The 125,318-nt window shown below is 33.8% G+C and overlaps 12 protein-coding genes, 5 long non-coding RNA genes, 5 other non-coding genes and 3 pseudogenes across 25 annotated transcripts; 11 read left to right on the forward strand and 14 right to left on the reverse strand.

Moving 5' to 3' along the window:
- LOC103869863 overlaps window positions 1-3,195 on the forward strand; it is a 5,373-nt pseudogene extending 2,178 nt beyond the window's left edge.
- Window positions 3,196-8,042: 4,847 nt separating this feature from the next.
- On the forward strand, window positions 8,043-13,632 carry LOC108869914. Of its 2 annotated transcripts, XM_033281370.1 has the most exons (3): window positions 8,043-8,571; window positions 8,651-8,705; window positions 9,985-13,632. In XM_033281370.1, exons 1-3 carry the CDS (start codon window positions 8,102-8,104, stop codon window positions 9,994-9,996), a joined length of 537 nt encoding a protein of 178 aa, XP_033137261.1. In that variant the 5' UTR covers window positions 8,043-8,101; the 3' UTR covers window positions 9,997-13,632. The 2 variants fall into 2 exon arrangements, with proteins under 2 accessions (XP_033137261.1, XP_033137256.1); XM_033281365.1 differs by having other exon boundaries at window positions 8,651-13,632.
- LOC108871225 (putative nuclease HARBI1) lies at window positions 10,169-13,632 on the forward strand. Its single transcript, XM_033281359.1, has 2 exons — window positions 10,169-10,271; window positions 10,614-13,632. Exon 2 carries the CDS (start codon window positions 10,625-10,627, stop codon window positions 11,891-11,893), a length of 1,269 nt encoding a protein of 422 aa, XP_033137250.1. The 5' UTR covers window positions 10,169-10,271; window positions 10,614-10,624; the 3' UTR covers window positions 11,894-13,632.
- On the forward strand, window positions 12,888-13,669 carry LOC103869472 (cysteine proteinase inhibitor 4). Of its 2 annotated transcripts, none has more exons than XM_009147564.3 (2): window positions 12,888-13,191; window positions 13,229-13,669. In XM_009147564.3, exons 1-2 carry the CDS (start codon window positions 13,131-13,133, stop codon window positions 13,516-13,518), a joined length of 351 nt encoding a protein of 116 aa, XP_009145812.1. In that variant the 5' UTR covers window positions 12,888-13,130; the 3' UTR covers window positions 13,519-13,669. The 2 variants fall into 2 exon arrangements, with proteins under 2 accessions (XP_009145812.1, XP_033137266.1); XM_033281375.1 differs by having other exon boundaries at window positions 13,247-13,669.
- Window positions 13,670-20,831: 7,162 nt separating this feature from the next.
- Window positions 20,832-20,934, reverse strand: LOC117129042. Its single transcript, XR_004452617.1, has one exon. It is a non-coding gene; the product is annotated as a U6 spliceosomal RNA (small nuclear RNA).
- A 1,537-nt stretch (window positions 20,935-22,471) lies between these two features.
- LOC103851597 lies at window positions 22,472-26,148 on the reverse strand. Its single transcript, XR_629800.3, has 5 exons — window positions 25,677-26,148; window positions 25,362-25,467; window positions 24,921-25,272; window positions 24,793-24,835; window positions 22,472-24,697 (listed from the first exon to the last, which is right to left on the reverse strand). It is a non-coding gene; the product is annotated as an uncharacterized LOC103851597 (long non-coding RNA).
- A 6,302-nt stretch (window positions 26,149-32,450) lies between these two features.
- LOC103869500 (U-box domain-containing protein 4) lies at window positions 32,451-34,469 on the forward strand. The gene is made up of 2 exons (XM_009147589.3): window positions 32,451-33,889; window positions 34,048-34,469. The coding sequence occupies exons 1-2, from the start codon at window positions 32,549-32,551 to the stop codon at window positions 34,111-34,113; spliced, it is 1,407 nt and encodes a 468-aa protein (XP_009145837.1). The 5' UTR covers window positions 32,451-32,548; the 3' UTR covers window positions 34,114-34,469.
- Window positions 34,470-34,750: 281 nt separating this feature from the next.
- On the reverse strand, window positions 34,751-39,489 carry LOC103869512 (inositol transporter 4). 2 transcript variants are annotated; one of them, XM_009147606.3, is made up of 3 exons: window positions 36,973-37,824; window positions 36,173-36,758; window positions 34,751-36,105 (listed from the first exon to the last, which is right to left on the reverse strand). In XM_009147606.3, the coding sequence occupies exons 2-3, from the start codon at window positions 36,713-36,715 to the stop codon at window positions 34,903-34,905; spliced, it is 1,746 nt and encodes a 581-aa protein (XP_009145854.1). In that variant the 5' UTR covers window positions 36,716-36,758; window positions 36,973-37,824; the 3' UTR covers window positions 34,751-34,902. The 2 variants fall into 2 exon arrangements, with proteins under 2 accessions (XP_009145854.1, XP_033137238.1); XM_033281347.1 differs by lacking the exon at window positions 36,973-37,824 and adding an exon at window positions 39,293-39,489 and having other exon boundaries at window positions 34,786-36,105.
- Window positions 39,490-41,418: 1,929 nt separating this feature from the next.
- Window positions 41,419-44,108, forward strand: LOC103869554 (pentatricopeptide repeat-containing protein At4g16470). Its single transcript, XM_009147638.3, has 3 exons — window positions 41,419-41,551; window positions 41,804-42,342; window positions 42,441-44,108. Exons 2-3 carry the CDS (start codon window positions 42,032-42,034, stop codon window positions 43,738-43,740), a joined length of 1,611 nt encoding a protein of 536 aa, XP_009145886.1. The 5' UTR covers window positions 41,419-41,551; window positions 41,804-42,031; the 3' UTR covers window positions 43,741-44,108.
- On the reverse strand, window positions 41,846-41,926 carry TRNAL-CAG. The gene has a single exon. It is a non-coding gene; the product is annotated as a tRNA-Leu (tRNA).
- Window positions 44,015-47,486, reverse strand: LOC103869542 (annotated as a pseudogene).
- Window positions 46,150-53,979, forward strand: LOC103869535. The gene is made up of 2 exons (XR_633221.2): window positions 46,150-46,384; window positions 47,695-53,979. It is a non-coding gene; the product is annotated as an uncharacterized LOC103869535 (long non-coding RNA).
- Window positions 53,980-54,145: 166 nt separating this feature from the next.
- LOC117129158 lies at window positions 54,146-54,257 on the reverse strand. Its single transcript, XR_004452782.1, has one exon. It is a non-coding gene; the product is annotated as a small nucleolar RNA Z107/R87 (small nucleolar RNA).
- Window positions 54,258-54,397: 140 nt separating this feature from the next.
- LOC117129135 lies at window positions 54,398-54,500 on the reverse strand. Its single transcript, XR_004452738.1, has one exon. It is a non-coding gene; the product is annotated as a small nucleolar RNA Z221/R21b (small nucleolar RNA).
- A 528-nt stretch (window positions 54,501-55,028) lies between these two features.
- Window positions 55,029-55,102, reverse strand: TRNAT-AGU. The gene has a single exon. It is a non-coding gene; the product is annotated as a tRNA-Thr (tRNA).
- Window positions 55,103-60,268: 5,166 nt separating this feature from the next.
- Window positions 60,269-63,572, reverse strand: LOC103869564. Its single transcript, XM_009147647.3, has 4 exons — window positions 63,147-63,572; window positions 62,161-63,024; window positions 61,810-62,082; window positions 60,269-61,735 (listed from the first exon to the last, which is right to left on the reverse strand). Exons 2-4 carry the CDS (start codon window positions 63,019-63,021, stop codon window positions 61,448-61,450), a joined length of 1,422 nt encoding a protein of 473 aa, XP_009145895.1. The 5' UTR covers window positions 63,022-63,024; window positions 63,147-63,572; the 3' UTR covers window positions 60,269-61,447.
- Window positions 63,573-64,849: 1,277 nt separating this feature from the next.
- On the forward strand, window positions 64,850-73,866 carry LOC103869572. Its single transcript, XR_004452003.1, has 2 exons — window positions 64,850-64,953; window positions 65,058-73,866. It is a non-coding gene; the product is annotated as an uncharacterized LOC103869572 (long non-coding RNA).
- A 462-nt stretch (window positions 73,867-74,328) lies between these two features.
- On the reverse strand, window positions 74,329-75,046 carry LOC103869583 (NADH-ubiquinone oxidoreductase 20.9 kDa subunit). Its single transcript, XM_009147664.3, has 2 exons — window positions 74,767-75,046; window positions 74,329-74,700 (listed from the first exon to the last, which is right to left on the reverse strand). Exons 1-2 carry the CDS (start codon window positions 74,918-74,920, stop codon window positions 74,534-74,536), a joined length of 321 nt encoding a protein of 106 aa, XP_009145912.1. The 5' UTR covers window positions 74,921-75,046; the 3' UTR covers window positions 74,329-74,533.
- A 1,661-nt stretch (window positions 75,047-76,707) lies between these two features.
- On the reverse strand, window positions 76,708-77,690 carry LOC103869594. Its single transcript, XM_009147675.3, has one exon. It carries the CDS (start codon window positions 77,264-77,266, stop codon window positions 76,886-76,888), a length of 381 nt encoding a protein of 126 aa, XP_009145923.1. The 5' UTR covers window positions 77,267-77,690; the 3' UTR covers window positions 76,708-76,885.
- A 422-nt stretch (window positions 77,691-78,112) lies between these two features.
- LOC103869603 (zinc finger BED domain-containing protein DAYSLEEPER) lies at window positions 78,113-81,025 on the forward strand. Its single transcript, XM_033281398.1, has 8 exons — window positions 78,113-78,424; window positions 78,491-78,565; window positions 78,666-78,737; window positions 78,818-78,913; window positions 79,035-79,109; window positions 79,495-79,940; window positions 80,086-80,404; window positions 80,738-81,025. Exons 6-8 carry the CDS (start codon window positions 79,551-79,553, stop codon window positions 80,839-80,841), a joined length of 813 nt encoding a protein of 270 aa, XP_033137289.1. The 5' UTR covers window positions 78,113-78,424; window positions 78,491-78,565; window positions 78,666-78,737; window positions 78,818-78,913; window positions 79,035-79,109; window positions 79,495-79,550; the 3' UTR covers window positions 80,842-81,025.
- Window positions 81,026-83,118: 2,093 nt separating this feature from the next.
- Window positions 83,119-89,325, reverse strand: LOC103869620 (annotated as a pseudogene).
- A 118-nt stretch (window positions 89,326-89,443) lies between these two features.
- On the forward strand, window positions 89,444-91,169 carry LOC117125904. The gene is made up of 2 exons (XR_004448375.1): window positions 89,444-90,108; window positions 90,184-91,169. It is a non-coding gene; the product is annotated as an uncharacterized LOC117125904 (long non-coding RNA).
- A 702-nt stretch (window positions 91,170-91,871) lies between these two features.
- On the reverse strand, window positions 91,872-104,754 carry LOC117125905. Its single transcript, XR_004448377.1, has 2 exons — window positions 103,503-104,754; window positions 91,872-103,171 (listed from the first exon to the last, which is right to left on the reverse strand). It is a non-coding gene; the product is annotated as an uncharacterized LOC117125905 (long non-coding RNA).
- A 4,068-nt stretch (window positions 104,755-108,822) lies between these two features.
- Window positions 108,823-115,169, forward strand: LOC103869643. Its single transcript, XM_033272826.1, has 7 exons — window positions 108,823-110,217; window positions 110,285-110,365; window positions 110,478-110,708; window positions 110,784-110,942; window positions 111,034-111,093; window positions 111,172-111,315; window positions 111,399-115,169. Exons 1-7 carry the CDS (start codon window positions 110,053-110,055, stop codon window positions 111,774-111,776), a joined length of 1,218 nt encoding a protein of 405 aa, XP_033128717.1. The 5' UTR covers window positions 108,823-110,052; the 3' UTR covers window positions 111,777-115,169.
- On the reverse strand, window positions 113,938-116,036 carry LOC103869655 (60S ribosomal protein L37-2). The gene is made up of 3 exons (XM_033272829.1): window positions 115,259-116,036; window positions 114,303-115,150; window positions 113,938-114,211 (listed from the first exon to the last, which is right to left on the reverse strand). The coding sequence occupies exon 1, from the start codon at window positions 115,818-115,820 to the stop codon at window positions 115,476-115,478; it is 345 nt and encodes a 114-aa protein (XP_033128720.1). The 5' UTR covers window positions 115,821-116,036; the 3' UTR covers window positions 113,938-114,211; window positions 114,303-115,150; window positions 115,259-115,475.
- Between the last annotated feature and the right edge of the window lie 9,282 nt (window positions 116,037-125,318).

The raw sequence follows: 125,318 nt of genomic DNA on the forward strand, positions 1-125,318 counted from the left end.
CTTTTCCTATTATAGGAAACAAACTGTAAATCTGGTCAACTTAATAAAAAAATTAATCAATCAGCGTCTATTTAAAATACGTCTAAATAAAGTTTCGACGTTGACTTTCCTTAACAAATTTGAATTATATTAATGACTATATATATTACCGAAATATTGATATATTTAGCTTTATACATTCCAATTTTGTAATATTAGGAAGATCGTGGATTATGGCAAGTATCACGTGATTGACAATACCCAGCTCCATCTTTGTAGGGTAAGTGTCGTATTCACGTACTTTTTATATGGAAAGTCGCACGTATTAAGGTTGTATATTCGAAAACGTATGTGCCAATAGCCTGCAATCATGAAATATAATTATGTTTACAATAAAGATCCATAAAATGAAACTTATACTATATGTTTGTGCCAATGACATGACATGTAATTACTCTAAGCTAAAAATGACTATTAAAAAAACGATGTGAGGTGAAATGTGGTGTTGAAACATAAGTAATGGCAAAGTTGTTAATCACACATGAAGCCAATGTTTATTTTAAAAAGTTATCTTCGAATAATAAGAAGGGGATATGTCTTTTACACTTTTCGCTATCGTGTTTGTCTATTTCTATTGGTTATTGTGTTTGGACAAGTCCTATCTTCATCTTCAGTTGCTAAGCAGTGAACTTCCCCTTGTAATACTAAGTCTTTACAGACCTGATGCCCTATGAACAAAACAGTCTTTACAGACACTGAGCTTAATGCCTATTCCCTTTTGTCTCTCTGTCTAGGTGATTATGAACTTATCATATCTTTGCCTATAGTTTTGTAGATAGCATCTGGCTTTAAATGTACACTCGACTAAACAGTTGGTTATCAAGATATTAACATCTGATTAGCTTCATGCTTGTGATTATATATATATATACTAGTGTCACATAACGACAGTAAGACTTACGAACGTGTTTGTTCTTTTTTGAAATGTAGCTTTCGAAAACTATAGCGTACTCACTCCATTAACTTTTTATTCTTACTGCAAATACTCCTTCCCTCTTCTCTTCTCTTACACTTCAGAAACATTTCAAACTATATTCATCTTGCCCTCATCTCTCCACATATAGACACAGTCTAAATAGAAGTATGTTGAGAAATATAGAGGTCATGTCTTGCTAATGTGAGGAGAGGATTTGCGTTAGTGTTCTGTTTCATTCTTCTGCTTTTGTCATCCAATATTGGTTGTTCCAATGCTAGTCGTCTAGGGTTTCACAAGCAACATCACAAGGTTGCTTCTTCAGCACAAGATGTTGTAAATGGTGGAGGAAGGAAGAGGGTATTGGGTGGAGTGGAGACAGAGGGAGAAGTAGTGGTCATGGATTATCAAGCCTCATCATAAGCCTCCCATCCACAACGAGAAGGCTTAAAATTACTCCATCTCTCTATACATCATATGATCACCACACTGTTATATGCATTCACCATGCTGGTGGTTCTAATGACACTTGTGCTATAGTCACTACCAACTTCTTTTGTTCTCTCTTTCTTCGTTCCATAAAACAAACAAGCTGTTGCACCTCTTCCTTAATAGTATACTGTATTTCATGTGGAAATGTTGCTTACTTTTAGAACGAACTCTTCACCATCATTTTAGCTCTAAGTAGCTTCAGAAAAAACTTTACACACTTCTGCATAAGGAAAGGAGGATAACATGATCAATGCACTTGGGTAAGAGCCTAAGATTATATATGCACACTCAACGCCATTTAAGTCTCTCTCTGCCTGACGCTCATTACTAACTCTAGTATTAGCAGTTCAAAGAAGTATCATCAAACGCTTGGCAAGCACATGTGTGTGAAAGGGAAAACTCTCTGTAACTATTTTATGAACACAGAAGACAACACAAAACTGTTTGTCTAGGAGAAGAAAACACAAGTGGGTAGATGTTACTCTTATGCTACTCTCCATGTCTTAATATGTAATTAATTGTGTAGAGACTATAGTAGTAGCAATGAGCAAGCACCAAGAGATGATCACCAGAGCATGGCAAAGTCGGTCACCTTCAGAAATATGTGATTCTACAACGGAAATTGTTAAACTATATAATCTAATCTCTCCTTGATACATTTACATAAGTTAGTTATTTATGTTATTACACAAAGAGTTGTAACTCTTCATGTTGTGTCCTTTAGTATAAAGAGTTGTGTCTCTTATACTTGTATTGATTCGATCTATATATAAAGATCAATCATCTGTTGTAAAAACATTACCGAATCTCAATAATACAAAAGTATTTTCAGAAAAGTTTATAAGCCTGAAACGTCTATCTTATTCTTTCTCTCGAACTCGTGTGTAACACATTGTGATCGTTGTGTAACACAAGCGGTTGGTAAAAGATTAACATGGTATCAGAGCTTTACGTTTGAGAGGACAAAGAAAAAAGCACTAGTAAGAGAAACACTTGGCGTGGAGAAAAGGAGGCTAGAGGATTTTGTCATACGATTTCGGAATCACTCGAAACGATGAAGAATCAAGTAATCCCCATATTTGATGGAGAGAAGTACGACTTCTGGAGCATCAAGATGACAACCATTCTCAAGACCAGGAAGTTATGGTATGTGGTTGAAGAAGGCGCAGCAGCCCCACCAGCACAAGTGGATGAAACCCCTGAAACAGCAAGGGCAAGATCGCTTAGAGAAGAAGCGATGATGAACGATACATTGGCTTTGCAAATCTTGCAAACTGCTGTATCGGATCATATATTCTCACGGATTGCAGCAGCATCAACATCCAAAGAGGCGTGGGATGCATTGAAGGAGGAGTATGAAGGCTCTCCTCAAGTTCGTTTGATTAAACTTCAAACATTGCGAAGGGACTATGAGAATCTGAAGATGTATGAGAATGAAGACATTAAGGTCTTCACATATAAGATAGTTGAATTGGCAAATCAATTAACTTATCATGGTGAACAGAAGTCAGATGTTCAACTCATACAGAAGATACTCATCTCTCTCCCAGCCAAGTTCGATAGCATAGTCAGTGTGTTGGAGCAAACAAGCGATTTGACTTCAACAAAGATGACAGAGTTGATCGGGATCTTGAAGGCTCATGAAGCAAGGCTGGCTGCAAGAGAAGAAAGCACCAGTGAAGGAGCATTCGATGCTCGTGTTAAACACAAAAATTCTGGTGTTACACAAGACAACTCAAAGCGCCAAGGAGGCAAGAAGTGGTGCAGTTTCTGCAAGAGAAACAACCACAATGAGAGCGAGTGTTGGAGGAAACAGAAGAAGGAAGATCCAAAGAAGGATCACAGAAGTAACAAGGAGTGTTACAATTGTGGCAAGTTAGGCCACTTTGCAAATCAGTGCTACTCAAAGAAGAAAGAGAAGGCACATGTGAGTCTCGAAGAAGATTCAAATGAAGATCACATGTTGTTCAGTGCGAGCGAAGTAGCAACAACAGTGATGGAAGATGTCTGGTTAGTAGACAGTGGAGCAACTAATCATATGACAAAGGAGGAGAGTTACTTCTCAAAGCTTGATAGGAGTATCAAGGTTCCAATAAAGATTGGAAATGGAAGCAGAGTCATGACAGCCGGTAAAGGAGACATTACCGTCATGACCAAAGGTGGCAAGAAGACCATCAGAAATGTATTCTTGGTTCCGGGTTTGACAAAAAATTTGTTGAATGTTCCACAAATTGTTTCAAGCGGATACCGGGTGAGTTTCCAAGAGAAGAGATGCATCATAGATGATGCAAAAGGAAGGAGGATAATGGATATCCCAATGACTCACAAAAGCTATCGAATCAGGATGAGTTCGGCTCAGGTAGAAGAAGCCTTGAGCGCTAGTGAGCAAGGAAATATGGAGACATGGTACAAAAACTTGGTCATGTAGGCGACAAAAGGTTGCAACAAATGCAGACAAAACTTGGTAAAGGGATTACCAAAGTTTAAAGTCAAGAAGGAAGCATGTGAGGCGTGTAGACTTGGAAAGCAATCACGCAAAAGCTTCCCAAAGGAATCTCAAACTAAGACAAGAGAGAAGCTTGAGATTGTACATACGGATGTATGTGGGCCGATGCAGCACCAGTCTGTTGATGGAAGCCGATACTTTTTGCTATTCTTGGATGATCATACTCACATGTGTTGGGTATACTTCATGAAGCAAAAGTCAGAGACATTCTCACTGTTCAAGAAGTTCAAAGCAATGGTGGAGAAGCAGTCGGATTGTACCATCAAGACACTGAGATCAGATGGAGGTGGTGAGTTCACTTCACGAGAATTCAACCGGTTCTGTGAAGAAGAAGGAATCAATAAGCAAGTCACCTTGCCTTATTCACCACAACAAAATGGTGCAGCGGAGCGCATGAATAGGACCTTGGTGGAGATGGCTAGATCGATGTTGGCAGAGCAAGACTTACCGCTCAAGTTATGGGCAGAAGCGGTATACACTGCCTCATATCTTCAAAACCGTCTGCCATCAAAGGCAATAGAAGAAGATGTCACTCCTATAGAGAAGTGGTGTGGACACAAGCCAGATGTGTCACACATGAGAATGTTTGGTAGCATATGCTACATACATATCCCAAATCAAAAGAGGAGGAAGCTAGACGTCAAGGCAAAGCGTGGAGTCTTTGTTGGATATAGCAACCAATCCAAAGGCTATAGAGTTCTCATTTTGGAGAATGAGAAGATTGAAGTATCAAGAGATGTCGAGTTTGAAGAAGGAAAGAAGTGGGATTGGAAAAGGCAAGAAGAAGTGAGGAAGACATTGGAGTTGTCTATGGAAGACTCTCACTCGCCTGAGGATCAAACCGAAGGTGCATCCAGTCCTGAGGAACAAACCGAAGGTGCAACCAATCCTGAGGAACAATTTGGAGGTACTTTCAGTCCTATTTCTTTTCAAAATGATGATCATGATACTTGTAGTGGAGATGAAAAAACTTCTGAGGCACCAAGGAAGTTCAAGTCCATGGTTGATATCATGGAAAGGGCACCGAGAGTAGAGCTTGATGAAGCGGCTCAAGCTATAGAAGCTTGTCTTCATGCAAATGAAGAACCATACACTTATGATGAAGCGTGTGGTACCAAAGAATAGAGAGAAGCAATGAATGAGGAGATAGCCATGATTGAGAAGAACAAGACGTGGGAACTAGTGGACAAGCCAAAGAAGAAGAATGTGATAAGTGTGAAGTGGATCTACAAGATCAAGACCGATGCAAACGGCAATCACATCAAGCACAAGGCGCGGCTAGTTGCAAGAGGGTTCTCTCAAGAGTATGGTGTTGACTACCTTGAGACGTTTGCTTCTGTCTCAAGACATGATACAATACGAGCCATACTTGCCTATGCGGCTCAGATGAAGTGGCGATTGTATCAGATGGATGTGAAGTCAGCCTTTCTCAATGGCGACCTCAAGGAAGAAGTGTATGTCACACAACCGCCTGGGTATGTGACACACGGTAAGGAACACAAAGTGGTAAGGCTACACAAAGATTTATATGGTTTAAAGCAAGCCCCAAGGACATGGTATGGAAGGATAGATTCATACTTTCTTCAAAACGGTTTTGAGAGGAGTATGAATGATTCGGCCTTATACATCATGAAGCAAGGAGGAGATGTGTTGATCGTGAGTCTATATGTGGATGATATAATCATCACAGGAAGCAACATTCAGAGCATCAACACATTCAAGGAGAACATGAAGAAAGAATTCGAGATGGTGGATCTTGGATTGTTGAACTATTTTCTTGGAATGGAAGTAATTCAAGACAATGGAGGCATATTTCTTTCACAAGAAAAGTATGCAAACAAACTTGTAGACAAGTTTGGGATGCGAGACAGTGAGAGTGTAAGCAACCCACTTACACCACAAGGAAAAAGAGTTGAAGATGACAAGGAGTATGGAGATCCGACTGAGTATAGAAGCATCATTGGAGGGCTTTTGTACTTGTGTGCATCAAGACCTGATGTGATGTATGCAAGCGCCTATCTCTCAAGATACATGTCATCACCTCGCATGAAGCACTACCAAGAAGCCAAGAGGGTGTTAAGATATGTCAAAGGAACATCAAACTTTGGAGTGTACTTCACAAGCGTGAAAGAACCAAGACTTCTAGGCTACACGGACAGCGATTGGGGTGGTTCTAAGGAAGACAAGAAAAGCACTTCAGGTTATTTGTTTACTCTTGGATCAGCCATGTTTTGTTGGCAGTCAAGCAAGCAACAAACAGTGGCGCAATCAACGGCTGAGGCAGAGTACATAGCCGTGTGTGCAGCAGCAAATCAAGCAGTGTGGTTACAAAGACTATTTGAAGACTTTGGTCAGAAGTTTGAAGGAGGCATTCCGATCTTATGTGACAACAAATCAGCAATAGCAATTGGGAAGAATCCGGTGCAACACAGAAGGACGAAGCACATAGAGATCAAGTACCATTTCGTGAGGGAAGCTGAGCAAAAGGGAATCATTGAACTGAAGTATTGCAAAGGGGATGATCAACTCGCAGACATTCTCACAAAGGCATTGGGTGGTTCAAGATTTGAAGATGTAAGGAAGCAGCTTGGAGTCAAGTCGAGATATGATTAAGGAGGAGTGTTAAACTATATAATCTAATCTCTCCTTGATACATTTACATAAGTTAGTTATTTATGTTATTACACAAAGAGTTGTAACTCTTCATGTTGTGTCCTTTAGTATAAAGAGTTGTGTCTCTTATACTTGTATTGATTCGATCTCTATATAAAGATCAATCATCTGTTGTAAACACATTACCGAATCTCAATAATACAAAAGTATTTTCAGAAAAGTTTATAAGCCTGAAACGTCTATCTTATTCTTTCTCTCGAACTCGTGTGTAACACATTGTGATCGTTGTGTAACACAAGCGGTTGGTAAAAGATTAACAGAAATAACGGTTTGAAAACAAAAACGTACCGGTATGCTTGTCTTAATACACTTATACAAGTAACAGCACTGTGCTTAAACCCAGTCAGTTTTAGTTGACGTTTCCTCAGAAGCAAGTCTCGCTACAACAAAAAGATTAGAGAAAGCCTCAGCAGAGAGAAACAACATTTATAGACTTTCATATGAAGATCATATAAATAAGGAGCACTGACAATTAAATCGTTTCTTTGGGATCTTGCCCTCGTTTAGTGAATAAAGAAAGTTCTTCACAGCGTCGGCAATGAATCTGGCAGAGTACTGCCATAGAAAAAAATATTGTACGTATGGATACAGTAAAAAAGACAATATAAGGCCATCCGCAACGGCGGTCCAAGAGGAGTCCGTAGCCCAAGTCCTTAGCCCAAATGGAATATAATATTGATAATTGGGCTAAGATTTTGACGGATCAATCCGTAAATAAGGGCTAGAAGGACCAAGTCCTTGTGTCACGTGGCGTCTGATGGTTGGCTCGGTGAGCTATTGTGTTCGGGGTTGTGGAAAAAAATTCATTCACGACCGAAGGCGAAAAAAAAAAACAGAGCTCGAGACGAAAAGGCGATTTGTCTCCGTCGTCGACCGTCTTCTTCCGTGATCTTCAAAGGTAAATAGCCTTCTTCTGTGGTAGATTTAAGGATAGGTTAGATTCCTTGTTGTTCGTTTTCCGTTTTTTATCGATTTGGGGATTTCTTCGATTTAGGGTTTCAAACAGTTTTTGGTTTTCAATTCGTTTTCAAATCGTTTTGAATTGGGGATCTTTTGGTTTCAATCGATTTAGTTTGCTCGAAAACTCATTACTCGAAGTTTGTTCTAACGGTTTCAATCGATGTAGTTACGGTTTCAATTTGTTTTCGGATTCAAACGATCTTCTAGTTTGTTCTAACGGTTTCAAAACACGAATTGTTTTCAGCGAAGCTCCGACATCGATTTGTATGTGTTTGCCTTATACAAAACGTATGTGTATGGTATGCTGTTGCTTATCTTGTTTAGCTCAAAAACTCAGTACTCGATCCCTCTGTTAGCTTTATGTGTAGCTAGTAAACTGTTTCGTTTCAGGTTCAATTTACGTTAATGTGTACTTAAACTCAAATGTTTATAGTATGTTTTGTTGCGTTCTGTTCTTAATGTGAAGTGTTCTTCTTCGCTAACAATGTTTCTTTTTTTTTTTTGCAGGCCAACAAACTATGGGACAAGACTATAGCTACACTCAGCCTTCTTCATCTGACGAGTTTGACATGACCTGTTTACTTCAAGCAGAAGCTGATCTCTACGCGGATGAAGGTGAGAGTACCTACACACCGGAACCTGAAGCTGATGAAGGAATCCCGAGGACATGTTATTGCGGTAATGAGCCTGTTGTTGCAACGTCATACACTCCTAAAAATCCAGGAAGGAGGTACTTCTCCTGCGACAACGTTGACGATGGAGACTGCCACATCTGGAAATGGTGGGATGTGGCGATTCAAGAAGAGCTTGGTGAAATGCAGAGACAAGTTAGGATGCTCAAAGATCAATTCTTTGAGAGTGACCAGAAGGTGGCTAAGCTAGAGAACATCGTGGGTGCATTAACGAAGAAGAAATCAATGGTTAAATATGGGTTTGCAAAGAGAGTTTGTCTACTGGTCTTGGTAATCTTGGTCATCGTAATGGGCTGGTAAGTTTCATTTCTTATTTCAATAATATATTTGAGACAAAATAAAATTTTTTAACTGTTTTATCTTATGTCTTTCAAGGAAGAGCTTCGGAGGATTTAAACAACAATGTCTGAACTCGAGATGGGCTTCACAGGTACAATACTTCCACTCTTTTTTGTTTCAGTAATAAAAATTAACTATACTGGTCATGCTTTAATGGTTATTAATGCTAGTATTGCTTCCTAACTTTAGATTTGATAGAATCGTACTTTTTAGCTTTTAGTGTAGCAAGTAGAGAAGTTATTAGTCTGATTTGAGTGGTGGTAAATGCTTGTTTGCTTTCTATCTGCCTAACTACTCCGAACCTAAATGCTAGTTTACTTTCTATCGCTTACTTAAGTGTCTGTGTTGCTAATAGAGTAACACAGACCATCATCTAAACATGAATAACAGAACTGGGTTTGTTAATCTAATGTATAGTCAATCTTCAGTTGACCTTGAGTCACCCGAACCTGCTTGGTTCGGTAGCCAAGGTCCTGATGAGTATGGTTTCCACCCTGTCCAGCCTAGTGTCGAGTCTTCTGTCCACCCTAGTGTCGAGTCTCCTGTCCAGCCTACAGTCGAGTCTGCTGGCAAAGAGCGGAGGCAATGGTCTCTGCTTGAGGATAAAATCCTCATTGGGGCGTGGCTTAACACCAGCAAAGACCCTGTAGTCAGCTGTGACCAGAAAGCGGAACGTTTCTGGAAGAGAATTGTTGACTACTACAACGCAAGCCCTCAACTGGTTGGGACAGTACCTAGAGAGATTCGTCCAGCCAAGCAGAGGTGGGCTAGGATTAACGAGCAAGTCTGTAAGTTCGTAGGATGCTATGATGCGGCGTTGAGGGGGCAGAGAAGTGGTCAGAATGATGATGATGTGATGAAAGCTGCACTAGACTCATTATTCAACATTTACCAGCGCAAGTTCGGCCTCGAACATGCGTGGAGGGTGCTGAGGCATGACCAGAAATGGTGCACGACGTATATGGTTAAAGACGGTGGGAAGGAGAAGCGCAAACAAGTGGTTGACCTTGATACAGAAGATGAAGTACCCGAACATGAAGCAAGACCAGTTGGTGTGAAAGCTGCTAAAGCTGCTGGTAAGAGAAAGAAGAGTGGCAAAGAAGAAGAGATGTCACAGTTAGAGGCCATCATGGAAATGAAAGGAAAACTCTCTAAACAAAAAATTCTTGAACGTTTACTTGCCAAAAAAGATCCACTATCTGAGATGGAAGAATCTCTAAAATTGAAACTGATGTCTGAGATGTTATGAGGCTATTAAGGTATAAATGTTACATGTCGTCTGGTGCATTGTGTAGTTAGTTGTTCGAAGTATTTGTTACATGGCGCATTGATTTTATTCTTTATTAACTCTTGTCTTTGTCTTGTTTCAGGTTCAGCAGTAGGACATGTGACCAGAGTCACGGGTGGTGCTAGAGGACATGTGAACGGAGTCACGGGTGTATTTGGAGTTGCGAAGTTTTTTGTTGTTTTCCTCAAGTGACCAGAGTCACGGGTGGTGCATTGAGGGTGTATAAGTATCAGTCTTTTCTTGCGGAATTAGATATCTGTCTTGCTGTGTTTCCTCTCTATCAAACTTGTCTCCTTTTCTTGTAATCCAAGGCTGTGTTATTTTAGCTACAATCTCGAATTGTAATCGACGAAGTTTGCTTCTCTTTAGGTAACTTCTCCAAAGTTGTAGTATTGTTGCTGCTTTTGATTCTCATAAAAATCCAATTTGCACTTATATATACATTTATGTTTCTCATAAAATTCCTATTTTAACAAAGTTGGTAGTCTTGATGATATAAACATCATATTCGTACATGTCGCTAGGTATAAACATCATAATAAACGTGATGATATATAACTATCATATATACATACCCAATTAAATTAGTTATATTAATAAAAAAAAAGTTAGAGATTTAAAAAAAAAATACATAGTTTTATAGTAATACAAAAAAAGAAGTTATAGATAAAAAGAATTTATAGTAAAAAATATTTAAATTATTGGTTGCAGGATACCTTTAAATGTCGTCATCTTCATCCGACGAAGTTTTCGAAGAAAGATTTGACGAAGTTTTCGAAGAAATCTTCGAAGATACATTCACCAACATAGTCGAGGCTCAAACCAGTCACCAAAGGAGCCGTGCTTATATTGAACGAAACCGTGAAGGAGGACAAGACCGCTTATGGAATGACTACTTCAGCGAAGATGCGACATTCTCGTCACAAATATTTAGACGCCGCTTCCGCATGAATAAGGACTTATTCTTGCGTATTGTCTATGGGCTATCAGAGAACTTTCCATTCTTTCAGCAAAGAAGAGATGCAACCGGGAGGTTAGGTCTTTCTGCACTACAAAAATGTACGGCAGCAATTCGTATGCTTGCTTATGGTTCTGCGGCTGACACGGTTGACGAATATCTCCGACTTGGTGAGACTACTGCACTTTCCTGTTTACATAATTTCACTGACGGAATAATACAGTTATTCGGAGGTGACTATCTACGACGACCCACACCGGAGGATCTTCAACGACTACTCGATATTGGTGAAAAACGAGGGTTTCCTGGGATGGTCGGGAGCATTGATTGTATGCACTGGGAGTGGAAAAATTGTCCGACCGCTTGGAAAGGACAATACGCACGAGGATCAGGAAAACCCACAATTGTCTTAGAGGCTGTTGCTTCCCAAGATCTTTGGATATGGCATGCTTTTTTTGGTCCTCCAGGCACCTTAAATGATATCAATGTCCTCGATCGGTCTCCTGTGTTTGATGACATTTTAGAAGGTCGAGCTCCCAGGGTAAGGTACATGGTCAACGGACACAGGTATAAGTTGGCATACTATCTAACAGACGGTATATATCCAAATTGGTCAACATTTATCCAATCTATCAAACTCCCTCAATCTCCAAAACAAGAGTTATTTGCTAAAGCTCAAGAAGCAGCCCGAAAAGATGTGGAGCGGGCTTTTGGAGTATTGCAAGCTCGATTTGCGATTATCAAAAACCCGGTTCGTACATTGAACAAAGAAAAGATAGGGAATATTATGAGAGCATGTATCATACTACACAATATGATAGTTGAAAATGAACGAGATGGATACATGCGGTACGATATATCTGAATTTGAAGAAGGAGACGTCACCAGAACTTCACAGGTGGAAACCAACAGGCCTACAAATCTGAATAATATGTTTCCCAATCGGAATGATCTTCGGGATGAGCATATTCATGAACGGTTGAAGAATGATTTAATCGAAAATATTTGGAATAAATTTGGTGATGAAGATTAATAATTAGTGTATCTTGATTTCTTATAAATTTGATCATGTTTTTATTTAGAAAATTTTCTATCTTTATGTAAAATTATTGTTTTTTCTTTAATTGTTGTATTTTTATGTTTAATTATTGTTTTTAATGTTTATTTCTTATATTTTATGTTAAGTTATTCTATTTAATCATCCAATATATCAAAATTATATTTCACTACACAAAAAACAAAAAATCATTTTTTTAATTCCTAATGATTCTATTTTAGGGATCACCATTGTACACATATTTTTCACAAGAGTCCTTAACTATTCAAAAAAAAAAAAATATATATATATATATATATATATTAATCTAATCCTAAGGACTCCACAATGGGTCTCACCATTGTGGAAAAAAAAAATATATATATATATATATTAATCTAATCCTAAGGACTCCACAATGGGTCTCACCATTGTGGATGCTCTAAATATGCTAGGAGCCATTAGGAGCACCTGAACCATAACCACATTGTATTTTCAGTTGGTGCGATCACTGCAATCCAAAATATCTGATGAAGCTTGAGTATTTACCTGTGTTGTTAACTTCGTAATTTGGAGTCTCTCCATGCCTCCGCAGCTGCAGTCTCCTCCATGCGGTCGTGTCTACTGTAAATAAGAAAAGGCCAGGGTAATCTGAGCCGTTGATTTGAGTTTTGATTAGGATATTAAATCTAGAACCTTGGATCAGGCTTTGGGTGATACAAATATTTTCAGGAGGCAATAACATACATTTGAGCCTCAGTCAATTCCATTAGTCTTTCTGTGATTGTAGATTTTCTCGAGTAAGTTGGCTGAGCTCAAGACCAACGATCAACGTATACTTCACCTCGGTCTAAGAAATCTTCTGTGACTCTGTGTTTAATTAGAACTAGGATTTTGAACCGTTCATAAGTTTGCTCCCGAGATTATGAAACAAACGACGGCGTAGGATCTCATAGGACTACTCCGATCTGGGCCCATTTAGTGCTGACTCCATTACTTAACAATGACGCTTCTACACTACACGTGTGGGGACAGGCAGCCACAGTTGACTCTATCACGTGTACTTGTCCTACGCCACGTGGATGGATCCATTTGTCTGTGTCAAAGACAATAGACTTGTCACCACGCAAGACCTATTGGGCTCTCCGTAAATTTCTTGACTCATCTATAAAAGGGACGACACCATTAAGACTCGAGAAAGAAAAAAAGACAAGAACAAAAACAAAAACAAAAAATGATGAAGTGTTTGATCTGTCTCTCTCTTATCCTCCTCCCTCTCATCTCCGTCGTGGAAGGTAATCTTTTTTTTTGCTAAGAAAAAGTAAATGGAAGGTAATCTTGGTGGCTTAGGTAATCTCGGTGGCTGGAAGCCGATTGATTTATCTGATCTGAACATCCAATCGCTCGCCAACTATGCGATTATTGAGCATAACATGCAATCTAAGGCGAACCTTGTGTTCGTGAAGATCGTCGAGGGGAAGGAGCAAGTGGTTACCGGAAAGAGGTACGATCTGACCATCGCGGCGAAGGATGGCAGTGGCGCCACAAAGAACTACGAGGCCATCGTGGTGGAAAGACCGTGGGATCATTACAAGAGCCTTGAGTCATTCAAGGCCTTATAGATTAGAATCGATATATTATAATATTTTGAAGGTTTGATAACTTGATAATTTGAGATTTTGATATTATGTTTATTGTTTTTTGGAATAAAATCTAAAGCATAGATATGTCTCTTATTTGATGAGATTCAGTATAAGATCTTTGCGCGTTACTTTGAGCTTCTATCTAATTTAATTATTTTGGGTTGAATCAATCGAGATGACAAGTTGATGAACGGGTGCATTGATTCGTGACTTTTGGCTAGACTGAACCTGAAAATTCGACCAATAAAAATAAATCGGTTATCCGAACCGATTTAAAGATCCACAGATTATGGGTTTTATGACCAACCCAAATGGGCATCGGAAAAACTTTTAAAAAAAATGACAAAAAGGTAATTTATCTGAGCCAAATTCAATATCCGAAAAAAATTAAAAATTTTGAAATGGCAAAAAAATAAATCCAAATGGATATACAAAAAACTTTAAAAAATTAAAATGACAAAAATCTGATTTCATTCTTAATATGTATCTAAAATATACTAAGATATTATTAAATATCTGAAATAATTTATCTATTGCATAAATAATTTAATACATAGTTTTGGTATTTGGTCAATATTGATATTTGTATGTTTTAACAATCGCATCTGAAATTTAAATAAATTTGTTTATAAAGTTTATCCAATATTTTTTAGTTAAATAGTGTTTCTTAGATTTATAAAATCTAACAGTTAATTTTAATTTATTTACATTTATTATGCATGATTTTCATCTTTATACAAGACTTTAGTTATTATGATGTTTGATATTGTCACAGCATAAGAAAGAGTCTCGTAAGATTGATAGTCGAGTCTCCCAATTTCACAATAATATAGTTAAATGAACATTGTAATTAAAAACTATGTAATTACACTATTGTAAATGAACATTGTACACAAATTTATTGAAAATATTAAAAATATATTCAGTTTAAAATTAACAACAAGAAAAGGACGGGCTTTCCAGTTTCCATGCAACTTAGTAATTAGTTTTCATCTTTTGAGCCATTTTTACCACAAAAAAAAAAAAAAACTTTTGAGCCATTAACTTCATATTTTCAACACTGCAATTTGCATATTTTCTCAACAGTAGATTTATTTTCCACACTTTTATAAAGTAAATTTTGGCAAATTGATAATCTCATCATACCTGAAAGTAGGTAACAAGTCTCAAATCTTTCCCCGGCAATCTCCACAGCCTCAGGAGGATTTGAACAGTACGTTTACTTCCAAGTTTATGATCCATGGAAACGATGTCGTATGAGCTCTTCGTCACTGTTTAGTAATCAACAAATTTAAGCCAATAAATAATTACTCCATTAGTCGACAATGAGTCTTCAGCAGCACGTTAAGGGGTCAGCCATCGTTGACTCTATAACATGTACGTTTGTACGCCACGTGAGTGGATGAATCCCGTTGTCAAATCTGACGGTTGAAAATGTAAATATTTGGAAGTATCTGACCAAATCAGTCTATAAAAATCTCCAAAACCAACCGTACGGTGTAAGACTCAAGAAAGAAAAAGAGAAAAGAACCCCAAAAAAAATATGATGAAGTCCTTGATTTGTTTCTCGCTCATCCTCCTCCCTCTCATGTCCGTTGTGGAAGCGTTTCCCGGTGACGGTGAGCTTGTGTCAATCAAAGATGTCTCGGCTCGAAACATTAGAGAGGTCGCCAAGTATGCGATTGATGAGCATAACTCGGAATCGGATGATAATCTTGTGTTCGTTAAGATCATCGAGGGAAAGTGGCAAGTGCGCTCCGCGATATTAATATACGATCTGACCATCGCGGCTAAGAATGAGGGTGGTGCGACCAAGAACTACAAGACTGTCGTGATGGAATCTGGGAGGGACAAGATCCTTTACTCATTCAATGAGGTGTAAGTCGAGATATGAGATATCATAATTTGAGGCTTTGACGACATTGTATGTTTCTTTGTTGTTTTTGTTGTTTTGGAATAAAAACTGAATTGGAGATATGTTTTTTTTTTCCTGAAAGATTCCATAAAAAGTTCTGTTGTTTTCTTTTCCTTAAAGATTCCATAAAAGTTATGTGTTACTTGGAGCTCTAGTTTGAGACTGACTTTATTCTATATATAAGACCAATGTACAAGCATTAAAACTATATACAAAGAGACTATATACCTCAGTATGCTCCTTCTTTGTTGGCTGTGGAGAGCAATGAAAGGCTGAATCACTTTATGATAAAAATCATCGAATAACTAACTGATGCGAGTCGAGAAGCTTTGGTCACTGATGTGCTTAACCTTTAAATAATATATAATTGTCATATACATTGATATTGGGTCCAAATGCACATGCTATTGTTGTGTGTTTTGGCAAACCGAACAGACTATTTATATCTTGCTCACGTTCTAAGATCCGTAATTTATGCTATAAACAAATTGTTTGGATAATAGACAAAAGAAGTGATGATTTATTTTTTTCAGAAAACAAAAAGAGGTGTTTAAGCTCATTCAAGAATTCATTCTTTGTTGGAAAGCCCATTGGATCAATATATCAAATTTAATTAAGCTTTAAACTGAACGAGTCTTCTCCCCAGTACATGATTTTTGTTTAGTTTGGGCTGTTGTATGACATGTTCGAAAATGCGGCCGCCTACCGTCTAGGTGTTGTTTGGAGCTTAACCGCGCGAATCCCTAGACTATATTTGCGAAGTGATTTTGCTACAAATACTTTCTACAATCAATTTTACAAAGCAAATATGATGTAGCTACTAAAATTGATGACATGTCTTATAGTTTAATATGATATGGACAATTGCATTTAATGTCAATTTATGTTTTTGTTAAACTTTTTAAAATATGGTAATAACTCATATATTACATTTAATATCAATTTATATTTTTGGAAATTTTTTTAGAATATAGGAATAACTCATAAATCATCATTAAAATAACTATATTCAAACATGGCATTATAAATTTCGAAATATAATTTAATTATATATTTTTAAATTATAAAATTTTATTACTAAAATTTTCAAAAATGTATACATGTTTTTTAGAAAATTATATAAATTTAATCGTAAAATCATTATTACCTTATATATCTACAAATTTATAAATATTGTTCAATTTTAATTTTTGGTAATTATGCAACTTTTACAAATGAATTTAATATATTTAATTAAAATAAATAGATAGATTTTGGACAATTACATTTAATGTTAATTTATATTTTTGGTAAACTTTTTAAAATATCGTAATAACTCATATATTACATTTAATGTCAATTTATATTTTCAATTTTTTTTTAGAATATGGGAATAACTCATAAATCATCACTAAAATAAATATATTCAAATATGGCATTATAAATTTCGAAATATAATTTAATTATATATTTTTAAATTATACAATTTTATTACTAAAATTTTCAAAAATATATACAATTTTTTTTAGAAAATTATAAAAATTTAATCGTAAAATCATTATTTTCTTATATATCTACAAATTTTATAAATATTGTTTAATTTTAATTTTTGGTAATTATGCAACATTAACAAATGTATTTAATATATTTAATTAAAATAAATAGATAGAAAAATCTATCTAAAATTATAATTTCAAATATATACATGCATATTCTTAAATATAATTTTTATGTTTAATTAATCAAATTTATATTAAAATATTGATACAAAGAAAAAAATCTACAATATTAATGAAATTTTATTTTAAAATATAATTTATATTTATCTGTTAAAAAATATTTTAAACTTTTTTTACTGCACATAGTACAGGAAGACACCTAGTATTACCAAATAGATGAAGTAAAGCGTTGACTGCGCTGAACCATATTGATACGCGTAATTTCTGCGTTGACCCATGTAATTCCCGCGTACTTTTTTTCTTTAGTTTATTATCTTTTAGTCACAATTTTGTGTAATTATCTATTACCAAATAATTATAATCTCCTATATATTAATTGAGAAACATTATAACTTCTTTTTGTAGCAACATGTCATCACTACGATGATTCTTAAAATTCTTAGAGAAATAGGTTGATCCATCTAATTATATAATAAAATTTTTATTAAACTAACCATAAATTCATCATTTATGTTTTTTTTATCATTTCCTTAAAGAAAAGTTACATAATTGTCTAATGTGACTAAGGTATATATGACAACTAATAATTTTGAATAAGAATGATTCGATAAAAATTAGTGTATCTTATATCATATATTTGTTTTTAATTTTAAACTATTAAAATAAATTAAATAACCACATTAACCATATAATAAAAATTTCGATTTTTCTATATATGTTATATTTTAAATTTTTAAAAATGATTATAAATTACTAAAACTGTTAAAATTCTCACATTCTAATTTTCTGATCCATTGTTTAAAAATTTTGTTATGAAAAAATACAAATGATTACAAAATCATATAAGTAAACTATATACCAAATAAAATACATAATTATTTTAATTTTGAAATTTACTTTGAATAAATATTTTTGATAAAGTCTTTGAACAAATATTGACAACTTAATTTTTAAAATTATAAATTATTAAAACTATTAATCTCACAATGACCATTTTGTTATCAGTAATTTAACGTTTTTGCTATAAAAGATACAAATGATCAAAAAATTATATTAGTAGAAATTACCGTTTAATAGATATTAATATTAAAAATATATTATATATTAATATCATTTAAATTTAATTATATATCCTACGAAATAGAAAAAAATTGTTTGGATTAATAAAATTTATGTTCGCACCAATTTAATTATAAATATAATACTTATAATAATTTATTTATATAATGTTCTCTTGCGTGGATCTTAACCTAGTTAGTTATTAAGTCCAAAACCATTGTTCAAACCCAAAAAACACATACATACTGTATTTTGGAGGTTTTTTCGTATTAAAACCCTAATCTAAATGTTGGACAAATCAAAAAGATAATTTTTAAAATTATCTATAAAAAATTATATAATTATCTTTAAGAATTTGTGTCATCACGTTTAAAATTTGATAGACATATTATAAATATATTAACTTGTATTTAAAACTAAGCTCGCATATTTTTCAAATACTCTCTGATTTTTTGATAACTTGCTAGACACGATCTTACTAACCGACTAGCACCTAGCGCGATTACGAACTGGGTTGTATGTGATTTTTTTTTTAGTGTTTGGAAACAAATCCAAGTTCTGAAGCTATTTAAATTTGTATTTAACTAATAAAAATATAATATGAAGAAAAGATCGTTTTTAGAAAGTAAAAAAAAACTTCAATAGCTAATTAAATTAGCTTGTAACTACGAATAAATAACGATAACACTGTATATATTTTCGATGGTTGGAAATCTAAAATGTTTACTTTTCTGAAAAAAGTTTACAATAAATTTGATTTTATCCATTTTTCTGAAGTAGAGTGGTTTATTTGGTACAAAATCGTAGTTTTGTTTTTTGAAGTGAAAGGCTAATCATGATACATGGAAAAAGATTTGTGCGTGGACCCTTTCATTACTACAATATTTATTTTGCATTACATTATTTGGTCAATCTTCCATCCCATATCCACTTAATTTTTTTCTACATAATTTAAAGGAGTATTATTCTAAAGTTTAAACCCACTTAAGTGTTTTTGTTTGATTATATTCCACGATATTTTATGCAGGAGACACGTGCGAAGTTTCAACTTCAACGCAAATTTGTTAAGAAAACACAAAAGTAAAAACTGATAATGTTTGAAATGGAAAACACTTTTGTTTGTGCATCTAACTATCATTCGTATTTCTTAATCCTTACACCCGCCGCATATTTTATAGGCTGTTCGAATGAATACATGCTAGGCCTGGGCATTCGGGTCGTCGAGTCGGATTCGGGTCCGGATCTTTCGGGTTTAAGAGTTTAGGACCCGATAGGGTAATTTCAAATTTTCGGTTCTGGGTCGGTTCGGGTCGTGCCGGGTACGGGTCGGATCGGATCTTAGATAGTTAGACCCATTCGGGTAATTAGAATTTATCGGTTCGGATTCGGTTCGGTTTCGGGTCGGGTTCGGTTCGGGTTTGATCTAAAAAATACCTAAAAATTAAAAAAAATATCTGAAAATATTTATATATCCGAAAATATTCAGAATTTTATTCAAAATTTGTGTTTTTATTATATTAAAATGTGTATGTATACTAAACTATGCGAGATACAACAACAATTGATTGTGTCCTAGTGGTTGACCCCCATGTTGTCTAGACAAATAACCCGTCTTCGATTCTCCTTTGATGCATTTTATTTAATTTACATTATTAATTCGGATACCCATCGGGTTTTGGGTTTGGGTCGGGTCGGGTCCAAGACCCGCGGGTCCTCTGCAACAAAACCTGATAGGGTAATTTGATCGGATCGGTTTCGGGTCGAATCTTCGGGTCCGGGTAAAATGCCTAGGCCTAATACACGCATGTAGTTTTAAGCAAACTTTGTAATCATTATTATGCATTCAAAATGAGATTGGATCCACACCTTTTCTTGTTCCTTTGGCGGCATGTTTACTTTTTCTAAGTCATTAGTGAGTTAGTGATGGTTATGACTTTTGTATGGTGCTATATTTAGTTGGATTAATTTTGAGTTTTGATTTCCATTATTGGGACACTACTAAACGAGTAATTATATGAACATATAATGGTCAAAAAAACATTATTTACACGTGTGGGTAATACCGTAATAAGAGGGTATGACCACAAAAAAAGTTGACTAATAACATGAATAGCATGGCGTCATACGAATGTACTCCCATCCTTTCTAATAAGTTGAGATGTCCTTTTATTTCTTCTACGCCACATTTTATCCAAAACTCTATAAACAATATTTCTTCTCCATAATTGAACTATAACATTTTAGGATATCTTTCTATTTAAACAATTTGTGGAATAGCGACGGCCCGTTGAATTTTCTTCTCTTGAAACATGTTAATTTGTTTTATTGACCATTAATTAACGGCTCATGCTAAGAAATACCATATATTTTTTTTAATTATATATGGATATTATGATATCATTAAAATGATTTAGAATAGTCACGTGTTGACATGTGTTGAACTTCTGTCATTTTTAACCTAGAGTTTTTGTTCTCAAGTAGTCAAGTTAATCACCACCAGACTATAAGTTTTGGTTAAATATATATATTATATTGAAAACTGTTTTACTATAATTTCTTTTTTTTTTTTTTGCTAAAAATAGTAAAACAGTTTTCAATATAATATATATATTTAACCAAAACTTATAGTCTGGTGGTGATTAACTTGACTACTTGAGAACAAAAATTTGGACCATTTCTCGATTTGTGCGTGTCATCCTTGCGCAGGGGCCATGCTAATCTTCTCTGTATCGTTCCAATTTTATCGGATGTCCCCGAAGGGACTTATTAAGTAAAATATTGAATCGTGGATATGATGACCACCTTGTATGAACTGAATCCTCTCAATTAGCAAAAAGCATTGACAGAAGCTTCAAGCTGAGCCTCTCGAAGATATATTAAATAAATAGATTAAAAAGAAAAGCGCTAATTAAAAAGTATTGGTAATTAGTTCTTTTAAAAATGCTAAATGGCTGCTTTTGAATTATCTTTTGGTCCGGAGAAAATGAGTAACACGGTTCGAACAAAGTGAGTAACGCGTAGAAGCTGGTGAATCAGGACCGCTAGACTTTTTATGAGATCCCTTTAATTATTGTATGACATTTTAACAATGGTGGTTTAGTCATCCTTTTTAGATGGTTTTGTGATTGATAATTCGGGATTCTGCTAGTATAAGCGTGGACAATTCAAGTACGTACATAATACATAGGACTGGAACCGGTCTAAGGTTTATTGTCACTTGCTGAAAAATCAGGATAACATTGCGTGAATGACTGTCCAAAAAATAAACATTGAGTGAATGACTTTGAACCTAAAGTTAAACTATTTAAACTAAAACTATCCAATATTAAATTAAGTTGAACAATTATAATTATTTAATAGTTTTAAATTAAAATTTATTGAATAATTTAATCATATTTATATTAAACCAAAATAATATAACTCTAATATATATACAATGTATTAATTTAAAAATAATCATAACTTCAAAATACTAGTTTAAGTAAAATACTAAGAAGGGGAAATTTCATGTTTACACTTTCTTTCATACCACAATTCAATTATACCACTAGTATGGGGACATTTTCATAAATACAATATTCATTAATGAACAAAAGACAATATTACCCTTATCTTTATCTTCTCCTCAATCATAGATTTCTTCATCTTTCTCTTTCGGCGATCGATCTTTTCCTTCGTCGGTGGACTAAGGTGCTCCGTCGAATCAAAAGTAGCTGGATCGTAATTGGTTAGAGATTTCTCCGATCATTTCTTTTTCGTCTTCAGCTTTTGTTTTGGTTTTCTGAAACTCCGGTGATAGCCGATGCGAGGAATATCACCGATGTGAGAAATGAGTGATGATTTTGAGTTTTGAGATAACCTGATTGATAACGGGTCAAGGGTCTCCTCTTCAGAATGAGGTTTAGCTAACTCGACTCAGATTGATTCCAAAACTATGATATCTGCATCTTCTAGAGTGATGATAAGTGCAGGATCAGTGGGAACAAGAGCGACATATGACGAGCCATATGACTCTGATGGTGAGGAGACAGCTGACACTGAATGGGACGAGAAGTGACGCAACATCATCTCTCACATATACGTTTCTTACAGAAACTTCATAACATCTATTCAGTTTGGTTACTTGAATAGCGAAGATGATGAAGCTCTGACCCTCTCTACGAAGTTTGGTCCCTCTGAGGGACACAGCTTTCGAGCTGTAAGTTTTGTATTTGTAGAAAACATTTCTTTTTCTCTTAGTAAGCTCATGTGAAGTTAAGTCTCTGAACCTCTGATGCAGGTCATACTGAAACAAGATGAATATGTGACTGGACTGAGTGGAGTACATGGATATGGAATGCGTGATGGAATAAAAAGTTTGACATTTCACACTAACTGTGGGGAGCACAGACCGACTGAAGTGTGAATGATAACTCTGCGATTGGTTTCAAGATAGATATTGATCCATGAATACGTGATAGACGCGAGTTTGGTGGTTTCTTCGGGTCTTACAGTAAGAATAATCTTTCATCGGTTGGTATCTATGTGTGCCCCATTGCTAGGTATGACATGGTGGCTAAGCGTGAAAACATTGGACCCTCCAAGACTTTGTAGCAACCTTCAACAGTTGTTGTCTGGTTCAGTTTGTTGTTTAGTTTTCTCTGAAATAAAGTATAATTCATTTATAAGAGTTTATAAAAACAGTCTATAAGGATATGTATAAAAAAACTTGAACTTAGTTTTCTACAAGGCTTTATAAGGATTATATAAATAATTTATAAATGTTTGTAAATCATTTATGAAGATTAATAAATCCTTATAAATACTTATAAAATATTTATAAGGGTTTATAAATCATTTCTAAGAATATATATATATATATAAACTATTTATAAAGGTTTATAAATCAGTTATAAGAATATATAAAAATATTTATAAGGATTTGTAGAAAACTTTTGTCTAAATTATTAACTAGTTTTAAGGGGTTATAATTCATTTATGAGAATATATAAAAAAAAATTATAAGGGTCTATAAATAATTTATAAGAATATTTAAAATTATTGAAAGAAAAAAAGAATATTTAAAATTATTTATAAGCGTTTATAAATTCAGTTACAAGGATTTGAAGAATTTCAAAAGGTAATTCATATATGAAGGCTCTTAAAACATTTTATAAAGGCTTATAAATCATTTATAAGGGTTTGTGAAATTTTTTTGCAAAATTATAAACTTGCTTATAAGAGTTAATAAAACATCTATAAGAATATATATATAAATTATGGGTCTAAATGAGGAATATGGAATTAAAGGGAATAATCATTTATGAACCATTTATAAATTTTATAAGAGCTTATAAAACCTTGTATCAACCATCTATAAAGCTTATAAAACACATATATATATATATTTATATAACTATTTATAAAGGTTTATAAAACTATTTAAAAGGGTTTATAAAACTATTTACAAGAACTTATAAGCTATTTATAAGAGTTTATACATTTATTTATAAGTGTTTATAAATTAATTTACAAGTTTTAGAAATCTATTTATAAGAGTTTATAAATCTATTTATAAGGGCTTATTCCAAAGATTATAATAATTTAATAATCTTGATAACACAATTTATAAGAGTTTATAAATCAATTTATAAATCAGTTAGAAGAGTTTATAGATCATTTATAAATTCTTACAAAGATTATAAGTAAATCTTTATGAAAGTATTTATAATGTTTATAATTTTCCTATAAATTTTTGAAAATTATTTATAATTATTTACAAAATCATTTTCTAACCAAAAGCATCATTATTATATGTGTAATTATAGGATTCATAAATCATTTTGCAATGATTTATATCATCTTATAAGGGTTTATAAGAACGTTTTTGTTTGTGTCGATGGGTTTATGACATATTTATAAGAGTTGATCAAATATATATGAAATATAAATCTATTTATAAGGGTTTATTCAAAAGATTGTAAAAATTTAATAATCTTCATTACACAATTTATAAGAGTTTATAAATCAATTTAGAAGTGTTTTTAAGGATCATACAAGCCACTCTTTATGACCCTGAAGACCATCGAGATTCAAGGTTTTGACAGCGACAGTAAGGCCAGTGCCAGGCTTAACAGGAGCAGTTTCGTTCTCCTCCATCCATCCTTTAAAGACGCAACCAAAGCCACTTTCTCCGAGAAGACTTTCGGGTCTGAAATTTCTAGTAGCCAACTTGAGATCAAGGAAAGTAAACTGCTTGAGGTGAGAATACATCTTAAGCTCTCCACTGATCATAAGAGTGGACAAAGAGCTTAAGCTTCCCCTGTAACTCAGAGTTCTAAAATCACTCAGTAGTGAGACGAACACCAAGGCAGTAAAGACTCTTGGGCACTTCCTCAGCAGCAATCTGAGCATACTTAGCACTTTTCTCAGTAACAGAACTCATCCGCCCTTCCAAAGACTGAATAGTAGCCTTGAGCCTCAGGATCATAGTGGCGCTGCCGTAATGATCATACTTGGTCCAATCTCTATTGACATCCTCTTTGTTCTGTAGAAGAGACAAAACAACTAGAGGTGAACATCAAAACCAATCCATAATTTTGTAAAAAATACACGGAAATAAGAGTAAATGTATACATTTACCTTTCTGAGAGCTCCTCATATTCTTTGGCATCACAATGAGAACCTGTACCAAGATCAGACACAAATCTAGTTTAAGTTTCGATAGAGAGATGAAAGTAGAATCAACAAAAAAAACCCAAAAGAGGTACCTTTGCAGTTTTCTTCATCACTCTCCTGCTATGACTCTAACTCTGAACCAGAACTTGACTTAAGCATCCAAAACTCTGAATCATTGGAGTCAGTTTCTTCCTTAATGCGTATGTGTTTGTTGGTTACTTGTATTTTCTCGGTCCTTCCGCTTGACAAATCACACCAGAGTTTGAAAATTACAAATTCAGACACAACCAACAAACACAATACACCACAGGTCATTCTGATTAAGGTTATCGGAGCAGATGATGTGAAGAAGATGAAGGCAAAGCTCAGTGGTGAGACTTCACGACGGTGACAGGGCATGCAACGTTGTTGACAACATGGTTGCTAACACTTCCCATTATCATCCTGTAGAAGGAAAAAGAAACAATAATTGTCATCACAATATGTGTAAACCAATTGACGAATTGAAGGAATCTCTTTTTTTTTCTATTTACCTCTCAAGGCCACCAAGGCTTGAGAGAGGGATATGATCAACAGCTTCACATATCTTCTCACGAGGATCTCCCCAATATATCTTCATCACTACTGTAAGTCTGTAATCTGCTCATGTTTCTAAACAACAGTTAGATCCTTCTTCATTTAACAGAAGCACCAAACACTCGTTGTAAAAGAAAATTTTCATTCACATAGATTGATCATAGTTTATGGACTATCCAGACGAAAATGTTTTTTATAGACTACTCGTGCAACTACTATACTAGTGTGATGAGAGAGATCCATCCTTAAAGAGGGAAAACAAGAAGCTTTACCGATTTTTGCCTAGCGGTGGTGTTGGCAATGTCAAGGGTTTCAGCATCTGGCTTCAAACCATACTTCTTCATCACGGAAGCTTCAGAGAACTCACTCAGAGGAATCAACGCTGAAAACGTTACTACGGAAAAACAGAGTCAAACAAAAAGAAAATCATTGTAAAGAAACACTTTGAGTTCAAGCCAGAACTCTGAAAAACAACCAATATGACGAGGAGCAAAATTGGTTATCATCATGTGTCATAGACGATGATCAACTACTTAGTGAAAACAAAATCTTCCGAGTTATTTAAACAAGCAAATAGGTAGACAAGAACAAAGTCAAACTATCTTTTTGAGAAACTTCCCAGAAATATCATAGATAAATATTTATAAGGTTTTATAAGGCTTTCCTTCCCACAAACTGATTTGTGAGAAACCACGCTAAAATTAAACAACGAGATGATGATCACCATCGATTTTCTGGTCACCTTTGTTATCTTTGTCACAGAGATCGTCAGCTTCTTCGGATCTGGCCGGAGAATTCGTCAATTAATGTTGTCGGATCTGGCCGGAGAACTCGTCAGCGTCGTCCGATCTGGCCAGAGAACTCGTTAGTGTCGTCGGATCTGGCCGGAGAACTCGTCAGCGTCGTTCTCGTCGGATCTGGCCGGAGAACTCGCCGTCGCCGGATTTGATGACGTTAAAGTTGAATCTGAGAAATCATGGAGAAGAATGAGAATAGTTTTAAGTTTAATTACTTAAGGGTATAGTGGTATTTTACCTATTAAAATTTTAATGGTAAAATTGGTTAGTGTAAAGTTGAAAAGTGGTATTAGAAAAGTGGTATTAGTAGCAATTTCCCTACTAAGAACCAGAATTTTTTTGAATATTAATAGTTATGTTTTTAACACTAAACAATATTCGAACTGATATATATTTATACCTATAATGTTCTTTCCCATAGAAATGAACAGCTAGGAACGTAGAGCTTCTCTCTCCTTTTGCTCTGTCTTCTCTCTAAAATCCGACACAGAGGAAGGATCGAGATGAAACCTCTTCCGGAGTTCTATCAATTTCATCTCCGGTTAGCTAGTTTAATTTTGGGAAGCGGTGATACTTTTTACACCGTTGTCGCCAGCTTTCGTTTCTGAAAAATGGTGGCTCTAACAACATCGGTTTCGCCGGCTATCGTCTCCGGGAAAGAGGTGGCTCTAATAGCACCGTCCTTTCTCCGGCTTCTTCTATGGTTTGATCCGGAATCAGTTCTCGATCTACGTTTTCGCTCTCCCTTTGCCCAATCGACTCTCGATCTGAATATCCTTGTTGATTTTTGGATTGATCGTAGATGATTGATGTATCTTAAAGCGTAGATCGGTGTTTCAAGATCAATAGTTTCAACGGTTTTGGGCTCCAGGGTGGAGATTTGGTCGCGCTTTGTCTTTGATCCTGCGGAAGCGGTTGTCGACTTCTAGTGGATTTCCGAGGACTGCGGCGACGGAGGTTGCATACCGGTGAAGTGGTGGGGCTTCAAATCTTTCGACACGTGCCCCTCTGATGGTGTTTCGGTCAACACGTGGCGACCGGGTGATGTGTGTCCCTTGCAGTGAGGATCTTGACATGTGTCCCGTTCACGAACCTCGAGTGAATGAAGCGGTGCCGTTGGGTTTAGGATAATGGGCTTAGGGTCCAAAAATTGTTTGCGGTCTGGTTCGTCCGTATGTTTTCTAGGCTTTATCTTTGTAACTTTTGTGGTTTACTTTTATGGGTTTTGTCCCTTTAATAAAATTTAGATGGCAAAAAAAAAGTTCTTTCCCATTCCCTATAAATTTATATCATGTAATCTTTTAATTAAATGATATATACGCGTAGACGTACAATTATGTGCAGATTGATGTACATACATACACCCAACTTTGCAGAAAACGACAATTCGTGATGGACATCAATTAGAAAATTTAAGTTACTAAAAATGACAGAATTGGTCTATTTAGAGTTTTAATTAATCCACAATTGGGAATATTAATAATTTGAGGATTTCGCAGTCTAGATACAATATAGTATTTGTCTATTTTGGTCGCCGTAATAAGGATATACCTACTCTATCTCTACGGCTGTCTACACGATTGTTAGAGTGGGGACAAACACAATCTTTACAATCGCATTAATTTAATTACAATATTAAATCTTTTAGATTCCAGTTGGGGTGTTGAACAACTCACCATGCTGTATAATTACACAGCACGTTACTTTTAAAATGATCACAAAGATAGAGATACTTTGCCTCCGGAGCAATTCATATTGATTAGTTAAAACTTAAAACACTTAAAATAAAACCTTTGAGAGACAAAATAACATGTTTAAATTGTTGATACGTCGCTTTGGCGACTAACTATCCATATTTAATTAATCGTACGTGCACTTGTTTGATCTTGACTATGAAAAATATATTACTCGCGTTGGATCAAGTTGATACATGTTTTTGATCTATGAACATATGAACGGTATCGGTTAAGAATAACAAAGTATAAGTAGACATGCTTCGTTACAGATATTCAATAGAGAAACCAAATATCAGAATACATTCATTAGTCTCATTCGTTATGTGAAAACTATATCTGTTTAATTTTTTTAGTCAAAAAAACTATATCTGTTATGCTACACCATAGTTGCTCAACAGATATGGAAATATGTGGCCGATAAATATCTTCTTTTTGTAAATGGAAATACGACAAACGTTTATACAAAACGATGATGACAGCAAAGAGCATTCAAAAGTTACGCTACAAAAAATAGGGAGTTAAGACTGCACAATTAGTCGTTAATTTCCTATTACGACGATTTAACGTTGATTCTCCAATCGTCGTTTTTAGCTCATCGTAATGCGTCAATCATCATAAAATCATCGTAAATATTACGACGAACAGGACTAGTATTTAAATTGTCATAAACTGGTTCGTCGTAAATTAGACGTACTATTACGTCCACATATCTCGTCGTAAATTAGTCGTTGTTATGTTGTCGTAAAAGTGGTTGTAAAAATTAGGTTAGATGGGCATAAATTTACGACGAATTCACGTTAAAATTCGACGCTAAAATTCGACGTTAATTAGTCAAAACTTTTACTACTAGTTTACGACAAATTAACATTAGTATTTATTCATTTTAAAAAATTATTTTAAATTATAAATACAAAAAAAAAAATTTGCAAAATTATTTAACTTTGAAAATTAAAATAAAAATCTATATTCAAAATATATTACAAACCAAAAAAAAATTAAACCTAAAGGCCCAAGTCGTCACGTAGCTCTGAACTACGGCGCTCGGTATGTCGCTCTAGCTCTGCCTGCTCTTCCGGTGTGCGGTTGGGATTTATGTTTGGACGTACCACCCACCACATCTCCGCAAATTCTGGGTTCGCATCCGCCATGAGATCAAACATCGACGCCTTGGCAATCATCTGGGTCATGTTCTCCGCCATGACGGTGTTGGCAACCAACAAAGCTTCCCAGAGCTGAGAAATTTCCTCCCTTGCAGCAACGTGACATGCTCTCATCCTCGGAATATCGTTCACTGAACCGATTCCGACCATCCATTCCTTTCTTCGAGACAACCGATTCCGACCATCCGTTCTACCCGAGCATCCACGAACGTTCCATCCGCATGTTGGTGCGTCTTCTTGTAAAGTCGGGAAAGAGAAAGTGCTTCTCCTCCCTCAACAGCCTATACAAAATTTTATAATAATGCGAGCATTAATAAACAATTTATTAATTATTACAAAATAAAAAAAAATAATTAACACTTACGATCTTTAGGGCAACTCCGGTATGTGGGATATGTCCAGAAGTATGGGGCAATGGTAAATTTTCTTCTGCATCAGGCGTCAACTGGGCTGTTAAGCAATTGTTGGATGTGTGAATCGAGAGAGGCAATAGCCAAAAGGCCTCCAAGTCTTATCGCTGACGTAGGTGGGTTTTGCAGCATCCCATTGATACCTCCTTTTCTCTTTCCAGTCGCCAACAATGTTCTTAAGGTGGTCCATCGCCTTAGTGTTGAACGCCTTCTTCACTTGCTCGTTGACGGTAATAGACCAATTCTAATTTCGCTGGAAAAAAATTAATTCATTAATAAATGTAATAAATAAATTGGAAAACAAAATATATAAAATAAAATTTAAAATAAAACTTACTGCAAAACACTTGAACCAAGTCCTCCGAGTGTGTTCCGGTGTAAGAGTCTAGTTCGGATGCGCTTCAGAGAAGTATGACTTGATGGTCTCTGAAACGGATCGTCCAAGGCAACTGTCTGTCTTAAACCTGTAAAATTGATAGAAAACTAAATAAGGTATATAATTATAATAAATGAATATAAATCTAAAAAAAATTATAAATCTAACAAAAATTACCAATAAGTGTTTGGTGGTCGATCATGGTCGATGATGGGTAAGCCAAGACTGGTAACCAGTTTTTGAATCTCATAATAAGATTCAGCTGACAAATTATCTTCGGGCAAATACTTTTTAAACAACTCAGCCCATGCATCCATACAAACTTCGGGTAATTTATGATCAGTTTTGATATTCATCATCCTAGCTGCCAATGACAATTTAGAAATACTTTCTCTACAACCTTCATAAATTGGCTGATTAGCTGTATCTAGTATTTCATAGAACCTTTTCGCATCGAAGTTAGGTTCCTCTAACTTTTCTACTTCTGCAGCAGCTACTATTTACTAAGGTTGTTTCACGAAATGCATATGTAACCATGTCATGCATCCTCTCATGATTTACAATATGATCCTTCTGAGGATGACTACTTTCAAGATGCAAATGATTACTCGGTTCTTCCCTATTACCACCATCTTCATAGTGAGTACTACTACTAGTTTCATTTCTACTTTCACCCTCTCCATGATGAAACCAAATTTAGTATTGTGGGGTAAATCCTGTATTTATTATATGTTTCCAAACCGTTTCACTACGAGCAAACTTGGTATTCTTGCACTTACGACAGAGACATAACATTTTACCCGTTTCATGCGTGAGAGGTTTGTTTCCGACCTGGTACTTGAATATCTCTGTTCCGTTGAGAAATTCGTTTCTCACAACTCTCGCATAATCTTTATGTGCATACATCCAACTCCAGACCTTATAAATATTGCCACCATTAAACATTTTTTGAACTTTTTTTTTGTGCATCTTTAGAATGGGAGATGAGTGCATATTTATAGGAAATTTTCGAATTTGGTAGGTGGGAATTTTGCAACAAATTTACTACTTCATAAAATTTACTTTAACTTAACAACTATATTACAACCATTTTTACTGACAATACATACAAATATTTATCACGTGTACAACAACTTTTTGTTTACTCGTAATGTAATCGTTAATTAGATCATACTAATTTATGACATAATTTATTAGTAATGTAAAAACTACTTTACGACGACATTTAGAAATCGTCAAAACTCGTCGTAAATATTGTAAGGCTACGGCAAATTTATGACAAATTGTTCTTGTTGTATGTTTACGTCGAGTTTACGATGATTTTTGATATAGACATAATATTGACATAAATTCGTCGCAAAATTAGGACCATAATTTTTTAGTTGTAGTTGTTACTGGAGCGTTTTCTTGTAATGTTACTGTATATTTTATATATGTATATTCCTCTCCAGCAACTACGCTTGATGTAATTGTGACCACGAATAAAACTAATTAAGTGATTCCCGATTATATGACAAAAAGAAATTCTAGCCACAATTTACGACCTTATAACATTAAGTGGAGCTGCGTTGTATTATTGTTATCCAAGTTCTTGGAAAAAGTAAAAACCAAAACTTCAAAAACTTTCTGTCGTTGGTATGCTATGAAAATCTTTTAATGTATTATCTTTTAAATTTTAAAAATTAAATTGAGTTTCAGTTTATTTTCTTCTATTTTAAATGAAACTAGTAAAAATAAATTTACTACTTTATTTTTAGAATAAAATATTTTCTGTTCTGTTATAGAGTAAAAAATGAAATAAATTTAAAGAATAGTTTATTCTAAACTCAGTTTTTTGGGCAAATTCCAGACTTTGTTTTAGAGTAGAAAATAAGGTGTTAACAATCATTAGTGGTAGGGTTTTTCTAAGAGTGTTTAACCAATACAAATTTAGCATAATATAATTCTGTTATTAACTTCAAAAAAAAAACTTCAGTCAATGAAGCAAGATAAATTTTTTTGGGACTACCATTTCTTGGGTGTATCTGGAGACGTTGCTCATTCATTATTTTAATATTGAGTATAATGAAGTAATAAACCTAAACTGACTTCAACCAATATAAACTGCAATGGTGAAAAATTAAACCAAGGCGTTGGGGTATCTGTGGATTGTGGACGGTTTCGATGAACACCTGTGGACAAGCTGTTCATTCAAAGCTTTATTAATCGTTAGATATCTGATCTAACGGTCTAGAACGTCTCTTCCTCAGCCGTTCATAACTCAACCCGATCGACATTGTATTGGAATTACGAAAAAAGCCAACTGGGCCCAACGTGTCCTGTGGCGTCGAGTCCTCTGTTTACAGGGACATTAATGTACTTTAACCGGATCTCTCGTTCACCTCCTAGTCACAGCCACATGGCTTGTGAGACAGACATGCAAATAATGTAACTCTCCTTATTAATCGTCGATCTAAACAGACCCAACTCCAGATCTCTCCACGTGTCACCGTGATATTGGAAACTTGTGACAGTCCGTGAGTACAGAGTCACCCAGGTACTAACAGCTTTAAAAAAGCTTCTCGTCCTCTTCCTCAAGCCTCCTCTTTAACCTCACCATGAAAGTTCAGAGAAACTAAGAACATAACTGAAACTCGAGTTTCGTCAGCACAGATCTTTTACGAAGATGGTTTCGGTGGAGGATCCGTTACCTCACTCGAATTCAACCCGTTTCCCGTTAACAACCGACTTCTACGGCTCATCTTCTCCGTCGGCGGCGAAGATACACCGTCAAGTCGGCCGATCGATGAGGACGGTGAGATCTAACTTCTACCAAAGCGGCGATCAATCTTGCTCTTTCGTCGGCTCCGTCGGCGATAAATCGGAGTACGCGTCGGAGTATCTGTCGGACTCCGTCATCGACATGAGACTCGGCGAGCTCGCGTTGAAGAACAGTAACTCAGTCCACTCAATCGCTTCCTCATCGAAAGAAGAAGCCTTTCTTGATATTTCTCAGGCGTTTAGTGATTTCTCCGCTTGTAGCAGCGACATCTCCGGGGAGCTACACCGTCTCGCTTGCTTGCCGTCGCCGGGTACCGACAGAACGGAGAACGACGGAGATAAAGAAGAGCAAGATCCGGAGCCGTGTCTAGGGTTTCTGGAGAGGGAGAACTTCTCCACTGAGATTATCGAGTGTATCTCCCCAGAAGATCTGCAGCCGACGGTGAAGCTCTGCATCGACGGACTCCGCTCCTCCTCGGTGGCGATTAAACGATCCGCCGCGGCTAAGCTGAGGCTCCTGGCGAAGAATCGAGCTGATAACCGTGTGTTGATTGGCGAATCTGGAGCTATCCAAGCTCTGATTCCGCTTCTTCGTTGCAACGATCCGTGGACGCAGGAGCACGCGGTGACTGCTCTCCTGAACCTCTCTCTCCACGACCAGAACAAAGCTGTGATAGCCGCGGGAGGAGCTATCAAGTCTCTCGTGTGGGTTCTCAAGACGGGGACGGAGACTTCGAAGCAGAACGCGGCGTGCGCGTTGCTCAGCCTCGCGCTCGTGGAGGAGAACAAGAACTCGATCGGAGCTTGCGGCGCGATTCCGCCGCTTGTTTCTCTGCTGCTGAACGGGTCTTGCAGGGGGAAGAAGGACGCGCTCACGACGCTTTACAAGCTATGCACGCTTCAGCAGAACAAGGAGAGAGCGGTTACCGCCGGAGCGGTGAAGCCGTTGGTGGATCTTGTGGCGGAGGAAGGGACTGGGATGGCGGAGAAGGCGATGGTGGTTCTGAGCAGCTTGGCGGCGATTGAGGAAGGCAGAGAGGCTATTGTAGAGGAAGGAGGGATCGCAGCGCTTGTGGAGGCTATCGAGGATGGATCGGTGAAAGGGAAAGAGTTTGCGGTCTTGACGCTGTTGCAGCTTTGTGCTGATAATGTCAGGAACCGTGGGTTGCTTGTGAGGGAAGGTGCGATTCCTCCTCTTGTGGGTCTCTCTCAGAGCGGCGCCGTCAGCGTTAGAGCTAAACGCAAGGTATGAACTTAATAACTGATTTGACTTAGCTACTAAACCTTTGAGAGTCTTGTGTTATGGAACTCTTAACAGATCTAGTTTTACTAGTGAATCCATTTAATGTGAATGTATGAAAAGCTTGAGCTTGATGGGTCTTCATCCTTTTTTCTATTGTACAGGCAGAAAGACTACTGGGTTATCTTAGGGAGCCAAGGAAGGAGGGAAGTTCATCATCAAGCCCTTGAAATTGATTTGCATGGGTTCCCTTGAATGAAACCATATTGGGACGTTTTCAGCAGTCTAGTATTGTATATACTGAGTGTATGTTTGGTGGGTTTTGTATAGCATCTTTATGTAGACTACTGTAAAAGGAAGATCAAATTAGTGCCAGAAACTTTGACTACTTTTGATCTTCCTTGTATTGATGTTAAGCTAGTTTTATATGTGTGAGAGTGCTATTTGGATTACAAGTCTAGCATTCAGTTTTTCTGTTGGTGTGAGTGGTGGAATTTGCTGATTTTTAAGGCAAAAAGCTTCTAGTGTCGGCGCAAATGCAATGTTTAAGAGCAAAGCAATTTTAATCAATTATTTTTATCTCTTATCTGAATCAATTATTGTTGGATCTTTGAGTGTTGTTTGTGGATCGGTGTCTGAGTATGTGGACAAACCGGTGGATCTGGTAGAAGATTTTTGTTCTGGCACCGCTGTAATGTCTTGTCCTATAATAGTAATGGTTATCGTTGAAACAGTAGTTTGGCCCACTACATAGACACTGATAGTTATGCCTGTCTCCAAAGAATAACATTTTCACTTATTAAAAGTTTGTTGCTTTCGGTTCACAAAGTTGTCTGCCTTATTCATTGACATAAGCTTTTGCGACCCTTTTGGGATAGTTGTCAAATCATAGAGAAGTTTGGTTGAGGTTTTTAAAGTGTTCTTGATACTACGTAAGTACGTATTATTCCTGTTTCATACAATATAGAAACTGGAAAGTTGCAACAATATTAATTAAATAGAGAAATACAAACTTCATCTTAAGCTGTATCAACGTCTTTAGCCTTGTTCTTCCGCCGCAAGAGACTTGGCTTGTAGCCGACCTCGAGCAACTTCTCGACCTCCTCAAACTGAAGTCCTTTGGTCTCAGGCACAAGCAGCCAAATAAAGAAGAGTCCAACTGTAGAGAAGCCCGCAAAGAGAAGGAAAGTCCCAGAGGAGCCGAGAGCATGTGTGAGGGAGAGAAAGCTCTCACTCACAATGAGATTAGAGACCCAGTTCGAGACAGCAGCTATGCCTCCTCCAAGACCTCTGTATCTAAGCGGATAGATCTCAGAGTTGACAATCCATGGGACAGTACCCATACCTGGAGCGTACACTACGATGTAAAGCCCCAAAAACACTATAGCCAAGAACCCAAACTTGCTTGGACATCCATCTTTGAAGTACGTTCTTCCCCTCGAGTGACACGTCGCCTTCATGTCGTCAGATAACACCACGCATGCTCCTGGCGCGTACGGTTGCACGCCGCTAGCGCAGAATCCACATTCCGACCTGAGACACTTCATGCAGTTCCACCTCGAAGGAGGAGCGTTTGGGACTGCGAGAGGAGCAAACGCTGGACAAGTAGCGTTTGGAGCAAACGTGGTTGACTCCACTGCATCGATCTTGGGGGCGTGGATAGCCGCTTGTGCGAAGACAATTGCTAAGATGATAAGACAAGTTATGATCCCAAACATAGAGATGATCATCAGCTTCCTTCTACCGTACCGGTCCACAAACATCATGCTCACAATCGAACCAATCGCGTTCAGACCAGAAGTTACAAGAGACAAAGCCATCGCTGTACTGTTGGAGGCGTAGCCAGCGAACTGCACAATGGAGGGACTGTAGTACATCACCGTGTTGATCCCGACAAACTGCTGCGCCACCTGGACTGTAATACCAGCCGCGAGTCCACGTCGGACGACAGGATTCGCGAAGGCTCCTTTGAGTTTGGCGCCAAAACTATCTCCGATGATGGCCTCGTCTGCTTTCTCCGCCTCCACGGACTCTTTCAACGCTTCCATCTCCGCCTCCACTTCCTCCTCCGGGTAGATCCTCTCCAAGATCGCTCTCGACTCCGCGACCCTGTCCTTCCTGTACAACCACCGTGGAGATTCCGGCAAGGACCACATCAACACAAACTGAATTATCGCCGGAACTCCCGCAACTCCCAACATCCACCTCCATGTCCCCGGAGTCTGTTAAAGTATACATTTTTAATCAAAACCTCACCACACAAAGATTGAAGCTTTTAGATTTACTTACGTGGACAAAGGCGAGATTGATGAGGTAAGAGAAGAACTGTCCTCCGGTGATTAAAAGACCGTTGGTGCTAACAAGCGCACCTCTGATTCTCGCCGGAGAAGCTTCCGATATGTAAAGCGGCGACGTCATCGAAGCCATACCGACGCCGAACCCAACGAAGATTCTCCCGACGATGATAACCCAAGGAGCCGGAGCAAACGCCATGACGATGGCCCCGATCAAGAACAGCACGTCGGCGATGAGAATCGACATCCTCCTTCCGAATCTGTCGTTGATCCAACCTCCTACGGCCGCTCCGACGATGGCTCCGGCCACCGCCATGCTGACGATAGTCGACTGGAGCCATGTTTTCCTATCGACCTCGTCGAAGTCTTCTTTGATGAAGAGAAGAGCGCCGGAGATGACTCCGGTGTCGTAACCGAAGAGAAGACCTCCGATTCCGGCGGAGAGAGCGAGGCGCATGATGTAAGGGGTCTTCCATGTCGTCCTCCAACACTCTGTGAACTCTGTTTTGTCTGCTTTCGCTATTCCTCCTTCCACCATCTTTTCTCCTCTAAAGACTGAGATTCTTTCTCACACACTATGGCTGTGAATTGTGATGACATTACACAAATGTTAAAATATAATATCTTGGAAGAATATCGAAAAACGAGAATCTGGAGTCCTCTTCGTCATTAAAGCTTTTGAGATTCTTTCCATTCAAACACATTGTGTATTATATATCAGGACAAACAAAATATACTAATAAGTTAAGAAACAAAAGTCAACGTTTGAAGTTTGAACAAGATTTCGAGTCTCACCAGAGGGATAAATTATTCAAAAATTGTTACGGTGTTAACTGTTAACTGCACAAGGATGGTATCTTAAAAAAACACAGTGAATATGATTGAGAGAGAGAGAGAGGATAGAAGATGAGATGAATTGGATAAGATTCTCTAGCTGTAAAACTATAGTAATGGGACCCAGGTAACTAATCTCCTTTGACTACTGTATCTCTCTGAATAGGTCTTTACAGAATCTTAAAATCTAATACAATAATAATTTATAGATAATGAAACAAAATGAAAATAACACAATAAATTAATATATAAATATCTTAATTTCTAGTTATTCGTACACAATTGTCTCTAAGAACATGTTTAACGGGGGTTGTTAGTGTGAAATTTTTAACGTAATATAAGAACACGTCTTTTAACTTTTAACTAAAAAACTAAGAATCGTTATTTAAAAACCGGTTCTTAGATTTTTTAGTTACAAATTAAGAGACAGATTCTTATATTCCGCTAACAATTCTACCCTAAAACCTCTATTAAACATGCTCAAAGTATCTTAAGTTCTGACTACTCTTTCCGTCTCAAAAATTAATGCATGTCAAATTGACTATTTAAAAACATATATTTGATCTATTAATCTCATGCGTAAAAAGTTAAACGTCTCTTTTCCTTTCGATAACGTATATTATCCCTTTTCTTTTGCTTTGGAAAGTTAAATTGTTGACCTCACACGTACTCAATAGTCACTTTTAATAGATCAAACTAAGTGTTTTGTCTGCGATGCGGGCTTAAACATTTTCATAATTTTTGAAAAAAAATTTGTACATTATATTCATAATTTTAATAAAAAATTTATTTGATTAATATTTAATTATATAATTTATATTTTTAACTTTTTACTAAAATACTTTTTCAGATAACAATACAATATATATATAGAAATTATTTTTTTAATTATATATTTAGATTTTGGTTAATTCAATATTCTATTTTTAATTATATAATGAAGAATTTTATTTGATTAATATTTAGTTATATAATTCATGTCTTTTTACTAAAAGACTTTTTAAGATAACAATACAATATATACATAAATTATCTTTCTTTAAATTATATTTTCAGATTTTGGATAATTCTTACTATTATTAATTTTAATCAATATAGAAATTATCTTTTTTAATCATATTTTAGATTTTGGTTAATTAAATATTCTATTTTTAATTATATAATTAAAAATTAGATTTGATTAATATTAGTTATATAATTCATGTTTTTAACTTTTTACTAAAAGACCCTTTCAGATAACAATACAATATATACATAAATTATCTCTTTTAAAATAAATTATTAATTTTAATCAATTATCTAATCAAATAAATTAAAATTTCATTTTTATTTTTTAATTTAGTTATAAATTTTATTCATTAAGGGTATAAATGATATTAATCACTCTAACTTTTAATGTGAGAGTTCGATTCCCAAAACTTAATCAAATAAATTAAAATTTTATTTTTATTTTTTAATTTAGTTATACATTTTATTCATTAAGGATATAAACGATATTAACCACTCTAACTTTTAATGTGAGAGCTCGATTCCAAAAACTTACTTCGTAAATAATAGTATAGATTTATGTTGCAGTGAATAATATTTTTGATCTTTTTTTTTGACAACCAATGTTTTTGATCTTATTTCCCTAATTTCATTTGATTGTCTCAATATCTCTTCGAATAGATTACCATTCAAAGGGTCTAAGAATAACCTTGCAATAGTATATAATAAGATTTTTTATTGTTAATAATAAATTAAATAGGAAAAAAAGAAAAAAAAAAGAAAGAAGGTCTAAGAGATATCTGACCACCACATAACTAGTCATGCAAACTAAATTAATGTATAGTTAACTATATGGAATATATGTTATGTATGAAAACATTCCTCAACTTACTGATGCTATGTAGTTGACATCACAAGCTTAATTTTACTTTTACTGATCCAAAATGTGATGTGGACATTAGAGACATTAATTTCGCCTAAGTTTTTTCGTTGATAAATTAAAATAGACCTTCCTCGTTGTGATTTAACTAAAATTTGACCGAATTCAGTATAGTAAAACAAAATGAAATTTGGCCACAAATTTAACCTTTGTTAAGGAAAATGTAATTACAATATACAAATTTCCTCTACTATAAGAATTATCGTATGAATCTATTGTCTAGGATATATGCCTATTTAGCGAACGTAAACTGAATAAACAAATTTATTTTTCATCAAACACATAATTTGAGAGAAGTTATTTTAAACTTTCAAATTACATCATCTAGATTTTTCAAAGGAGAGGAAATTTTACCTGGTTAATAAAAATTGCAAATCAGATCTTCTGAAACTCCTATTGATTTTCTTTTACAATTTCGAAAGATGTTTATCGATTTTGCTGATAGTTTACATAGAAAGCACTATGAATGTTTTTCAAAATTCTTATCGATTTTTCTTCATAGAAAAATTCTATCAAGTTTTGTTTGTGTTTTTGTATTATATAGCAATCTTTCGAAAGATGTTAGTGTTTTCAGCTAACAGTTACAAAAACAGTAATAAGTTAAGTCTTATGTATTTATAGATGAGACATTCAGGTTCAAATTCTAAATTTAGAAGTGGAAAGATAAAGATGTAACAGTAACAACTTGAGGTAAAACAAGTGGTCTAATATCCAGCAATCGAGGATTAATTTTAGGTAAACATTTGGGATAAGAACAAGTCACTAACAAATGGTAGTAATGTTTAGTGGTTTTTTTTTTCTTATCCACACGGTAATTAAGCAACTGTTTATCCTAAAGTTGTGTGGTGTTGATAGTCATAAACCGCAATAGTTTGAGCTGGCTATTATTGGTATATATGAACAACATGTCATCCAAATTCTGAGTTGCAAAAATAAGTCTTTGCACAAGGAATTCATAATAAATGTATAAGATATACATGTAGTGTTACAAAAAAAAAGATAAACATGTATAGTATATAAACTAGATTTTGAACTGCACTTAAAAAGTGTGGAATATCTTACGTTGTAAAAATCCAAACTAGTTTTGTTATTTTGTTACAAATGGTAAAATAGATAAATCCATCTTGTTTAAACACATTTCCTTTTTAACCAATCTCTTTTAAATTTCAAATCCATTTAAATCCATCAACTTTTTTTAATTGGATTATTCATTTGGTTAGTGTACAAAATGTTAGTATATAAACATCTAAAGTTGTTGTGCATAGTGAATTGAGTTTTCATATAAATAAATGTACAACTAATTTCCTTTATGTTAGCTTTTGTTTTTCTTTTTCATTTCTTAACATATTTCTCAAAAAGTTAACACACAGTTGGTCTAAGATAAGTGTACAACTAACTTGACTTCTTCTATGCGATTTGAAAACAAAAGAATTTTTTTTATATCGCCTAATTTAGTTTCTATTAAATGATGATGATATTATATTATGGTAAGATATGTTAGTATAATTGAGGAAATATAAGTAACATAATTTCTTTTATTGATGTGTTATTAATAAGTAATCATTGAATGAACATTATATGTAAAATTCATTTATGAAAAATAGCAGAAATTTTTTTTGGTAATTATAACTAATTTTCCTAATTATATAATTAAAATTAAAACTCAATGGCACAGTTGTAATATTTAAGAAAATTTAAAGGGATCTCAAAAAGTACTTCAGTTTTAATAATATAGATTAGTTTCTATTAAATGGTAAGTATATTAGATTTTAGTAAGATATGTTAGTATAATGGAGGAAATATATATAACATAATTTCTTTTATTGATGTGTTATTAATGAGTAATCATTGAATTAATAATATATGTAAAATTCATTTAAAGAAAAATATAGCATAAAATTCATTTGGTAGTTCTAACTAATTTCCCTAATTATATAATTAAAATTAAAATTCAATGGCATAGTTGTAATATTTAAAAAAAAATTAAGAGGATCTCAAAAAAGTACTCCAGTTTTACTAATATAGATATAGTTTAACTCGTCTCTCTCTTTTTGTTCTGTTTTATCATCTTCTCTTTTTTTTTTCTTGTCTTCTGTATGTGCTTTAAACGAAAACAGACTTTGACTATTATACGTAGTTTAGTATTTTTGGATTAGTAACAAGTTATGCGTGTTCGCTCTCAGTTCCATCCATCTAATATGTTTCTCATTCTACTTCATGTCCTTTGCTTTTCTTGGCCTTTATGTCATATTTTGAAATACAAAATGGTCAGTTTACTAAGTTTCAACGACCAATGATTATGCCTCTTCATAGGTCTCCTCTGCTAGGATCAAAGTTTTGTGGAGTGGAGTAGGGTTGCAACACGTGTAGCCAAAGAATCAGGGTGCGGCATTAGCTGGTTTGAGACTGAGCCCAACGAAACTTCATCAAAGGATGGTAGATTTAAGGGATAGTTAGCGTGAATATCCAATATATATGAAATGTGTATGTCAAACATCATGGAACTAATCACAGCTTAGTGATGCGCATATGTCAAACACTTGAACTTCATTTAACTGTTGTTTGAGGAAGTTGGTGCCGCTAAATTAACGTTCAGCTTCACAATAAAAGACGGTAATCTCTTTGTTACAACGTAATGTCAACCAATTGTTTGTCACATATTTTATCAGATAAAATAAAAAGAAAAACGAGCAGTGCTAAAAGCAAAGTCCCAATTGGCATTACTAAAACAAAATTTAGTAACGTGTTAAAAAAAATTAGTAAATTCTTGGATTAAGGAGGAAAAATATTTCATATCTTTTATACGGTGTGATTCTTAAATAGACCAGATTCTTTTTTTTTAATAACTTTGCTATAAAATACAAGGTGTGGAGGAGGATCATGAGGAAAAAAAACTAAAATGATAGTTGTCAAGAGTGGGATTTGAACCCACGCCCTTTCGGACCCGCACCTGAAGCGGGCGCCTTAGACCAACTCGGCCATCTTGACTTGTGTTTATACATTTCAGTACAATTCTATTATACTCAGTATAAAGATCGAGTTAAACCCTTTTCTCCTGGGCTTGAACCCTAGAGAAATCGAGGAATGTAAGGAATGCAATTTCTCCCGGAGACGATCGATAGCTCATCATTTAGTTTCATGTGGAGAAGCCCTCTCGTCTCATTCCTCATCTCCTCGGGAATGTTGGTTTCAAAACAGAGAACGTTAATAAAAGATTCTTCCTTTATCAGCTTCTCTTCCTCCTCAATCTCCCGTCTTTTGCGCGATTTAGGCTTCACGATGACAAGTGTCTCGACGGTTTCAACTCTAGAGTTAAATAGGAACGAGTCTGATTCCGATTCTAAGTTTTCCGGCAAAGCGACGGCGATACTCCGCCGCATGCTGGCTCAGAGGAATATTCCCAGGTTTACCATCACAAACCCCAATCCTATTTTGATTCTATAAAGTGTGAAGCTTTCATTGATAGAACAAAGTTTGGTGTTGACCTGTTAACATGTTCTAGCTTTCAGGTAGATCATCATAGAAAGAAAGAGCAGCCTGACAAGACACTACAAGGTCTTTGCATCACTGGGAGGTTGAAAGAAGCTGTTGGGCTGTTATGGCGCAGCAACGGGTTACAGCTCGAGTCCGATACTTACTCTATGCTGTTACAGGAATGCAAAGAGAGGCGTGAATACACAAAAGGGAAACGAGTACATGCTCACATGGTCGTTGTGGGATTCGCTCCGAGCGAGTATTTGAAAGTCAAGTTGTTGATACTTTACGCCTTGTCAGGGGATCTTCAAACAGGTGGGATTCTCTTCCGTGGTTTGCAGTCGAGGTGTTTGATCTCCAGGAACGCAATGATCTCAGGGTGTGTTAAAAAGGGTCTTGAACAAGAAGGGCTTTTTATGTATTACGATATGAGATACTGTGGTTTAGTTCCGGATCAGTATACTTTTTCTTCCGTGTTTAGAGCGTGTTCTGCGTTAGCGTCGCTGGAACACGGGATGCGATCTCATGCTGTGATGGTAAAGACTTGTCTTAAGTCGAATGTTATAGTCAATGGTGCTCTTGTTGATATGTACTTCAAGTGCAGCAGTGTCTCTGATGGGTACAAAGCGTTTGATCAGTTTTTAGATAGAAACGTGGTTACGTGGACCTCGTTGATGTCTGGATACGGGTATCATGGACAAGTTTCGGAGGTGTTGAAGTGCTTTGAGAAGATGAAGGAAGAGGGTTGCAGACCGAACTCTGTCACGTTTTTGGTGGTTCTCACTGCTTGTAGCCATGGAGGTTTGGTTGACCAAGGTCGGGAGTATTTTGATTCTATGAAGAGAGATTACGGGATTGAGCCTGAGGGACAGCACTATGCAGCTATGGTTGATATCTTAGGGCGTGCTGGTAGGCTACAAGAGGCGTACGAGTTTATAATGAAGTCACCGTGCAAGAAACATGCTCCGGTTTGGGGATCTTTGCTGGGATCATGCAGGAATCATGGGAATGTGGAGCTGCTAGAGCTCGCGGCTACTAGATATTTTGAGTTGGATCCAACGAACGGTGGGAACTACGTGGTGTTTGCCAATGGATACGCGAGCTGTGGATTGTTGGAAGCTGCCTCGAAGGTTAGGAGGAGAATGGAGAATGCAGGAGTTGAAAAAGATCCAGGCTATAGCCAGATCGAGTTACAAGGTCAAGTTCATAGGTTCATGAGGAATGACACGTCTCACAGACTCTCTAGAAAGATACACAACAAGGTCCAAGAGATGGCTTCTCTGTTTATGGATGTTGACTACTATCCAGATGACTTGGACACTAATTGATAGAGGTTGTGTGACCAAGACAACTTGCAGTTAGCTGTCAGAAATCTGTGTCCAATTGAATGTTGTAGCAGTCTCTCTCTCATATGGAAACCAGTGATGATGGAGAAGTGATAGGGTCTGGAAAATCTACACAAGTTTTGATTTGGATGGCTAACGTACTAATTGGCTGAAGAAAATTTGTTGTATCACTTGCCAAAAACAAGCAGAGGAAGCTGCCACAGGGTTGGAGAAGTCAGGAGGAAAGTAATTAGCATGACAAATCCCAGATGAGGTGTAGAAGAAACAAAAGCTCCATTATACTGAATGTCATGAATGAGTATATACATATTCTGTGATTTATAGGTTCTTTATTCGACATTCATGGAACATATTTCTGTGTAAACCGAATCACTCTCTGAAAGCGTAGAAGATTCTTGAAGAAGTGCTGGGGGAATATGAAAAACAGGTCTCGGAGGGAATTCCAGAGCATCCAGGTTCCCTTCCATCATCTCTACCACTCTGTTCATGGGTGGGCGATCTGAAGGGGAAGATTGAATACACCACAAACCCACCAATGTCATCTTCCTTGCTATCTCCTCTTCTTCACAAATGATTCCATTCCCATTAAGCCTTATATTGTCTTCCTTGTCAAGATCCTTATAGATCCATTCTGGAAAGTACACTGAACTTACAGTGTCTTCAGTTGATGTTTTGGCCCTTGCGCCATCATCTCAAGAACCAACATTCCATAGCTGTAGACATCTGACTTGTGGGAGACTCTCCCATACACTCTTGAAAACACTTCGGGTGCAATGTATCCTATCGTGCCCCTCATGTCCAGTAGTGACAAGATGCTTTCTTTCCTCTCGCAGAGCTTAGCAAGGCCAAAGTCTGAAATTTTGGGGCAAAGATTGTCATCTAAGAGTACATTCTGCGGTTTTATGTCAAAATGTACAATCCTTGTTCTGCATCCGTGGTGTAAGTACTCGAGCCCACGAGCAACGCCTAATGCGATCTCATATAGTTTCGTCCATTCCATATTTGATGACCTATTGCCTGCGATGAATTTATCAAGAGCTCCATTTTCCAAGAATTCACAAATAATTGCTCTTTTGGTACCCTCAGCACAAAATCCTAGCAAGGTAACGATGTTGACATGAGAAGTTTCGCTCATGCTTGCAACCTCGCTGAGGAAGTCTTCACCATTACCCTTTGTGTTCTTCAAGACCTTCACAGCAACCTTGCGGCCATCACAAAGGGTTCCTCTATACACGGTTCCAAATCCGCCTTTCCCAACCTCTTGCGAAAATGACTTTGTAATTCTCTTTACTTGCACGTAGCTATAGTGTTTCACTGGAATAAGGGCCTTTATATTAAGTTTCCTAGGAGCATGTGATGATGTCTTCCTTTGCTTGCTGATAAGACAGAATAAAATGATGACCACCAACCAAAAGTGTACTCGATTAACCGGAAAAAAAAAGAAGCTAGGTTTTCATAAGAAGTTTACTCTGTTACTGGGATGTCTTTGCTTGTGTATTGAGCTTCATGTGCCTTCTTTCTGCACCTGATGGAACAAAGCCACCCTACTATAAGAAATAACAGTGCCAATCCGAAAGCAATTTCCATTCCTAAGACCAATAAAACAACAACAACAACAACTTTCATTGCAAGTCTATGTTGTTGCCTATAGTGTGATAAAATCAACTGCCTTAAAAAGGTAAGAACCTGCTTTTGCGGCAGCAGAGAAGCCTGCATCAACACAAGGACGCCAAAAGAGAGGTCAGTTCAAAGTTCAAATTGAAGAGAAAACATTGTTCTTTACCAGAAACTAAAAACTTAGATCAGCTCTTTCTTTGTAACGGAATTGATGTAAGAATTTAGGGAAGATCCAATCAAAATGTGGGTCAATGGAAGAATATTTAGGGATATGAAAAACATATCTTACCTTTCTTTCTGCAGGTAAGGCTATACGTCTGATGTATACAATGACAGATAGATTCATTTGACATCCGGTTATATCCACAAGCACCGTCAGAGGCTATGCACATCAAACATTCATGGTTAAGTCCAACGTTGAAACCCTCTTGAAGAGTCTTCTTCAGATTATCTTGAGTTGTATTTTTCTGCAGTGTGATCAACGCCGGTCCAGTTGCAGGAATACTGACGTGTCTTTTGCACTGTCCGCTGAAGTCGTTTAAAAAGCCACCAATCTCGCTAAGTAAAGGAGACGAGAGGTTTGTCGTCACATAGTAACTTTTCTCATCATCACCACCACAGTCAAGTTCTCCAACTAAAAGAGGAAAACTCCGTGGAAAGTTTGGTGAGCATCCATAATAAATTGTCAGATTATCGGTGCCAGGGACGAAAGGAAGGACGTTTTCGTTGAACTGCGCATTTATTGAGTGTTGGGGACAGAAACCACCGATGTAATCTGACCTGGCGAGTCTTATGACACGAGAGGTAGAGTTTGCCTCTAAGATTCTGAACTTCACGGAGGAGATGCTAACCTCTGCAAACCTTTCACTGCATTGGAGCTGGAAGTCGGGGTGGCCGCATTCGACTCTGCTAGGTATCCAGAAAGGGTAAAAGAGATCTGTCTGATCGCCACAGCTAAATGATTGGCTGCAGCGTCTGTGAAGCTCATCAGCTGAGGAAACACAATAAGGTATCACAAAGAGTATCCATATGATTCTGTAGAACAGAGAATTTGTAAGGGATAGAAACAGAATGATCATTGTGTTGAGGTGTCAATAGGAAAATGGTGAAGAAAGAATGATTAATGAATGTCTTAGTTTTGTAAGAAGGAAAATGGCTAAGAACCTGTGTTTCAGTCAGTCTTCTGAAAACTGGACCAGGCCGGTCGAAAACTGGATTGTGTTAGAAACCGAATTTTAGTTATTCAGGCAAACCTGGTTAAAAACCGGTCAAATTCGGGTTCTATATTAAAACCCGGTTTCTCAAATTCAAATTAAAGAAAATTAAAAAGTTTCAAATTTTTTATGAAAAGTTTATATTTTTTTTAATATCTATTTAAATAATTAGTTTTTACTATATTTTTATATTGCTTTTGAAAGTTTTCATTCTAGTTTATATCATTTTTAGATTTTAACAATAATATAAAAATTTATAAAAGTAATATTATAGTTATATAGTTACTTAACTAAGAATTAAACTAGATTTTAAAATCTGGTTAGACCTGTTCAATGATTGATCCAGCTACAATGATAAGCCAAGAACAATGGTTTCAGTCTTTTGGACAAACCCTCCACATTATTAATATTGAAGTTTCTTTCTGGAGTTTTTATTAATTATACGAGTCGAAGTTTCTTTTTCACTTATGTGGCTTAGACCATCTCTAATGGTTTATTCTATTTTTTACTCTATAATAAAGTTTGAGTTTGCTCTAATGGTGCTATATTTTAGAGTTAAAAGTAGAGTGATGAAAAAAAACAAGTTAACCTATATTTAGAGTAACCTATTTTTCATTTTATTATAGAGTGAGAAATAAAGTACCATTGAAGTACTTTTACTCTAAACTCTATTTTAGAGTGAAAAATAGAGTGGAGTTGGAAATGCTCTTGCGACAAAGACTTTGAATATACTAGTAAACAATGAAAAAGGAAGTGATTTAAGCGAGTTGTTTTTGTTGATTGTTTTTATAGAAAAAAAAAACGAGTTCACACCTTGGACTATAGGAAGTTGGATTCTTCTTTAGGATTTTTTTGCTAAATAACCAAGAAAAAAAAAATTAGATTTTGGGAGAGGAGTAGAGTAGAGAGAGATAGGAAGAGGATGTAAGAGAGAGAGGGGGATTTTGGTTAGATTTTTAAATTTGTTTTGTTTCTTAGCCGCTTGGCCTAATTTCCCTTTTTCCTTATATGATAAGATTGTTTTATATTTTTATTGACTTCTAAGCAGGTGCTTGGCAATTTCCTCAGGAAAAAAAAATCTCAAATCTATGTTCTATTTTTACAGAAGTTAACCAGCGAAACTGACTGATTTAGAGGCAAACAGTGGAGTGTTGAATAAGGCAAAATTTTCATTTACTAGGGAAATGGACTGATGTAGAGAAAGACTAATTGGATGAACGATAAGGACTAATTGTTAAGTTGACCGCAAGTTTTCAGCAACTAAAGAAGATTCAAACCAGTAACGTTTTTTTTTACCTTGTCACACCTTCTCTTTTAATCTCACTCATAAGCTACGTGACTATGTCTGAGTGTGTTAAAATCAACAAAGGAAGGTTGAAACAAAAAATAGAGTGTGCATCCAGTTCTCAGATTTGCTGCTTGGACGGGAACTACTTGCCTCCAGTATGAGGGGGCGACGAGGTTATGGTGGCTGGGAACTTCTTGGTTAACCGAAAAGCAAAAAAGATGGAAAAATACTTGTAAAACAAAACCGATATCTTTCCTAAGAATTATGGTAACTGTTTAATTGATGTGAGAGGGTAGCTGGGTAGGTAAGTAAAGGCGTTGCAGAATGAGAAATTTTGTAAAAGGAAATCTCCTATCAAGGATAATGATCATAGGTTTATTTAAACTGCAACTAGTTATTGTCGCTAAAGAAGAGGGATATGAAAAGAGGATGCTGAATAAGATACTTACTATCAGGGGGCCGGAGCGTATTTGTAACATTTCGATTTCTATTATTTGGTGGTGTATGTTGAAAAGAATTAGAAAATGATTTGATTATGTATATCATTAAAATAAACTTATCTTTTCGGTCATGTGTTCAGCTAAAACGATTGGCTGCAGAGTCTGCGAGTTCATCAGCTAAGACAACACTAGAAGCCTAGAAGGTATTACAAAGGGTATCCATATAATACTATGGTTCTGTTATATAAATACATTAATTATTGTGTTGAGGTAAAATGGTGAATAATTAAGAAGATGTAATTTGTGAATGTGTGACTTCAAACTTTCAAAGTCAGGTAGCTTAGAATTTTCTCAGACCAGTGGAAAAATAAATCACATGTCTTTATTAGTTGCCCCCAAAAACAAGAAATTCAGGTCGTTAGGGGGTAAAATAATTGTTTAAAAAAAGATTGAGAGGAAACTTGCTGGTACACAGAACAAGTATTAAGGTGCAACAATGACTAAAACAAAAATCTGGAGGTTTAAGAATCATTTCTATGAATATATAATCATTTATATCTAAGAATATCTAGATACACCAGACATCTAAAATAGTTTCTGTAAATGCAAGAATTATACCAAGAAGTATAACACAAAGTACAGTAGAAATTATCTCTACAAAATATGTATATTTATTAGGTTTCTTTTAAAGCGAACTTACAAGTATCTTTTTAAATAGAAAAATCAAGAAAATCAAGATCAACTTGATTTGTTACACCAGCTTCACGCGTCCTAAAATCGAATACAAGACGTTAGAACTCCTAGTCTTAGAATTGATTTATTACACTAGTTTCACACGTCCTAAGATCAAATACAAAAATGAAGCATCTCCTATCTATAAGAAAAAGAGGGAAAATCCTACTATCTCCTACATGGCCTTTTGGGGTTAAAATATTCCAAAATATCTAAAACTTAAAAATGTTTCGGAATTGTCCAAAATACCTGAAAATATCCCAAAATAACCAAATTAGATTATCCTAAATAGCAAAAAAAAATACTTAAAACACCATAAGGACCTAAAATATCAACCGGTTCTTCATCTAAATATTCCAATCAATCCAATCTATATATTAATTTTAATTTTTTGGTCATACATTATTCAAATTTATATATTGTATATTATTTTTTATTTTAGATTTTGGAGCGCCTAACTTCAAGGTATATTTGGATGTTTAAATTTCTTTACATAATCTAAGTGGGTATCCGAACCCAAACCAAACCCGCAAAAATCCAAACTGAAACCACATCAAAATTTATTACTATTTGAATGAATCTCTAACCCGAAAATCTAAAGTACAAATATATTTGAATTGAACCCGAATGGATACCCAAATATTCACTCCTAACTTTCCTTTTAAAATAAAAGGAAATTGGGCTTGCTGAATTTTAGGATGTTACAAAATCGTCTCCTCTGTTCTTTTGGCCAACAAATTATAAGTAAGGAATTTGCTGTGAGTTGATTCGGAAATAAATCTGTCAAAAGTGTGTTGACGACTTTCATAAAAATGGCAGATTTGTACTTATGACAGAGTTGATTGTCTGATTTTAATACCACAAGCTTAATTATCCAATTTTATTTGAAACAATTTTTTATGGATTTGTTTGGCGAATGAAGTATTCAATTTGCCATAAATGATAGTTTTTGTGTTAGACTTATTTTTCATGGCAGATTTTGAATATCCGATTTAAATTTGTGATAAACTTTTGTATTTACGAAGTAGCAGATTTTTAGACAAAATTATGGGTTTGAGTAAACCAAACTTAAATCGACTTGGATTAAATCCGGTTTACTTTAATTTTGAATCTGGTTGATTTATATAGTGTAATTAAAACTAGAATTAAGTTATACAAAGTTTGTAACTGTCGTCCCCTTCATCCCACTTTTATTCATTATCAAATTGCCTTCTTTCATAGTATTTTACTATCTTTATTTATTAAACAAAAATGGATCACATCACATCATTCTCGTATGTGGAGAGTGGAAAGTTGAAAGAATGAAGTGGTTATATTTGAAGTGAACAATGATCAAAGTAGCAAATTATTTGCTGCAAATGAGGAAATAAATATGAGGATTTTGGGGAAATCATATTTGAGGAATACGGAGTTGATTTTGCAGAACACGAGTTAGAACTGACGTACCTTTTGCCAAAATGCACTCTCTTGAAGCAAAACCTCGATACACCTCCTGTGAAAGTAGGCAACAGTACACAGTTTCATGGATTTCTTTCTTCACAAAGTCGATAAAGGTTCAGTTCAAGGTGAATATCTCAACAACCAAAAAGTCTTTTTCCGTGAATTAAATTTTACAAGAAGTCTAACTCATCAAGGAATCAATGAGGCTTAGAATTACAAGAAAATATTCATGGAGGAAGAAGTTATGAATTTTACAAATCAGAAGTTCTCCAACCCGTCCATCTGCGAGTACCAGACTTTTGAAGAAGATTCAAGCCCAAAGAAAAAGCGGTCTGAACCAAAGCCGATCATAGGATTCAAGATGGATATCTCAGTTTTACAGAAAGCCCAATATCAGGACAAATGGCCACAGAATTATGAAATTATGATCCAATCTCCAGAACTGGCTAAACCAGTTCTACACTTGCCTCAATTGGAAGCAATTACTTCCAAGACTTTAAGTTCGAGTTTTTTTGTTTTCCTTTTATCATTTTATGACCAGTTCAATCAGTTTCAAACCAGACATTGGTGACCAAGAGATCAATTTATACATTCAGAAAGTTCATCCAGTGATCCAAAAGAGTCAGACAAGTCTGTTCCATGCACCAGCAACCATAGGATTAGGAGGATCCTCATTAACCACAACTTTCCTTATTGGGATACATTTACACTTGGAGCCATAACTCATCAATGACCCAGCCATAAAAGCTACAACGTTTTGGAGTCATTACCAGCTTGTCTAGGAGCCCCAAGATGTACCAGACTACACTGGATCAGGCGGATCCCAATCAGACCAGAAGAGAGGCCCGGTTTGCTTACATTGGCCAAACCGATATTATTTAAGGAATGTATTCTACTCCTTCAGTTTGGTTCGACCCAAACTTATCTATGGAAGCCAGAACATCATCTAAACCATCCAGAAGACATCCAAGAAGTCCTTAGCTTCACCAGCACCTAGGAGATCAGGCGGATCTCTCTCTATCAACATTCCATATATGGCAACATTTACACTAAATGCTTTGGAGGAGTTTCTACAGATTTTTGCCCAAGACCAACGGCCATATTCTCTTTTATTGAGACCAAGGAGTATTTCAGGAAGGCTTGAAGATCATGGCCACGTCCAGAAGCTATCAAGATACAAGTCTTCACAAGTTTCTCTTTTGGAAGAAAGAAATTCAAGCATAACGGCTATATTCCATGGAGCCATCAAAGCCTTTGCTTCCGAGACTTTAAGTTCGAGTTATTTTGTTTTCTTTTAACATTTTATGACTGTTAGGGTCTGTCTTTGTCGAACCTATAAAGTTCTAGTCTTTGCTTCAATGTAAATCACCCATCTTGAAAGTATTATGAAATATTCAGTTTTCTAGTTTTCTTATAAGTATTGTTCTAAGTCTTTAGAGTGTTGTGAGAAACAGCTCCAGAGCAACCCGACTTATCAAAGATTCCTTCCATAGATCTTTGTGGCGTCTATCAATCCATTTCGTCCATCCCACCCAATTGCCAAGCTTGAGAGTGATACACATCCAGCAAGCAAAGCACCATCTCAATCCACTTCGATCATCCTACCTTTGTTTATTTATCTTGTTTTGTTCTTAGTATAAACCGCATCTCATTGCATTTGCATTTGTTTCAAGTTTACATCTCGGATTCCATTCATATCGCCCATCCGATCATATATTTGGCCGATCCATCAAGCTTCCATCATCCATCTTGCCAATCCTGATTTCCAGCATGTATCATAAAGACACAAGAAAGATATTCTCCACAGAATAAGTTTGACTTGGCTCCTTCAAATTTGACGTGGGACAAAGTTTTGATTCAAAAGATGCATTGGAAACACGTCTAAAGATTTTTTCAGTTGTCCAACATTTCTATTTTGATGTGAAAAAATCTACGCATAAACTTTTTGTAAAATGTTGGATAAAAGGATGTACGTGGAAGCTTAGAGCCACAAACATTCCTGCTATGTAATAGAACGTTCATCTCGTTTTTGACATGCTACTTCTGAAATTCTTGGACTCTTGTACAAAGACTATATTGGTGGGGTTGATCCAACTATTTTTCCACGTCATGTTGCTAGTGCTATGAACATGAGCTTCATAATAAAGGTTAATTGACTACATTTTTGCAACGGAATTACTGTATTTTCTGACCTTACTTCCTTTTAAATGGGTTGGTGTCTATCGTATATCGCCGATGGATTACTAGAAAGCTCATCATACACTTATAATTGCTAGAGATATCGTAATGGGTTCTTTAGAGAGTGGATACGAGGAATCACCTACTTACCTATACATGATTAGAATGACAAATCCTGGAACTTTAACTGGACTGGAAGTTGATGCAGAAAATAGATTTAAGTACTTATTCCTTGTTTGTAACACTAGCATTATTGGCTTGAGAAAGTTGTGGTGGTAGATGGTGTTTTCTCGCAAGGAAAATACAAAGAAATGTTTCTCATTGCAACATCACATGATGTTAATTTTCAAATACTTCTAATTTCATTTGTTGTGATTGACACAGAAAATGATGAATCATGGACATGGTTTTTCCGCCAACTCAGCCGTGTGATACCCAATGATAAAAGATTGACATTAATTTCTGATAGGCAGAAGTCAATAGGGAAAACTATTGCAGTGGTCTATCCATTAGCAAGCATGAGAATTTGCACGTACCACTTATATAAAACATCTTGTTACGGTACACATGGCGTGATTTGGTTGGGTTTGTCAAACTCCCCCTCCCCCCACCTCCCCCCCCCCCCCCCCCAAATCTTTTAGGTTTACTAACTTTCAAGTAACCTTCAAAACGACAAAAGAGTTAAATCCAGCTTTTCATGCATATTTGGATCGTGTTGATGGTATATAAGTGGGCACAAACTTATTTTAGAGGTGACAGATATAACATCACTACAAGTGACATAACTGAATCGATTTAACTTTGCCATATGCGAGAAGATTGCCAATTATTCGCCTTTCAGATCAATCCGATTAATGATGATATTCTGGTTGCGTCAAGAAAACATGATGATGACTTGATGAAAGCCTCTCTAACTCGTGGTGTAGAAAAGTTGTCGGAGGTAATATATTTAAAATCAGGTTATGTATTTCAGTGGGTTACTTTCTAATCTATTAAACTCTTACATTTGCATGACAGTATACATCGACATTCATCAATCATAAGTGATAGAAATCGCATCTTTATATGTTGTAAATTTTATAGAAAAAATCATGTTCTTCACGTAAGTTTGACTTAGAGAAGCTACCATGTGCTCATGCTATTATCACTTTGCCATTATTATTATCGGAAACAATGCCTTTACAATGCATATTTCACTGATTTAATGTCCAAAGATGATACTGTTCTAATACAAGAATAAGTGAGAAAGAAAATATGTTTACCAACTGACATCTGTAAACCACTGAATAAACAAAAAAAAAAGAAATCAAAACATAAATCTATTTTGAAGAAAATTGCTATAAAAAGTTCAAACAAACAAAGAACACATGTAAAATTGGTGTTAAAAAAAACACATGTAGAATTGTAATCCGATAAGACATAATGCTAAAACATGTTCGTATACCAATGTCAAAAGTAACTTTATAAAAGGTGAAAGGAAAGGCTCAGTTCAGCGGGATTATCGACACATAAACGAATCTCCAAGTTAAATGAAGAAACGCCTAGTTCCGGTTTGTTGAGCTTGAATATTTCCGAGTCGTCACTGCCTTCTCAGTTAATTTGGTTTAATAGTTTTAGAAAACCCACATGTACAATACAATATTTCCGAGTCGTCATTTCACGAACCCTATAACGGCTATTTAGATGGCAAACTAGGCAAAGTTCAATATTAATGTAACATCAATAATAGATGGCTCAGTATAAAATATGGTAGAGAAATTCTCCGCACAAAGATCCTTTTACAGATCTAAATCAGAGTGGTGCATGACTATCTCAAATTGCTCATCACTGCCACATAGTTGTTTATCATAATTAAATAACAGAGAAAGAAATGTAGGTGTCATGCCCGGTCCCAAAAGGTAAAGGCAGCAACGCCGCTCCACAAGGCAATGGAATATGAGACCTTAACGGCGATTGCTTCAGACGGAGAAGCCTCTTTAAAGGCTTCTTCTACGTCTTCCACTGCCTTTTTTTTTTCCACTGCTGTTTTTATTTTCTTTTTGACGTTTACTTTAGGGTTTTGCAACAACAAAGCTTTCAAATTGCCCCTTTATCAAGTAACCCGTCAGGTCTCATAACAAGAGACAAAACATGAGGGAAACATTAACGAGAGACAAAAACGAATTGGAGACAGGGGAGGAAAATGTATGAAAAACTGATTATATGCGTAGCACTATTTATATGACATACGGAGCAAAACCCTAATCCCCTGATTAGAAAATTTTAAGCCCATAATTTAGTCAATACTTTATCCAACCTAAATAAAGATTGGGGCCATTTTAAATTGGCCCACACAAAAGAGGAGAATCACAAAAAGTAGTGTGCTTTCATTGAGAGTTGAACTCAAGACCTCCCGCTTACTAAACGGGTGCTCTAACCAACTGAGCTATGAAAGCTTGTTGTTACTGATAGCAAACGAGCATTATATTACATGGGTTCCAAAGTTTTTAATTATTTTCATTAACAACTAAGATATCATAATAACGTCTATATACTTTTAAATGGTCGAACAGAAATTCAGAAGTAACACTAAGAGCAACACCAATGTTAAAATTCTCAAAAAGGAGTTCTTGAAAATATAATATTATATTTTAATTAGTTTTGTTTAAATAATTAAATTTTAATCTTAACTAAATACATAAGCTAGTAAGATAATGAGAAGTGGAAAGGGGATTTTACTGAGATTCTCAAAAGTTTTTCTATGAGAACTTATGGTGTTCTTTCTCCAATTTCTCTTCTTTTTCTCTTTTTTAAAAATGTTTAGATACTCAATGAGATACGTCCACTGGAGGTGTTCTTATATACATCACCAAAACTAAAGGATAAAAAATATTATGAATTTATGCATACAATACAACCTAGTTTCATACCAAGCAAATATATTTACAAACTGAACATACAATAAAACTTTATGTCTTAAATTTTATCCATCTCTATCCAGAAAAAGAAACTTTGATGATACATAGAATTTGAAGACGACGAGTTATTGTCATGATCATGTATGTTAACTTAACAAATGTATTTGAAGGTGTATCTCAAAATTAAAATTTCATCACATTAATTCACAAGCAAACACGTGTAAAAAAATCAAGATGGTTTTCAATCTCTACCCATAAAAAAACATTTGTACTACCAATGTCTTTGTTAGTTCCTTCTACATTTTCAGTAATTGATTGCAAAACTCAGTTTTGATCTAAGCTAAAAAGTACTTTCACTTGTGTATGGGAACAAGCAAAAATATTAAATTTCTAATTCTCACAAAATAATGGATTCGCTTTTACAAGTATTAATTTATAAGACTTCCATTCAAGCTCTGAACTCTGGTAAAGATGAAATTCTGTTGGGACTTCATGAAGAAAAGCAGTTAGTATAAATTATTTGAGTAAAGTTTGTGGAGACAGCTAAATGATACTCTCTTTGTTTCACAATACATGATGTTATTCTTTAGTGCACAAAGATTAAGAAGTTTACTCTATTTTTCTAAAAAGTAGTTTTTAAAATATAATTTAAAAATAGTTCAACTAATTACAAAAATGACTACAACATCTAATTGGTTACACAGTTTTCAATAAAATTAAAAATAACATAAAAGTATCAAAACATCATCTATTTTGAAACAACAAAAATCTTCTAAAACACCATTTATTATGAAAAGGAGGGAGTACATGAGATAATCTGTAATATATCCAATTATCGACCGTTATAAACACTTTGCAAGATTTTAACTAACCTTGTGTGTTGATAATGTTGTGACAACAATCCCTCTTGTTGTTGTTAGTGCAGATGAGGCGACGAAAAACAAGTGCAGAAAGTAAAACACACAAAATTTGTTAACGGAGTTTGTTTCCTACATCCCAGGGACCTCGTCCAGATTTCATCGACTTAGAACAAGGAGCAATCTACAATTGCTATATGATACAACACACATACTAGTGTTTACCACTCTTTTCTAAGTAGCAATCTACAAATATTAGGAATAAAGCACGCATGCATAGATCCCATCCGGCTCACCGGAGCACACTATCTTCTACAGCTGCAATTTTCACAGATCTCTTCAATGAAACCACCTTTGCTAAACTCCCTCTGAGTCTAGGCTTCAATCTTCCACTTCCACGGAAGTACTTCACCAAGTACGTCAGCACCCAATGCACACCAGTGACACCAAAACGCTTTATCACTCAAGCACACACAAAGCTCACACGAGCTATACACAATGGCTAACTCCACCACACAAAGCGCCAACTCCAACGCCACCAAACTAAGTCCACATCGGACTCCATCAGACAATGCTTCAGAATGTTCTTCGACACCAAGCAGTAACACACCAAGAAAACATCTTTCTCTCTATTCTCTGAGGCCTGGCTTTCTCAGAAGGCACGTCTCTCTTTATATAGCAGATCAGAACTTGCTCTCCACGTCTTCAACTTGCTCTTCAAGTCTTCCAAATACACTTAAGGTAACTTTCCATTTTTATTAATGGAAAACTTTATCTTCAAGCAAACTCCCTTTTGCTTTATGGAAAACGTCCATATTTCTTCAAGCACATTTTATCTTTCCTTTTCCAAGCTCAGCAAGCCCACGCACATCACAAAACCCAAACTCATATTTAGCTTCATCTTCATGACACACGTCTGTAGTAGCTCCTGTAGTACTTTGCGAACTGATACAAATCATCTCAGCAGGCTGCATTTTCAGTTGCCCTTTTGACCTCACTAGTTGTTTCACCTGACTCAAACGTAACCCACTTGACATTGCAGTACCTGTCAATTTTCACACTTACCCACATCTTAGCTTTAACTAATTATAATCCCTGTTCGAAACTACGCTAGGCGCTAGTCGAGCGGTGACTCCGGGCCTAGCGAGTTACCGAAAAATCGAGGATTAATTGGGATATACGCGGAGATTAGTTTTTATTATTTTTTTATTACAAATATATGTATATATATTAGTACATGTAAATATTAGACAAAGGAACAACGTAGGCCAGTGGTACGGGAGTCATGTCTTGCGGTAAGAGGTCTAGGGCTCGATTCTTCTGAGTTTCAACTTTTCTGATGTTTTTAATTGCGCGAGACAAGAAAAAAAAGAATTTAGAAACCAACTACAGTTGTCCCACATCGACTAATTTTACTCTAAGATGAGTCTTGAGTCTTCTATAAATACAAGGAGAAAGTCTCCAATATTTCCAGGCAACTGGGCCTCTTCCATGGCCCAATAATTTGTCACCAAAGTCCAAAATTTAGTTGAATAAATCGGTTTACGTCTGATTAATCGGTGATTAATCGCTTTTTCTAAGCGATTAATTGTGTTTCCGATTAGTTACAACGATTTGGCTAAAATCGAAGCGTGTCTTCGACGCCGAGCTGCGGCCGCCTAGGCGGCTAGGCGGCCGCGTTTTCGAACAAGGATTATAATAGATCTCTTCCATTTATATCAATATACAATATGAGCTAGTTAGCTTAATCACGTATGCTTTTTTCTTCTGTTGTTTCATTGTTACTTATCTCTACACTCATAGCAGTGGACTTGTTTAGTGTCCTCGCCAGATGTTTCACACGGCTCAGCCGTATTGTCCCAATCAGTTGACCCAATTTCTCCATTGGTATCTCCACACCTGAAACACAAATAAATGATAAATATTTTAGTTACTATAGGTTGTATAACTTCTCATAATTAACTAGATGATGATTGTGAGAGCATCCTTACTTTGATCAGACTCTGCCAACGGGACAGTATTACTGGTTCCGGAATCAGGAGGTGAGGTTAGTGTTGCTTGGCTACCTCCGGTGATTGCTTGGACCTGACAGTCGATGCGATTTATCTCTGCTCTCTGCCTTACGGAGTTGGTAGTTTTTCAGGCGCCGTGCTAAATGCCTTTCCCTTTCATCTTCGCTCAGATACCGTCTTCTTTCTCTGTCTTTGAGACGCCTCCTTTCCCTTTCTTGTTCCTTTCTACTCTTCATCGATTCTGCTCCCTCTACTTCCATTATCTATTTAGACTTCAAAATATATTTATAACAATAAGATGGCTGAGGAGAAACATTTGGCCAGCCGAGTTTTTGCAATCTACAAATGAGAGGAAAACAAATTTTATAAAAAATTTAAAATATTTATCGAATTTATACATTCATATTTATTGTTTTAGTACGGTTAAAATGGATCCAAAAATATCAGGTTTATGATATAACTCTATGTTGGGATTAGATTATTTCCAATCTCTCTGGAGCAGACTGCTCACTCTTCGGAAGGACCTCACTTGCCATTGGTCTAAGAGATATTTGATTTTATTGTTAATTATAGATTAAATACAAAATAACCAGAACATGAACATGAACTTTTTTTTAAGTTTTTGTCGGAAAATAGCATTTAAGAAAGAAAATAACCATAATAACTTTTTTTATTTTGAAATTTTTAATTTTTATTTTTTATTTTTTAAATTTGAAACCTCATTCCCAAAACTCCATCCCTTAACTCCAAAACCTAAGATTTGATTAGTTAATACTAGAATAAAAATGCATTCTAGTGTTATTTTGGTCATTTTTTTATTAAAGACTATTTTTATGACAAAAACTTAAAAAATCTATCTTAGCCTCTTAGAGAATTTCTCTGAGCTAAAATAAGACAAGACTATATAGAGTATTATTATTTTTGTTAATGAAATGGTTTCCAGTACAATTAATTTCGGACTCGCATACTGAGAAGATATATAATGAAAGTGAGTTAGAACAAACAAAACTAATTTTGTCAAATATATTATAGGGAAAAAAAACTAGTTTAACCCTTATTTATCAATTAATGACTAGTTTAACTCTAATTTTATTTTAATTACTAATTTGTTTTTCATACCTAATTTACCCCTATTTCCTTTGTTAACAAAAAAAGTAATTACAAAAATGCCATTACTGAATTTTCGAAATATTTGCGATTTTGCCATCCACAGACTTATTTTGTCTACGTTTTATGTAGCCACAGATTTAAATATTTTTTATTTCAGCCACAGATTTATTTAAATATATATAGACTTAATAATATTTCTACAGACTTGTTATTACAAATCTGACACGTTTGGTCACAAATTTATTAAATATTGACAGATTTACTTTATTTGGCCACAAATTTACTTAATTTGAACAGATTTACGTAAGATTTGATAGATTTATTTTTTTTATAGCCATAGATTTACTTGTCTTTGACAGATTTAATTTCGATTTTATTGATTTATTATTCTTTAGCCACAGATTTACTTAATTTTGACAGACTTAGTTAAGATTTAATAGATTTATTTATGCTTTGACCACAGATTTATTAGAATTTGACAGATTTAGTTAAAATTTGATAGATTTATTTATTACTTGACCACAGATTTGTTACAGTTTGACAGATTTGTTTAAACGTAAGCCACAGATATATTTATGACTTGGCCATAGATTTTTTTTTAATTCCCCTTAACCGAGTTATTGCAAACCAGATTAAACCATTTAATTCTGAAATTATTTCATATACCAGTAATTTAACTTGATTTAAACCAAAACGTTTCAAACCAACCATAATTTGAATCAAAAGCATGTAAACCAAATTTTATTTAATTAAACCAAACCTAACTTAATTTAAACCAAACAAAAAGAAAAGCCCTAATTTAAGAATCACTCTTTTACACGTGATTACCTTGGTCAACGTTAATGGCGTTTTCAGATTGACGTTTCTTTTCTTCCTTCTTCTTCTTCTCTCATGGCACAAATAAAAATTGTTTGTGGTCATTGGATATTTGGTAAAAACAAATGGTTATTTGGTGTTGACAAAGGAATGAGGAGTAAAGCTATAGCCATAGAAGACAAAACAAGTTATGATGATTTTGTTCATATGGTGATCAAAGAGTATAAGGTTAATGAGCAGATTTATGAGGTGGAATTGAGCTACATGTTTCCGAAGAAGGTTTTGTTGACGTTACCCCAAAACACACCACCTATAGATATTAAAAATCAGAGGCAATTCACTGGATTTTTGGAACAGCTGAAAATGGAGGCAATGCAAGTATGTCTCGAACTTAAGGAACGAGTTTTGGAAAAAGACGAGGACAAAAGTGATGATGAAGACGAAGGCTCCATATTTGATTATTGTGATGATTTAGATGGCGCATCTTCAGGTGACGAAGACTTTGCATTGAATGGGATTCATGCTGAAGAAGAAGAAAAAGAAAAAGAAGAAGAAGAAGAAGAAGATAAAGAAGAAGAAGAAGAAGAAGAGGAAAAGAAGAATAAAATTTCAACCAGTATGAAAAGTGGTTCCACGTCTGGGAGTGTTCCGGTAAAACGGGGTAATGTTCATGTTAAGCTAGAATTAGATGCACTTAATATAGCTGTTGGACAACGATATGACACAAAAGATGCATTGGAGACTAGGCTGAAGATCTTGTCAGTCCTTCGTCAATTTGATTTCAGAGTAGACAGATCAGCGACAGATATATTAACTATTAAGTGCTGGATAGAAGGATGTACATGGAGAGTAAGAGCTACCCCAGTTGGTAATTCTACTCAGTTTACCATTCGTACACACGTTTCAGAACATTCATGTTCCATTACAGAACGTTCTGCCAGTGCCCGACAAGCGACTCCAGAAATTCTTGCAAGACTATATGTGGACTATGTTGGAGGTGTTGATTCAAAAGTTCTCCCGAAACATGTTGGAGAAGCCTTAAACATGAGATTTGGTGTCAAGGTGCGTTATCTGATATGACATGTTTATTATATTTTTATATTTCTTTTAGTACAAAATAATAAGTCTAATATGTTATTGTAAAACATTTTGTAACTAGATGGATTATTGGAAGGCAAGAGACAACAACAACGATTGGAAGGCAAGAGACAACAACGATTGATCCAAAGAAGTTCCTTCTCCATTGTTGCCAACTTCTTATTCATAGGAGCAAGAAGAACACCAATCTTTGTTTCGATTGATGTATCTATATTATCAAGTTTTCCTATCAATGTCTTCATCAAGGTAGAAAGCTGGTTCATTTGAGTTTCTTCCTTCTACAATAAAAAAAAAAATTATAATAAAGCATATTACATTTTAGTTAAAACAAATAAGTAGAAGTATAACTCACATTTGACACATCACAGTCTTCCTCAACTCCAACAGTTTTTGTATCATTAGCCTTCTTCTTTTTTGAACTCTGAACATCAGTCTCGGGAACAGATGTAGGACGCTTCTTCCTTGTAGTAGCTGGAGGTTCTTCATTGACATCCCAAAAGCCACGATCTACACAATTGTGACTGATATCATGAACCAAGTTTGTTACATCATCATCATCCACGTCGTCATCCCACTGAGGTGTAAGCTCTCCATCTGTTTGTGTGATAAAATTCCTAACACGCACCTATAAAATGATTTGTGTTTCATTATACTTGACTATAAACAAGATATTGGGAAAAACTTAAATGTTAAGAAAGTAAACCTTATCTTCATGACGTTCTTTCTCCTGCCTAAAAAAGTCCTCAAATTTAAATCGCCTACGGGATCCACTCCATGAAAGAAGAGGCAATTCTGCACCACTGATTTTATTCCCGTAAAGCTCTCCTAAGCCCATAACTGACTCATATGCCCAAATCTGTAATATGAAAATGAACCCTCCCATTGTATAAGATTCCTTCGCGCTGTAATCGGCACACTTAACAGAGTATATCAAACTCTGACACGCTACCCGACCCCATGGGTATCTCTGGAAAGCTTCATAATCAAGGACTCTCTTGGCACACTCCAACGGAATATGACGTGAGGGAGCAATCCCATAGACAGCAAGATGAAGAACACATAACAAACCCACCATTGTCCTCTTCTTGAGACTCCAATTTTTGCATCTTTCTAATACCAACTGAAGCTGGACAAAGTTAGGACCAACAACCGGAGAAACCCCCATTTCTTTCCAGAATTCTGTATGATCAACATCACAAATGTCGTCTTTTTGAAACGGTTCGCAGTTCATCCTAGTGATCGCACCAAATTCAATCAAAGAGAGACGAATGGGCTGCCAATCAATCAATGACCATATCTCATAATTCTTCTTAACTCGAATCTGATGAGTTAATAGGTGATGGACAACCTTAGCACACCATGTGAATTTGAGCTCATAAAACCTAGAAAATACACCAATTGCAGACTTCTTTACCGCATCCCATCCATCAAGTCCCACACCTTCTTCTACCATTTGAAAATTTGACAAATAACTATAATAGCTCATACTCCTCTGCTGGCTAGGAGCTTTGCCCTTTTTGTAGAGCAGTCGTGGATAGTTGCGTTTACTGCTAGAAGAATCCATAACCTGAAATGAAAAAAAAACGTTAGCATGAATATAGAACAATGATAAATAAATAAAAAAAATACCATATCTCAGTCAAACAGATTAGTAAAGAAGCAGAGAAATCAAAGAACCACATAACTTACCCGGAAATTAATTAAAGATGTTAGATACTTTGGAGTTTTGGCAGAGAAGATGACAGAGGTTGGTGAAGCAGCGTGGGTTCTCGTCGCCGGAGAGTTTGACTGGGGGAGAAAACAAGGCAGCAAAGTGACGCTCGGCGGATGAAAGGTTTCAAGGCTCGCCGGAGAAACCGAATCTCTTCTCACCGGTAAAATCGATGCTGATTGGGGGAAAAGGTTTAACCTCCGATGAAATTGAATCTGATTGTCTACACGGAAACCCTAGATTTTTTTTCTGGAAAAGTTTTTGATCTTCTACTTGGTTGTTCTTCGACAAAGAAGAATACGATGCAATAGGGATTAATTGTTTCTTTTTTTTGTTTTAAAATTTATTAATGAAATATATTAAAAATGGCAATATTGTAATAAAGAAGAACAATTAAGGTTATTTGGTCTTTAGCCACCTTAACACACATGTGACGATGATGTAGAGTTAGGTTAGTAATTAACAAAAAAAGTAGAGTTATTCTGAGTAATTTTCTCTATATTATATGCAAGAAGATAGTGCTTCCAAATTACATCAGGCAGACTCACAAAGCAGGGAAGATATTTACCCGGGGATAAAACACTCTTGATGATTTTCCAAGTATATATTGATTCAAAAACAAAAGAAAGAAAATCTCCAGAAACTCAGAAAGATGTCTAGTGTTTCAGTTAACACTTTGAAACAAAAAGTGAAATGTGGTGGATGCGCAAAATTGTATTTACAAAGAATATAATCAGATTTAAGTACTAAATCTATATTAATAAAGTAGACTAGAAAGTCTTTTCAGGCCTCCACCTCAGCATTCCTATGTCTAAAATTGGACACGTGGCGCATCTCAAAATAATCACTCAAAGTTGTTTTTCGATTTGTTATGTTTTGGGGATCTTTTGGGTTAACAATTAATTCATGAGGTCCTTAGGAAGTTAACATACGGGCCCATTTATCATTAGGGTTTTATTGTTGTTGCAGGTAGGTGAACCGTCGTGTTGCTTGGGATCTCTTCGCCTCTGACGACGCACGGCTATATGTAGCATTCTTCTGTCGTATTTAACCAAACATTTACGTCATTCAGATCACTCCTCCCACTCTCTTTTGCATTTAATCGGCATCACCATCCTCGAAAGTAACCGATAAGTAACCAATTGAAGTTCCGAATATATATTAGTTTTTAGGCTGCGATGAACATCTTCCCTGCTACTCAGGTATGAAGGTGAATATTAAAGAAATATCAGCGCAAAAGCGTGACTTTACTGAGTCCGGTGAAACTCAACAGCATTCAAGATGACATACAGGATCCGGTTGAGACTCAACAGCAGCTAGGAAAAGTTAAGGACTGTCACTTGATGACCTCCAGCCACCTCAAAACTAAGGAGCTCACAAATGTTCTTCCAAATATCCCAGATATCTCAATGGTAATATGTTCTTCCTCTTCTTTTACACCGTAGAAAACATGTGTGATTTGGCATGTGTCAATGTAATTGATCACTTCCTGACTTTCACAAATCCTGGACCATCTGGAGAAATAATGTGCTTTCTAGAACATGGAAGAACACATACCTCATAAACAGAGACGAGGTGCATAGTTCATTATTTCCTACTGATTTTTTTCGTTCTCTTTGCTTTTTAATTCATCTTCACCAATCACCATCAACTAAACCCAAAATATAACCTGACATCATGAAGTGAATTCAAGTTTGTGAAAAATAGATCTGATGGTAAAGCACTAAAGCTGCTCTGAAAGACTGGAAAAGCTATTGCTCCTCAAGACTACGTTTATATGAAAGTGTGAGACTCTGACTTCTTACTCTTTTGGTTTAATACACATGCAAAAAGGATAAATATACAAAGATGGAACTGAGGTGCATTATTGACTCACTTTTTTTTGTTAGGCTCTGTACCATTATTTCCTGATGCAATATATAACCGCTGACCATTACAGAGCTTCACAACATGTTGGCTGGTGAAGCCAACTAGACAGCAGTTCGTAAGCTAATCTTAAAAGGCTACATGAGAGATTCTAGCAGCCGCAGTCTAGGTTTGCTTTCTCAGTTCAAACCCTACTGTTTTAAGGTTTGTTGGTCGTAAGGCTGCATCACTGATGCCATGGATATATACAGGGAAGAGTTATTGATCCATTGACCGCAATGATAGTGTAGCTAACGTGCTGATCCAACACCAGTGGCGTCCAAAGTTGTTCATCATTGTTTGTAGTTTGCCAGAGACTTGGGATCTTGCAGTTTCCACATGAATAGTCCAAAAGCTGATTTTGGCATGGCACATCACGTGCTTTAGCTGTGGATGCTCACCAAGAAGAAACTCAAAAGAGTTCAGTAAAGTGGCTGTTGACATTCACGGTTCTTTTGTCTCCATGATCTACTCTGGTTTATCACTTTTTTTATCAACCCTCATGTTTATCACTATAAGTTTTTGGTTACTTCACTTTATATTTTCTTCAGATTTTCTATTGTAAATTGGTGATACACTACAGTAGAAAAGACTATTTTGAATTAAAAAAATTTAGTGGATAAATTTGCAAAACAATTCTAAACAAATCTACATTGGTATCTTGCTTGAAAGGTACACTCAAGAAACCTAAATTAATTAAAGTTCCTTTTTAAAATTATTTTTAATTGTAACCACCAAAAATTAAATGGTGCAGCAAGAAGAACTCGAGATAAGTGCACTCTACAGGGTTGGAAAATACTTAGTTTCATAGGGTAGAAAATAGTAAATCCCTTTCACTGCTTAAAGATTGCAAAACTTAGGAATATCGTTTACCTCACTGGTTTATGTTTTATGGATTTTTTTGGGATTCCGTCCGCAAATTAATTAATTAATTTCTGGTGGGTCACCAGATTATTGGGCAGACCGCAAATGAATCGCAAAATAATTAATAAATTATATTATATAATATTACATTAGCTATTAAAAAATACATGATATATTTTATGTTTTAAAAAATACATAGAAAAAAACTTAAATTTAGTTTTCTTTATTTTTTTGTTTCCATTAAACATACAAAATATCAAAACTAAGTTAGTCCATTTAACAATTTGTGGTAACAAGTTAAGAGTTATGACATATCATTTCTTTTATAAAGACTTAAAATCAATTACTATTTAAACGTCTAATATGAATAGTTAAATTATAATTTAAATCCAAAATAATTTCTTAGGTCATCGGGTTATTGGGTTGACCGCAGAAGAATCAAAACTAATAAATAAATAAATTATATTAGATAATAGTATAATAGTATAATAGCTATTGAAAAATATAGGATATATTTTATTTTTTTTAAAAATGCATAGAAGGAAAATTAAATTTAGTTTTCTTTATTTTTTATTTTCATTAACATAAAAAATATCAAAAATAAGTAAGTCCATTTAATAATTTTTAGTAAAAAGCTATGAGTTATGATATATGAAAAATTTATAAGACTAAAAATCCATTAGTATTTAAATATCTAATTTGAATAATTAAGTTAAACTTTAAATCTAAAATTAATTCTTGGGTCACCGGGTTATTGGGCTGACCGCAGATCGCAAATTAATAAATTAATTATTATATTATATAATAATATATTAGCTATTTAAAAATATAGGAGATTTTTATGGTTTAAAAAATACATACAAAATTAAATTTAGTTTTTTTTCACTGAACGTACAAAATATCAAAAATAAGTTAGTCCATTTAACAATTTTTAGTAACAACTTAGGATTTACGACATATAAAAAAACTATAAAGACTGAAAATGTATTAGTATTTAAATATGTATTGTGAATAATTAAATTAAACTTTAAATCAAAAATAAACCAAAGTAAAATATAAAATTGTATTAGATTGCTGATAACAAAAATACACTAATAGCAAATCATATAAACTGATTTTGGTTCTCTCTATCATCATTCATTTTTTTCAGGTGGTATAGTAAAATTTTCATACAAACCTAAAAATCGGAAATAAAAAATCAAACTACAAAGGTTATGTCGTAAGTGAGATTCACGACAAGCAAAAATCAAACAACATAAAAAAACATTCGAATGATATATAGAGTCAACAATAGTGAAAAACGATAGTAAAAAACTGAAAATATAATTTCTTATTAGAATACAAAAAGTTTAATAACATAACTACAAAAAACGAAAAAAATAAGTTAAAATTATTTATTGGATCAACCAGTGATTCAACCGATAACTAGATTTTGGGATTTAACTATTTTTGCGGCTTTTATTGGGTCTTATATAATATTTTCTTTTTTTGTAAAATCCAAACCAGATTCTATATCGGATCACCGAATTTACCGGTTCTACCGTGGATCCATATGAGTTTCAAAACACTGGTTACATCACAATACATATGTGATCTGCCTACATGAACCTCAACGTATCTCTTCAAAACTAAAACCTAAAAATCAAATATGGAGCAATATAAATCACTGCACTATATCAATAGAAATCACTGCTTTGTATCAATAGGCTTCATGACACCAGTAGAAATATATCATACTCATTCCAAATTATACAACAAACTTAAAAAAAAATACAAATGTTAATAAAAGAAATGTCTCCATAAACAATTCACTTTGTTAAAAGCATTAGATAAATATTACTAAACCAAACAAAAAAAATTCACTACATTTTAGAGCCATTAAATTAAAGTTTAAGAAAGCAATATAAACACAAACAACAACTTCAAACACATATATATCACTCATTGTGTTACACAATCAACAACTATCCGCGCTATATCACTCATTGTGTTACACAATCAATAACTATCCCGCGCGTAGCGCGGGCACACCACTAGTTTAGTAATAAAAATCAAAAATAATAGTGACAACTTGATGGTTAAACAAGTGGTCTAATATCCAATAAGTAAGGACTAACTTTAGGTACATAAACGATTCACAAGAAAAGGGGAATGTTTAATGGTTGTGGTTTTCCTTAATCACATAGTGTAAGAACCGTACGTATCTCCAAAAGAGTATTCGGTATATCGTCTAAGGAGTAATAACAATATATCCGATTAGGGATCTTTAGGTTAAAGAAGATAATATACTGAGCTAACTTTAGGGAGTTACTTAAATATATCGCTGACTGGACTAAGCTTGCTGCATACTGATAAGAATTTGGTCCGAGAATATGATTTTGTTAATGCATGCATCATCGAATTGGTATGTATAAAATATGAGATATGTAGACATGTGTCATGTGCGTGATTTGTAATTTGATTGAAAACGTATTTGATGCAGAGGATAGTTCATCAATTAATTATGAACCAGTCTTTCACGCTTTTTCTTTAGACAAACAGTTTTAATTTTCTCTTGTTGATATTGTGGCTCTTGTTGTAGTTGTTCTGCTTTCTCGTCACTAATATGCTAGTGCTTCAGCTGTATTTTTCTTTTGGCTTTTTGCTTCAGCTGTAAGGTATTTACTAGATTTTGACCCGCGCTTGGAAAGCGCGGGTTTGTTATTGAAATTAATTTTTAAACAAATTTCTATATAAAATAATGTATAAGTTTGAGTACATTTAGCAGGAATCGCAAACCAAACTGAAAAAAATGAAAACAAAATTTAACTAAACTTCATAAATAACCGAGCAGATTATAAATCTCTAAAACCGAAAAACTGAAACGAACTGAGAAAGAAATGGATACCTAAATTTTAAAAATATAAATTATACTTAAAAATATTAATTATATTTAATTTATAAATAACCAAATATCTAAAAATACTATTTACAAACCGAATTACCCAAAAAAAAACAAATTACCTAATCAGTTTTTAGTCAAAAGATTAAAAATTGTCCTGATTATCCGAGATTTTTATCCGAACTATCCTATATTTAAAATGGAAACCCCAAATTATCCGATATTTTTATTTCTAAATCCGTAATTATCCGAAAAACCATAATCAAACAAAAACTGAATTTGACTCATTTCTTTTTTTTGCATATTAGCCGGTTCCCAACTTTTCTTAGAAAGCGTTCATTTTTTTCACTTATTAATTCAAAATTAGTTTAAAACTACCATTATTTTTGTTTCAAATCTTAACAATTGAGGTTTTATGTTTTATCATTTGTTTTTTTATTCGAAATAGATTTAAAGATGATATGTGTGATTTAATAGTATAGATATTATATGCTAAAGAACAATGTGTTTTCATTATTTAAATGTAGTAAATATATTAATTGTCGATTTTTCTATTTAAAACATTTTGTAAGAATTTTGTCTATTTAGAGCATTACGCATTTAAATCAGTGTTTTTAAACTCAAACTGGACCCGCGGTTGAATTGATAACTTGGTGATGCGATATTTAATCTGGTTTGGATTTTAAGAGATATCCATTATCTTAAAATCCCAAAAACGCTAAAACTCGAAGTTTGATCGATATCTAATCTAATTTGTTTTAAATTGCTATTGTTTAAATTCAGAAGTTAATTTCAATGTGTGCATTATATATTAAATACTTATTATTTTCAATCTTGTTGCATTTTAATTATATGTTGTAAGCTGCATAAATTGGAAAAATCTTATAATATATTTCTATAATTATAGGATGTTTTCTTTACAAAGTATTTGAGAAATTGTGTAAAGTGGTTTTCTTATAAGTTGTCTAGTAAGATATTTTCTTAGATGTCAGAATAAAAAGTATATATATTTTTATTTATTTAAATGTATTTATTAGTAATCAGAATAAAATGTATATTCTCTTAACTGCAGAATATTTGATAATACAGTTTTTTGTGTAATTTACTTAAATGTTTTGAACTACACGTTTTCAAAAGTTAACCTGTTGGTTAAATGGTTAGCTATGACTCTCGCAACAAACCCAACCCTTAAGATGATGATGGTTTAACATTTGACAACATAGTTAGGACTGTGTCTATATAATAGTCAACAAATTCAGATTGTAGTATTATGGAGTTAACATTTTTCGAGATCAAAAACATTCAAAACGTAAATCTATCGACGTCTCACATAGTTTTGTTATGAAGCTGATGAAAGAAGTTGGAAGACATAGTTTTGCAAACATCATTTTTTGCTAACGTATAAACGTTGGTTTGATTAAATGTAATAGGATAAGGATATTCGTTTGTTCCTATAATTGAGTTAAATTATATTTTGGTTATTATAATATGTTAAGTTGAAAATAAATAGGTTCAACAACCTTGTTTAAGTAGATTTTTTAGGAGTGATTCCCTTTTAATAGTATAGATTGATAATATGTTACTCTTAAATAAGTTGCTAAATAAAAATTTTGGTTAAGGATCAAATCAGTTTATACCTCACTCATAATTTTTGGACCTGTTGGTTGAAACATCAAATAGAAAAACTAAATAATCATAGTCACGTTTTTGATGTAAATATTCAGTAAAGAAAACGAGTAATATAGAGAGAAAATGATATGAGAAAACAAAAGAGAGCTGAACAGAAATATTTAAAAATTAGAGGTACATATTTGGTATCACTGTTCCAGTGATATATTGTGACATCGTTTGGGATCACTTGTACTTTTACGAATCATGCCCCCTCCATTTTCGAATGAAGCACGCTCCTCCATGCAGGACTGGGATCGTGAACTGCTAGAAGTTGCAGCTACAAAATACTTCATAGGCTTCTTTTATCCTCAATTCAGAAAAAAAACTCCCTTTTACCAGGATAGGAACATGAGGCAGAGTCTATCAAGAGACTCAAAAATGCAGCTGCTCCAAGTTCATCTGGAACGTTGACACTGATACACATATCTCTTGAAACCAATATTTGCACACAAACTACACTACAAAGATGATACCAAAAAGATCCTCCTCTGAATAAAGATGTTCCAAAACATCACAACCACATGAATATTTTCTCAACAGAAATTCACTTTCTCAAACCGTTTAGCAGGCTCGAATCTTTATTGGTCAGCATCATAAGTTATATAACAAACAATTTATAGAGAAATGCAAGGGAACCTTAGGGGTTTAACCCTAATGGGCTGCAGAACGGGTCTTCCCTTTTTAAACCATAAAAAAAATTTGGGCTTGGGTTTTGGGGTGTTACACATGCATCATCGAATTGGTATGTCGTTATATAATATGAGACTAGATCTTGACCCGCGCTTACGAAGCGCGGATTATTTTATGACGAAAAATTTCACTAATAACTTAACAAATATTTTGTTAAGTTGTAAGAATTTTATGTATTTATAATATTTTTGAATTTAAATCAATGCTTTTGAATCCGACCCAAACCCGCGGTCTAACCGGTTAATCCGGTGATCCGACAATTCGATTTAGGTTTGTAAAAATATTCATATTTAAAAAATTACTAAAATCCGAGACTAACCGATTGAACTGATGGATGACCAATATATAATCCAATTTGATTTAAATTGTTATAGTTTCATAATTTTCACCTTTTAATCAAAATTTTAAAGTTCCTTATTTTGTAATTTTATGAAATTATGACGTTTCTAAAAAATTTTGATAAATAAAAATGAAAGATATAAAATAATTAACAACTATAAATATGTCTTGATCATATTGCTCTTTTTTATATAGCTTAATTAGTTTTATAATAATTGTTTTGTGAAATTTATCTTGTTAATAATTTATATTATAATCGGTTTAAATTTGTTGTTCACAATTAGTGTTAAGCATTTTTTTAGATAACATATATATTTTGAACATTTTTCATAATTTTTTTTGTTATTATATTTATTGTACAATGTATAATGTTTATATATATATATATATTATGTAATGGTTATTATTGAATTGTTATGTTACTTAAATCAATGATATAACCATTATTTAGTAATTATAAATAAAATAATATGTTAATTTAATTAATTTATTATTGGTTGAAATATTTTTCTAGTATTTAAACCTGTAAAAATAAGTTCTATTTATTTTCATTGTTTTATTAATTATTTGAATTTTTTAATTATATAATCTATCTTAACCATTTGAAAGAAAATTGTTAGAAATATTAAAAATATGAATTCTAATATTTTATATTGTTTGGACACAAGATTAATTATAATGTTGTTTCGAAACATAGATAGTAGTATAAAGAAATGAATATATTGTTTCGAAACATTGATAGTAGTATAAAGAAAGTATTATTAGTGATTTAATGTAAGTTTAACTATAAAATAGGAAGATGCATTTATTTAAAAACTTACAAAATAAAGATCAGCTCCAACGTAATGTTTATATTTTAATAATATAGATATGTAGATATGTGTCATGTGCGTGACTTGTAATTTGATTGAAAACATATTTGATGCAGAGGATAGTACATCAATTAATTATGCACAGGGCCGGCCCGGAGGGCAAGCCACTCAAGCCGTAGATTAGGGCATCCAAAATAATAGGGCATATTTTAAAAAAAATATTTGTATTATTACCTATAAACAAATAAATTTTTGTAATTTTTTTTGTTAAAATATTATTTATAAGGCATTTTTATATAAAATTTATTGAACTTTTCAACTATATTTATAAGTTTTTTATTTATTAAAATATTAGTAAATTTATATTTTAGATGATAATTCAAACTCTAATTAAAATTAGCAACAAAACATATTTTCTTTTGGTTTCAATTTATTCTTTTGCATCATTTTGCATAATTTTTATTTTATTCTAATTTTTCTTTTATTATAATTTTTCTTTTGGTCTTCTTTTCTCTTAACTCTTAATATATAGTTTAGTTTTAATGTTTCAGTTTTTTCAACTAATCATTTACGTAGTAAGAAGATATGTTTGTTAGTTCATAGTTTTCGAAATGTGATAAAAGCTTGATAGCTTCACTTTATTACGATAATATTTTTGGATTGTGTTTACTGATTTTTATGATAGACATATAATGGATGGTTGAAAAAATGAATGTAGAAATCTAGTGGATAATTTTGCATAAAAAATGAAAAACAAAATTATTTTTACCAATAAATATTTTTATCACAGTTTTATTTCCTAAATAAACTATAGATTTTTATTTCTATTTAATAAAAATTAAAGTTGTTTTATACTGTTTTATGATTTTGATAAAATATGTACAAAGGCATAATTTTAAATTTTGATTGGGGCAGTGAAAAATGTTAGTCCGGTACTGATTATGCACCAGTCTTTCACGCTTTTGCTTAAGACAATTCTGAAACAGTCTTAATTTTCTCTTGTTGTAGTTGTTCTTGCTTTCTCGTCACTAGTATGGTAGTGCTTCAGCTGTATTTTTCTTTTGTTTTTTTGCTTCAGCTGTAAGTTAATTATTGATAATATGGTACTCTTAAATAAGTTGCTAAATAAAAATTTTGGTTAAGGATCAAATCAGTTGATACCTCACTCATAATTTTTGGAACTGTTGGTTGAAACATCAAATAGAAAAACTAAACTCATAATCATAGTCACGTTTTTGATGTAAATATTCAGTAAAGAAAAGAGTAATATAGAGAGACAATGATAGTGCACAAAAAAAAAAGAGAGAGACAATGATATGAGAAAACAAAAGAGAGAAAAATTAGAGGTACATTTTTGGTATCTTCCAGTGATATATTGTGACATCGTTTGGGATCACTTGTTCTTTTACGAATCATGCCCCCTCCATTTTCGAATGAAGCACGCTCCTCCATGCAGGGCTGGGAACGTGAAACTTCTAGAACTTGCAGCTACAAAATTCTTCATAGGCTTCTTTTATCCTCAATTCAGAAAAAAACTCCCTTTTACCGGGATAGGAACACGAGGCAGAGTCTATTAGGGCACTTTCATCACTATTCTATTTTTTTTAAAAATAAAATAAAAGTAAATAAAGAATAAAGAATGTTCTAACCTAATTTTTTATCTCACCTCATAATAAAATTTATTTCATAAATAGAGTAATATATTTTTTGTTTGTTCATCATTTCATTATGCAGTCAAAAATGAAGTAGAATTAGAGTAATTTTATTTCATTTTTATTTTATTTTAAAATAAAAAATAAAGTTTTACATTGAAAATGTTCAGGAAAGACTCAAAAATGCAGCTGCTCCAAGTTCATCTGGAACGTTGACACTGATACACATATCTCTTGAAACCAATATTTGCACACAAACTACACTACAAAGAAGATACCAAAAAGATCCTCCTCTGAATAAAGATGTTCCAAAACATCACAACCACATGAATATTTTCTCAAACCGTTTAGCAAGCTCGAATCTTTATTGGTCAGCATCATAAGTCATATAACAAACAACTTTTGAGCAAGCTCAAATCTTTATTGATAATCATCATCATAAGTTGTAACAAACAGAGGCAAACATTATCCTCAAACAAAAGGAGTAGCAAATTAAAAAAAAAAAAGACTTCTTTTCGAAATCGAACCCAGATCCAGCAAAAACCCTAGACTCATTTGGAGAACCCACCACGCCTCTGGTAGCTAGCGACCTCACCTTCGTTAGGGAAGAAACCCATGAGCCTCCCCGCCGAGTTCTGATACGCATACATGAACCCACCCATGAGTCCGATCAGCCCTCCAGTAACCATTGACGGTCCTTTGATCCCAGGCTTAATCCCTACACATCGCCAAATCGATGAGTATATATTCACACGCATTCCAACAGATAGAGAGAGAAAGGGACCTGATAGATAGCCGACGGTGACGGAAACGCCGGTGATGGTGGAGAAACGGAGGTAATCGAGGACGCTGAAGTTTCCGACGACTTTTGTGAATGGAGGATTCCGATCAACGACGGGGTACTGGGGCTTCTCCAAGGCAGTGATGTCAGTGTTCATCTTCTTCGATCAATCTACAATTCTCTGATCAGATTCGGATCTCTCTCTCTCTCTCTCAATCCGCAACAAAAGCAGGGCGGAGACTCTGTTTTGTCTAGAGGCTCTCTCGGACCCAGAAATTTCCTTGTTGGGCCGGATGGGCCCATTAAAGGAAGCCACTGCTCTTCAGTCAAAAAACTATCACTAGTGTATAACGTTTAGAAATTAATTCATTTCACCTTATGCTACTCGTCTGGATAAACGACTAGCGATCGATCGTTATGAAAGGATTTGTATCTATGTTCATTTTTCGTGGGGTTTACCTAGGTTCACCAACCAATAAGATTTCATTATTTCAAATTCAATATTTTTTTAAAAAAGAAACAAAATATTGTCAAGTTATATTAAGTTTTTAAAATAAAAAGGTAAAAAAAATAGTAATTACAAAAGAAAAGATTTTTTTTAAATGTTGTTAACGTCGTCAGCAAAACACTAAACTTTAAATCTTAATCCCTAAACCCTAAATCCGAAATCCTAAACCCTTGGATAAACCCTAAACTCTTGGGTAAATCATAAACTATAAATCAAAAACACTAAAATCGTAAACTCTTAAGTGTTTTAGTGTTTTGTATTTTTGATTTAGAGTTTATGATTTATCCAAGGGTTTAGGGTTTCGGATTTAGGGATTAGGATTTAGGGTTTAGGGTTTAGTTTTTTCTTAAAAATATTTTTTTTGTAATTACTACTATTTTTATTTTTTTTTATTTTTTTATTTTAAAAACATAATATAATTTGACAATATTTTTTTTCTTTTTATAAAAGATATCAAATTTAAAATAACATAATCCTATTGGTTGGTGAACCCAAGAATAAGTAAAAAAAAAACTATCTGGTAGTCGACAAAAAATGTCCAATTTGACATCATTTAAACCCCCAAGCATTCCAACTAAAAGCCCTACTTATAGATTGGATGGCAGTGTTTAGCTCAAGAGCCAATAATATATAACCAATCAGCTACTTTGTTGCAAGTCTATGTCTAACGTTAAACAAATCTCAAATACTTGATTCTCTTCTACTGTAATCAATATCTAAACTAGAGATCATCAAGCGAGTCTCAGTTAAGCCTTTGATTTATTGCCTGAACCAAAGCAAACCAGTTTTCGCATCTGTTCACTTAGAACCAATAATAGCACCTAACTTCAAAATTTGTGAAACTTGATTTCCACATATAAGACCCAATATATATATATATATATATATATATATATATATATATATATTTTTTGTAACTTAAAAGACCCAATATATAACACCAAGTTTAGTTGCGGGTGGTCAGCTACTAAAGATATAATACTGGATTGAATATATTCTTTTAAAATCTAGCTATAATTGAATGGCCCTTTAACTTTGATATCTTTCTCTCTCTCTCTCGTTATTACTGACATGAAAGAGTTAAAGAGTATTGTCTCAAATACATGCAAATAAGTTTTGATTGCGATTGACATTTTTTTATCATGACCCGTATGAGTTTTTCACTATTTCTACAAAAAATATAACATTGAATTTTCTTGAGAAGCAAGCAGGGTTTGAACATGCGCAAGCGCAGGCCAACAAGAATCTAATTTCAAGTACATGTACCTTACAAAGTAGAAAGACAGAGAACATCATCAAAAATGCGTATAAGTCGATAAAGTTAAGGGAAGATGGTAATTAAGTTGGCAACCATTCAAAAGCAAGAACAAATAACTCAATGAGTACGTAGATCATTGTCAACGTAGCCAACGTAATATAAAATAGATCATAAGCAGTAGCTCCGAAATAGTTAATAATATATTTGATCGCATTTGAACCTTCCATATTACATATCATCACCACCTACAAGACTCCGTAAAGGAGAATACCGACCAAAAAGGTTATACATACATATTTCTAAATTAGAAACAAAACAAAAACAACAAAAGATGGAGAGGAGCAATTTTTATGAGTTTAGAGACGCAGAGACGTGTCAACGTCATCGTATCTATCAATCCCAACCACCTTATTCTCGTCCTTTTTTGGCCAGTGATGATAAAAGCTAGGCTTTTCAATGGAATCAGAGGTGGAGTGAGGGCACAAGGAGAGGGAGAGGAGCTGCTGTGACGAGCTTGTTTGAGAGTTTAGAGGTAGAAACTGGAAGAAACCAAAACTCACGGGTTCCCTGTAATATTGTGAGATATTTTTGTCTTGGTGGTTAGGTTTAGGGTTAAGGAGCTCTCGTTCAGCTCTTAACTCTCGCGCTTTCTGAAGTTGTCTGAATCTTTCTTGAAGCAAGACGATTGAAGACTGGATTACCATTTGTTCTTTGCGGTCTCTTACCATTGAATTCATGACGTGCAAGTATAATAATAGTAATAATGGAAAATGATATGAGTCGTGAAGAGTGTGTTGCTATAGGGTTTGGGGCCATGTTACGTGCATCATGCCTATTTATATATGGATGAAAGTGGTCGACATTTCTTATTATTTAATCTGCATGAGAATATTACAAAATAAATAAAATGTATATAGGGTTGTTGAGTAGTTCGATGAAATTCCAAAAGGAAGAGAATCAGGAGTAAAGTGGGAAGAGAACAAGAGGAAGAAGGCAAAAGGGACAATCTAAGGATTGTAAAAAGAGAATGTATTATGTGTGAGTGGATATTTGCATATTTGAATTTCTTTTTTTTAAAGCAACAAAAAAAGTTGGCCAAAGTAGAAGATGGTTGGGAGGAAAATGACAAGAATAATGTTTGAAGGGAAGCACATGGATTGGTTTGTTTGGATGATTATTGAGTTGTATAAACCCCCCTTTTTTCATGCTTCCCACTTACCTCCTCCTAATTAGGGCTCTTTTTGTAATGAAAACTTTATTATTTCCCACGGATCTAGATTGTTTATATATTATTGTCAATGCTTGAAATGAATCTTGAATATATATTTATTGTTAATGCTTGAACTTAAATCGTATACATAATAATTTTTTTAATGGCGGATAGTCAAGCTAAAATACATAAATAAATCTCGCGTATGTAATGTAAGGATAGTAATGTCAAATGGGTGGGCTATAAATGGGTGGCCCGTGTCCAAATAGATATGGACCGAAATGGACAAGCCCATATTAAACCATAAATAATTTTTGTCCAAATGGGTGAACCCAACTACATCTATGGTCAAATTTGGGCTTAACCAGTTGGACAATGGGTGGCCCAATAAGATTAAATGTCTAGGGTTTGGGAATTGGGGAAAACACGATATTTTTTTTTCTCAGCCTCGTGAGAGACAGAGAGAGCTTCTGCGATTATTCTTCCTCGTATTCTTCGATTCTTCTTTCTCATCTTCGATTCCTCTTTCTCGTGATCGATTCTTCTTCCTCTTCTTCGTTCTTCTTCGGTTCTCCTTCGATTCCTTCGATTCTCCTTCGACTTCTGAGGCTATCTATGGCCAGAAACAAGCTTTTGTGGTTGTGGGTCGAGTCATCACTGGCATAGAAGCAAAACTAAAGCTTCGGTATGTCTATTGAAAGCCAACATTGGTTTTGTTTTTGTCTGAGTTTGGACCTTTTTTGTTGTACAGGGTTATGGAGTTGTACTTATCAACATCGATGAGGCAGGGACCTTGTTGGTGACAAACTTTCGTATTCTCTTTTTGGTATGAACATTGTGTCCTTTCCTCTGTTGCTTACATGTGTTTCTCAAGCCACTTATGAATTTGTGATCATTATATATTCTTTGGTTTTATTTTTGTGAAGAGTGAAGGTACTAGGAAGGTCATCCCACTAGGAACAATCCCGTTGGCTACTATTGAGAAGTTTAACAAAACGGTCAGTAGCTATATCACACTTTTTCTTTTATTGTGTATGCTTTTGAGTTTTTAGCTTGTTGATTGTTTTCTGTGTTGTAGAGGTTTCAACTTGGCGGCATCTCATGTGGTTCACACTGTTGGCCCAGTCTATAATGCCGAGAAGAATCCTAAGAAACTCTTAGAAAATGCCTACAGGTAAAAAAATAAAAGAGCAAAAAAAATGCATTTTAGTGTGTATAGTAAAGTATTTTATTTCTGTTCTTCACTTATGCTTTCTCATTTAGATTGTGTATCTCAATATTTATTTTGGTAACAGGAACAGTCTAAGAGTGGCTAAGGAGAACAACATCCAATATATTGCATTTACGGCCATATCTTGTGGAATTTTCAGGTAAATTTATAGATATTAGTAAGAATCAGGAACTTGATGTTTGTCTTGTTGGTAAAGATTTCAAAGAGGTAAATTCATTGCCTTCAAACTACAGTTAGTTTCAAAGAGGGCCTCTTGTCAACGTCTTTTTAGGCTTTATATAGTGATGACAATTACCAAAGGAGATTTAATAAAACGTTGATGAAGGTAAAAAAATTTGGTCAACTTAAGGATATATTATACCACTAGTTAAGCTTGAACGAGTTAAAATCTTTTTATTAGTCAACTTAAGGATAAATTTGGTCAACTTAAGTTAGTTTCATTTAACTTCAATAACGTGATGAGTCTTGACTTTGCAATCTTTTTTAATTTTAAAATCTTGTTTAATCTGATGCTTTTTCTTCAGATTTGGAATGGTCAAGAGGAGCACTCATCAGTGAGTTCTTGTCTCCATTTTCTGAGATGACAAACCTGATTTCAGGCTCCTCTTACCCTACTGCGAACTTGTATTTTATGCAAGTGTGGAAAATAGAGAGTTGGCTGAGACATCATGCGACTTCAGAAGATGATACAATACGTGAGATGGTGAAGATCATGAAGCTAAAATTCGACAAGTACTGGGATGACTACAGTGATATACTTGCAATTGCTGCAGTCTTGGATCCAAGGTTGAAGTTCAAGTGCTTAGAGTATTGTTATACCACTCTAAACCCGTCAACAAGCAAGGCTAAGATGGATCATATCCGTAAGAAGATGGAGAAGCTATTTGGAGTGTATAAGAAGGGTACTAAGACCAGTACTGCAACCACTTCAGAAACCACAATGGAGAATAGTCTTCCTGCTGGTTATGGGGTAAGTAGTCAAGCTATAGTCACTGGTTTGTAATTACCTAAAGTTCTAAGCTTAGTTGATTCTGTTATGAGTAGATTCTAAGCTTAGTTGATTCTGTTTGGTACTTGGTTTGCTATTAATCACCTTTTTAATGTTTATACTGCAGGGATTTTATGCATTCATTACTCAAAATGCAGGAGAAGGAAAATCAGCTTTAGACGTTTACTTGGCTGAACCGGCCATGGATATGGTTGCCTTTCCGCAACTAGATGTCTTGGAATATTGGAAAAACAATAAAGCTCGGTTTAAGGAGTTGTCTCGTATGGCGTGTGATGTTCTTTGTATCCCCATTACAACTGTATCTTCAGAGTCTTCTTTTAGTGCTGGAAGCCGGGTCCTTACCAAGTACAGGAGCCGACTACTACCATCCAATGTACAAGCTCTCATCTGTACAAGAAACTGGCTACGCGGCTTTGAACCGATGAGTAAGTCGTCTCATCTGTACAAGCTCTCATCTGTTAGGGGACTACTGATTTTGATAGCTAACAATGATATCTGTACAAGCTCGGTTTTAGGGCAGTAGGGTTGTTCTCTGCAGACAATTGTTATGTCTTGTGTGAATCATTTGTTTAAGTAGAGTCGCTCTCCTTGGAACACTGATATTCAATTAGCTTGTTTGGTTTTATTGCTCAGCTTTATTGCTTGACAGTTTAAGTAGAGTCGCTCTCATTTGTTTAAGTAAAGTCATTTTTTGTTATATTATATATGATATGGTCATCATCGATTCTTGACTTCTTGTTGATATCATTATATGATAGGTGATTCTGAAGATGAAAATGAAGAAAATGAAGGTGAATATGAAGAAGAAGAACAAGAACAAGAAGATGGTGGAAGAAAGAAGAAGAAGGTGGTGACCAAGTGAAGAAATGAAACTCTCTTTGTTATAAAACAATATTGTGACTTGTGAACTTGTGATTTGTGAACTCATGTATTTTCACTTTTCATTGTTGTGTGAACTTGTGTGTTTTTTTATCACTTTGAACTTATCTTGTGACTTTATCTTGTGTGTTTTGTTTTATAACTTTGAACTTATCTTATGTTTTTTATAACTTTGAAACATGAAGTTTAAAACATAAAGATTAAGTATATCATATTTATAAATCTTTTGAACTGTATCTAGCATCTTTAAAATTGAAAAATTAAGAATCTTTGCATCATTAGAACTGAAATTATGTTTTTTACATTAAGTGGGCATATGGGCCGTCCATGGATAACCCAACAAATCATGGGCTTATTTGGTTATGGTCTCATTTGGACATGGTTCTATTTGGGCTTCAACCAAAAATGTCCAGCAAAAAATGAAGCCCATTCGGACACACCCGAACCCGCCCAACCCGCCCATTTGACATCTCTATGTAAGGAGATGCATAACCGTTGATACCTCGTATTTATATCTTCTATACTCAAGAAACTCAAATGATATTTTACTATTCATTGGAACGAAAAGTGAATAGGAAAAGGAAGTGACAAAAGGGTTTAGGAGAGATTTTGGTGGCTTGGGAGATGGTGAAATGGAGCCACTTTTTTGTCTCTACATCAAATCTTCTCGGTGGAATTTAATTTAAAGTTATATTATTGGCCTAGAATTTAAAATGAAACACATTTTAAAGAAGAGTGTCAAAAGTTGTTAATGTTTTCTATAAATTAGTTGATCCACTTTTATGTTTTAACTTCTTATGATTTGGCAAGGAGGAAAAAGTATATAGAACTGGTCATATACATTGAAAAAAAGACAAAAGGAGTTCAAGAGAGGGAATAATGATATCAGGATATAATAGAATGTGTTTTGATAGATAAATAATTGTGAAAAAGACCACTCGATTTTACTCGAAGACATTCTCTCTCGATCTCCTCGTTTTCTCTCGATCGAAATGATAATCTAAGGTCCATGCATGTACATACTCATAAAGCGCAAATGTATAGAGCCGTGACACAAATTATATATTATCATTCTCCTTATTATGTATTTCTCTTGATTTTGATTAGTTAGGTAACTTAGGTTCATTTGGTAAACTTGATTGCAACAGTTTCTAACAAAAAATAGGCGAGACAGTATAGCTAGAAAATGGAGCGGGGGTTGAAGAGAAAGAAGTGGACATGGGGATATAAAGTCTGAAAGGCACATCAAAAGTGGTGGGAGCAAATCTTTGTCGGGAAGTAATTGGAATGTAATGGCATGCATACACCAAAGCTGAAGATGCTACGACGTTTAGGATTTGGATTTACATTGTTTCACTCTTTAGTGTTTCTGCTTCGGTATCTGCGAACTTATCGATAATGATCTGATTTGATGATAAACCCAATTAGATAGATGGTTGTAACGTAATTATAATTAAGTGGGATCGGATGAGACAAAACATAAAATGTCTTTAGATTAGTTGAGAGAGATTAGGGACAACGCGTGCCTATTTCTTCTACTCCCATTCCAACCACTCCACGTAAAAATAAATATGTTCATATTTTTAAAATTTTACCCTCCATACTGTACTTCATTTACCCTAGACATTCTAACTTTGGATACCAAACCTTTCCTTTTTCTGTCCTTACGATCAGTGCCAACATTTTCGCTACTTGTATATGATTAATTTCATATCAACATTTGAGCTGACAAAAAAAAAATCAACATTTGAGTTCATTATTAGACCGTTCCTCGGGACTAATATCAATACTATAACCCATCATATGGATGGGCAAGTACTTGTAAAATATCATATTACACCCACACAAGTTGAGGAAGTTTAGTCATGTGCCTACTTCCACAACATATGGAAGCAATTATATCGGAAAATTTATACCTGGCTAGACTTATAGTATTATCAACTAAGAAACACTATAGTTTGACATGAACCAATTTGTAGCCTTCAGTCAGATATACACATCTTCCATTTCAGATTCTCAAACATGAATGTTAAAATGGATCCTAAATTTGTAAAGTTTTTGTTGGGGGTGGATCTTGATCCTCTAGCAAGGCCCATAAAACAAGGAACTAGGCCCATTTGGCTATAAAACCCTAGACATATCTTTGTATAAATAGGGATACACCTCTCTTTATGAGGATCGGCTCCTCTCCATTTTTACACTTAGAACACATCTTGTAAAGAGTTTATAGATTATTAGATTTACTTTACACTAGTAATCATACTTGTAATACAATCTTTGATCAATAAACTCTTTTTATGTTCATTTCCCATTTGATTTTATCTAAAGATTTCTCCTAAGCCTCAAGAATCTAATTCTCATTCTTAGATTCTTTTATTGTATTGATTCAACCAAAACCACCAGCATAAACACCATTTTTGGATCAAACAATTGGCGCTAGAAGGAGGGGGCTAAGGAGAACTATCTTATCTTCAAAACGTATCACATTTGGAAAAATCTTAGATCTATAATCGTTGGTTTACACTTCATCTTTGCCTAAAAACAACTTGGGCTGTTTGGGCTCAACGAAAAAGATGTTGTTTTGAGAGCCCAAATTAGATCCAACGAGTTTGGGTCCTCATCATTTCCTCCAGCCGGATCCCGACGACGGAACCACAGAAGATCCGACCGAAAAGACATCCACTCCGGTCAACACTCAGATCCGTTTAGTTCCATTCCATCATCGTCGACAACAAGGTTTTCGGCGGCTAAGGACGACGGCTGGTAATGACGGTCACCACCTCCTCTCTCATCTGTTGAAGGGGCGAAGGTCGGAGCCCTCAGAAGACGACGCGAAACTGCGGCGCGTTTTTCCCGTCGGCGGGGAGAATCTCCCAGCGGCAAGGTTCGAGATCGTCGGAGACAGGACAGTATCCAGCGAGAGTGACTCTGTCCCCTGTAGCTGCAACGGAGCCGGACTCGAAAACCGTCGCGATCGGGACGAGGAACTTCAGTGGCTCCGTTCATTCCAGAAGCCGGCGTTTGGATTATCTCCGTCTTCGTCGCCTCGGGGATGTAGGGCTTCCGGTGAACCACGATAGAATCCCCATAGCTACTCGAATCAATCGAGTGAAGAGTCTAACCGTACGAGAGTTTCCTTCACGTGAAGCTATTGACTTTTGAACAGGAGAGACCGAGCAAAGCTGTTACGTTGTGTCCCGTCGATGGACAAGGCTTCTCCTGCAGTAGCCGTACCATTCAGACAAAGCTCCCGAAATGGTGATGTCGTCATTTTCCGACAAAGGAAACAGCTTCAACATCTTCCGAAGAAGAGACATAGCGAGAGAGAATTAAGCTAAAGAAACTGTCCGGATCATGCCATGACCAGAGAGAAAGAGGACAAGCCTTCTGCAACGGCCACTCAAATCTCTCCTGCCCTCATCTCTTTGTAGGCGACATGGGTCATGCATCAAGCTTGCAGCAGTTTTAGCGTCTCCAGGCTCTCGTTTGCTCACGTAGCTCAGCATCAACATCTCTGTGTGCTTCAAGCTCTGATTCAAGCTCTGAAAGGAATAGAAGAAAATAGAGGAACGTGTGATAGACCACGACAAGGTCGGTCTCTCTTCATGCGCAGCTCATGATCATCAACGCACATCCCCGAGCTTGACGTTGTCGAGCTCACGTCTTAGCCTCTTCGTTGGATTCAGTTACGGAAGCCTACTCTCTATCAGCCTGTTCAGTCTCCTATTGTTCAAGATCTTATCACAAGCACATGCTTCTCAGGATCACATTATCTTGGCATCGCTTGGAGATCATCTCAGTAGCAGTTCAATCTCGGAAGTCACGTTCACCTCAAAGTGATGCGAGCCCTGAAGCTGGTCTGAAGATCACTTGCTCCCAAGTTCTAGTTTTTTTCCAGAGGAGCTTCAACCTCCGATTGGTGGATCAAACAGTTGCTGCTTTCGAACTTTGGTGGAGCTTACAAACGACACCACATCAGCTCGCTATCGGTTTGACAGAGCTTCTTTGCTCGACGACGAGTTCACCACTACCAAAGGCGTCGCGGTGAGGGAGTTGGAGTCGGACGTGGAGGAAAGTTTCAAACTTGAGTTGGCTTCAACCATCTACCGTCTATTCCGCATTGGCAATCACTTCGGCAAGAGCTTGATCTGGATCCGTCGGAGTACAAGAGTTGACGTGTTGGAGTACAAGGTGTGATGAGTATGTTTCATCAGCAATTCTCTACAGAGTTCTACAGAGTTGATCTCTTACCTTCTGGTTTCATCTGACTTTCCCGAGCTCATATCTTGAAACAACGTCAACGGTAACTTCTTCGCAAAGATACAAACCACAACCTCCAACGCTTGTTTCTTCTCCACACTAAAGATAAGCTCTCTTACTAAATCATCGCATGATTTAATCACTTTTGAAATTGTAGCTTTGGTTTAAATTATTAAACGGCTCATGAACACTAAACAAAAACAAGTTCGATAGCTTGCATATTAATTATGCAACAGTTGGTCATTTCTTTTCGTTTATATTAGTTTAATCATGATCATGCTTTTTGTGAACCAGAGCCAAAGAAAAAAAAAAAAAAAACAGAGCCAACAAGCTGTCGCCGCCACCATCATGTCCTCATGCTTCGAAGGACGGCCCTCAGCTACGAGCTTCCCGGAAGCGGTACAAGCAGAGCAAGCCAGGACGTTTCTCAACGTCATCACAGCCTGACAAACATACAAGCCAACAACTTTCTCGGCACACACGATCTCAACACGAGACTTCGGGTCGGTAACAGTTCGGTAAACTTGTATTTTAGGCACGAGTTTAAATTGAACTTGCTTTTTATTAGGCACGAGTATGCGGTCGGCTCGCTTATTGATAGACACAGAGTTTACAAAAACTCATCTTTGGCTAGGCATGAGTTTACAGAAGCTCTCCTTCTACTAGGCACGAGTTCTCAGTAAACTCGCCTCTGCCTTAGCATGAGTCAAGTAAACCCGTCTTTCGCTAAGCACGAGTTTAAAGCAAACTCGCTTTTTACTAGGCACAAGTTCGAAATAAACTCGCCTAAACCGTCATAGGCATGAATGTGTCTAGTTCATTGTCTAATAAACCCTATTCATAAAGTTCGCAGAGATCAACTTCGTCTCTCTCAACGAACTTTGGGGGGCTTATTGTTGGGGGTGGATCTTGATCCTCTAGCAAGGCCCATAAGACAAGGAACTAGGCCCATTTGGCTATAAAACCCTAGACATATCTTTGTATAAATAGGGATACACCTCTCTTTATGAGGATCGGCTCCTCTCCATTTTTACACTCAGAACACATCTTGTAAAGAGTTTATAGATTATTAGATTTACTTTACACTAGTAATCATACTTGTAATACAATCTTTGATCAATAAACTCTTTTTATGTTCATTTCCCATTTGATTTTATCTAAAGATTTCTCCTAAGCCTCAAGAATCTAATTCTCATTCTTAGATTCTTTTATTGTATTGATTCAACCAAAACCACCAGCATAAACACCATTTTTGGATCAAACAGTTTTCAAAGATTTTTATGATTGAACTCGTTTATCAGATTTGAGTTTAATGGGGTTTTAATAGGATACCCTATTTATTGATATAGAGGATTTTATGTTAGAGCAGTTTTTGTTTTTGTTTATCAAAAATCATAACTAATCTTCGTGGTCGACTATTTCACAAAAGCGAAGGGTTGATTCCGACAGCAATGAAAGTTGATTCCAATAATCGTTATTCTACCTCTACCGTAGTTACCATTTGTCTCATTTTTAGCGTCTCATTCCTGCTCCTGCATTTGATAAAAGTCTCCCCCTTCATCAAATCCATAGTAGCATCCAATTCAGATTATCCAAAAATAACTTATTCTTATTCTTTTTTTTTGAAAAAAGGCTTTCATATTTAAATTGCAATGCTGAAAATAAAGTTACATATTTATTCTTATTCTCTTACTTAATTTCATATATCTTGCATACACAAGCGCAATTCCTATGAACCAAACTAGTTTACCGTGCTCCACAAATACATTCATACTCGCCTAAAAGATTAAAATTGAACAACTCAGTCTATTATAATGATACAATTCTTTCCCCAATTTGCTTTTATCATATATTTTCAATATGTAAGCACTATATTTATAAGATATACAAATCTAACATGTAAAGTAAAAATTACAAGTTATCCGAATAAAAAAAAATCAACATTTTATCATCCTAATTGGATTAAAAACAAATTGAAACAGAGACGATATCTTTTTTTTAATATTTTAAGTGCCCGTAGTATGCTATTGAATACGTTAAAAATCTTTTTTTTTTTCTGAAAAATATACGTTAAAAATCTTATGATACATTTTTTATATGTTATACTATCAAACACAAAAATATAAGAAATTGGGGTTTCGTTTTATGACTGTGTTGAAGGTGGTGTTGTATGAGAAGATAATGATTTTGTTATATGGTCGTTAGCTTGCAGAATTCAATTTACAACAATGATGGGATATTGAGAATTTATTATCACAATAATTATTTGGATGTGAATTAAGTTCATATGTCACAAAATCAAATTCAGTTGACTATGCACTTATTTGCCACTTAATTCACCTAACCAGTATCAATGGAGAAAATATTTTTGTTAACTTTGTCAATAACAAAAATTCAAAAGGAATTAACTTACAAACGTGTGTGTCTCATTTGCTGAATTCCAAAGCCTGAAGCATTTGATATATTTCTCGCTACACAATGTGTCGAATGCTTTGATATATGTGATGATTTTTATCCCATGTTGCCAGTGTGTGACATTTACAAAAGTTACATTTTAAACTTTACAATCAACTAATTTTAGACTTCGATCTACAATTCAAAAGAACTCCATTTTTGACATATAAATACTTTTAACATATATTACAACACGTTGTGCGCAAATAGTTCTGTCTATTCCAGCAGCCTATGCATAATCTAGACACAAGACTATGGTGTAAAACAAGGAGAGTGACCCACAAACTTTCAAATCGGAAAACTAAAATGAACGCATGTACCCGGCCACTGCGTAGGCTTATTTAAACAAAGAAAAACTCCAACCAGCAAGTGAGACGGGTTATATATACAGCCCAATAAAGCCTTGTTGAAGAAGATTAACTCAATAGTTACCGTTTTACAATTTTTTTTTTGTCATTGATTCAACGTAACGGAAAAAGTATGTTTATGAATTTTTTTTACAAAATAAATTTATATTTAAAGATTATTTTTTTCAAAAAATATTTTTTTTTATAATTTTTGTTTTGAAACAAAATAGTTATATTATATATAGTTTGTGTTGCAAAACAAATATATAGTTTGCATTTTTTTCTAGAAAAAACTTTAAGTTATAATTGTGTTTAAACCTACTAAAATTTGTTGATGTTTTTATGATATTATGAACTGATTAATATTTTATAAAAGTAAAGTATTTTTTTCAAATTTTGCTTTAATTGGAATTTCTATTTATTATAAGTTTTAAAATCAAATGAAAATTATATAAAGATATGACAAAAGATTATTGACAAAAAATAGAATTCACAAAAAAAATTTTAAACGGGCTAAACGGGTACTATCAACATAAATGGACTTACATTAAAGGGTTCAAATGGGTAACTGGTCTAAACGGGCAGGGTCTAAACGGGCAGGACCTAAACAGACCCGGATAGCCCATTTTAACATCCCTAGCTATGTAAGTATGCATACATATTAGATTTATAATTTGATTCAATATGGTGTTTAGATTTAGAAATGAATACAATCTGGTGACAGATGTATGTGCCTACCAGGGCAATGCATCTTTTTGGTCTTGGATAGGTGTGTATGTGTCTGTTAATACTCTTTGTGAAATCCCGATGTGGAGCAGCATAACAAAGATTTTTTATAACTATAATACCCTTGTTTATGGTTAATTGGTAAGAATGCACCTAAACAATCACATAATCACCTATTATGCCATATACCCTTGTTTCTTTTTTAATATTTTTTTGACTATAATACATTTATCTCTATATCTCTCTCTTTTCCCTTTTATGTGTTCTAATCTCTTTATCTCTCGTACATGTTCTTCAAATCATCTTTTAATTCAATACAAATCTTTATTTTTTTATTCTGATTCTTTTGACATCCATAATGCTAATCTTATTATCTCACCCCAATTCCAATGCTAATCTTGAAATCTACATTCTTTTATTTAGATAATATATACGTTAGTAGGTATTTTATTACTTACCTACTATTACTTAGATTTTAATGAATTCTTAATAGATACATGAAATGTTAGCTGTTACAAATAAATTTGAGACTATTTGAAAGATAACTAATTAATTGTTAATAGTTTCATTAACTGATACTCCCTCCGTTTCAATATAGATGATGTTTTAGGTGATTTTTTTTGTTTCATAGTAGATGATGTTTTCACATATCTAGTTAACTTTAACTTTATCAAAAACTGTGTAGCCAATTGTGTTTTTATTATTTTTGTTTATAATTAAATAAAATTGTTTTAAATTATATTTTAATGATTTTTTGTTTAGAAAAGATAATTTCTTAATATGTGTGCAAAGAATCAAAACTTCATCTATTATGAAACAGAGGGAGTATATGATTTGTTAGTCGATACATTTGTTTGATACATAGATTGTTAGATGATACTGAAATTATTAGCTGATATGTTAGTTGGTATGTAGATTGTTACCTGCTATGTAAATATTTAGCTGATAGATCTAGAGTTACATGTTTTTTATAAAACATGAGGGCATTTTCGTCCGCACAGTATCAAAAGGTTACTCTTTTTTGGGTTTAATCACATCATGGGCATTTAGCTAATTTGGATCTTTGTTGGGTATATTACACTAATTGTCCCAAGATATTAAGCTCTCATTTTTATTTTATTTTTATTTTTATTTTTTGTTCAACAGATATTAAGCTCTCATATGATCAGCATGGCAAGGTTCTGCTTGCTTCAAAAGTGACTTGAGTGGTGTGTTCAAGCTTCTTTTTCTTGCTTGATAAAAACTCAATTGAGATGTGGTAAGAACTTTATCTCTAGGTTGTGGTATACCTAATCTTGGTATTTTGCTTCTGGAGGACCCCCATTGCCATTATTGCTAAGCAACTTGTTCAACCCTTTGATGAGTAATTATAGATACCGGTTAAAGCTTTCACACAATTGGTTCAACGTAGGTTAAATAAAAAATGAATGTGGTGTGATTCTCAGGGAATTTGCTATATGATGGTAAGTTGCCTTCTCTCTCAATCCCTTTCTCAGGGAATTTATGAGAATGAGAGTGTTGGTTGTGTGAAAATGCAGGTTGGGATCATACCATGGCTGATACTCTCAACCAGAGGGAGCAAATATGTATGTAGATTCGTAGAGTTTTGTTACAAAAAAAAAAAAAAAGATTCGTAGAGTTTTAAATCACAGTATTGAAGAGGGTGGAAATCTATGTTTTTGAGTTTAAGTGCTGTAGCCTTTTTCTAGTTGAATGTAAAGATATATCCAGACCCAAAAGTCTTTGTTACAAAAGGATGCATCATGTTTCTTTTTCCCACCCATTTGGGTTACAAATGTTAGAAATTTAACTTGACTTGACAGTGTGTGGAGCTTGCAATTTACCATGAACGGCTGGTGGCTGGCGAATCTCCAATGTTCTGTTTTTTTAATAGAAAAGTTCTAAAACAGAAATGTATTTCGGAGATGTATTTCTCAGAATATTTTAAATATATTTATAAAAATTGTAAGCTAATTTATTTTTATGCGAAACTTTCAAAATTGTATAATATCATTTAATTTTTATATTAATTTAAAAGTAATGGCATGCCATACAAACAATAAAATATAGTAAATTTTCTTTAATCATTAATATTTGAGTTTCCTATAAATTCTTTTTAGTAACTATAATTGATAAATTTTAGTATAATTACTAGGTGAGTTTCCATGAGCACGGATACAAACATTTACGTAATGATTGAATTAAAAAATTGATAAAAAAATACTTTGTTTATAATTTTTAAGTTAATTTCTAATATCTATAATATTATTTGAAAAGTCAGTTTGTTATGTATTATTATGTTCCCATCTTAATTGGATATATGATTTCACATATAATATTTTGTATAGTTTTAAATATATTTTTGTGTTAAATTATATCTATTATTTTAAATTAAACAATGATTTTTAATTATATTAAAATTGGACTATTATTTTCTTAATTTCATGTAGTTAAGTTCATTTTCTTTTATTTGTAAATATATTGGTGTTTTTGTATAAATGGGTATATATTGTTTTAGAAAATAGGAAACATAAATATGAAATCATAATTGCATTGAAAATTCATACAACAGAACACTACTACACACTAAATCTTAATAATGGTTTGATTTTATTTTTCGTAATTTAGTATATTGAATTGTATCGATTTTTTGATCACAATTTTTTTTGTTACAGTCAAAACAATATATATTTTTTTGTCTCTTGTAAGTGGATTATATTTTGTAATGGATGTGAACTAAAACAAGTACAATTATATTTTGTGATCTAATTGGTATGTATTTAATTATTGGGAAACTTTTTTTACTTATACACTTTTCTTGATACCACTTTTCACTTATACCACCACTCAAAGGACATTTTCATAAATACCACATTCATTAATGTGTAAATGACTAAACTAACCCTACCTTATCTTCAATCTATCGTCTCCTTCTTCTCTACCGTCGTGATCTTTCTTCTCTCTCCGTTCGGATCCACCGTCGCTCTCCGTCGGATCCACCATCCTTCTTTTCGAGATCCATCGTCTCTCTCCCCGTTGAGATCCTTCTTCTCTCTTCGTTGAGATCTGTCGTCATCTCCGTCGAGATCCGTCATCGTCTCCATTGAGTTCCATCGTCACTCTCTCTCACGTATCTGGTGATAAGCAATTACGAGAATCACGATTCAAAACCTCAAAGATGTTGGCTCCTCTCCACGATTCACACTGGTATGTTTCTAATTTGTGTATTTTTTTTTGTTCGATTCAAGTAATATTTTGGATTTGTTCTTTCTGTTATAAAAAAAAATCAACAAAGGTTGGTTTACAACAGGTCGATCTAAGAGAAAGAGTTTTGATAGTGAACATTGAGTTTTCAAAAAATTATAAACCTTTATAAATCTGGGTTCAAGTAATTTTAAGATTTTCTTTCCTCTGTTATTCAAAAAACAAATAAGATTGATTTAGACTTGTCATTTGAATAGTTCTGGTTAGGAGAAATATTTTTGGATAGTGAACATTGTATTTTAAAGAATTAGAACCTCTTATAAATCTGGGTTTTAAGACATTGTTGATAGTACAACTCAATACTTTACAAGGTTTTATAAAGAAGTTTGTAAACAAGAGTTGATCATATATGTCTATAAAAAACATATAAATGTGTGAATTTGAGAAGTCTTGTCTTTTATTATCCTATATTCTTTGTAAGACTGTTACCAAAATACATGAACATTATGCTTGGATAAAGTATCTTTAGACCATGATTAAAAGTTAACATCATCTTTTTATTTCGTCTTGCAGTTAGATAGCAATGAATTTTGCACATCTTTGAGATTGCGTCCGAGGATTGATGAAGCTAGAACAGAACCACTAGACAATCTAAAAGTGATTATCCAATCGGTGTCTTGATCAATAATGTGAAGCATTTTATAAAAGATTATAAATGTAGTTTTATAAGGGTTTATAAAGTAGAAGTTTGTAGAGACTTATAAAACGTTGTTTATTCTTTATTACTTCTTATGGTTAATACAATGCTTGGATTTCCTGATGAATACAAACATTTGGTGACCCCAACACATCCTGATCTTGATGACATGGATTTTAACAGTGTTGTACAATTAGTTCAACAAGGATATAAAATGAAGAAAATTTAATGGGAACAAAGATTTGTAGATTTACTTTTTGCAACATATGATATAGGAAAATAACACATGAAAGAAGATAAAAATGAAGAAAAAAGAAAGCTGAAAAGCAAATAAGAGTTTGTAAATCATTTATAAAACGGTTTGTAAAGTTTATAAGCTATTTATAAAGGTTTATAAATTATTTGTAAGAGTATCTAAACCATTTATAAAGGTTTATAGAACAATTAATAAAGTCTATAAACCATTTATAACTGTTTATAAAAACATAATGAAATTTTATAAACAATTTATAAGGGGTATGTATACAATTTATATGGTTTATAGGTTTAGGAATCAATTAGAAAGTCTCTTAAATAATATATAAGAGTCTCTAATAATTAATGAAGACTTATAAAAATCATTTATAAGAGTTTGTAAAATAATTTATAAGGGTTTATAAGGATATATAAATAATTAATAAGAGTTTATAGATCATTTATAAAATTTTATTTAATTTTTTTTATGAATTTTATAAACCTATTATAAAGGCTGATAAAACAGTTTATAAAGTATATAAACTATTTATAAATGTTTATTACAAAAATTATAAAAGTTTATAAATAATTCATAAGGGGAATGTATATAATTTATAAGGTTTATATAGGTATATACATGTTTATAAATCAATTGGAGGTCTTTAAATCAATTATAAGAGTCTATAACCATTTAGAAAGGCTTATAAAACAATTTATAGAGTATATAAACTATATATAAATGTTTATTACAAAAAGTATAAATGTTTATAAATAATTTATAAGGGGTATGTATATAATTATAAGGTCTTTAAATCAATTATAAGAGTCTATAACCATTTAGAAAGGCTTATTAAACAATCTATAAGAGTTAATAAAATAATTTTAAAGGGTTTATAAAGGTATGTAAATTATTTTCAAGGTTTATATAGGTATATACATGTTAAGAAATCAACCGGAGGTCTTTAAATCAATTATAAGAGTCTATAACCATTTAGAAAGTCTTATTAAACAAGGTGTTATAAAAGAAGTTCTTAAACAAGAGTTCATCGTATATATCTATAGAACAACATATAAACGTGTGAACATGAGAACATGAGAAGTCTTGTGTTGTGTTATCCTATATTCTTTGTAAGACTGTTACCAAAATACATGAACATTATGCTTGGATAAGGTATCTTTACACGATTAAAAGTTAACATTATCTTTTTATTTCGCCAGGCAGTTAGATGGCAATGAATTCTGCACATCTTCGTGATTCATCTGAGGATTTATGAAGCTGGAACAGATCCACTAGACAATCCAAAAGTGATTATCCAATCGATGTCTTGGTCAATAATGTGAAGCATTTTATAAAATATTATAAATGTAGTTTTATATGGGTTTATAAATTTGTAAATTAGAGATTTGGGAGACTTATAAAACTTGTTTATTATTTGTTACATCTTTTGGTTAATACAATGTTTGGATTCTCTAAGGAATACAAACATTTGGTGACCCCAACGCATTCAGATCTTAATGACATAGATTTTGACAGTGTTGTACAATTAGTTCAATAAGGATATAAAAAGAAGAAAAGTTAATGAGAACAAAATTTTGTGGATTTACTTTTTGCAGTATATGATATAGAACAATAACACATGAAAGAAGATAAAAGTGAAGAGAAAAGAAATTTAAAGGGCAAATAAGAGTTTATAAATCATTTACAAAAGTTTATAAAACATTTTTGTAAGTTTATAAGCGATTTATAAATGTTTATAAATTATTTGTAAGAGTCTCTAAGATCTATGGTTCACTTTCTCAGATCAATCAATAGGGGTAGATCTATGATTATTGATGAATGTAAATAATTTATAAATTTATAAACTATTTATAAAAGCAATTTATAAACTATTTATAAAAGTTTATAAAAATGTTATGAAAGCATATATTCAATTTATAAGGGGTATTATAAGAGTTGTATAGGTTTATAAATCAATTAAAAGAGTCTATAACCATTTAGAAAGCTTTATAAAACAACTTATAATGGTTTGTATAATAGTTTATAAGGGTTTATAAAGGTATATAAATAATTTATAAGGGTTTATAAAAATAATTTATAAAATTGATACACCATTATAAAATAATTTATAAGGGTATGTAAAATTATTTGTAGGAGTCTATAAACCATTTATAAAGACATATAAGATTTGTAAGTCCGACAAATGAGGTTTCTTTGTTCGTGGAGCTGAAGCGGTGGGGTCTGAAGCGGTGGAGCATTGTTCGCTGTCCGCATGTGCCTCAGAATCTGCCACGTATCATCATCTCTTTATAAAACATGCACGTGTTCTTTATTTTTATGAATTTAATCTTGTGTATCAAAGTGTTGGGCTTTAAGACGAAAGACTTGTGCCCACAATTTCAGCCCATGAGGCTTAAATGAAAAGAATGTTGACAAAAAAAAAATTTATAAGGGTTTATAAAAGATTTTAATGGGTTTTGAAGTGTTTGTATAGGGTTTACAAAAAAATATAAAGGTTTTATAAGACTTTATCAAAATATTTATAAATAGTTTAGAGAGTCTTTTTAAGCTGTTAGAGAAATATCTATTCAGCCAAAAAACATATCAGAAGAATAAGGTTAGTGGTATTTTGAAGTGTTACAACTTTTTATTTCATGAAATCAGGTGTAGAGTGTATGACAAAGCGTTGTAAGTATATTAAGAAATGAAGCATTGTTAAAGGATAGTTGCTTGTTACTAGTACTTAATCTGAAGGATGAATGCTTCTTGAGACATTAAGAAACATATATTCAGAAAGAAGTCGTTATAGTCTTCTTTGAGTGTGAATTCAGCTGAATCAAACCGCCAAGCAAGAGGAGTAGAAGGCATCATCATCATAGAGCCATGGCGGATTGGGGAGCACCAAGTTGATGAGCTCTTCAAGCAATCAGTAGACTTGGGATATTTTATTTTGATTTACAAGAATATATAAATTGATTCATATAGGTTTATAAATAGTTTTTTAATACTTTATAAAATATCTACTGCAGTCTATAAGTTAATTATAAATATTTATAAACTAATTTATAATGCTTTGTAAATCATTTGAATCTAGCTCCAATAGAGTTTGTACTTGCAAAACTCAGTTTTTGTTAGTTGTTACTAACATGATCTGAGAATATCAAGGCTTCTCCATATCTCATTCTTCTATAAAAGAAACGATTGGAACCACACTCATTTACATGTCGAACTAATCTGATCATACAAACCACATTCTTGTTCAGAGTTCCTCTTGCTTCTTCAAACAGCTCACCAACCTCGTCGATCTTCAAAATCTGAGCGCAAGCCAATCACATGTTATTCATACGCATCATCACTCACTTCCAAAAACAAGATTCAAAAATAATATGCTTTGGTAACTCAACAAACTCATGCTCCATCTCCACTGCTTCTATAGATATTATACACAAACAAGACATAAAAAATAAATCTCATATAGTACCAAACAGAACATTACACTACCAAAACACCAACCTTCCACCTCATATAGTGCACATACTAAACCTTGCTAGTCAAACTACAAATAGTATCATTGTATTACCTCAAGAAAGTGAGGTACTTGATATGCATATCATCACACATATTCTCCACAGCATCCCTTAAATCCAAAATCTCATACCACACCTTTGTAATCTCCTGCAACATTAACATATCAACCAAGAGAAGAAGAAATCATGGAATAATCTTAATCTTAAATTATTAATTTCTCATTATTTAAATATATGTTAATTTCTATGTCTTTTGATTGCTAGCAGATCAACAGTAAGATTCCAAAGGACCCAATTTATAAGGTCTTATAAATTTGATATTTGAAAACTTCATGAGAAAAACTTCAAAACTTCGTCTTCCTTCCTAGAAATTGATCGAATTTGATATACCAACCTACAATTACAGAAAGAGATGAAAATCACCATCTATTATCCTCTTACCTTTGTTAGCGTTTCTTAGGTGTTGGGAGAGAGATCGTCTTGTTCGTTTGAGCTTGTAAATTCTGTTAGCTTCGTGGAGAACTCGTCATTGGCGTGAGATCCATCATCTAGGGATTGGAATTGGAAAGGATGAGTTCACCTGAGCAGGCGAAGACATGAGCTGAGGTGAATCGAAGATGTCAATATACGGCGGCGGACTCGTAAGAGGAGGCGTTTGATCACCAAAGGCTTAAGCTGCTCGACACGTTACGAGCTGCCGGAGCCATCAGATCTTCACCAGACAAGCATGACGATGCAGCCGATGAGAACAGCTATGGAGGTGGATATAACAATGGCGGATTGACGATTCTCGATGAGCATCGAGCTCAATTCGGCGGCGACAGACTCATAAGCGGAGGCGTTGGCCAGGTTGGAGACGATGATGGGTTCTCCATTTCTTTTGATTAGTTAGGATACAATAGTCTTTTACCTATTAAAATTTTAATGGTAAAATTGAAAAGTGTAAAGTTGAAAAGTGGTATTAGGAAAGTGGTATTAGTGGCAATTCCCCTTAATTATTTATAAATCAATGTGGTATATAAAATTTTTGTATTATACGTATAAAATGTGGTATTATACATATAAAAGTATAAAAAATTCCTCCCGTATAATCCCCGATGTTTTCTGATTTTTTAATAAATCGCTAGGCCCGTATATGCCGCACGCGTAGCGCCTAGCGAGTTTCCGAACAAGGCTTTTATCTTAGGATGAAAAATATATTTTGTAAGATTATGTATAATTTGATGTATGATGTTTCCCATAAAATTATAAAATTGAAGTGTTAATAATTTTTTTATGAAAATTCTAATCATTCAATCAAAAATATATTGATAAATAAGAAATACTATTTATATTGTTGTAGCCTCACATTATAACATATTTATTTGGTTTTAAAATAATCATAAGATATACTAATTTTTGGAAAAAAATAAGATATTAAATAATCATTTATGCTGTTCCAAATTATTTTTTTATTAATTGTTAGATCAAAAGATATTTATAATAAAAATATTATTATCTTTTAGAAAAATATATTTATCTGAATTATTATATTTTTATGTTTTTGTAAAGTTATTTTATATATATTTATAAGTATAATTTTTTAAAAGTTATTGATTTTTTTTTGTTGTAGGAAACATAAAGAATAAAAAAACTAAAGTCGTTTTTGTATAAATTTCTATGTTTATATTTTATAAAAAGTTTCATTTTATTATTTATGTGTTTTAATAAAAAGGAAAATTACATTAAAAAGTTAATTACAGTTTTATTAAGAAAAAGGAAACATAGATAATTGTTATTAATGGAAATCACTAATAATAATAATAAATGGAAATCACTTATAATATTTTTAATTTATTAAGGGTGTAAGTGTAATAAACCACCGTGAGAGTTAACATGAGCGTGACACATAAGAAACTGACTTCTCAAATAATATTATAGAGATAAGTTTTAGAATTTTAAATACCTTTTTAAAAATAAATAATTTTGACTTTAAAGCAACAGAAACAATATTTTGGAAAAGACCATCAATAGGTACTACTTCATTTTTATCATAGAAATAGTATACATATAAAAAAATCAAAATAGTATTATTAAACAGGAAAATATTAAATTACTTTAAATCCCAAAACTCAAAGACTGAATGGTGACTAAAGAACGAGAAGTAATATTCAATTCTTTATCATTCCTAAAAAAAATCATCATTCACAAAGAATAATTTTTCCCTCTCATTCATTTTCTTTGTAGAGAAATAAAGAATAAAATTATTCTTTGTTAAATTTGAGAAAGAACAATCATTCTATTTTATTCCTATACGTTCTATTCTTATTTGTTCATCTTGTTCTCTGAAACGTCACTAGAACTTCATCTCTTAAATATTAAATCCTACATCCTAATCACCAAATCCAGATGTAAATATATTTATTGTAAATTTATAAAAAAAGAAAAAAATTAATATATTGATTTAATTATTTAGTTATATATAGAAATATAATATTTTGAAATATGTAATTTTGGAATAAATATTGTTTTAGTACTATTTGAAGATATTTCTATAATATTTTATTTATTATTATAATTAAGTACCTTTAAGAAGATAATTTTTTGACTGATATAAAGGAAAATAGTAATTCTTACTATAAATAAATTTTATAGATGAATTGATATTATTTTTCTCTGTAATAAAGTTAAGAAGGAAAAAGGTTGTTGGGGAATTGCCACTAATACCACTTTCCTAATACCACTTTTCAACTTTACACTTTTCAACTTTACCATTAAAATTTTAATAGACAAAGTACCATTATACCCCTGAATAATTAAACCTAAATTACTCTCTTTCTCCCTCAATTCCAAATCTGAGAGTTGCCAGATTGATTTCGAATTCGACGGTGATCAAATCCGACGATCCTGACGAGTTCTCCGGACGGTGCTGGCGAGTTCTCTGGTGGATTTGACGGCGCTGACGAATTCTCCGATGAAGCTGAAAAAGTCAACAAGCTCAGGCGAACAAGACGATCTCTCACTTTCTCCTCCATTGAGAAATAATGACGATCTCTCGCTTCTGGAGAAGCTCAAACAGGAGGAGGTACCTTCCACCAAGTAATTGAGAGTCCTTACATTCTCAGAGCTGCCAATTTTCTCCTCCAACTCGTGCTTCTCCTCCGTCTTCTTCCTTTGTCTCTGTAAGTTCACCATTTACGCTTTTCATGTTTGTATGCGTGAAAACATGAGCTTTGCATTTCGCTTGAGTGGCTAGGATCGGAAACCTAATAGGGAATGATTTGGAGAAAAAGAAGTATCAATTTTATTGATTTGAGTTTAGTACTCGATGTACTGTATTGAGTTACGACGAAATCATTTTCTTAGGGAAGATTACGATGTGATGTTCTCAGATTTCTATTCTTAGTAATTAATTACAGAACAATAAAATATCTTTAGTGCTTAGATGAAATGAAAGAAGTATATTGAGACTACTTCTACTTTTGGCCACATTCTCTGACAATTTTGTTGCTTTTTAATAGGAATTAAGCTTGGTTAGGTTGGCGTTGAATGCTCTGCAAGGTGTTCTTCTCTTATTAGCATACAAAAGCTCTCTTATGGATTATTCTCTGAGCCAGCTGATAGGACAACCCACCAAAGTCATAGCTTGTGGCATCGGTTATCAAGCACTGACGCCTTGGGACAAATTCTTTGAAACATAGGCTGTTTTGGTTCTTTGGTCTTTCTTCTCCATAACTTCGTAGACCCATTTCATGAACTTTAAGTTAGAAGTTGAGGGACAGGGGGGAGCTGTAAAGTAGGTGAAAATGAAGAAGCCAATAACAAGAGCCACTATACTCTTGTTAATCAGGCTTTTGCTATTGCTGTGAGAAAGGTCCTAGAAGGCTATATATCTGGTCTGGATACATTATGTGCATCTGCAGAACTGAGGCGTTCATCTAACATTGTGGTTTTGTAAACCTTTATAAATTTTTATAAACCATTGTAAATTCAGAAACCCCAAGTATCTCTCAATGCTCAATCATCTCAATGCTCAATTATACCTTTTTATAAGGCCTTATAAAAGAAACTGTAAAAGAATGATGTTCTTTAATAAGCAAAGAAATGGTGGAAAGTTGGTTAATTTGGTGATTTATAAACTCTTATAAATAGATTTATAAACCTTGTAAATTAATTTATGAACACTTATAAATAAATGGAAAAACTCTTATAAATAGCTTATAAGTTCTTGTAAATAGTTTTATAAACCTTTTAAATAGTTTTATAAATATTTATATATGTTTTAAAAACTTTATAGATGGTTGATACAAGGGTTTATAAGCTCTTATAAAATTTATAAGTGATTTTATAAAGGTAACCCGCTTGAGGTATTTATTACAATTTTTATATTTATAAGGCCTTATAAAAGAAATCGTAAAACTATATATATATATATATATATATATATATTTAGCTTTATGTTTTTATGTTTTCAGAGGGAAACACAATTTTCAAGAAGATTGGAGTTGCAGAGAGAGAGAGAGAGAAGACACGTGTTTTTATATGTAATATATATGTTCTTGACACATATAAGAGAAGCAAGACACATGTCTTTCTGTAATATATATGTGTAACACGTTTTCTTATAAGTGATTGTAAGCTGTAAATCATTTGTACTTTACATTTACTCTAGTTTATTTTTTAAGAAAATTAGTAACGAGCATCTTCATGTATTTATATCACCGGTTTTACTTTTTAAACTTTTTAAACTTATAATAGCTTTATGAATATTTTACTTCTAAATGTAAAGATTTATAAAATCTTATAAAAGATTTATAAACTCTTGAAAAAGATTTATTTTCTCTTACAAATTGTGCGATGAAGATTATTAAACTCTTATAATATTTTTATAAACCCTTATATACAGATTTATAAGCCTCTATAAAATGTTATAAGACTTCATAAAATAATTACCTTTTGATATTCTACAAATTCTTATAAATGATTTATAATTACCTTATGTTTTTATGTTTTCAGAGGGAAACACAATTTTCAAGAAGATTGGAGTTGCAGAAAGAGAGAGAAGACATGTGTTTTTATATGTAATATATATGTTCTTGACACATATAAGAGAAACAAGACACATGTATTTCTGTAATATATATGTGTAACACGTGTTCTTATAAGTGATTGTAAGCTGTAAATCATTTGTACTTTACATTTACTCTAGTTTCTTTTTTAAGAAAATTAGTAACGAGCATCTTCATGTATTTATATCACCGATTTTACTTTTTAAACTTTTTAAACTTATAATAGCTTTATGAATATTTTACTTCTAAATGTAAAGATTTATAAATCTTGAAAAAGATTTATTTTCTCTTACAAATTGTGCGATGAAGATTATTAAACTCTTATAATATTCTTATAAACCCTTATATACAGATTTATAAGCCTCTATAAAATGTTATAAGACTTCATAAAATAATTACCTTTTGATATTCTACAAATTCTTATAAATGATTTATAGACCCTTATAAAAAGTTTCTATATATTCATATAAAAAGTTTCTATATATTCATATAAATGATTTTTAAGACTTTATAAATGAAATTACCTTTCTAAATATTTATAAATGATTTTATAAAACCTTATAAATATTTGGTATATTCTTATAAGTGATTTTATAAAGGTTTATAAATCATTTATAGGAATATATATAAACTATTGATAAAGGTTTATAAATGATTTCTGAATTTTCATAAATGATTTATAAACATTTATAAATTATTTATTATCTTTATAAAGCCTTATAAGGATTTTATTATGATGATATAATTTGATATGGTTTCTCTGCCTCTTCTTTATAAAACAATTATATTATTTCTCAGATTTTCTTAGCAAACAGAGGTACATCATTAACATCATCCACAATCAACTAAAGGGTATATATATAGACTCGGTAAGATTCAATCATGATTCATGAGCAAATCTACACTCAAGAACAATTCAACATCCATAAATATTCTATAATTCACCACGAAACAGTTAAGTCAGAGAGAAAGAGAAGCAGAAGATTCTCACTGCAGGAGGCAGGCCGAGCAGGACGATGGACGTAAAGCAAGCAAATCTTCTTGCTGGAGAAGTTTCTTGCCGCCCATAACACCGTCGTTTTGCTCCTCTCCACGTCTTTCGCCACAACCATGAAGATCGTCTGATCCACATCTAAAGCCGCCTCCGGAGACTTCTCCAACACTCCCTATTCTTCTTGGAGACACTCGCTCTTATTCTTAACTAAGAACTATACAGCAAACTCAATATCCCCACGAACCTCTGCTGCCTCATCTCGCTGTTTTCCACCACATGAGGAATATATATAAACTATTGATAAAGATTTATAAATGATTTCTAAATCTTCATAAATCATTCATAAACATTTATTAATTATTTATAATCCTTATAAACTGATTTTATAAACTCTTATAAATGAATTATACTTTAATAATATATTTAAAAAACCTTATAGACTGATTTTATAAAGTCTTATTAATTGTTTTATAAACCATTATAAATAATCTTTTATTTATTATAAATAATTTACAAACATTTATATTAGAATTATAGACACTTATAATAGCTTTATGAATATTTTACTTCTAAATGTTTGTAAAGATTTATAAACTCTTGAAAAAGATTTATTAACTCTTATAAATTGTGCTATGAAGATTATTAAACTCTTATAATATTTTTACAAACCCTTATATACAGATTCATAAACTTTTATAAATATATTTTTAAAACCTTAAAAATGATTTATAAGTTCTTATAAATAGTTTTATAAACCTTTATAAGAGGTTTCTAACATGCAAGATAATATAGATTAGCTAGAGCCCAAGCTGCAGCAAGACTACCTTTTTTTTTTTTTTGCTGAAATGTTAACTTTATAACAACAAAAAAAGTTTGTACAATCTCATGATCCTAAACTAGGAGATCAAAAGAAATAAGAATAATGAAAAGATTTCCGAGCACAAGAATGCTCTGCTTTTGTTTGAGAAATGAAACATAAGAATCATGGTAGAGACATGGCAGAAACAGAAGCTCTGACCCTCCTGGTTTTACGCTGATGCTGATGCACTGATGTTAAGGCAGCACTGTCTTAGTATTCCATCTGGTCAATCCCTTATTAGTAGCCCCATCTCCATTCCCAAACTGCAGTGCAATAAGCCGGTTCAGCAAGACTACCTTCCTTTCCCTTGTATCAGAACTTTGCAATTGATCAACCTTCTCGGTGGGAAGATAAGGGAAAGTTTCATCCATCCTAGGACCAACAGAGCCTCTTCCACATTTGTTCCTGTCATTTACAAAGAGACTCAGAAAATGAAGGAAGCTAAAGGTAACAGAAGCTATAGCAAATAGACATATATACCGTGATTGGAGAAAATACTCAATTCTCATCATCTCCTAAACCTTCATCATCATCATCCAAGTACAATCTTTTGTCCAATGATGATTGATGAGTGATCTTTCTCTCCTCATTAATGGAGCTACATTTCTTATCCAAACTCCTTTTCGAGAAACTACTACTCCGCTTTATTTGGCTACTGCTGCTGCTGCTTTCCTCTCTTGATTTTCTTTTGAGCCTTTCGTTTTCTTGCTCCTGAGCCTTCCACATCTCATTGGTTTCTACCGCTCTGTTTGTTGTATTATGGTCAAGAAACATGCAAGAGATTAGAGTAAATAATTAATATATTGAGCTACATTGAGTACTAGACAGACACGTAAGTCACAACATTGAACTGTTAAGAAACGCAGAACCCAAAACAAAACTTTCAGATTCTGCCAACTTTCTTATTGTGAATCGACCATTCACCAACAATTAAAATAATCCTCTTCCAAAAACATACAGCTATTGCTTCAACGAACAAAAGAATATCACACACTATAGCAATGCAAAGGCTTGTCCTTTTCAATCTTAACTTTTATAAAACGAAAATAAGTAAAGGGTGGACAGAAAAGCATTACATTGTTGAACACCAAGGAAAGTTGCTGTGAGAAACCTCGAGTTAGGTCGATGCCTTACATTAGGCTTCTCAAGATAAGCTCGGACACCATCTTTTTCAGCTTGTCTCCTCAACTCTGCTGCTTCTCTCAACAGAACCGAAGCTATTCGATTTTCAGTTTCCAGATCCATCAGCAGAAGCATGCTGTTAAAGTAACCAAACACTCAAAATCTGATATAGAAAGCCTGAAAATTTTCTGCCACGAAACTTGTGGAAAAGCTATGGTCTTTGTATGTGAGAGAGAGAGCAAGTAAAAAAGTAAATGGAACAAAATCAACAACTGAGAAACAGAGGTTTCGCAATCAAGGAATCAGAGGATATTAGTTCGCTAAAAGGAACATATTCTGCAATTTAAGACACAAGAAGAAACAAAAAAAAAATCTCAATGATTGTTCAATAAGATTTAAGAGAAAAACAAGAGTCAATGATGAAAATGGTGAAAATGGTGATTACCATTGTACATCGAAGCAAATGTGTGCTGGCAGGGTTGTGGCTCTCATATAAGCTTGAACACAGCTTCTCGGGAACTGAACATATCAATTACATTACAAAATAACTTAGATTTACAAAGGGTTATAAAGGGTCTTAAGTTGTCAAAAACTCAATGTTTTCACAATCAAAACTGTTTATCTTAGATCGACCTGTACAAATTAGAAGTCTAAAGCAACCTTGTTTGATTTTTCGACTAGAGTAACCACAAAATCGAAATTTCGCAAAATTAATCGACACAAACAAAAAAAGGAGAAATTAGATGCATACCAGTTGGGAATCTTGTACAGAAGTAGGAGTCGACAGTGTGAACCGCAGAGAACCGGTGTAATGAGAGAGCGATGGTGGATCTCCGGTGAATCAGAGGCAGAGAGGAAGAAAAAATATCGCGAGAGAGAGATGGTGGATCTCCGGTGAATCGGAGGCAGAGAGGAAGAAAAAAGATCGCGAGAGAGAGAGGAAGAAAAGAGGATCACGAGAGAGAAATAAGGTTAGGGCTAGTATGGTCTTTTGGTCATTAATGAAAAGTGTATTTATGAAAATGTCTTTATACTAGTGGTATACTTGAAATGTAGTACCAAAGAAAGTGTAGAAGTAAAATTTCCCCAAGGTTGTTAAGGTTTTTCACAACTGCTTGTGAGTAGGTCTGGGCATTATATTCGGAACTGAAATGTCAAACCGGACACGATTTAAAAATATCCGACCCAAATCCGAACCAAACATTTATAAGTACTTAGTTGGGTCTAAAATTTATCTACTCGAAAATCAGAACCGGAAATAATTGATTGAAATAGACCCAAGCCTGAAAAGAACCGAGCCGCATAAATTCGTGCCCATAAGAACCGATTTATACCCGACAAAAAACATGAATATCTAACACTATGACTCTGTGTATTCTATTTTATATTTTTAATTTATGATTTAGCTGTAATATAATTTTTTTTAAAATATTTATTATTATTTAATAATATTTCAAGTAATAGAAATTTTTAAATGTCAAATTTAAAGTTTTAAAAATATTTAATTTAATTTCATTTATTATTATTATTTTTGTAATTTTGCAAAATTTTAGATAAATATAATGGATTTCAGATAGAATTTGATGAAGTTTGGGTACTTTGAGTTTTTTCAGTTTTAAATACCTGAATTTGATCCGGATGCTACGAATCCAAAATTACAAGTATTTTAATTATTGACCAAACTGATATGAACCCGAAAAAAAACCAGTACTTAACTGATGTCTAGGATCAAAAGGCCGGGGTCTAAAAGGAACCCGATTCTAAACTGAAAACTGAGCAAAGAAAACAGCAAGGTTGTGATTGAACAGTTTTCAGTTTTCACATTAAAATATAGGAACGGCAAAAATAAAACGCATTAAAACTACTGTTATGAGGGTTATGGGTTAGTCAGCCGGCCTTTGTCGCCCACTAAAAAAAAAGAAAAGAAAAGGTTTGTTAAACAGAAAAAATCTATACTATATTAAAAGGGATATATGAGCTCCATTGAGCCTATCCACGTCAGCATATAAAATCAGCCAATCATAGTACTTTTTTTTGACACGTCATAATAGCTTTCGTATGGGCTTGACACTTTTGTATTGGCTCTATTCAGATTATCATTAGGCCCATCCCTGACAAATTTGTTTCTTTCCGCGTCTATAGTCTCTCCACCCCCACCCCCTCGACTCTTCCACTTCATCTTCACGACGCCGCCACCATCATCAGACGCCATTGATCCAGCGCCTCTGCTTCTGAGCGGCGACGATAACGAGGGAAGCAACAGCAACGGAGGAGGAGAACAACGGAGATCATCATCCGTGAGGAGACCATGGCTGAGGGAAGCCGCGAGGCTGCTGAGCGGATCGAGCAGCGGCGGAGGGCGTGCGATGCGGGAGCCTTCTATGGTCGTGAGGGAGGCCGCAGCGGAGCAGTTCGAGGAGAGGCAGAGCGATTGGGCCTACTCGAAGCCCATCGTGGTGCTGGACATCGTGTGGAACCTGGCGTTTGTCTCGGTGGCTGGGGCTATTCTGGTAATGGCGAGGAATGAGCATCCGATCATGCCGCTTAGGTTTGACTCTTGGGGTATGCGTTGCAGTGTGTGTTGCATATGGTTTGTGTGTTGGTTGAGTATAGGAGGAGGAATAGGGTCAGGAATAAAAGGACTCCGAGATCACGTTCTTCTTCTTGGAGGAAGTCTTCCTCGATGCTTTGGGTTCCAGGAGGAATTCACATGAGGAGGTCTTGATTGAAATTAGTATCTTTAATTGTGTGATCCATCTCTCCTTGATACTTCTCTTATATAAAGCTCTATCTCTTAATCTAAATCTATCCTAAATCAAAAAATCTAATCTGCAAAAATTATACCCATGGTTTGGTACTAGCGTAATCTCACCCAAATCTCATCGCTCTCCTCAATTATTTTCTAACTTTTTATATTTAGCTTTCAAAACACATGTGACTAGAAACGTAACCATTCAGCTAACCGAGCTAACCAACGGAGGAAGACCAGAAATGGGTCTAAGTCCAAGGTAAAAATTAAGTCAACTTGTAATGTGCTTTCATGTTTAGGAATCACAGGCAGAAACGTAAATGTTCGGGTGGTTTACAAATCAGGAAGGAGTAGAGGGAAGAAAAAGCAAAAAGCCAAGAAATGGTAGCATCTCAACAGACGTAAAAGTGAAGAGAGCGAGCGAACAAGAGCCTCCCAAAGATTACATTCACGTTAGAGCCAGAAGAGGCCAAGCTACTGATAGCCACAGCCTCGCCGAGAGGGTATATTAGTCTTTTTGGTTTTAATTTGTATTTATTTCTTTAATGTCTTTAAATATAAAATTAGTTAATTGAAATAAGTTGGATGAATATAGGCGTAAAAAAAATTCTGAATATATCTGAATATAGGCGTAAAAAAAAATTCTTAATAAATATGTTAACACAAAAAGCGTTAATAAACACAATAAAAAAATTTAAAATATTTTCAAACATAATTTTTGATTTTCAAAAAGAAATTTTGAAAAAAATAAAACAAAAAATTTCGAAAAAACAATTCAAGAAAAAGACATTTATAAAAAAGTTCAAATTTGAAAAAGTATAATTAGAAAACATAATTTTTTTATTTATGTAAATAATGATTTATTATATATATATAACAAGGGTATATGAGTCTTTTACCTCTTAATGAAAAATGTATTTTTAAAAATGTCCATTTAGTGGTGGTAAAGATGAAAAGTGGTACCATGAAAATGGTAAACATAAAATTTCTCTTTAATAATTTTTTTAGCCGGATTTGGACTGAAAACCTGCAAATTCACTTAAAACTTGGTCATACTCACTAAACCAATGATGCAGATCGATATTAAATTTGTTGCCTTTAAAAAAATCAAGTTAAAAATAACTGTACGTTTTAACAAGACTACATTAAAAAAATCTATATTAGCTTTTATTATCTATCTAACTAAATTAGTTTTCAATATATTTTATATTATTTTGAACTTTTCATTTTATTTTCATATTATTTTTAGATCTAACAAAAATATAAAGTTTTATAAAAAATAATTTTATAATTATACATATATATAGTTACTTAAATTTAAATTATATTAAATTTAAAAATCCGGCAGAACCGGTCCGACCACTGACCCAATTAAAATACTGAGCCATTGTCCGATCCGGTTTCCAAAATATTGGTGGCAAGGATAAAATTAATATCGTCCACTTTATAAATAATCAAAATAAAAAAAAAACTATATTGATAATAAAAAAAAATATATGATCTTAAATTTATATTAATATGTTAAATTTACATAAAAGTCAATTCATATGTATACTTAGTTTTGTTAGTTAGATATACCCTAAATTTTTTTCAGATTATAATAGTGATTATGTTCTTCCAACATTTTGAAAATGGAAAATATAAAACAACAAGTGAAAAAATTGCACAATTATTTATACCAAAATAAAATGAATTTTTTTGGTTAAAAAAAATTATAAAAACATTACTTTGTAAAACTTTTGTGTATTATTAATAGTACTTATCAAACGATCACTTGGTTAACTACAATGATTCAATCAATCACTATTTTTTTCTATTTAGTCTAACATTATATTTATTTATTTTTCAACTATAAGTTTTGTTAAACAATACAAATATATGTAAAATAAATTATTGAAAACTTTGTTTTAGCCATTATCCGCGCGTAGCGCGGACAAAAGATCTAGTAGTAATAATAAGGCTTGGGCTTTCTGGATTTTAGGGTTTGTTTAATCTCCTCAACCACTGTATATATATGTACACCTTAATTAGGGTTTGTTCAAACATCGATAGCTCTCAATAGTTCCATCGCCTCGTTTTCATCACGTCGATTGGTGCCAAAGCCATGCTAATTACGTCTCTGTCAAGAGGAATTTTGCACGGCTCTGATACCAATTGATGCAATGAAAACATCGATTTCGCTTGCTTCTGTATTGTTTGTATGTTTCAAATATGAGATTTCCAAAGAGTAAGTTAAAGCTTCTCCATTTAACTGCTTTAGTTTCTAACATGGGTGTGGGTTTTATTCATATTGGACTGCGTGGACATTATCAAGTAGCTGGCCTTTGATCAATTCTCTGCTCAAGAACAGTATGATGTGCAGTTGTGGCTTACAACCCATACCTATAATGGCTTAACCGGTTTTTATCTATTAACCTTGCTTTTCTTATCCGGGAAGGTGAATTTAAGTCATTGATTTGTTGCATTCATTTGTATGACATTCAACAATAATTTTGAAAAAGTAGAAATTATACAAGATTTTGAACCCACGTATCAATATATACATACCTCAGGTAGTCAGGTGTAACAATGGCTGAATCGAAGTTCGCTTATATCCTTATACACCTACTAGACAGTATGTTCTCAAAACCTATAAGAGCTTTTCGAAGAACATCTTGACTTTTCTTCCAGTCTCATGTTGTGTCTTGCATTCTGTAATACAAATTATGCAGATGCATAGCAATGAACTTCATAAATGAACTCAGATTTCCATTCTTAAAGTCATATTCTCAAATTTTAAAGTATGATCAGTCTTAAATATATATTTTTGGTCAAAATCATAGTGTATTTATTTTTATAAACTATACTTAACTTGTGTTGTATGTAAATTAAATTTCTATCACTTATAAGTGACAGTAAATATTATTTAGTTTTAAAAACTTGTTTGTTTTCTCTAAGTGAACATCTTAGAAGAGGAAGAAGAAAGATAAGAACCAATGGCTCCCTTGCAGAACTTTGTGTTACTGGTTCTGTTAACAATCACTCTTGGGTTGGTCACCGAAGCAGCTCAGAAACACCAAGCAATACCATCTGAAGAAGAGAAGAATGAACTGGAGAGGCAACTCAAAGCTATCAACAAACCTGCAATCAAGAGTTTCAAGGTTGTCCTGCATTGTTCTTAGATGCTTACACTACGAATCATATCTAATCATTTTGTCTTTTGAACAGACAGAACAGGGTGACATATTTGACTGTATCGAGATTCACAAACAACTAGCCTTTGATCACCCTCTGCTCAAAAACCATTCTGTTCAGGTTCTTTTCTTTCTATAGAGTTTCCTCTTCCTCCTCTGTCTGTTGTATCAAAGATGATTCTCTTTAGAGAATGATTGACTTTGTGAACACATTGGATTATATGCAGATGAAGCCAAGAACTGTACCTGAATGGATCACAAGCAACAACATTCCAAGTAAAGTCGATTCCTTGTTGCTTCTGCCAGACGGCATAAACTGTCCAGATGGAACAGTAATTGTTAAAAGGACTACAATGCAAGATCTTCTGCATGCACAGCGTTTGAAAACAATGGGGTTCAATGGCCCAAGACATTTTCTTACAGAGAAAAATAACACTGATGGAACTAGACAATATTATGTAAGAACAGTAATTATGTAACCAACATTTCTCTACTTTATTTTTCTTAGTATCTTTGTTCTTTATGGATTTTAGGTTGCAACGGTTAACTATGGACCTAAAAGTTTTACTGGAGTAAAAGGGCATCTTAACCTGTGGGAACCACAAGTCTCACAAGACCAAATCAGTCTTGCATTCATAGCAGTTGCTGGAGGGCCTAAAGAACGTTTCGCCAGCATTTTTGTTGGGTGGATGGTAAGTGTGATTTATTGTCCTTCTTCTATTAGTAAGTGATCACATGAATATGAAAGCTAACAAATGGTTTTGGCATATGTATATACAAAAGGTGAATCCATCCCTGTACCATTTCTCGCAAGATCATGTTCGCTTATACACCTACTGGAGTGTAAGTTTTGAGTTATCTATTTGTGCCTGAACTAATGTATTTCAGCTTCTTAGGGTCTTAAGTTTATTGCGCTAACAGATTGAAAGAAGCAATCTTGGCTGCTACGATATAACATGTCCTGGATTTGTGCAAGTCAGCAAGAATATACCACTTGGTTCCTTTCTTCAACCACTTTCTGTCTATAATGGTTCACAATATGACATAGACTTAACCTTGTATCAGGTAAAGTAATCTCTACTTATCTTTTATCATCATGTCTCATAAAGTCATTTGGATATTCATCTTTTTCATGAATCTGAGAACAGGATCGTGTCAAGGGAGATTGGTGGTTTGCATATAATCATGAGAACGTTGGATACTGGCCAGCGTCATTGTTCAAGGCCGCGAGATTTGAGAACAGAGCAAATTATGCAGCTTGGGGAGGTCAAGTGTACAGTCCATTGATAGAGAAAACTCCAGAAATGGGAAGTGGGCATTGGCCTAGCGAGGGATTAGGTAAAGCAGCCTATGTGAACGATATCAGAATCATCGATGGTATGGGGAATTTTGTGTATCCAGAACCCTACAGTCTCAAGGAACACGAGACCAGTTCAAAGTGTTATAGAGCAATGTATGTTCATGAGGATAGAGATCCTTGGGTAAGATCTCTTTACTATGGAGGTCCTGCAGGATGCATAGGCTAAAGATGTTTGATCTGAAAAGTAACAAGATAACTCTTATATATATTATGATTATTAAAGTATCATGAATCTTAACTTGTTTTGCATACACTGAGAAAATATAATCTTCACAACTTTCAGCAATAACTTAATGTTTCTGACTTCTAAGACTGCGAGTAATGAAACTATAGCCAAAGTGTAAAATTTCACAGTCAAATTTTTTTAAACTATAGCCAAACGATTAGGTGACCAGAAATGTGAATTCTACAGATACACTTTCTTCTGATAGATAATGGGGATGATTGGTAAGTGCTGTAGCTTTATATTTTTTGCTGTAGAATTTAATCTGTAGATTTATTTGCTGTAGCTTTCCTTGCTGTAGATTTCTAAAGCACTAATTTTTTGCTCTGGAAATAAAGCTCTCTACAGCTATATTTTGATTTTGCAGAGATTTTTTTGCTGTGAGTTTTTTAAGAAAAGCAAAGCTTGAATGATTGAGATATATAGCTGTAGACTAAATTTTGGCTGTCCAGAGCATCTACAGCCCCAACCAATCATCCCCAATGTATATCTGAAAAGTTTGTTTTTGTTTAGAGAAATATACTCTGTGATTATATAGCAAAACCCCTAAACTCTGAAGACAAGTAAATATATAATATTATGTCTGAATTTCAAAGCTCTTTGCAGCTTCCTAACACCAATTAAATTTTCTGTTCTGTCTTCTCTCTCTCAAGTGAATGGGGATTCTCTATGTCACCAATCATGGAATCTCTATATAGATATATGTTCGATTAAATCAAAGAGATTGTCTTCCTAAATTTTTATATAGATATCATATTTATATAGATATACTAGTGGCAAAAAAATTCTTTTTCTCATCTACCTCAACAGTTTTGTACATTTATATGAATCATATTTGTACATTTGTATTAGACAGTTATCACCACAATTTCACCAATTATATTAAATATTTAATTGGAGAATCTTTCAACTTTTTTGAGAGATTTCTCCATTAAATATCAATATCTATATACTATACTAAAAGTTGCATATAGTGAGCAATTAGACTGTCCACATCATCAAAAATAATCGACCAATCAGCTCAGTTCGTTTTTACACATCAGATGGGCTTCAGTCACATCTAGGCTTCACATTTTTCTTTCATTTGCAGTGGGCTACGACAAACATTTACTTTCATAGTATCTATAATAATATATAATAACTCTGCCACATGATATTTATGTAATATTGACTGTGACATATCTACAAACCTATGCATATTGTAAATTGACTACATTTATATAATACAAATATTCTAATATAGTCTGATAATTTGATATCATCTTTCTTCTTTCTGTCAAAATTCTGTGGGCTGGGTACGACAAACTTTTACTTCCGTAGTATCTATAATAATATATAATAACTCTACCACATGATACTTATGTAATATTGACTGTGACATATCTACAAACCTATGCATATTGTAAATTGACTGCATTTATATAATACAAATATTCTAATGTAGTCTGATAATTTGATATCATCTTTTTTCTTTCTGTCCAAATTATTTGTTTATGTTAACATCAAATAACTATGTTGGAGAAATATGTGATGTGATATGATTATATTGTAAACTAGGGTCGGCCCGCCCTACGGGCGGGAAATTAGGAATAAAAACTATTTATATGAATTTACATTAATTTTATGAAGCATTTTTTTAAAAAAATTGTAGATTGAAAACGATATTATAAACAAAAAATAAATAAATAGAATTTGAAGATCATGCTGTTATTTTTGATTAATATTTTTGGACTGAATTAAAATAACAGTAACTTTCATTATCTAGGAAGAACAATCTAATATAATAAGATTAGTGATGTCCGCATATAATTATGCAATGATCATGTCAAAATAACAATTGTTAAGGAAAAATTTATATTATCTAAGTCAAAATAACATTTTGTTACTGTGAGTAGCTTATATTATCTAAGCCAAAATAACAATTGTTATATTTATAATAATGTGATACAAATGTTATTAAAACTAATTAATTTGATTTTACCTATAGCAGTTTGTTATACAAAAATAGTAAATGTTTCGTTTTATTAATTTGTCTTTAATTATCTAAAAATTTATTAAAAATAATTACCGAACTAATTTTTTTTAAATGTAATATATATATTTGTAATTAAAACATTAAACATATTATAAAAACTAAAAAAAAATATTTAAACGTTTACAAAACCATAAAACATTTCCTTGTTTACCTAAACCATCAAAACCTATCAAAGATACTATCAATCTACCACTAATAACCCTTCACAATCATCCCTAACATTTCTGCTCTTCCACCACCATCAAGCTTCTCATCTATCTCTCTTCCCTCGCTTCTGAACCAACTCCATCTCCTCTCTTCTATCTTGCTCGACTCCAACTCCATCTAATGTCCCTGCCGCTAACTGCAGGTCAAAACACAAATCTGCTCAGCCCAATATCAAACTCAGGTAAAAAAAAATGCAGTAAGCACAGATTCAAACGCACAAATCTCACCCTGTCAAGGAGGTGTTAAATAATAATTCAGCAACACGGGTTCCAGGAGCACCAAAGGACTTAGCCTCTGTCCATTACAGTGAAGAAGTAGCAGGTTCCACAGTTTAGAAATAAAGTTCCAGTAACCTAAAGTTACTATATTGCGAAGCATGACTTCTCCAAATATATTCGCAAAGTAATAAAATTACTATACCAACCGCTCAACTCAACTAAGTGGAAGCTTAAGCATTGATCAACAAAATAGCATAAAAAGAAGAGAAAATTACCAAATCAAACCCCATTTATCCTCAGTGGAAATAAAACTCCATTCCATGATTAGCTGCTTCTTTAATAGCCTGCAGCAGCTTGAAACCTAGCAGATGCCATCTGAGAATTTTATAAAAGTACAAACATACACTTTCAGTCAAACAGATGTTACTTCAAGTTCACTGGGATTCCGAATTTTACCAAGAATGAATCTACGGGCCTTGTATGGCTGAGGGGACTGGTGAAGCAACAATACGGTAGCTTCAGCAGCAGCTGGATTAATTAGTATTTTATCTGCTGGGGAGCAAGGAAGAAGCAAAACGTCTTCTTCTCCGTTGAGTCCCAGCGAGTCTCCGATTTCGTCATCTCCATAATCATCTTCCTCCTCACTTAGTTGACCAGATCTAAAATACATACTCACTACCACTTCCACCACCGATCGATTGCGTTGTTGGTTTGATTGGAACCGGACATCTCCTTGAGAAGCCTCTGGAAGGCCCACTCCGATTGGCTTCGAGTCATCCCGGCCACCGTGGTATGCGCTGGTGAAGGTACAGATTCCAGTGAAGAAACTTCCGGGAAAGGGAAGGAGGTGAAGACGCCTAGAAACAGAGGCATAGAGAAAACAGTAATCTCAAATCGGGGGAGGGGGGCTTGAGTAGAAACAGATGCATAGAAAAATAAGGAAAAGTGAATCGATGAGAGGATACCTTATTGAACTTCTTTGCCAGCACTTCCTTCACCAAAAATCCGAGAGAATCTCCAATTTAAAACGACGAAGCTCCGACCTCATCATTCATTTTCTCCTCTCTCACTATCTATAGCTCTCAGAAACTCTCATGCCCCTCAAATCAAAGAAGTAATAGGAACACGACGCCATTACTCGGACCGTTTCAGATGGCGAGAGGAAAATAAGACGTCAGAGAGTCAAGGTCGCAGACGATCAGCAATCGTCGATCGAGAAATTAGGGTTATAGGGTAAGCTGATGAAGCCGCTGCCTTGTTCCTTGGCTTAGCTTCGGTACCTTCCCTGAAACTGGTCTTGAACCTGCGAGGCACATTGCGAAGATACCTCATCCTTCCAGTTCCTGTAGTCTTTCTACGGATTGTCTTCACACTCCAGTTGTAGGTCTCTTGCGAGTAAGCACAGGTGGAGCAACGGCTCTTCTGGATGTGGAAGCTGCGACGGCCACATCTCTTTTCCACATCTCTCACACAGAGAGTGTGACTCTTGTTCCTCCTCTTTCCGAAACTCCCTGTTTCCTTCGTCATTGAAGCGGATGTGCGTTAACAAAACTTTAACAAAATAATAAGGTATAATATCCTGCAATCTAAATCAGAGTTGTCAGCAAAATCTAACACTCTTGAGCAAATTTATAAAAGAAAAATAATACAAAATGAAGGGTGTCAGTAAACCGTAGGTATGGCGACGGTGACATAAACAAAACCGGTCTCGTTTGACCAACTATTCATGTTAGCTACAAATTAACCAAGCGATCAAAAGGTGAAAGGTGGAAGTAGTATGGTACCGATTGAGTCTCAAAGAGTTTGAATTCTTGCATAGAGGCTTGAAGGGAAGATGATGATAATCCCGAGGAAGAGGAGGTGGAGCCTCCGTTCTCCATTGATGGCGATAAGGTTATTTACTAAATTCCCAAAAAATCAAATCAAAAGATGCTCATAAGAGATCAAAGGTCGTTACTTTTTTCACTCAATACACGAATCTGGTATCAATGACTTACCCAATTCCGTGTTCGAGATCGAGTGGGGTGTGATTTTGATTGATGGACTGCGTGTGTACGCCGGAGATTCACCGGGAAGGATGTCTCCGATTTTTAAGGTGATCGCGGTTTTGGTGAAGTATTACGGCGAAAAGAAGAGGCGAGAAGAAGAGACGACATAAAGAGAAAAAAAAGAAGAACAAAGACGAAATGCAGCGTTTTGGAAGAGGACAGGTGTCGCGACGTCAGGCTTCGAATTAGTGAGGTGGACGATGACGTGGATACCCCAGGAGTGATGCAAACCTTCTTTTATATATATAGATCTATACACTACAAAACCGTATAGTGTCAAACTTATAGAATAGAATATATTACGTAATTCTTGAATAACTAGAACCTAAAGTTTTTATCACTTAAACTTATACCGAACCAAGATATATAAAAGTATACACAATTTTATTTTTATATACTTGCAAAAATAAGAAAAAAAAATCAAATTATTTTTAATAATATTAACCTAATTAAATCTTAAAAGCAATGTGAAACAATTCGAAAGACTTATATTTTAAAAAAAAAAGGATTTCGAAATCGTTGTTGTACACGTCTATGCTTAAAATAATTACTCTTATGTATGAATATATTTTCAGTCTATTAATGGTTATATGTGCAAATGCAACTTGACACCCATTAACATTTATTTTAAAATTTAAAATCACAAATATAAAATCGTACATAAGTTTAGAAATATATTTACAAATTTAAATAAAGACAATAAATAATGATTTTATAGAAAGAATTGTATTTTAGTATTTTTTTTTAATTAATGATTCCAAACATTATCATAAAAGTAATTTATACATGTGTATTGATTTTATAAAAAGAACTGTATTTTAGTTATTTTTTTATTTACTACATATAATAGAAGCTGGAGTTCTCATATATTATTAAAAAGTTAACTAACTATACTATTAGAAGTTTTACCTGAAGTTTTATAGGTAAGACAACTATAATATCGTATGAATTTCTTCTTCTTTGTATGAATGATAGGTGTTTTGCTTGCACTCGCGGGCCTAATAATTTTCAAATAGTATATACATATATTATCAATTCAAAAACCATTAAAATAAATTATTTTTATTTTTATGAAATATTTAATAATTAGCTAAATACTAATTTTTAATATATGATAAACCTTTTTTAATTATTTTTTGCACTATCTATTACTGTATTAATTTTTTTTAAAACTCACATATTATGAATACATTATTTATTAACCGTCTATAGATATTTTACAAAGTTCTCTGAGTGGCTTCTCAAAGTCGGAGAAAGTCGTCTAGAATCAGGACAAGAAGATGAGGACGATGCCTACCATGACCAAATGATAATCGTCGACAATTCATTGGTCCAAAAGACTAAGGATGAGTCATTAAAACAAGTTCTCGATTATGCGTTTGGTGATGTCAACAAAATAAAGGCCTCCCAGAGTTCCTACACTGATAAAGCTATACTTACACCCTGAAATGATACAGTCGATGAAATCAATGCATATACAATCTCCAAAACCGACGGGGAGTCAAGAGACTACTACAGTTGCGATAGCTTTGAGGTTTCGGAAACTCAATCTAATCAAAATGATACTTTATACGCGATTGAGTATCTCAATTCCATGGAGTTTCCAGGATTGCCTTCTCATAAACTCACTCTCAAAGTTGGGGCCCCGATTATGCTTCTGCGAAACATAAATCATAAAAAATGATTATGTAATGGTATCCGTATGATCCTAACCCATATAGGCGAAAGAGTGCTTAAGGCAAATATAATATCTGGCTCACACATTGGAAAAGAAGTTTTGATCCCAAGAATTGTCCTCTTGCATGGTGAAACAAAGCTACCGTTTACTTTACGTCAACGACAATTCCCTATCAGATTGTGTTATGCAATGACTATCAACAAAAGCCAGGGGCAAAGCTTAAAAGAGGTTATCATATATCTACCTAGACCGGTCTTCGCACATGGTCAACTCTATGTGGCTCTCTCACGTGTAACAAGCAAAGCAGGACTAAAAATCATCAAAGGCGAAGACTCACACAAACTAAAAGTGAAGAACATAGTCTACAAAGAAATTTTCAACCGCCTTCGTTCATATGACAGTAAGTAAAATTTAAACTCAGAATCTCATTGAAAGTTTCTTTAGGGGTTATCTATCTAATAATTCACATTTATCTCCTATGCAGTACTCGAGCTATCAATAGAAATGAATCAGTGTTAAAACTCATTCCCTTATGATGAATACCTCGTTACTTTCAAGTACGTCTCCCTATTCTATTAGTTAAGTAAATTGATTCCTGTTACTAAGTTATGTTCATTGATTTATTTCAAAATAAATTTCAGGCTCTCTAACTGAAGAAATTCCCATCACATCTGCCACCCTCTCCGTAAAAAATTATACCATTTTATTTATAATTTCTGCTTCTTTGTTTTAAGACTTTAGCATTTGCTCTTAATAATGATAATAACTTTACTCTGTTTCTAAACATGATTTATAACAAACTTAAATATTAAAACTGATCTACCAACTGTTTTTAAATTTACATTACTGCTTCCTATGTCAATTAAAATAAACATTGTATCATTAAGTTCTAATAGCTATCGATAATACCTTTTTTCATTCAATGATTATTTTAATCCAAACACTATTTTACATTAAAACATGATTTACACAAAAATATATTAAACTAATATAATATTCTATTTTAATATTTTCATAGAAAATAACCCGGGCGTAGCCCGGGAACTGCCCTAGTACAATACTAAAAGTTGAATATCCTCAATAGTTAGGCTATCTACGTCACTAAAAATATTCTTCCAATCACAACATTTCATTTTGACACATCAGATGGGCTTCAATATCTGGGTTTACGTATGGACTTCAAGTTAATCTATTATTTAGAGTGGGTTTACGTGTGGGCTTCATTTTCATTACGTCTGGACTTTATTTTACGTACGCCGAAAAAAAAAAAAATGAAAGGAGTAGGACGACGGAAGTCACGAGGATCTACCTCCTACCACTTCGTCTTCTCTGCTTGAAACCATAGCGACTTCTTTCGTATCAGCTCCCTCTTTTCTTCGTCTTCTACACAATCAATACTCAACTTCGATCAATCAATTTCTTCATTATGATTTCGTTTCAGCTCCCTCTTCTCCTGCTTCTTTATATACTCAACTTTCTTTGTACAAACCTAAACCCTAGAACCGCTCTAATCTCAATCCATGGCGACGAAACCAAATGGAAATTCCCCTGTCTCATCCGCTTCTGATGAAGAAGTCATGTTCTCCAGAGATATCTCTCTAGGTACCCACGAAACTCAGCTGCGCTTCCCTCTGATACACTTCTGGGAGGCTTGGAACCCCGACGCTTATTAGCCTGGAGATGCTCCTCATCGACGAAAAGGTTATATGAAATCTTCAATTTTTTTACCTTTAGTTCCAAATTATTTAACTTAGTTCCAATCTTCAATCTTCTAAAAAATTTTGGTTTTTAGTTCCCACTTATTTAATAAAAACATTGTTAGTTCCCACTTACGTGAAATCTTCGTAATCTATCTGTTTAGAGATTTGATGAATTAACAATGTTTAAGATTACTACCACCAATGATTTGTTTGCTCTGTTTTTTAAAAAAAGGATGAAAATATACGTGTTTAGAACTTTGACCACCACTGAGATGTTTGTTTTCTTGCTTTATCTCTATCTACTTTATCGCTTATCACTTTTTCGTTTGCATATAAAACATTGTTAGTTCCCACTTATTTAGCTCATCGTTTGCTTTCTCTCTATCTACGTTTTGGAGATTTGTATTCCTTTAAAGACCTAAAAATATGTTAAAAAGTTTTGGATTCCTGCTGACAACTTCTGACTTTAGAACTGAAGCAGACCCACTGATATGTAGTGTTCTTAGAGTAAGGAACTTCGAGATTCGAGTTTGATTCTGTCTCGAATGAGATAATACATATTCTATCTAATTTGATGAAATTTTAATTTTTTTTTTTTTGGTCTTGGAGAGTCGTAGGAAGAAAGGGATGAATCGACCGTGACTGTTAATTGAGATACTACAAGTTACAATTGTGAGTAAAAATGTGGTTGCCTACTTTGAGCTAAGGCTCAATTGAGGGAGTGAAGAGAAGAGGGGAGATGGCGTTACACAGGTTCATCTCAATGTCTACGATATAACACATGTGAACAACTACCTCTGTTGGTCTGGCATAATTCCATTCTGGAATATACAGTATGTTTATTCTATTTCTCTTCATAACTCTTCTCTCTTATATAACTTTGTTATTTGATGAAAACCATTTTTATGAGTCTGTATATTATGGACCATTTTTATTTATTTAGAGTTTTAACACTGTTTATCAACTTCATAGGAGCTCATTATCTTAAATTAAATTATTCAGTGGAGGAATCCACTTGAAAGCCAAATTTATTTAGTTGGTCTGTCGTTGTTAGTTGAAACGAAGAATCAAAGCCGTCAGTTGGGTAGGTTTTTGTTTCTGATATCTATGATCATTTGTATTCGGTAGCTACGTTGATGGAATGAGTGATTAGAGAATGCTTTGTTTTCTTTGACCCTTCAAGTCTCGAAATAGGCCAAAGCTTCCCATGCATCAAGATAAGAGATTAAATCAAAGATCAAATTTTGTTTGGTATATAGATATTACTTTCCATCCTGTCTGAATGAAATAGAGAAAGAATAATATGTGTAACCTATTCTATTTCCATCTTCGTTTCTTCACAGGATCTGGTGATGCCCATTACTGTTTCATTAGGTGCTGAATTTTGGTATGTTTTGAGTAAGAGAAGGAAGCCAAGAAAGAAGTTTTCACGAAGTATCGAGTCCAGTGGAGTGGAGTTCTTGATACTCTCACCAAAGGTGTAGTTTCTTTTTCTGTATTCCACCATTACTTAACCTTTTGCGACAATTATGTTTTTTTAAACACGATATGTTCTGAATAATAACTTGATTTATGCCAACACAGTGGTGGTCTTCAATGTAGTTATTGTTGCTTTGTGTGAGCTTTATGACAAGCCTCCTCTGCTTTTTAAGTTTTGGAAAAGAATTTTGTTTATAACCATAATAAATTATGTCCTGAGAAAATACTATAATGTAGTGAAATAATCTTCAAACCCAGTTTTTTTGAACCAAGTGATACATTTATTTTCTGAACTAAATCCTAATATGAATTAGGTCAACGAAAATAATTTAATCATGTTCTTTAGAAAGTAGTTGAGAATTTTGCATAGGTCTTGAATAAGATTACTGTTCTTAAAGGTTTCTGTAAAATCTTGCCTTGCTACTATATGATCCTTTGGTTTTAGTTGTTGAAAATTTCACGTCTCGAGAATTTTGGTTAAGATCCTCCTTTGGTTTTCCTTCAGATTCATTCAGCAAATGCTCGGAGGTTCTTCAGTCCCTGATTATGAGAAGCTTCAAGTGGATAAGTTTTATTTTCAAATAAAGTACAATGAGTTTCTGCGTAAAACATCAGGAAATGTTAAGAAACGTTTCGCCTCCTCAATCCCTTCATTACTTCCCAACATATTCTTAAATTTGTTACTGGATTCCAGAAACGTTGAGAGAGGTCTTTCTTCCCTAGACATATTTATTCTGAATTGCATTTTGTTTCTCTCTACGCATTTAAGAATGAAAAATAAAAAAATGACCTATTCCCAGTCTAAAGGCATAACAACATTATTCATTTGCTCTCTTTCATCAATCTTAAATATGCAATGTTTCATTTTTAAGTTTTTATGTGGTTCAGGCTACTGATCAATAAGAATAACATGTCTCCAGAATTTTCATTGGCGTTTTTCTATTTTTCCTTCCTTCCAGGTTTAGATTAGTTTTCAGTGATATATTGATTTGTACACTACTTTTTCTTACAGTGAGTTAGCAAATGGTTGCTTCAAAGTTGAAAAAGCTTATTTGTTAAACCATCATGCAAATTATATTAGACCAAAATTAACTATAATAATTAAACATGATAAAAAAACTGTGAAAAACGTTTAAACAATGATAAAAATCACTAAAAACAAATAATTACTTTAAACTTAAAATATAAGACACCACTATATAACAATATTGTATTTTCATATTTTAATCCATGCTGCTGTTATAAACTACTACATTTTTTTTCCGTTCAAGTGTTATAAACTACTATTTTTTCAGTCAGTAGAAAACCATGATACGTATTAGTAAAAGTAGTCACATATAAAATTGGTATATAACATTCGATTACAAAGTGGACGTAAACCTAGAACAATACTTGGAAGTTCGTTATTAGAGATTTTTTCCTCACGCATTTACATATGGTAAAATTATGAACTAATATGATTTAAGCTGTATACACAAGTGATATATTAAGTTTACAAAAACCCTCAAACTACCTTCATCTTTATTTTGTTAATCGCATTATATTTTTATTTCATATAATGAAAATATATGTTGCAATAACATAAGCTTTATATTGAAAATACAATCTCATAAATTTTAAAACTAAATCGCAAATTTATAAAAATATTTAGTTGAAAAGGTGAAACGGAAACGACTATTTGAAAAAAAAAACAGAAACAACTGTTTGAAATACAAAATCAAATTTAAAGCTTAGAAAAATGTGAATGCAAAAAAATTCAATTAAAATATAAGAAATAGGTAAATGAACAAAATTGAGAATACACAATCTGCGCGTAGCACGGAAAGAAGAAATATAGAGAAATGCTTCGGATCAAGAGAAGCGTCTCCCCAGATTACAGTCAGGTTTGCTCTCTTATCTCTTACAATCAGGTGTTTTGTGATGGTTTCCATTGTTTTCAGCTCACAAGCAAATTTTTTTGGTCAATATTGAGAATCAGTTTGTTGTACTTTTGACAGTTGGAAGCTGGCTGACGTGGCCATAATTGATTTTTTTTTTTTTTGCTAAAATTTGGAAATTGATATTTTTGTTACAGATTCATTTCATTCTTCTAGAGAAAATGATGCAAAAAGACGAGATGGTTGATGTGGAGGGCGCAAAATACTAGCTGAATAAAGGAGGTTAGCCATAAGATGAAATGACAGCTTTAAAGAGGCAGCTCATGTCCCCAATGTCTACCACAGTTACATCAAAAATGGTGCAAGAAAACTGGGGTTTGTGAGCCGGTGACAGGGAATGTGGAAGGTACTGAGCTTCCTGAAGAGTGTGATGATGAATCTGTTGGAGAAGACAAAGTATAGATCGCTCATAAAGAAGTCCATGATGCAGTGTTTGGAGGACCTGCCAGAAAGAGAGGAAGATGGTAAAGAAGCTAAAGAAGGCATTGAAAATGGTAGCAAGGCTTTGGGTGCACTAAAAAGGACAAAGAGACGCAAACTAGCTCAGTGAGTAAATCATGTTGACAAATTACTTGTGAATTGTGATACAGTTTGGAATTGTAATATGCAGACATGTATTTCTGTTTTATCTCAATTCCACCATGTTAGTTTATTGCAGATTTCTTTGTACTCTTTCCATTACTTAGCCTTTCACCGGAATTACATTTTTGATCTAAATGTGCAGTCTTTATTTTAGGAATTTAAACAATCGCAAAAAACTTACAAAAGAAAAACTTAGACTCTAACAAAGAGAAGTCGGATGAAAGAACCACTGAACCACACAAGATAAAAACAAAATTCAGTTGATGATCTTTAGCCTCCTCTCTAAAGACAGCTACAAGCTTAACTGTCTTTGTAAGACCAGTTTTGCTTTCTCTGGAAGTTGTTAATAGAACTCCATCTTTTTAGGAAAAGACAATTAAGATTTTGTTTTTGATTAAGGAAATTTGAGGAAACCCTTAAAGGAGACAAACTAATACCACATTAAACAATAACGGCCAACAAAAGTTTTAAAATTTATGTTCACAAAAAATAAAGAAAGATTAAAATCAAAATAGTATATGAAGTTTGACAAAACAAATATTAAAGACTCAAAGTAAGAAAAAAATAATAGTCTAAATCACTAAATATTGTTAGTTTAAATTAAAATAATAAGACTATATCGAATTAGAAATCATTTATATTTTCAATTTGTGACATTAGTAGAAGATAGTAGATTTTTTTTACTGGAAATGAAAAAATAATAAGAAAATAATGTTTTTGGATCATAGTTTTGGACTGAAAATATATTCGAAATTTCCCTTATTGGTATATAAATATTCATTTTAATAACAACGTAATAACCTGATTGTATTTTTTTAAATAGTAATTTTTAAATCAACTAATATATAATAATAAAATTTAAATAAATTATGAATACATTTTGAGAATATTTTGATTATCATTTACACTGATTTTAAATCCAGAATAATATTTTAACTATAGCTAGATTGTAAGATATTTTTGTTTATAAGTAAACAAATAATTTAGTAATATTAATTGCTGACAAAAAATATGGTAATAATAATAATTTCATAGAATTTTCAGTGTATTTTACACATACAACATTTTTAACGTAATTTTATTTAAAGCAATGAGTATTTAAATTAGCTTTACTTATTATAATTGTAAGAAATATGTTATAATCGTAAGAAAATCTATTATAGGAGATTTAATAAAATATAAATAAAAAACATCAATATGGTATAAATAATACATATGATAAAGAAATATACGATATGGAGATTAATAATATATATATTTTAATAACCTAAATATGTAACAGGAGATATTTTGGATAATAACTAAGATTTCACAAATTCTTTATTCATTTCACATTTGCTCACCATCCCAAATATATTAAAAATAGAAAAAAAAATTGTAAGTTTTACTCATTTCTAATTCAATTTAATAGATATATTTATATTACATAGAAGTAATATATTGTAATATAGATATCAAATACAACATTATTTTAATAAATCCGGACGTAGCCCGGGAAAAACCTCTAGTTAATATAATAGGTGAAAATTATGGTGAGTGACCATCCAATGCGGATGGCGCCGGTTTGTGTTGGATTTTACCAACAACAAGTGGTTCGGTTT

The sequence above is a fragment of the Brassica rapa genome, chromosome A01, assembly GCF_000309985.2.
Source record: "Brassica rapa cultivar Chiifu-401-42 chromosome A01, CAAS_Brap_v3.01, whole genome shotgun sequence".
NCBI lineage: Eukaryota > Viridiplantae > Streptophyta > Magnoliopsida > Brassicales > Brassicaceae > Brassica > Brassica rapa.

Bases quoted from the DNA above. Each gene is read 5' to 3' on its own strand.
- LOC108869914 (XM_033281365.1), top strand. From the start codon at position 8,102: ATGGGACAAGACTATAGCTACACTCAGCCTTCTTCATCTGACGAGTTT. The intron at 8,572-8,650 runs GTAAGTTTCATT...ATGTCTTTCAAG, and splicing joins TTGGTCATCGTAATGGGCTG to GAAGAGCTTCGGAGGATTTA.
- LOC108871225 (XM_033281359.1), top strand. From the start codon at position 10,625: ATGTCGTCATCTTCATCCGACGAAGTTTTCGAAGAAAGATTTGACGAA.
- LOC103869472 (XM_009147564.3), top strand. From the start codon at position 13,131: ATGATGAAGTGTTTGATCTGTCTCTCTCTTATCCTCCTCCCTCTCATC. The intron at 13,192-13,228 runs GTAATCTTTTTT...AGTAAATGGAAG, and splicing joins TCTCATCTCCGTCGTGGAAG to GTAATCTTGGTGGCTTAGGT.
- LOC103869500 (XM_009147589.3), top strand. From the start codon at position 32,549: ATGGTTTCGGTGGAGGATCCGTTACCTCACTCGAATTCAACCCGTTTC. The intron at 33,890-34,047 runs GTATGAACTTAA...TCTATTGTACAG, and splicing joins GCGTTAGAGCTAAACGCAAG to GCAGAAAGACTACTGGGTTA.
- LOC103869512 (XM_009147606.3), bottom strand. From the start codon at position 36,715: ATGGTGGAAGGAGGAATAGCGAAAGCAGACAAAACAGAGTTCACAGAG. The intron at 36,106-36,172 runs GTAAGTAAATCT...ATACTTTAACAG, and splicing joins TCAATCTCGCCTTTGTCCAC to ACTCCGGGGACATGGAGGTG.
- LOC103869554 (XM_009147638.3), top strand. From the start codon at position 42,032: ATGCAATTTCTCCCGGAGACGATCGATAGCTCATCATTTAGTTTCATG. The intron at 42,343-42,440 runs GTTTACCATCAC...AACATGTTCTAG, and splicing joins GCTCAGAGGAATATTCCCAG to CTTTCAGGTAGATCATCATA.
- LOC103869564 (XM_009147647.3), bottom strand. From the start codon at position 63,021: ATGGATTCTTCTAGCAGTAAACGCAACTATCCACGACTGCTCTACAAA. The intron at 62,083-62,160 runs GTTTACTTTCTT...ATCATTTTATAG, and splicing joins AAGAACGTCATGAAGATAAG to GTGCGTGTTAGGAATTTTAT. The intron at 61,736-61,809 runs GTGAGTTATACT...TTTTTATTGTAG, and splicing joins AAGACTGTGATGTGTCAAAT to AAGGAAGAAACTCAAATGAA.
- LOC103869583 (XM_009147664.3), bottom strand. From the start codon at position 74,920: ATGAACACTGACATCACTGCCTTGGAGAAGCCCCAGTACCCCGTCGTT. The intron at 74,701-74,766 runs GTCCCTTTCTCT...GGCGATGTGTAG, and splicing joins CACCGTCGGCTATCTATCAG to GGATTAAGCCTGGGATCAAA.
- LOC103869594 (XM_009147675.3), bottom strand. From the start codon at position 77,266: ATGAATTCAATGGTAAGAGACCGCAAAGAACAAATGGTAATCCAGTCT.
- LOC103869603 (XM_033281398.1), top strand. From the start codon at position 79,551: ATGACAAACCTGATTTCAGGCTCCTCTTACCCTACTGCGAACTTGTAT. The intron at 79,941-80,085 runs GTAAGTAGTCAA...TTTATACTGCAG, and splicing joins GTCTTCCTGCTGGTTATGGG to GGATTTTATGCATTCATTAC. The intron at 80,405-80,737 runs GTAAGTCGTCTC...ATTATATGATAG, and splicing joins ACGCGGCTTTGAACCGATGA to GTGATTCTGAAGATGAAAAT.
- LOC103869643 (XM_033272826.1), top strand. From the start codon at position 110,053: ATGGCTCCCTTGCAGAACTTTGTGTTACTGGTTCTGTTAACAATCACT. The intron at 110,366-110,477 runs GTTCAGGTTCTT...GATTATATGCAG, and splicing joins CTCTGCTCAAAAACCATTCT to ATGAAGCCAAGAACTGTACC. The intron at 111,094-111,171 runs GTAAGTTTTGAG...TTGCGCTAACAG, and splicing joins GCTTATACACCTACTGGAGT to ATTGAAAGAAGCAATCTTGG.
- LOC103869655 (XM_033272829.1), bottom strand. From the start codon at position 115,820: ATGACGAAGGAAACAGGGAGTTTCGGAAAGAGGAGGAACAAGAGTCAC.